The sequence below is a fragment of the Camelus bactrianus genome, chromosome 1 (assembly GCF_048773025.1).
Source record: "Camelus bactrianus isolate YW-2024 breed Bactrian camel chromosome 1, ASM4877302v1, whole genome shotgun sequence".
NCBI lineage: Eukaryota > Metazoa > Chordata > Mammalia > Artiodactyla > Camelidae > Camelus > Camelus bactrianus.
The window spans coordinates 65,733,240-65,855,058 of NC_133539.1; the positions used below are offsets into that span (position 1 = coordinate 65,733,240).

Consider the following 121,819-nt stretch of genomic DNA (forward strand, 5'->3'; position numbering starts at 1 on the left):
AAGCTGTTCTAAAGAAATCTTTCATCCCTGCTTTAAACGGATGACAAGCAGAGCATTAGAGGAAGAGGCCAGACTCTGCTAAAGGAGAGGCAGGTTTCATGATTATAACATCCTCCAGGGCATTGTGTACGACACCGGGTCACAGGACCCCATCCCCACGCAGGCCTCGCTCACACTCCAGCCTGTGCCTTCCCGACGAAATGAGTGACTTCCAGGTGGACTGTTCACCCAGCCGGACACTAGTGCATTTAAACTTTTTATTTGGGGTTTAAAAGAGCAGTAGGAAAATGGACCATACTCTCGCTTTCTCAATGTCAAGCATACATCATTTACATGGTAATTTTATGATTTCTGGAATTCATTCAGTTAAAAAGAACATCTGTTATTTAAAATGGAATACCATGCAATGATTATAGTTATGTCTGGGGAGAAATGTAGAATGCTAAATATCTTTGATATATTTTTGAATGCACAGAAAAAAATCTGCAAGGATATATACTAAGTTTGGATTTTGTGGGGTGTTTTTTACTTGGCTTTTACTCCTTCTTTATACCTTCCTGGATGTTCCAAATCATCTATAAAACATATATATTACATTAATAATTAGAAAAGTAATAGTGAAGGTTTCATTTAGGATGTCAAAGTCATGATTATTTGAGTGCAATATGAAATATATGATAATTTATTGGTGTTTTGAATATACGTTATCCCCAGAAAATTATTTTCTAAATAACAAATTTTAATAAACTCTTAGGGAAGTTGAGCTTTCTAAACTGGCCTGCTTCCTTACTGAGACGGAAATAGCAAGCTTAAGGAGCACTAGGTAACATTTTCTCGAGCATCCTGGACACTCACAAGTACTAAGAAGGGGCTGACATTTTTTTACTGCAACACTTAGTGTCTCCAGACGCCTCCATTTCTGAGCGCTTTCATTGACATACTGTCCTCTGGTCTGCACTTCTGTGAGGCTGGGTAGCTATGACCATCGCCCCCCTGAAGCCAGCACCACTTTCTCCTGCCCTCACTCTCTCCTCACTTCTCCTCATAGAAGAGCGAGTGGAAAGAGCATGCATTATGGTACCACACAGCTTGCATTTGAATTCAAATTCTAGCATTTACTCATGCTCATGATCTGACCATTTAATCATCTGTAAAGTGGACATGCGGATGAATAATAGTAACACAGCCACCCAAATAGTATCCAGTAGTAACCAACAGTAGTAATACCCAGCAAACATTTTAACTTGTTGGAAAATTGAATTGGTCGGGACACATGAAAGCAGCTTTCAAATTATAAAGCAATGTGCAAAAGATTTTATTCTTTTCAATTCTAAATTTGTTCCTTTTAATAATAAGCCATGGCTTGAAAAATCAGATAAACGTATTAAATATAATTAAGAGAAAACTAAAATCTAGCAAATAAGTTTTAAGTATTCCCAGGGGTCTGAATGGAACTAAAGATACCAAGTTTCTTCCAGTCTAAAACATACATATTGACACACAGTTTCAATATTTCTAAAATTGGGGGTGGGCCTTAAACTGATAGTGTCTTATAATTGGCATTTGGGACGTGGTCATCACCTGCCTAGGGGCAGGCATCAAAAGCACTACCCTCAACCCTTGCAAAATGGGTGTCTGCAGCCTGGAAGAAAGTCCCAAAGTGAAAAAAAAAAAAAAAAGAAACATAAATACAAAATGGAAACAGACTCATAGACATAGAATACAAACTTGTGGTTGCCAAGGGGAAGGGGAGTGGGAAGGGACAGACTGGGATTTCAAAATGTAGAATAGATAAGCAAGATTATACTGTATAGCACAGGGAAATATATACGAGATCTTGTGGTAGCTCACAGAGAAAAAAATGTGACAATGAACATATATATGTTCATGTATAACTAAAAAATTATGCTCTACACTGGAATTTGACACAACATTGTAAAATGAATATAAATCAATAAAAAATGTTAAAAAAAAAAAAAAAAAGACACGAACTTGTTTACAAAACAGACACAGATACACAGACATAGAAAACAAACTTGTGGTTACCAGGATGTGAAGTGGTTGGGAAGGGATAAATTGGGAGTTCAAGATTTGCAGATACTAACTACTATATATGAAATAGATAAACAGCAAGTCTATACTATATAGCACAGGGAACTATATTCAGTATCTTGTAGTGACCTGTAATGAAAAAGAATATGAAAACAAATATATGTATGAATATGTGACTGAACTATTATGCTGTACACCAGAAATTGACACAACGTTGTAAACTGACTATACTTCAATAAAGAAAAAAAAGAATGAAGAAAAAAAGAAAGTCCCAAAGTGAAAGGTGAAGCACTCTTTGAAGAAATGTTGCAACATCAACTTTCCTAGTGGCACAGGGGATGATATTGGAAGAAATGACATGGATGTGGCAGTGAGTCCAAACACATCCAAAAGAGTCAGACTCTGTATGTGGAGAAGCTTCAGGAAAATTTAACCCATTTTTTTATGTTTTCAATTTTTAGGTATGTATGAAGACAGATATAATTTCATAAACTGTCACAAATGACTTAAAAAGCTCTCTCAATAAAAAAATAAGTGCAAAGTGGCATAAAAACATGTAGTATTATTTTTATTGACAACGTTTTCTCTGTTACTAAACAATAATGGTGCATCTTACAATCAGTGGTGTCTTGGATACAGTGAAATAGGGTAAATGTCCAGTTGTTCTTTTTTTTTTTTTTTTTAATCCCGTTACCCCAAATACTTCATTCCGCAGGCTCTCTTAGGAATAAGAACATTGTCTTATAAAATTGTGGTACTGTTATTACATCACAGAAAATGGACAATACTTCCATAATGTCATCTAATATCCAACCTATATTCAACCTCCTGCAAATTGTCCAAAAATGTCTTTTATGGTTTTTCTTAAACCAGCAGCCAGTCAAGTTTTATGCATTACATTTGACTAAAATTTTTATTATTGTTAGCCCTGTGTACCAACTACTCAGTAGAGACAAATTTACTTTGTTTTAAACCTGCCCCCCTTTATCTTTTAGGGCATAAGTGTTCATTTTGTTTCATCCTGCTTTTATCTTATGGAGCTTTTTTAAGGTAGGAAGTATTTAGCAACCTTACCAAGAGATTTGCCCACTGGAATCCATATTAATTGTTTTACTGAGTTTCTTAATCTTTCAGAGGTAGGAATAAATAGAAGGTTATTTCTGAACTTCACTGTTGCATTGCAGCAGGACTAAGTTGCTGTAATGAATTTATCAAATTGCTCTCTGGGGCAATACATATGTACACCAGAAATTCCAAATATCTGGAGAAGCATTGCCTTTTGAAAGTTCAATGTCATGTTCCCTGAGTGTTTTGGGTTTAGCTGAATATGAATAACTTCCTTATTTTGACAAAATATTCCAATATTCTGGTTGCCAAATTAAAAATAGTTCCTTTCATATTTCCTTTAGAAGGGAGTTAGTGCTTTGAATATGATGTTCACATCTTGGAAAGAATAGCATTTCTTGATGAATGAAAATATGTCTTTTCAACAAAGGACTTGCTGTTCCATTCTTTTATAAAACGGTTTAGTGCTGGTGTGGAAAAAAATGTACAGACTTGAAGAAAGTGTATGGACTAAAGAACAAAACAAATTGGATGTTCAAGATAGCAGGATGGGAACACTGCATATTTCTTATTATGCTTTTCATTTATGTTGAAGCAAAAAAAAGGGATTTGGGGGAAAAACTGGTTACTAAAAGTCACATAATACCCAATATAGTGTACAATGGAGGTTATCAAAGTTACCAAGTTATTTCTTTTTGATTAAAGAGTTTTCTATCAAGTATGCCAGAATATTTAATTGAAACTGGCAACCCTACTGCTGAAAGTGTGTTGTATAGTCCTGTTTTAAGTTGTTCAGAATGGATATTTTGTCCACTTCTAGCTCTTAGTAGGGTTTTCCATAAGTAAAACATCTAGACAGTGGAATTCTGTACAGGTAGAGTTTTTCTGCTTATAAAAATTTCTTATTTGTTATTCAGTTGTTAGTAAATAATAAGCTAACCGAGAAGTGTGCAATGTCTAATGTGTGTCTAGTCACTGGTTTAGCATAATGCCTCTATTCAGTTATTATATAGATTTACTATGTTAACCAGTTTCACAATGGATTAGTCTTAATTTCCAGTCAACTGATAACGTTAGTGAATAAGTGGACAGACTCTATCAACAAACATTCCCTCTTCTTCTGTTTCTACTATACTCCCAAAGTAATCATTTTTAAAAATGAAGCTATATAATATTGGAATGGAAGTTTCCTTGATTATACTTCTATGCGCCATCATTACTGCCTCGGCACTAGGGCCTCAGTGGGCAAGTAAAGTCCCAAGGCCATTTCTATTTTTTGAGGTTCCCAGTTGCAGAATAAAGAAATGCCAAAATATGGCTACAAAACTGATGTATGTTAAAAGTTCACATTTAACATTTTCATTATGTTTATGCTCTAGAGAATTCAGTCACTGTGTCTGTGACATTGTAGAGGTAATCTCAAAATTGTATTTTTGAGGCTCAACATTATGAGAGACCCTGGACTCTCCAGTCACTCTGCAACTTATGGTCTCATGTTAGGTCCCGCTGATCACGCATTCACTTTGTTAATTACATAGAGTTTTGATTCTCCTATCATCCCCAACTCCTATAAACTATTTTCAACTGGTTACTGTAGCTTTTTTTTTGTCATATTTGTATGTAAACATGTGTCATAGTACAGTACCAAATATTGATACCCACAGCAATAAAAAAAGATTGAAAAAAATTGATCAATATCTTGTTCCACATAACTTTCGTGAGGACAAATCCTTTTATATTTTTAGTATACCATTTCAGTTTCATGGAGGCTGTCCAAATTCACAGGAAAATATGTTTGCAAATCCCCAGAAATATTGTCATTTCTTTTTTTTTAATTACAGAGGCGATTTCTCTTACTTCCCAAGGTATAGGTCATCATTCAGTTTCCTCCTTTCACCCCGTCGCTGTTCATCAATAAATAACTGTATCTCCACTCGCTCTTATCATTTCTCTCCAGCCTCACAAGAAAGTTGATCTTATATATCCAGTCTAAACATAATCCTTCAAACTGTGCCCTAAATCGTATTTTTCTTCCTTAAAAATCTCACAATATCTTCTTTCTTTTCTGTTTCCTCAACAGCTGTCTCCACTGCTTCCCTTCTCTTCACACACACATACATATACATCTCTCTCCCATTATTAAAATTTAAATGTTTGGTTTAATTTCCACGGTCTTCTAGGCATCCTCTCATCTTCCTGATTGCCTCTGTAACCAGCTTCTTTAAAAGTAGTCTACATTTCCTCCTTTCCATTCTGCCCCCCCCCCCCACTGCTATGTTATTTCTGTCCCTATCTCTCCAGGAAAATTCTTCTCACAAGAGTGATCAGTTACTCCTTTTTTCCTAATACAATGAACACATTTCAGCCCTGATCTTACTTTATTTCTCTGAAATATATGGAAGACTGAACCAAACTTTTCTTGAAATTGTCTCCCGGAAGACTTCCATGACACAATTCACTCCTATTTTTCCATCTACATCTGCAGCCACCTCTTAACCTCCTGCACAAATTCATTTTCTTTCAGCTACCCTTTAAAAGAGGCACCTAAAGAGACGTGACAATTAAATGTAATGCGGGACCCCTGGATGAGATCTCGGGACAGAAATAGGACATTAGGTAAATACTAAAGAAGCATGAATATATTACACATGTATCATTTGATCTCTACAGTCATGTAAGTATTTTTATTTTTTTACTTTACAGAGTTGTAGTAGGCTAAGAGATACTATATTAATTTGGAAGATCATATACATACTAACTAGTAGATCCTAAAATTGATCCCACATCTTTAGATACAGAGTCCAGTATTCTTTCCGATACTTAATTCTACAGTGTGTTCTTAAAGACATAATATTAAAAAGAGTGTAATACACTTTTTCTTCAACAAAGTTATTCAGAGTAAGTATATCAGGTTATAAATATGTAGGGTTTCAGTTGTATTTGCTTTGTTGAGATATGCTTTCATTTTAAGAAAAAAAGTACCCAAAGTTTTGATTCTCTAAGAAGTAGAAACCACTATTAAAAGATAACTATCATGAAAAGAAAGAGAGAGAGAGAGATAGAAAGAAGAGAGAGAGGGAGGAAAAGGAAAGGGAAGGAAAAGAAACATCAGATATTTCATTTTCAAGAAAAAAATGGTGCATTAGATGTGTAAAACCATCCATCTTTTAAATCTCCAACTCTTATTAGCAAACCCTTTATAAAATTTTTTTCATATAAATATGTGTGATTTTCTGGAGAAAAGCGTGTAAGGTTTTCATCATAAGTGTTGTAGTATCATCAGGGAAGTCTGTCTCCTAAAATAAGAAACTGTAAGAGACAGAAAATAATGAAGCAAAATGTTCTAAGAGTAAAGAAGAAGCAACTGAATAAAGCAGAGGGAATCTTGGAGGGGCTTAAGAAACTCAAGGAATTTGTGACGGGTTGACTTTCAACAGGAAAGGAAAAAGAGGAGAGGCTTTGTACACTAAGAGAAAAGTAGGAGCAACAACACGGAAGGAAAATGTACATTTGAGAAAACGCGGAAGTTGCAACGTAACTAGAACTTAGACTGGGTTTCGGGGTTCAGGTGGGTTGGAGCGCTTCATGAAGGGAAGTAAGTTTATTTTCTTGTTTTGAAAGCAGTTTATGTTAGCTTTGGTGAGAATAGTAACACCAGAGTCTCTGACCTACAAAAGATTGTGTGTTTTCCCTTCTTTCTTTCACAGAGGAGAAACGTGAGCCCTAAACCTAGCCTCCAGCCCTGCTCTTTCTCCCTAGATCTTATATATAAAGGACAGGTCTACGTTGGATTCCGTTACGGAAAGCCTCTGTAACTGCTTGTTACGTTGACTGTGCGTGCTTCCTGCCTCACGCTCATGAACGATGTGGTAATTTCTCCCACCAAAGAAATCAAATATTTTCCCCTAAGTATATAGACAGAGAAGACCTCAGAGCATATTTGCCTTTTGGATAGTGTGGATTCTATTATAACTCTTTGAAACAAGCTGAGTTAACATCCCAACCTAGTCCATGCTTATTTCTTTTTGAGTGCTTTTTTCTCATTCATCCACCTAAAACATTTCCAAGTCATACAATTCAAGAAAACTGGGTTACTTGAAGTCACGTGTGTCGAGAGTAAATTTATGTCATCTTTTTCATTACTATCTCAGTCCAGCACTGAAATCTTTAAGGAAAGAATTGTCTGTGGTATGGAAATTACTTTAGAAACTTAAGGTTCATTGGTTAGATGAGCTCTAAAGTGCTTTTCTAAATATGCTATTATTTTATGTTCTCAAATTCTTTTTCTCTAGAGGAAAGTAAGTTTTTATATACTTTGGTGATTTTTAAATTGCTTTAATATGTTTGAAATTGTCCTAGATTATTATGGTGTCATGGCACCTTACATAGCGATTAATTAAATGCTAAAATCAGCCCAGAAGGTGAAAATGCCGTATTCCAAATTACCTTATATGTGTGTATATGTATGTGTAAATATTCATATGTAAAATATACTATGGTAATTTAAAATAGAGCTTATCAAAGATGCAGAGACAGGCAAATCCATGAGTTACAGAATGAAAAACATATGGAGTTGAAAATTAGTAATCTAAAATGCCATTTGATGAAACCTCGTTATATATTTAATTACAGGACCCTGCAGTGATGGTAGTGTATTAGTAAGGGGAAGTGTGCTAAGAAATTACTCTCTTGGTATTAAAAATTACTGTGATTATGTTGGTTAGTTATCAGTTTGCTCACCCTTCTGTATTCATTTCATACTCTGAGATACTGGGGCTCAGACTGCACCAACTCTATTTACCAGATTCCCATGCTGGTTGGCTGACTGTGATCTCCACCAGGAGGCAGCACTCCGAGAGCAATCCTGGAAGGTATGAGAAGGGGACAAAGAATTTCCTTTCAGCCTAGGTCCCTACCCCTGTAGCTCCTATAGCAATGATACTTGGCCAAGCCTGCAGCTTTTTTTTTTTTTTTTTTTGGTTCCCCAGACCAGCCACACTGTGTCCCTTATCATCACTTTTTCCTCTTTATCCCGGCTTCTTCCTGTACCTATTATCCTAGGTCACCAGTGTTTCCTTTTTGCTCTTTTAGCTCAACTACTGTGTAATGACATCCCAAATCAAATCTAGTTCATTTTCAATGACTAATGGGGTTTCATTTTCCCATTAAGGTTCCAGTTGATGCTCTTAATTTTGAGTTGAATGCCAGTCTGTAAATGCTTGACCATCTCCTACAATGACCATAGATGGGTATGATGAGAAGCCAGGGGTGAGGGTTGGGGGTAGGAAAAGCTGGCGACAGTGTCCTGCCCTTTGGAGCCAGAAAATAGTATAGTAACAAACATGTGCCAAATCCATTGAGCAAAAGATATATTCTCTGAAGTTACTCAGAGCAAACCAAAATTCTCTACACATCAATCACTCAGGAAAGAGAAGTAAAAGGAGAGCAATTTTGTAAGAGAGCTTTCTAGTAGAAAGTGGGCCAAAAATGGGGGGAGGGGTTGAGGGACAATTTTTCTTCACTTCAAGAGTTTCAACATTATTTCATGCTTTTCAGCTTCAAAGTGGCTTTGTTCATAAAAGCTTTATGAGTAATTTAGGTATTTTCTGCAAAGAGGTACAGAATATACAATGAGTTTCTGAGTTCAGGGTTTTTCTCCATTAACAACTAATGTCTGATTCCTCTGGAAAGGCACCCGGGACATGTTGTCTTTCAATTATCACATTCTCATTCAGGGAAGAATTAAATGAAAACTGAATACCATCATTTTAACGTAACCTTGGGGATAAAGGTAATGGTATTTTATTTTATTTTTTTATGTTCTTTTTTTTTATTATTCAAGTATAGTCAGTTTGCAATGTGCCAATTTCTGGCATACAGCATACTGTTTCAGTCATACATACACATACATATATTTGTTTTCCTATTATTTTTCATCTCCAGGTCCATCCATGTTGCTGCAGATGACATTATTTTATTCTTTCTTATGGCTGAGTAGTATTACATTGTATAAATATACCACCTTTTCTTTATCCAGTCATCTGTTGATGGACATTTAGGTTGCTTTGATGTCTTGGCTATCGTAAATAGTGCTGCTATGAACATTGGGGTGTATGTATCTTTTGGAAATAGAGTTCCCTCCAGATATATGCCCAAGAGTGGGACTGCTGGGTCATATAGTAAGTCTATTTTTAGTTTTTGAGGAATCTCCATACTGTTTTCCATAATGGTTGCACCAAACTACATTCTCACCAGCAGTGTAGGAGGGTTCCCTTTTATCCACACCCTCTCCAGCATTTATCATTTGTGGACTTTTGAATGATGGCCATTCTGACTGGTGTCAGGTGATACTTCATGTGGTTTTGATTTGCATTTCTCTGATAATTAGCAATACTGAGCATTTTCCCATGTGCCTGTTGGCCATTTGTATGTCTTCATTGGAGAACTGCTTGTTTAGGTCTTCTGCCCATTTTTGGATTGGATTGTTTGTGTTTTTGTTAATAAGTTGTATGAGTTGTTTATATATTCTGGAAATTAAGCCCTTGTCAGTCACATCATTTGCAAATATTTTCTCCCGTTCCGTAGGTTGTTGTTTTGTTTTGCTTATGGTTTCCTTTGCTGTGCAAAAGCTTGTAAGTTTAATTAAGTCCCATTTGTTTCCTTTTGCTTTTACTTCTATTGCTTGGGTAGACTGCCCTAGGAGAATATTGCTAAGATTTATATCAGATAATGTTTTACCCATGTTTTCTTCTAGGAGGTTTATAGTGTCTTGTCTTATATTCATGTCTTTAAGCCATTTTGAGTTTATTTTTGTGTATGGTGTGAGGGGGTGCTCTAACTCCATTGATTTACATGCAGCTCACATCTTGAGCTAGAGATCACAGGGACCCTTGGTTCTGGTTTCTCTCAGTTCTGTCTGCCAAGTGACTGCTGCTTCCCCCTCTGAGCCTCTGAAGCTCCCATTCTGTCCCTGCTGACCTCCCCACTGGAGAAGGGGCACCCCAGAGTGAGGGCACTTTTCCTCCTTTGCTGCTCCCTCCCCGGGGGACAGATCCTGCACCGATTTCCTTTTTCTTTTTCTTTTTTCTCTCCTATCTATTTTTGTGAGGAATCTTCTTGTATTTCCATAGTAAGAGATATTCTGCCGAAGTTCAGTGGGTATTCTGTGTGAATTGTTCAGTCTGTAGGTGTGATTTTTGGTGCATTCATGGGAAAGGATGCGCTATGCGTCCTTCTGCTCTGCCACCTTGGCAATCCCCTCAAGGTAATGGTATTTTAAATGTTAAATGTTTGAGTTCCAGAAATCAGCATGACACTTAAATGTCTATTAGAATGAAGGCAATAAATGGCACTGATAGGTCACCTGCTAATGTATTTTTGAGCCATAATTTTATGGCTACAGCCAACTTAAGCCTTTGATATGTAAATCATGACAGAATTGTTCTAAGGATTTCAGTAAGCACAACTATATTGAAACCCCACTGAGCGGTGCCTGTAGAAGTAACATGGAACCTAATAAAAGTAACCAAGGACCTTCAAGAGCCCTGAAATAGAGAGGCATGTGTAGCCCACAGGTGTTAAGAGCAAGCTAGGTTCCTCCTCACCTGTGAATATTCGGACAGAACAATTAGTTCATTATATTGATGTTCCTGGAGACAGACTATTGCAGCACGGTAGTTTTGCCCCTGCTCATTTCAGTCTTTTAAAAATATAATCATGCCATTTCATATTTTAGAAGAATGTATAAACTCTTTCATATCTCTTAACTAACATGATCCACATAGAAGCGTCACTCTAACTTGACAAATGAAAGACATGAACACTCCTGAAAGTGGGGCCTTGGGCCTCATCACACAGGTACTGAGTAGGGAGCCCAGGCTGAGTCAGAATCATGAGAAAGCTGGAGAACGTGGCCCTCAGTATTCTCAAACAGAGAGGACATACTCGGGGTTTGAATTTCATTTTTTTTTCCAAAGGAAAAAAATAAAGGTTTTATTTCAGAACTGTTCCAGGGATATCAGGGGATAAATTATTTCAGCCAGACCCAAGCAAGATTTATGCTGTATTCAGAGGGAAATGAAAACAAATTATTGAGTGAAATAACATTCCTTTGGAGCCAAAGTCTTTCTTTCAAAAAGGAAAGTCCAAAGAACAAAACGTTTGGTCTAACACAACCTAGAACTGTCCTTGAATGACTCACGTGTGTATAACAACATAAAAGATGTTGAAGGTGCTCTGTAAGCTAAAAAGCACAGAAACTTCTAATGAATAATTGTAGCAAAGGAGAGTTCCCAAAACCTTAGCATAGTCAGGAGCAGTGATTCTCTGTGATCCCTGGATCAGCAGCCCCAAATCACTGGGGAATTAGTTAGAAGAGCAAAATCCTTGGGCTCCACTGAACCATAAACTCTGGGGGTGGCACCCAGAAATCTGCCTTTTACAAGTGCCTCCAGGGAATTCTGGTGCATACAAAAGTTTCAGAACCTTAGAGCTCATGAAATAATTAAATTTAAGGTCAAATTTGAATTTGTAGAAGTGTCTACTGTGTAATCTAGAGTAAATGATTCAATTTTTCATAGCCTAGATTTATTTTCTGTCAAAATGGAAAAAAAATCTCCTTGCTGTATTAGAATTTGAAATAATCAGGACAGCCAGTGTTCTCATGCTGAAAACTCAGCCCAGAAAGACCCTAGTGAAGAAGAGAAAGAGAATCAAATAACTATTCCACAAGGAAGCTACTACTGAAATAAAATCCTGTAGACACCTGCTTCACTTTGAGCAATGCTTAGGCCATAAAAGTTTAAAAACCACAGAGGTTGCCGAAAGACTCCACACAGAGAAGACCATTCTGAAAGAATGCTGAGAAGGGTTTATGCATTGATGCAGAACTCAGGCCTCATCCATATTGCATCACTCTTTTGAAGAGTGGATGTACAAGATTTCTGACCATAAATAATTTACCTAAATACCCATGGATCTTCTAAGTATTAGGGCTGTCTTTTTAAATAGGCCAAAACCTGTGAAAATTTGCCATAGAGAGACAGCTATGCCTAGAGCAAAAGATGTTCTTTAGTGGGAGCCAGGGGGAGTAATGGAACGACAGACATTCTAGGACAAATCTCACCCCTGGAGTCGGGGGATTTTCTCATTCTCTTCCCACTGGGTCTGCAGGGCCTCAGAACCTCACCGGGGTCTTCCCAATTGCTTCCAGAACAGATCTAATCTAGCCAGTGTCGAGCTTTAGAAATCTAACTTTCTGAAACCTTATGCACACAATGCCAGCTGGTCTCCCTGATCACACAAAGTTGAGCTGACTATGTCCTGGGAACCCCCAGGAATCTTTTTCCTGATGCTGTCATGAGGCAAACCCCACTCCCCCACCCAAGGAGAACGTGGCCCTAAAGGCCACTGGGAGTATTAGAATCCAAGATGAAGATCTCAAAGACTCCTTCACATCTTCTAGAGCAAGCCAGAGTTGTCACTTGACCTCTCGGCTTAGATCAAAAGCCAGCAGTCATTAGTCAGCATTCCTATCGAAGTTCTAGATGAAGCCTGTTGAAATTCCATCAGTGCTGACCATGCAGGTCTCATAGTCACACAAGGAGCCACAGATCAACCGTGGTGAGGTTGATGCCCTCAGGAACTGGGCTGAAATCTACCATTAGAGATTGCATTATGACTGCATCCAGAGAACCTCAATTCTGAGACCCCTGGAAACTCCCAGTCGGCCTGGACAGTTAATATCTCTGGACTAGAGGAGCCTCCTAGATGAACTTGACCAGATTCTTGGGGAGTGTTGACTTTATGTGAAGAGACACTATATGACTGAATATCTCAGGTGCAGGAGCCAAATTTTAGCGGTTTTTACTACCAAAAACAAAACAAAACAGCAACAACATCAACAAAAACCAGGCTAATCCAAATGTTTAGGGGCCCAGCTGCCAAGGAAGTCCAATAATTAATAAAAACCCTCCTTCTCCCTGAAGTGGGACACCCATAGAAGAAACACCTCTGCAAGGCACAGAAACTCCCTGATAGTAGCGACCTCTAAGAACCAGGGACTCTGGTGAGCCATTCTGGAGTCCATTTCACAGGTGGTTACTCTGGGGTCAAGTTTAGCATTAGCTGACACTGTTACTTCCTTAACAAAGGTCCCGGAAGCCAACTACTTTTAATAAAACTCGTAAGTAATACATGTTTGCTATAGTAATTTAAAAGAAAATACAGTTATTTATAGAATAAAATTGTTTCTTCCTTTCTTCCACTTCTTCTGCAACGACTTGGCATGTATTTGTTCATACTCTTTCCTGTGTGTGTGTGTGTATATATATATATATATATATATACACACACATAGATATGTAAAATATATACAGGCACATCTATATTTGACTGTTGGTTAAATCCTTATTGTGACACTAACAAATAGAATTATGCATGTAGCACATTCAAGATAAATGTCAAACAGCCTAAGGTCTAGGTACTGGGCCAAGCACCTGCACTTTATCATTCAGGTGCTTTTTCAAGAAAGAAGTAAATGATACCTGTGAGCTGCTGCTATACCAGACAGTGGTACAATGAACAAGGTATTCAGACCTGGGCTGATGGCTTCCAGGAGCTCAGCTTTGTCCCTGTGACCACATGTCCCGAGTGTGTAGTGATTCAAGGATATTACAAGCTGTGTCTAGTAGTCAGAAGACCCCACTCTGCTTGTGTCATGCGTGATCTGTTGTTGCCTTTCATGAATCCTGTCATTAAGTGAAGTAAACTTGGTGCTGAGTAAAGCATATTCTTTTTCTCATGAGTTTATCAACTCAGACCTAAGATGAACACCCCTGGTCAGGCAGAGCAGGCCTTTCAGTCTTAATTTGCATCTCTCTGATTACTGTTAGGTTCCCATCTGCATTTCTTCTCCAGACCATCTGCTTATATTTTTTAAAATCTTTTTTGCAGGTTGTTTGTGTTTTTCTAATTAATTTGTTGGGATTTTTTTATCCTAGGTATAGTAACCCTTTATCAATAAGTGTTAATTTGTTCTCCCAAATTATTGTTTGTTTTGTGACTTTGTTTTGTGTGCCTTTGGCTGTGCAGAAGTTTTTATTTGTATGTGGTTAATTTTGTCCTTTTGTTGTTATTTGGGGCTTCTGGATTCCTAAGATTTATACAAAGAGTACCCTTTATTTTCTTCTCACAGTTGTATTTTAAATTTGTTACATAATTTATTTGATCTTTTTTTGCATTTAGACTGCAGTGTACCACCTACCACTGTAAACTGCATACCAATCTTCATTACATTCAAAGGAAGGTCAGCTGTCCCATTGCTATTTATTAAATGATCTGTCCTTTTATTCTTTTCTCCTGAATGGAAATGCAGACTATTCAGATACTAAGAAAATATATATTTACCTTTATATTTAATTCTGTTTTCATCGTCTGTGCTGATCTACTGGTATACTTTCCTGATATCTATTCCTGTTGTTTTTGGTTGTTAAATCACAGTAGCATTAGAGTAAGCTTTAAATCTGGTATGCAGGTCTTCCTCCATTATTATTTGTCAAACTCTTCTTGAGTTTGTATTGGATGTAAGATAAGCTGCAGGGTATGTCTTGTACAGCACGGGGAACATAGCCAGTATTTTGGAATAACTGTAAATAGAGTGTAACCTTAAAAATTATATAAAACATTTTTTAAAATTAAAAAATAACACTAAAAACTCTTCTTCAGTTTCTGTTGGATAATGATGAAGTGCTTACACTGGCTTTGCACAAATGTAATTTTGGGCAGGTCACATTCCGTACCTGGAACTCATTTAGAAAATTAGCCGAGCAGTTCTCAGTGTGTCCCCCTGGCGGCTCAGGTACTTACCTTCGAGTTTCCAGTTCTCTCCTTAGTGCTCCTGGAGGTGTCTAACTTCAACCTCAGTTGTGTGCTTTCAGCAGAACGTCAGTTCCCTTTCGTCCAGTCTCCCAGGTAGCTGTGTGTGTCTCTGTGTTGTAGGGGGAAGTTTCTGCTCATCTAGTCGGCCATGCAGGTAAACATAATAGAAGCCCTGCCATCTCTAAGTCTCAAGGAATTTGTCTCTGAAATGAGGGTGTTGAACCAGGTCTTTGCTCCTTTGTGTGGTCCCTGGGGCAGCAGCATGGGCATCCCTCGGGAGATTATTAGAAAGGCAGACCCTAAGCCCCCACCTCAGACCTGCACTTTTAACCAGACCCTCAGGTCTGGTTTGCGTATTTGAGTTTGAGGAGCACGGAACTAAATGTTCCAGCGTTACAGAAGTCAGTAATTCAGTTATAATTCTGGTTTACCTGATTATTTCCTACATGTCAGACTAAATTAAATCTGGGAACATGCTCCAAATTTTAAGAACTTCTCAAAAGAGTTAGTAAGAGGGAGAGTGAAAAGCAGTTATGAGGTTTTCTTGTAATTTTCCCTGTTCATGACAAATAACAGCCCTCTTGTCTGTCTCTCTCTCTTCCATTCTTTCTGTAAATTTCCACTCCCCTGCTCAACAGTCTGTAGCTGACTCTTGTGCTCCTGACCCCACAGCTCTGCTCCAACCTGCGCAGGGTTGAGAATGGGCTCCCTGGTTAAGAAAGAAAAAAGAGAGAAAAAGAAAAAGAGAAAAAGAGCTCATTCATTTCTGGCATTCCCATATTTTTGTATTTTACTATTAGTTAGAAAAGGAAAGATAATTTACACAATACATATATATAGCCAATAAGCATAGGGAAAAAAAGGTTACACTCTCTAGTAATCGAGGAAATATAATTTAGACTGCATAGTACTTTTTACTCTCAAATTTACAAGGATTAAAAATAATGTCCAGGGTTATGCACGATAAAGGTGTTTCTCAAAGTGGGAGTACACAACATTGCCCACTCTGAAGGAAGAAATGGGTGTCAAATTCTTTTAAAAATGCATAGTAATTATATTTCCAGGAGTTAGTCCTAAGAAATTATTTAAAAAGGTACACAGAGATTTAGCTACAGAGCTAGTCACCAAAATGTTGTCCCCTTTAGGAAAGAGAGAGGAAAAAAAAAAACTTGAAATGATGTAAATATCAAATACATGTGAGCTAGTTTCAATTGCTTATGATACTATACAATGGAACATTTACATGGAAGGATAGTCACAGTATACTAACTGTAAAGGATGTGTTACAAAATAATATGATCCCATGTTAGTGAAATAGATGTGTGTTTGCATGTGTATTTGGCTTGAGGAGAAATGTGGATGGCCTCATCTTTTGCTCTGGAATTGCAAGATGTTTTCCCCTCCTGCTTTCTTTCGTGCATGTTCTAATTTATCTGCAGTATTTATGGCTTTTAACTAGAAAAAATAAGAAAAGAAATATTGTTAACTTTTAAAAAGTAGAGTCTTTCTCCCAAGGCTGACGATGGATGAGAAGGAGGTAAAACCTAAGGAAAAATTCACCTTGCCTTTTTCAAGTCCCTGTCTTTCATTGTTTTCAGATGAAAGTTCCAGATTGCCAGCAATGTCTGTCCCTCGGTGGCCAAACTCAATTATCTGGGGATTGACTATTCATGAAATAAAAATGTAACTCCTGTTATCCCTTCAGTAGAGACAGTGTCCAGGTAACTTGTTTATTCAGGTTTTCTCTGTGCATGACTTGGCACTTTTTAACACCTTCGCCAAATGGGTTGAAGACAACTGTATGTATATTTACCCAAAAGCCTCAGTTTGTCCATTTTTATTGGCTTCAGTTAAAATTCAAGTGTTAAAATAGTTGAGAACTGTTAGTTAAAGTTTGAGAAAGAACAAGAGGTTTTTTTCAATTTTTTTTCATTTCAACAAGTAGGAAAAAACAAATACAAAGGAAACCACTGAATTGCTGATTTCAACAAGGTTAAAATAGGGACCAACCTTTTGCAAATTAAGATGCAAAATAAAGCTACTTGTAATTTTAATTTCTAAACAATATGGAATAAAATCTAATGAAGAATTTGCAAGTATAATAATTCTGTTGTTTTCTCATTTGAACAAATAATACAGTCATTTGAATAAATTAAGAAAAAAATAGACAAGCAAAAGGAAAAATATATTAAAATTACCCATAAATCCCACTGCTAAGTAATGACTCTTCTTAACATTTAAAAGCTTTTTATATATTGTTTCAGTCTATTTTCTGTTCTAAAATATACATGCACACATAGCTTATGTAACTTGAATCATAGTTTGTCTGTTGTTTTATAAGCCTTAATTTCATTCAAATATAGATCACAAAGATATTTTATGGATTAAGATTTTATCATGTAAATGTAACGGCAGCAGGATGAGCTACATGACCAGCTGTCCAATTTTTTTTTTTTTCATTTTTTTATTGAAATTTTAGACTCACAGAATAGTTGCAGTAATAGTACTGTACAAAGTAATCCTGAAATTCTTTCACCCAAATTCCCTAAATATTATTTTACTGCATGTGTTTGTCTCTGTGTTTCTCACTCTATGTATGGGTGTGTGTGTGTGTGTGTGTGTGTGTGTGTGTTACACATTTTTTTTCCTGAACCATTTAAGAATAAGCTGCAGACAGGATGATGCCCTTTCACCTCCAAACACTAGAGTGTAACTTTCTATAACAAAGGACATTATCTTACATAAACACAGTACAATTGTTAAAAGCAGGAAATTGACATTGACATGATACTTCTGATATATAGACTTGATTCAAATTTCTCCAATTGTCACATTTATGTCTTTCACAGTGTAGAAATTTTCTTTTTCTTATCTGGGACCCAATCAAGGATCACACATTGCATTAGTGAATTGGGTAGGAGCCAAATCATGGTGGACAGTAAAATATAGGTCTATTAAGAAGTTGTTACTTCAAATTTCTTCTATATAGCACAGGGCACTATATTCAATATCTTATAGTAACCTTTAATGAAAAATAATATAAAAATGAATATATATATATGTATATGTATATGTGTGACTGAAACATTATGCTGTACAGCAGAAATTGACACATTGTAACTGACTATACCTCAATAAACAGAAAAAAGTTGTTACTTAATTTTATAAAAGTAGAAGACATTGGAGGTTTTAAGCAGGAGGAAAGAGTCCCAGACTGCTTTGTTGTTTTTTCAAAAAGGCATTTCTCTTGATATTACAGAAAATGGATTTGCAGAAGAATGCATTCTAATAAACTCCTGGAATGGTGAGAGGAGAGAGGACAAGGTGGAGACTGGATGGGTGGAGAGGAGGGAAAATAAGAGTTGGACCAAAATCCAGTGTGCAAAGGTAACCCCGGCTCCTATACTCCACAATAAGAATAAGACAGTTAAAGTTTGTGATGCCAGACCTTCTCTTATCACTGGGATGAAAATTCACATCCACACAAGAAAGAGGGCAAGAATAGGTCCATGCATTTAACTTATGCAGGCAAAGGAATGCTCTAAGGTTGAGTCCATATGGGTTGCTTATTTCTTAGTGGAAAGGCTAGCTCAGTATCACACCTTCCCATTTGATTTCTAAAACCCTTTTTATACCATCACAGTCCCCTGTATAGCAAATTAAGGCAGGGCCCAAAAGGCTTTACTTTATCCAATAATCAGCATAGTTTAGAGATCAGCTCTAGATTTGTACTTGATTTCAAGTAATCATCTCTTGAGTTATCTATAATGCTAAAAACTTTTGCCATGTAACAAGCTAAATTAAGGAATAATCAACAGACTTATGAGTTGAAATGAAAACATATGCACAATGTATTGTTTTCCAATCCTGTAAAGCCTGAAAGTCTATCCTGAAAATATACCCATCAATTAAATGTCAAAGTCCAGCCTGAGACTTAGTGCATCACAGATTTCAATTTGCATTTGACTCTTCTGGGAATTGAGTTAAAATGCAGATAGATTCTATGGGTTTGGGATGAGGTCTAAGAACCTGCATTTGAACATTCTGCTGGGGGTATCTATGAGGCTGGTTCCCAGATCACATTTTGAATAAGAAAAATATAGAAATCATCAATTGCTTATTGCTGGGTAATAGATTTTTACTTAAAAATGGAGGTGGGACAACAGGTTGAAAAGAGCACAAGCGTGGGGTCAGGATAAGAAATCCAAGACGTGGGTGCCATCAGCAAGCCGGGTAACATGGGGCAGATCCTGGAATTGTTTGGGGCCTCAGTTTCCACAGTGTAGAAATCTGCAGCAGAAGAGTGAATTGTTTTCTAGGACATAACGCATGTTTTCAATAAAAATTGAACACAATCTAAGGCTTCAGAATGAATTAGCTACAGTGGGTTTAATGGCAGTAAACATATTTATCTCAAAATGGTGAATGTTTTCCTGCTGAGAATGCAATTCCAAATAGTTACCATGTGATTATAAAGAAAATGAAAAACTGTGTTACCTCGATGAGAAAGTCACCCTTTCTCTTTATGAGGCCACAGTCTGAAACAGTAAACAAAGATGTGGCCAAAAAACTGTGAACTGGGAGATTAAAATATCCCTTCTCATATGGAAATGGACACACTGCTTTTCTGCCTTGAGCATGGCTTTTAGTGAAATCTACCCTTTGAATCTGGAAAAAAGCAGATTTTCATTTCATTTCAACATCTGGCTCTGAACTGATGGGAGGCAAAGAAAAAGCAAGTGTTCAGATGAGTCTTCACAGAGCACTCCGAGAAATAAAACTGGAACGCTGAAAAGCCAGAATTGTAGACACTGTACAAAATATGTCTTAATAAACTGCACCTGGCAAAACAGAAAGGATGGAGTCTTTAAATGCAGGGAGGGACAGACAGAGAGATCACTTAACTTGACCGAGCCTTATTCGTTCACTTTCTCACCATCTTCGGGATCAGCTGTATTTTTGAGGCAGGCGGGTATCCTGGGGTCACCTTTTGCCAGCTGCCTGAATCCTGCGGTTTTTGCTCACTTTCTCTGGCAGATGTGATGTGATTCTTTTTGCCAGCTCACTCCTCTGCATCTGCTAACTTGGTGCCCATCTCACTAGCCGGGCTGCCTCTGGCTGAAAGCACTGCCTCCTGCCACAGGCCCCTGTCATCTCCTGACAGCCCAGACTCCCAGCAGCTCTCCCTCTGGTCCTGGTGTCAGATTCAAAGGCCTGACCTGCTTCCACCAGCAGAAGCTGCCTCTTCGTTGCTAGAGATCAGAAGGTACTGAATGTTTCTATTAAAACAGAGTGGAAGAGGGGAGAGAGCAAAGTAGGAAAGATCTGGCAGTTACCAAGATAACCCATTTCTTGCTGGGCTGTGGCTTTCTTTATGCCTCGTGGTCCTACAAGATTAATGGGCAGGTCATTTCCCATCAACACCATGAACACAACGCCCGGTTTCAGCACCTATCTCCTTTGCCCTACTCTCACAGACTTTTATCTTTCCTATAATTTGTTCTCTTGTTTAGCAAAAGGGTTTGTCCCTGGAACTGCCTACACATTTCTATGAGAGAACCTTCCAAAGCACACATACAGATATCACGAAAGGAGAAGCCCCATTTCTTTTCATTCACCCATTTGTCCTTTGTTCTTTCCTATTACATTCCACTGACATGACTAAAAATTTGAATTTTAGAGCCACAAGGGGACTTCACTACATAGAGTCTGACAGATGAGTGAATGGAGGCCCGGAATGTTGAACTGACTTGCACGGGGCTCCACAGACACCGTATTTCCCACCTCACTTTCTAGATGATGCACTTTCATTGCACAGTGATGTTCCCAGGCTCGCTGAATTTCAAGAACCTGATCTAAGACCTCGAGAGGCCACCACATGTGGGGTTGAAAACCAAGCATGCTGTGCCACATTGGTCCTGCCCCTTACTGGCTCCCTCCTCCGCACAGTGGGAAGATGGTCAGTGCTGGCAGAGCTCTCTGGCCCTAATGTACGGTGAGTCCTACTTTACAGACTCTTTCTTACATGGAAATTAGAAGTCAGAGGAGGTTGATGGGTTCAGGACAAACCCCGAAATATGGCACCTGGGCATATTGAATATCTCAAGCTAAAGGAGGTGGGGAAAATGCCAGAATTAGAATGTTCACCCTGACCTCCCGCCTTGCCCTTCTTCCCTGAAACAGGTCATCAGACTCTCATGTGAAGGTGCCCTCCTTGTTTCAGGAGGAAAGGAGATGTTCTTATCCCTAGAGATGGGGAGTTTGGAGCTGGGAAATCTGTACAAACAAACCTTGTTAAACTCACCCTTATCGTCCTGGTTACTTTCTCCACCATTTAGCGCCTCGAGCCCAAACACCTTCATCCTGTCAATTGTTCACAGATTTATCGTTTCTTTGTCCAAAAGGTGTAAAAGCCTCCTGCTCTGGTCATTTCTTCAGCTCTTCTTTCTCTTGTGTCAGCTCCCATGGACATGTGGAAATTCAGTCAAATGTGTATGCTTTTCTCCTCTTAAATCTACCTTTGTCAGTTTAATTTTCAGACCCTGCCAGGGACCCTAAGAGGGTCGAGGAAAAATTTTCCTTCCCTACAAAGTAAAGCCTTTATTTCTCACTCAATTTATTTACTGTATCTCAATAAGTTAGAGATCAGTGCTCTCTCATTTGGTAGATCGACAGATTGCCAAATTCTATTTTTCCAATTAAGCAAAAAAATTCACTTACTAGCACATCTATCTTATAAACTAAAGGACACCTAAATTTAAAATAGCAGAAAGGGTACAGTATGAAGAGTAAAAACAATCCTTCTCAAAAAGAAACAAGACTTTTGCTTCTGAAGAGAAAAATGCTGTCCTGGGCCAGTGTCAGCACAAACCCTGGGGCTCACATACCCCATCTCCAGCTCATCTTCTCCTAGGAAGGAAGCAGCATGCTGCCAGAGGCTGTCTGTAGCCCCTTTCCCTCCTGCCTTCCCACCGCAAGGCTCAGGGGCTCTGACTGTGAAGACAATTTCCAGGCTTCTAAATAAAGCAGCTGCCAATCACCCAAGCCTCCACCAGTGTTCTTCAAATCTGCACATAAATCCAACTTGCCAGAATCAGGAGCCCCCAAAATCTTCAAAGGTAGATGATAGGCAAATCTACAAAATGAATCGTAACCTGGAAAAAGAGCAAGCCCTGCCCTTTGTTGCAGAATCCACCTGCACCTCTGGGGAAGCCCATAAGAATGGTGCAAGAAAGACAGACAGGCAGCCTAATAAAAGATCAGCGTGGGCTTTAGCTGCATGAACTGTATCCATCCTTGGGATGGTGACAGCCCTACTCGGTTTTGTGGACTTCAGACTGTGCCTGGAAGTGAGGTGCCAACGGTGACAGAGACAAAGACAAGCAAAGAGGTGATCGTAAGTGCCAAGGCCCTGGGCTGTGTCATTAAAAGGACCCTAACGACCCAGGGTCGACTTGTGTCAGAGAAGCAGAACGTCAGGGAGACACAGTAACTATCTTCAGATATCTGAAGAGCTGTCATGAGACGAGAAAATAAAACTGCCAGAGGGCATAGGAAAGTCAAATGATTGGAAATAAAGAAAACCAGATTTATGCTGCATAAAGAAAAAACTCAACTCTTATAGCTGTCAAGAGGAAAGGAAGGTAGGGCGGGGTGACGAGAGGACACTAGGTTCCAGCAAGCAGCGGGGCACCTGAGAATCCTGCAGTTTGATCTTGGCTTCTTTCTCTGTCTTCCTTTCCCCACAGTTGAACCTGTTACTGAGGATGAACTCAGAGCATCCTTCTGGTTTGGATATGTTCTGGCTTCTGTCAATAAACATGTCTGGGGTGGGTTTTCCCCCTTAGTTTTGATTAAGACAACTATCATTTATTGAATATTTTCTATGAAAAGACTACTGTAAATTTTGGAAGTAGATTATACTATTATCCCCATTATATAGATAGGGAAACTAAGCTTCAGAGTTGATAAAATATAATTTGTCCAAACCACACAGCTAGCAAGAGGGTCAAAAACTTATTTCTAACCCAGATCTGTCTGATGTTCTTAGATCCCAGGGTGCATGGCCTGAAAACAGTTCAAATGTATTATCTTGAAAGTATTCTCATTTAACTCTAGCAGCCTTTGCCTCATTACCATATTCTATGCCTTGAAATGAGACAAATTCTGGTTACTCAAAGATTACCTTGGAGATTAACATCATGAAACTTTTGCCCTTCCCAGATCTGTTTTCTTTGTTACTAACGCAAACCTCCGTGACAACACCTTCTCCCATGTTCTGGGACTCCGTGCCCACGTACATGACACTTTGGACCACCAAGGGTTCAGTGCCCTTAACCCCAAATTACAGTCATCTTTCTTGGCACTGCACTGCAACTCCTTGGGCTTAAGTCCTTTTCCGTATCTAAAATATCCTCCTCCTGACCAGAACATTTCATTCTTTTCTCTTACTCCCTTATTGCCTGACCCTTGCACCCTGATCACCGTGCTCTCTTGGAGAACTGTTCCTTCTTACTCAGACACATTACTCCCCTGCCCCTGAGCCTCGTCCCAAGATCTCATGGGGCCTCACCTCAGCCTCTTTCTTCCTGGCCCTTGGACTCTGCTACGCATGCCCATCTAAACCCCAGGGATGGATCACTTCCAACCATTCAGATCTTCTGCTTCTAAGTATGGGTTGCTGATGCAGCTGCTATGAACCAAGCTTTCATGAAGATGGATGCCCCTGTGAATGCAGACAATCCAGTCGCAGCTGCCCTCAGTCTCCAGTGCTCAGCAGTCCCGGTCAGTCCCCTTCCTTTCCCTTGACCATTTTCCCAGACTGTCACCATTCTCCACTGGCTTCTAAATCACACTTCTTTTGGCTGTAGAATAGAACCTTGCTTCTTATTTCCCACTCCCCTGACTCCCAACCTTACCCCCTCATTCTCACCACAGGAAATTCTCTTCTGCTACACAGAAAGGGAAAAAAAGGAAGGATGGAAAGAAATGAAAAACAGAACTTCATCCACTTCTACTGCCAAATCTATGCCACCTACACAGTTTTCTCCTGTCCTCATATTATACATGATCTATCTATAATGTGATCTATAAGGCAAATTCATATCATGTCTTTGTCTGTTATACACATATAATGTGTATGACTATGTGTCTCTGCTCCTCTGTCAGAAATTTTATTCTATCAATAGTGAAAATTTTCTATTAATAGTGCAAGTTCTTCAAACTCTTTTCACCCTGGTTGATCAATCTTACCAGTTTTTAAACACACTCATATCTCTCTGAAGCCGTCATTTCCCCTAATGTGACTACAATTACATGGAGTTAAATCCTATGTATAGAAGAGAGCCTGGAACAGAATGTAGCAAATCATGTTTGTGGTTATGTTTTGGAGGGACTATGGGTGACACATTAACTGATTTAAATTCTACTTAACACAATTCAAAAAAATTTCTATAATCAATATATAATTTTATAAAGTATTGCTTTTGTAAAAGTTTGATTTTTTGTAACGGAGCTAGTGTATTGGTTTTTATAGCCAGCCAATCCAGTAGAGTGCCAAGTCTGAGTTCAAGGTTTAAGCTTTTTTGCCAGTTCCGAGCGCCCTCTGCTGGTAAATTGTGGGTACAACAATCAAAAACGGAATTGACAGTTTGGTGAAGGTTAAAGAACACCACTTCGTACTATCAGTCACTTTGCAATTTATAAAATGCTTTCACATCCATTATTGTTTAAGAGCTAGTTAGCATGTTAAAATAGGATTCTCCCTGTCTCCGTTTGAGCTGATGTATGTAACATACCTGTGCTGTCCTAGACAGGAGCCACTACGTGTGACTCCTAAGCCCTTGAAATATACCTAGTTTGAATCAACAGGCCTGTGTGTGTAAAATACACACCATACTTAAAAAGTTATTATGGGGAAAAAATAAACATACACTTAATAATGATTGGGCTGATTGTTTGTTGAAATGATATCTTGGATGCATTGGGTTAAATAAAATATCTTATGAAAATTAATTTCAACATTATACTTCTACCTCTGTATACATTACAGCATGCTCAACACAAAAATAGTTTCCACCCATCACTGTAGAGTTGGTCCCCTTTACCCAATTTTGCCCTCTGCCCCTCTTTGCCTAAGTAACCATTACTCTATTCTCTGTGTCTACATGTTTGTTTTTGATTTGGTTTATTTATTTATTTTGGGTTTTGTTTTATTTTTATACTTCACATATGAGTGAAATTATTCAGTATTTGTCTTTCTCTGACTGACTTACTTCACTTAGCATGATACACTCCTGGTCCTTCCATGTTGTTGCAAATGGCAGGATTTAATTATTTTTTATGGCTGAGTAGTATTTCATTGTGTGTGTGTATATATATACCACATCTTCCTTATCCATTCCACTATTGATGGGCATTTAGGTTGTTTCCATATCTTGGTTATTGTAATACACATTGCAGCAAATATGTTTTCAAATTAATGTTTTCATATTCTTTAGATGAATACCCAGAAATGGAATAGCTGGATCATATGGTAGTTCAAATTTAACTTTTGAACAACTTCGATACTGTTTTCCATAGTGGATGTACCAATTTACATCAGCAGTGTATGAAGGTTCCCTTTACCAAAAATCCTCATCAACATTTGCTATTTCTTGCCTTTTTGATAATAGCCATCCTGACAGATGTGAGGTGATATCTCATTATGGTTTTGATTTGCATTTCCCTAATAATTAGTTGATATTGAGCACCTTTTCATGTGCCTGTTGGCCATCTTGTATGTCTTCTTCAGAAAAATGTCTATTTAGCTCCTCTGCCCAATTTTTAATCAGGTGGTTTTTGTTGTTGTTTTGGAGTTGTATGGATTCTTTATAAATTTTGGATATTAACTCCTCTCAGATATATCATTTGCAAATATCTTCTCCCATTCAGTAGGCTGTCTTTTTGTTTTGCTAATGGTTTCTTTTGCTGTGCAAAAGCTTTTTAGTTTGGTTAGGTCCCATTTGTTTATTTTTGTTTTTGTCTTCCTTGTCTGAGGAGACATGTCCAAAAAGATACTGCTAAGACTGATGTCAAAGAGTGTACTGCCTGTATTCCTTCTAGGAGTTTTCTGGTATCAGGTCTTAATATCAAGTCTTTAATTCGCTTTGAGTTGATTTTTGTGTATGGTGTGAGATGTTGTTCTAGTTTCCTTCCTTCCCTCCTCCCTCCCTCCCTCCTTTCCTTTTGTCCTTCCTTCCTCTATCCAGTCTTCCCAACACCACTGACTGGAAGAGACCATTCTTCATTGTATGTTCTTTGCTCCTTTACAATAAATTGTCCACATATGGGTGGATTTATTTCTGGGGTCTCAGTTCTGTTCCATTGATCAATGTATGTTTTGTGTCAGTACCACACTGTTTTCATTACTGTAACCTTATGGTGTAGTTTGAAGTGAGGGAGTGTGATGCTTCCAGCTTTGTTCTTTTCCCTCAGGATTTCTTTGGCTATCACAGGTCTTTCGTTGTTCAACATCAATTTTAGAGTCTTTTGTTCTATTTCTGTGCAAAATGCGCTTGGGATTTTGATAGAGATTGCATTGAATCTGTAGACTGCTTAGGGTAATATGGACAATTTAACAATGTTTATTCTTCTAATCCATGAGCACAGAATATCATCCCATTTATTTGTCTTCTTCAATTTCCTTCAACAATGTCTTATATATTTTAATGAAAGGTCTTTTACCTCATTAGTTAAATTTATTTGTATGTATTTTATTCCCTGCTTTCATTGTATTCCACAGACTTTTTGGTATGTTATGTTTTCGTTTGTCTTCAGGTATTTTTTGATTTCTCCTTTAATTTCTTCACTGACCAAATAATTGTTCAGTAGTATGTTCAGTCTCCACATACTGATTTTTCCACGTTCCTTATAGTTGATTTCTAGTTTCATACCATTGTAATAAAAAAAAAAAAAGATGCTTGATATGATTTCAATCACCTTAAATTTATTGAGACTTATTTTGTATCTTACCTTCCTTTTTTCCCCTGGCTGCCTTTAAAATGCTTTCTTTGTGATTGACTGTGGACAATTTTAATATAATGTGTCTTGGAGAAGATATTTTTGCATTGAGATAATTAGGTGTTATGTTCACTTTATGGACTAGATCGTTCCCCAGATTTGGGAAGTTCTCAGATACTATTTCTTTAAATAAACTTTCCACTCCCTTCTCCTTCTCTTCTCATTCTGGGATACCCATTACCCTAGTGTTGCCCTTCCAAAAAGAATCAGATAGTTATTAAATAACTTACTCACATTTTTAGATCGTAATTCTCTTTTCCGGAACTTCCACCTGTATCATTTCTAGATTTGTTTCAAGCTCACTGTTCCTCTCTTCCATATGGTCTGCTCTGCTTCCAGTGTTTTCTAATGCATTCTTATCTCACTTTTGAATTCTTTAGCTCCAGATTTGGTCTTTTTCAGTTTCAGTTTCCTTGATAAAGTATTACTCTCTTCATTTATTCCTGAGCTCATTAAACTGCCTTTCTGAGTTTTCTTGTGGCTTATTGAGTTTCTTCTTGACAGCTATTTTGAATTCTCTAACAGATTTCAGTATTTTGTGACTTTAAATTTGGTTTCTGAAGAACTGTCATTTTCTTTTTGTGGTACAGTTACTGTGGTTCTTCATGGTACTTAACGAGTTGTTCCTTTGTTAATGCATTTATAGTAGTGAACACCTTCCTTCTTTAAAGTTTCTTTTCCCTTTAATTTGATTCTAAAGATTCAACAGGTTACAAATTAGAATTCTTTTATTTCCCAGTAAGTGGCATTATAGCACAATGTTTTGGTTTCTCTAATCTGAGCTGCCTCTGGTTATATTTGAGATCCTGCATTTTCCACCCTCCACCACCTGTCGGACGTTTCACATCAGCTCTTACTGCTGCTTGTGTCACTGGGGTTGTCGGTGCCTCGCCACTGCTGCTGTCCTGGCATTGCTGTCTGGGGCACTGGGGTGGTGGCACTTCTGCAGCATGCAAGACCTCCTGAGCTGCAGGCTCTGCTGCTACAAGGGGAGGGAGCAAAGGAGAGGGGAGCCAAGGTCACGGGTGCCCCCCACTGCAGGCAACCCTCTCGGGGGCTGGAGTCGTGAGCACCACCTTCCCTGCTGATGCCAGGTTCTATGGTGCCGCAGGCTCAGCTGCCATGGCCAGGGGACCAGGGTTGCAGGCACCGCCTCCACTGTTGCCCTGGTTTGAGATCTTCTATCTGTTCCACTCACCGTTAGATGTACAGATGTGTGGAATTCTCTGGCATCCTGGTGTGCTGGGCCGAGGCATCTTTGCTGAGTTGTGGATGTTTTACTGGCTGTAGATTGAAACGGAGGGACAAAGGAAATATCTCACTCTACCATGAGGTCGGTATCACTTGCCCCATGTTATTTTACTCTGTATCCTATAAAAGCCTTCCACCCCATTTTGCAGCTTGCCAGAAGACTCCACTTCATACTTTGTCCACTTAAATAATTTGTTTGCATCACCTAAATTGTCTTGTTTTTTAACACTCTGCACAGTAAATGGGGATCCCAAGAATGTCAAGGTCGGAGAGCCCTTCTTTCCATTCATCAGTTTATTCAACACTGAAACTCCTGCACTGAGCTCCTACTATGTGTGAGATACTGTGCTCAGCAAGAATAAAATGTAATCCTAACCAAGGTTGTGTTTAGTGAGAAGTTAGTTTCCCAGCGTAGCCCACTTCGCCTTGAGAAATTTTTCATATTAGGTTCTGTTTGCATCTAAAATGAAATTACTAGTCTGCATGTTTGGAGAAGGCGCGTTTAGTGGCTGGAGCACAGTTTGATGGATAGTTTGCTACCTCCTGAGGCAGCCCCCACTAGGCAGCTTTGACTGTTAGAATTCTGAGTTCATTTGTGCACTTTGTCAAAACCATCCTGGTTAGGTGGAGTCTGCATATTTACAAAATGTTCCTTTTTACTTTAGGGGTATTTTTACTAATGTTTGCCTTTTCTGGTATTTATCACAGCTTTCTTTTGGTGTTTTCGTGGAACTTTTTTTACTTTTAATCTTTCTGTATCATATATTTTAAATATTTCTTATAAGCAGCATATAATTTGGTTTTCTCCATCGGATAATCTATGCCTTTCAATTGGATCACTTAGTTCATAGTTAATATGACTAAGGTATTCAGGTTTGAATTTGCCATCTAACTGCTTTGTACTTGCTTCATTTTTTTCTGTTTCTTTCAGATTGATTATATGTTGTTATTCCATTTCCCTCACTATTATCTTAGTCATTTTACGTTCTTTTACCACTCTTTTTGATGTTATAATGAAGATTACAGCAAGCACACTTGACATATCAAAGCCTAACAGAAGTATTTTTACCTCTTCCACAACATTGCAGCAACTTTAGCTTGCTGCTCAGTGTGTTCTTAGACCGGAAGCATAAAAATCACCTGGGAGCTTGTTAAAATGCAAAATCTCCTGTCCCAGTCCAGACGTTTTGATCAAAATCTACAATTTAACAAGATCCCTAGATAATTCGTATATTAAAAGTTTGAGAAATACTGCTTTTCGGTATTTTAACTCCATTTACTCTCATGATTCATATACCATTTTGTGTATTTTATTTATACTTTAAACCCACAAGGTTACCTTATCATTGTTTTAGACAGTCAATACTCATTTATATTTACCAACAAATATGTACTTTTCACTTATATCTCTTTCCTTCTGTATTTTCTTTCATCTCAGATCTTTTTTCTTTTGCCTGAAGAACACATACATACTTCACTGTGGCTTTTTGTAGTTCTTGCTTGAAAATTTAGTTCCGTGTTACTTTTAAAACTTCACTGTGGACATTTTCAAACATATATAAAAGTAGAGAGAATAATATAGTAAATCTGACTTACCCATCCCCAGCTATTGATACATAGCCAATCTTTTCTTTTTTATACCTCATGCATGCCCTATCCCCTGACACTGTATCATTTCATTGATAAATATTTCAGTGTGGATTTCTGAAATATGAGAATCCTTTTTGTTTACAACACAACCCCAGTTATCATTATCATACAAAAGAAATTAACACTAAGTTCTTAATATCATCAAATATTGTCAGTATTCACATTTCCCCAATCACCTTATAGATTTCAGTCTATTTTCAACTAAAGTTTCGCTTGTATCTTTTATCTTTCCTTTTCTTCACTTTCTTTACAAATAAATTTATTTTGGAGAATTTTTGTTATTTGTTTTATAAAGTTTCTCACGTTTATTATTAACATCTATTTTCAAAATCCACAGAGTGTCGTGTGGTATAGACTCAGTTGCTGCCCTCATGGAGTCTTTAATCATTCAGATGATTGTGGGAATATCCAGTTGCCCGATTTTCCCTCAAATACATCAACCAAGCCACCAACCACCACGCACAAAACAATGCCATTTTTCTAACCAATTTAGACTTGGGAGTATTTGTTGAGAATTTTAATGTACTAGGCATTAAGTTACAGTAAGTAGACGGAACTGGAGTAACAGAAAATGCTACTGTTGTTAAGTAAAGATATATTAGGGCTAACTCTGTAAAGAAGAAAAAACAAATTAATATTCCCAGAACGTCCCATCCTTGAATGCAGTAAAGAAAACAAGAGGCAGAGTCCCCTGACTTAACAAATGGATGACTTTATTAAGAGAAGGACAAGACTGGTGTTTGCCTCAAAGCACTCAGGAAAACAAGCACACAGACTTATACAGTACTTTGGTTTAAAAATTATTTGTAGTATCAATGTTGAACCTGATGTTAAAAGAATCAAATGGGACACAAGGTGTAAAAAACGAACAGCTGAAACACAAGTCTGCATAGATGAATTAATGGAGAGGTGTAACTGGCACTGGAGGGAGGCTTGAGCACTGGAGTCCAAACGACGTTACCATCTCAGCCTCCCGAGACACGTGACAAAGCCTCCAGCACCATTTTCTCATTTTCCCCAGTGAGGGCCCGAGCAGGACCTGCGCCGTGTGAAGGTGACCAGCCTAGCCCAAAAGGGTGCATACACACCCACCGGTACTCAACACCAGTCACCTTTAAGGCATCCACAGTGTCCCTCACAGTTTCACTTAATCTCTTCACAGGCATGTGGCTTGAGGTGGCCTCTGTTTTCTGTCCTCAGCCGGGCAACTCTGTTCCATTAAGGTTCTGCTCAGGTCCATGAAGTAACTGGATCAAAGCTGCCTTTCCCTTGGGGCTCGGCTACAAGCTGATGAGCAGCTGGGATAACATCTCACTTGTATTTATTTAAACATCTACATTCCAAATGTCAAAGGAGTTCTGACCAAAGGGTCCAAAACCACCTGGGCACCATGTAGGATCTCTCCAAAGGCGGTACTTTTCCTAATTGTAAGACGAATGTCAGCACCACCTCAAATTTCCTGAGCAACTCGATTTCCATGAGCAAACTCTTGTACTTTGTAATTCAGCACGTTTTCAAAATACAATAGTGTGCTGGGATGGGTTCTTCTTAAGGAAAACCGCATTACAGAGAATTCTCGCTCTGGAATGTCATTTTTCTATCCTACCTTCCCATAGTACTTTATGGACTAAATACCAGGCAGTTGCCTTTAAGAGGCAGGCGAACAATACAGCCGTATCTGAGAAAGGGCATTCAGCTTTCAGTTCATTGGAAAAGCTGAAGTTACAGCCTACGAGAATCTCAGAGGCTGATTCAGTAAGAAATTTAAAAAATTCTGACATGAAGAACGCTGTCACTAAATTTAACAGCTAGAAACCATTTTAGCAATTAGAGTCTGAAACTCAGTGCGACAGAGACATATCCTCAGTATATGCTGGGCAACAGTATATTCTCTCAACCATCTGCTCTTTGCTGTTCTTTAATCCTTGCTCTTTTGTGAAGGAAATGTCGCTCAAACCCTGCCTTTCAGTTCCTCCATTCTTTCTATCGGAACCTCAGCAATGAATCATGGGGCACTAAGCTACACAATTAATTCTGTCCTTATCTGAAATGCTGAAACCAGCACAGTGCTGGCTCCCTATACTATGAAAATTTACTCAAAAAGAGAAGAACATTTTCTAGTTTGCTAAGAATACACACAAACATTTAAGTCTATTAGGAACATATTTCTAGGCAGTGTTCACAAAGATTTAAGGGCAAAGAGAATGGTTTTTGGGACCAGGTATTTCCAGAAATCAACATGATTTCTTAGCTGATTGTGTTAGTTTGTGGCATCAAATACAACCTTAAAAAACACTCTGGTGTCTTCCCCCGTAGCAAAAGTTTTCCTGGTGGATGTTCTCTTAAAAGTAATAAAATAGAAACACTCTTCACATCAACAAATCTCCCATTGGAGCAAACGTCTCTGTTTTGTTTGGTTTTCTCCTTTTTCTTTTTTGTTAATGTATGCATTTCAATACACAAGAGTGTTGGTGAAATTCTTACAAAACAGTAATGAGTGACTTCACTGCGTGACAGAACCTTTGGAAATATCTTCTACACAGTCCTGCAGAAAAGGACAGCCAGCTCTCCACCAGTCAGGAAGTGATCACCTGGAGGGCCTGGGCGGGAAGGTCTCTCTCCTACCACCAGCCTTTATGATCACTGCTCATTCATTAGAGAGGCCACTTGAAATGAAATGATGTACCTAGCAGTGTGCATGTCGCCCCCAGCTCAGGGGGAGGACGTCCACAGCTACTGAGGACAGGATGTTTGGGGCTCACCTGTGAATCTGGCACCTCAATGGAGAGCTGGCAGTCATTCATTCACACACAGAAATACAGTACCCTGACCTTGGTCAGAATCAAACTAATTTAAGGCAACACTGCTCCTCACAGACATTGCTGGCAAGAAGTGCAGGTCTCATGAGAAAAGTGACTCTGTAGAAGTGGCTGTTTCCTACTTTACCCCTTCCTTGACTTCTCCAGAAGTTCAGCATTTCTAGCCAGAGTCCAACAGCAGGAGCAACAACAGCCTCAACTCCTCGCGTTGACAATCACGTCTATCATCAGGTGGAAAAGAGATTCTTCCAGGAGAATGTGGGCGACACTGTGCCCCATGCAGAATGACTAGGACCATCTCCAGTCTGCGCCCCCTGCCCGGATGACCTATGATGGACTAGGGAGGAAAAAGGATTCTATCAACAGGAAGAGAAGCAGTTATGGCTTTAAGACTCCCAGGCACCACCAGATAGAAGGAAAAAATGGGACCATTTTATCTGATCGCTTCTCTGACTCTGAGCAGCAAGCAACGGGCAAGCACTTTAAGCCTGGTTTTCTCTTTTTGCTGAAAGAGCAGGTTTTGATTTTTTTTCAACGCTTGTTTCTAAAAAGCCGATGTTACCAGAACGTGGCGCACTGTGGAACAGTGACGTTCACCCGAAGTCCTGCCTTTCTGTATTAACGCTGCCCAAACAGCGCTTTCCCCACGGGGAAAAAAAGCCGTTGAGTGCAAGTTTCTTTGTTCTCAGTCCTTCAGAAAACTGCTTACACAGGCATCTCCCCTTTATTAGGCTGAGACGTTACAGCCAGTCACTCCGGTTATCCTTCAAGAAAACTGTCATTGAAGAAATGAATAGTCTTGGTACTCCCCAAAGTGAACTTCACACAAAGACAAACACTCATTAAAAATCAAGGCCCTAAAATGTAAACCACTTACGTGGTAAACTGAATGCACCCTATGGTTCCAGGTGTTTCCAAAGAGCAACCTGGCACAAGACAGAATTCAGAGAATATTTGACAGGATTAAAGAAAAATAACTATCAGTTAAAAGTCAGCTATGTTTATACTGAAAAGTCCTGCCACGGTGGCAAAGGTATGGACAAACTCAGCAGCGGATCTGGCATCACGCAGTCCAGCTGCAGGCCACAGCAGAGAAGGAAAAGGGGCAGACAGGTCCGGTTCACAATTTTCTCAAGTGAATTCAGTGGAACACAGGGCCCAAGGTCACACATTTTAGAATATGCTGATCTAGATCCCAATGGCCACTGCCCTTCTAAAAAGGTTTTCCTCTCGGGAGCATCTACCTGTATCTTTTCTAGTCGAGACGTTCCTCTGTGAACGTCAAAAACCATGTGGTCTTTTCTGCAGTTCACTGGCCTGTTGCTGGTTGCTGTAAAGTCATTTGAGAAACAGTAATTCAGTGGTACGCAAAGTCACCTTCTAAAAATCTCAAATGTTATTTTAACAAAACTGTCGAGTGTCCCAATAAAATTATACATAACAGTGGTTTGACACTAGAGACAAATTTGTTTTAACTCAGAACATTTAACTTAACCTGACCCTTATCTAACCTTGCTTCCAGGCGATGACTTACAGAAAGTTCAGTTGTGGGGCGGGGGTACCATGTCCAGTAGCCTGAGGATGAGGCGCCGTAACACACTGTGCTCATTCAGCAACACTGATGTTAACAGGGCCTGGCCTCCAGACAACAGAGGTACAGGAACAGAAAGATCTTCCAAGGCCACAAGTGTTAGTTTACATCACGACATTGAAGCGTAATACATCGTGGACCTAAACGTTAGATCGTGTGTGTTCCAGCAGTAGGAATGGGAACCAAATGAATGCTTCTGTATTTATATAAAACCGACAAAGTGAAAAGCAGAGAACACAGTGAAGAATGTTTGGCAGTTCCTTAAATACAGTTGGTAGTTGCTTCCACAGTCTCAAAGGTAACAGGTTATCTGTACGAGGATAAGAGGATTCAACTGGTTGAGTTCACTTAGTCTCCTTATTCACAGGGAAAGAATTACTCTGATGCTCCTTAAAAAGTGTTTGCTTCACAAAAACATTAAATTAAATTAAAATATTTTAAAACTCTAATCTTTTAAAAACCTTAAAAAAAATAACAAATTTTCAATACAGATGCTGAATTGCGTATCACGAGGGAAACACCACCTCTGGTCACTCACTAAGACAGCTGAAACACGAACATCTAGTTAAGTGCTAAGTGACCTCACATTTTTTGAGTGAAATATATCCAGTTAGCATTTTCAATAATAAATACGACTGGATGAAGTAGTACATGAGAGGCAAGAGAAATATAGAATTTTAAAAGCAGAACTGATCATTGTATGAGATAGAAAAATAAACATTTATAAAATAAAAATACGGCAAATGATGTTGCCCATTTGCCTGATTTTCAAATAAAAATACAGTTTTTTTTTTCTTTAAAGCTACCATAAAAAAACTTTTTAAAAATATGAAGCAAAATCACAGGGCAGACAAAGAAAAATATAGCATTTCTATAAATCAACAATGTCTAACCTTTGGATATTGAAGCCACCCTCTGGAATTTGATTTAAGGCTACGACCTCCATTTGGTCTGCCCTTGAGGATTTGTCCTCATTCACTTCATCACGGCCATTCAAAATCCTGTTATTTCCCTTTTCCTTATTTCTCCAAAATGACTACATCCCTAAAGTTTGTTTCTTTGCAGATGATCATTTTCCCGAAACTTAATTCTTAGGGTTTTTTTATACAAGTTCATACAGTCCAAAACCTTTATGAAACTAAAGATCTTTCTTGAAATGAAAAACCCAAATCCACTCTGAGAAACTATTCTAAAAAGCTTCCTGAATACTCTCCTACGTTGAAGACTATCTGGAAAGATAAGGCAAACAGAAGGCAGCTCCCAGTGGGGGAAAAATGGATTCTCAATCTTTTCCTCAAGTCACCTATAGATTTCTTTCCTAAACAAACACCACGCTGAAGTGCCAAAAATGTCAGAATCACACAATGAAAAATAATAGGCTGTTCAGCTGAAAGGATATTTATATCTGCAGCACGGCTGACACTTATGCTAACTAACTAGTTTGGGGAAATACGTGTCTCCATGAGGTTAGAAGCTGGACAAAAATTCCAGACTTCTTGAAGAGGGGCTTAAAGGCCCGGCACAAAGGAATCCAGTGCCCACGTCCCACCACTAACAAATGAGTAGAAACAAATACTTGGATGAAGAAGCACTTTATCAGCTTCAACTTCATGTCCAATGAAATCTACTTATTGACAGATACACAAAATATGTTGAGAGGTTGCCGAGCAATACTGTTCCTCAAGCGAGAGAAAAATTCTGATCTAGAGCCAGAGGAAACGATGGCACCATCGCTTACATAAACGTCTCCCCGGTTCACTCCGTTTCCCCTGGCTTTGTAAGTGAGTGTAAAATGAGAGAAGGGATACCAGGTTTTTCAATTTCAGCTGCTTTTACATAGACTTGGGATTTCATAGAAGTAAATTTTTGCCAGTAAATACTAATAAATGGTCCAATGCCCAGAGGCTTCAGAAAGCCTTGCTCCGAGGAAGCAAGAGCAGAGACGGTGCTGGAGAATGACCAATTTTCCCAGGAGAGTGTGTAAGGATATGTAAAACCTCTGCAGTCCTGGTGGTCAGAATTACATAATCCAACTCTCCTAGGTTTTTTGTGTTTTAAATACTTTATGGCTGTGATTTTTTTTTTCTTTTCCTGAAGGGTTAAAAAAGGAAAAGTCTCTGTCTTTCAATATATCATACACTAATGCAACAAAAAAAGGCTATTTCTTACATTCTTTTATTCTGTGTTGCGCCCAAACAGTATGTTTTACTTTACTCTCTCCACAAAATTCTAGTTGCTAAAGTCTATTCCCTAGATATCAACACTCCATACCTAATGAAAACGACATTTTATACAGCTCTCAGATACTATCCCAGGAAGCATATGCAGCATAGAGGTGGCCAATATTCAGAAGCTAGATTTCCTTGTACTGCCCAAGTGATCAGGAATAACCAAAACATTTTAAATGAATGAAAATTATTTATGGTCAAAAAAACACTTGAGGATAAATCCCAGGAATACAAAATACAGGAGGAAAAAAATAAGCGTGGAATGCGTTCTGTATCATCCAGTAATTTTGCTACAGTGAGTCCGTTTTCAAGGCAGATTCCTAGGTTTTTACGGCTTATAATGGAAACCTGGGGAGAGGAGGAAAAAGAAGAAAAATGATTAAGGAAAAAATATCTTTCAAACTGTTTTTCTCCCTGCTCAGACAAAATACTGTATCTTTATTTCTATGCCATTTCATGTGGTTCATCTTTTGTTTGTTCTTAGTTCTAAGAATATAGTCAGCTCTCTATATCCGCAGGTTCCACACCCACAGATTCAACCAAACATGGATCAAAAATATTCAGAAAAAAAAAAGAAAAAACTTCCAGGAAGTTCTAAGAAGCAAAACTTGAATTGTCCATGTGTTGGCAACTATTTACACAGCAATTTTACATTGTATTAGGCACTATAATAAGTCTAGAGATGATTTAAAGTATAGGGGAGGATGTGAGCAGGTCATATGCAAATACCATGCTATTTTATGTAAGGGGCTTGAGTATCCAGGATTTGAGACCCTCAGGGGTCCTGGATCCAATCCCCTGCAGATACCTATGGACAACTGTATTTATACTCAGAATCAATGTATTATTTTAACATTATGTATCCAACGTGTCAAGGACAGGAAGGCACCACTTAAAAAGTAATGCGTGTTTGTAATTTGAGACAAAAAATCAGGAGCTACCTCCAGTTAAACAAGGGATGGTGAAAAGGCCACCAGATGATAAAAATCGTAGCATATAGGTTGTTTTGATAATGTCCAACTAATCTCATCTTTTAAATGATGTCTTTTTGTCTTATTTTCAACATTGGGTGAATATCAGAACGACAGGGGAGCAGGAGGAGAGCTTTTAAAAAAATACAAATGCCTGGCAAACCTTGCTCCCAGAAATTCTAATTTAATTATGACCTCATTTTATGAATGTCATAAAAATACACATAAGTGAATACATATGCTTGGTAGAGGGACTAGACCCGATTACTCCTTTCACTTTAAAGACGTGGTCCAGATTAGATCTCATTTTTTTTTCTCATTTTCTTCATCTTATTTTTCTTGTGCAGAAGAGTTCTGTGTGATGTGTGTATGTATGTGTGTATTTTAATCTAATTAATAACAGTCATGGGCAGATGGGAAACGAGCCAGAATAGAAAGAGCCAAGTAGATCTAAATGGGGAACACAGTCACCCTTTACGAATGTGATAAAAACGTATGAACTCTCCCAGGAGAAAACGCAAGTACAGCTGACCTTTGAACAATGCGGGGGTTAGGGAGCTGCACAGTTGAAAGTCCACGTACAATTTCCAGTTGGCCATCTGTATACACATCTGCAGCTTCGACCAACGTGGGATGGTGCGGTACTGTGGTACTTACTACTGAAAAAAATCTGAGTATACATGGACCCCGGTGCAGTTCAAACCTGTGTTGCTCAAGGGTCAACTAACCACACACAGAAAATCCTGCATTCAATTTAAGATGTCTGCTTTCTGTTTTTTATTCTTTTTTGTTTGTTTTTAATAAATGAAGAATACTATAATGATCTGCTGAGAAGGATAACTTATTTTTCCATTCTAGTGATTTGTAAGACAGCATCTGATTTCTCCACCGTAGTGTGAGGATTATGAAAAAAGATCTTAAGCCTGACCATAGATTTTTCTTACCTTTATGAGAAGACTCTGACTTTGAGAAATGACGTGTAGAATTATGCTGGTTTGTAAAATGAGTGTAAGCCAAATCCTCAGCATCTGTCACAGGAGGTGGTGGTGGCCTGAGGGAGGTCAGAATTTAAAGAGATATTCTAAGCAGTGATGACTACAGTTCCACCTCTCACTGGGTCACTTGGTAAAAATATTTTTGGTAGAAACACAAAGCCAGAATATTGTATAATACTCCTGTTGATTCCTGACCAGTTGCATGACTGTGGATAAATTATTTAATCTTACTTTTTCTTTGTTTTGATACACAGAATTCAATAAAAAGAAATACTTGCTGAACACCTAACGTGTGTGGCATTTGTGCTAAGGGCTACAGAGCAAAGATGGATGAGATGTGATCACTGCCGTTAATGAGAAATTTATTTTGTTTTGGTGGTTTTTATGAAGAAAAAGAGAAAGAAAGGAAAGGATAGAAAGGAAGAAAGTAATTAGGGGAGAGAGGGCGGCAGGTAAGAGAGGATGGAGGGGAAATAGGTCAACATAGAAAATTTAGAGCAAAGTTCCTTACACCACTAGGTGGCAGAGTAGAGCTTAGAGAAGGAAAGGTCAGAAAGACATCTGCAACTTTTCATGTCAAAACAAGAACTGTAAAAAAAAATTAGGAAATTTTTAATACTCCAAACTTTTTATTATTTTAATTATTAACACAGATTTTTGCAAATATTTGGCATTTATAAAGATGTAGAACAAAATCTCTCCTGTTTGCGCTTGTTGTTTCCCAAAAATGTGCTCAGACAGCATTAAAGCGTGGGACAAGATGAAGTTAAGTTCGTCAGATATACAACCATGCTGTGGAATGTGTTGTATAGTTCTATATACCATCTGGAAGGCATAAGTATTCTGAAATTTGGAAAGTTATGGTCAGTTTGGTACAGTGGGTTCTGTCATATAAGAATAAAGACAAATGTTTTCAAATTTCTCACCCTACCCAAGCAGGAGGTCTCTCCCTGGGTTCTCAGTGTCTGGAAGAGGTAAGCATGGGATGCAAACTTGTGCACATACTGTGGACCATGCTGTGGGCGCTACACAGAGGACCTCAATCAACTTTCAGGACAAGTCTGCATGGGAGCCATTGCACACACATCTTAGAGTCAATCAGTGAAGTGAGTGACCTGTCCAAGTTTACACAGTCAAGTGGTAGAGAGGGCGCAAACTCAACTGGGCTTCAAAGCCAGTGCTCTTACCTACTATCTGTGCTCTGCTCGTCAGGTGTGCATTTTTGTCAGCAGCATTATTTGCATTCAAGATTACACACACACACACACACACACACACACACACACACACACACACACACACACACCCCTTACACTTTCAAATGGTACATGGCATATATTTTTATACTTTCATACATTTTTATACACATATAATTAATATGACCCTAACAAATAATGTGGCATTTTTCTTGTTTTTCTTTTCAAACCATTTGTTTACAAATATTAGAAATTAAGTAAGTGTTTTCCTTTCATTATCCACTGGCATTTAGAACATTTACCTTTAAAAAGCAACATAAGACTTGGCAGGAGGAGTGAAGACAAAGCAATCTGACTCCAGGATTAAGAAAGTTTAACTTAAAGAAGTCACTTAGGCCCAAGAAAACAGAATTGGGTAATCAAGATGGCAGGGTTTATTTTTCACTCTTTTATTATCCTCATTAGGTGACCGGACACCAAAGACACAAGGCAAGTGGTACTGTCAAAAACAACTCACCATCAGCTCACCTTCAGGGGAAGATGCTGAAGTGAAACAGAGCACAGGACACCAACAAACTGTGTCGGACCCCCACAGATAAGCAAATCAATCTAGAAGGCCCTGTGCTCTCTTGGTGCGCTCTGTTCCCTTTTTGGTTACGTGGGGAACAAACGCTGGCTTACTGGGTGGGTGCAGGGCTCCTACCACATTACTTGTTGCGCTAGAGAGAGTTGTTTCAAAATTAAGAGTATTCACATCCAAAGTCAGAAAAATCTTGTTAACCAGTATTTGTTTTATAGTTTTTGATGTATTAGGATTACCTGTTTTCAACCGTTCTTATGAAATAACTTATATTTGTGATAAAGCCAAAGATGCTTCAGAATTCACTCAAAATCACTTCTTCAGGAAACCCTCCCAGATACCCAGAAGAGATTAAGTGTCTCCTTATACTCTTACAACAGCCTCTACTTTTCACCCACAGCATTTAACACAATCATAATGGTTATTTGCATAATTATCTGTTTAGATTATACATTTCGTAAGAGCAGTAAACAGTTCTTGTTGACTGCTGCTTACTTCAGTTCTGAGCAGTTATTAGGGTGCTCACTAAATATTTCACAAATGGATAAGTGGAGACTAATGTATTTCATATTCATAAGAATACTGTAGGAGCAAAGTGAGATTTATAAAATCTTTAAGTTTTTCTAAGGGAAAAAAACAAATAAAATACCAAGTAGTATTATTAATATACTATCCTATAGTTAAAACAATTTGGAACTTGGGTTGAAACTTCTTCCAGTTACAAAGAATTGGAATTAATTTAGTTTGCCAACTAGCACTGTTTCCTTAGAGAGAGTAGAAATCTTATACTTTTAACCATGATGACTACAAGCTCCACACGAGCGTCTGTTCCCCTCTACTTCAGTTATCACTGCACTGAAGTCATCATCTTAATCCTCCTAGGAGGCTCCATGTTTGTCAGTCCTTGAAACCACCTCTTTCTGAACAAATGGCTAAGGAAATGTCCCCCATGATTAAGTGTGAAAGAGGATACCATGGACCCTAATCCAGAAGCACACATTCTAGTATTAGCTGTATAGGATATTTATAATAAGGTGATGGGCTTTAAGTTTTAACTATGAAAATATACATTTCATAAAATTCTTATTCGTTTATACTTTGCCATACAGATAATCTTACTGTAAATGACACGTAAATACAAATATTCCTCTCAAGTCAAAAAAGACTTCAAGTCATAGGCCATTTTTCACTCATTTACAAGAGCCATTTTTAACACAGGATCATTTGATTATTCATTCTTTCAATATATCAAATAATTTTTAGAGTACTTATTACATTACAAAAACTTGTTTTCAACTTTAATAAATCTTTTAAATAGACATTTCAGACTGTTCTACTGTATCTGCTGTCAAAGTTATTAGTGTTCTAAAAAGCCCAAGGACTTCGAAAACTGCAAAATAACTCTAAAGATGATTTTAAATCCCTTGATTAAAAAAAGCATAATAAGCCACACCTACTTACCTACTGAAAACAGACGAGTTACTTATTTACTTGGATACTGTAGGGATATAAACAAAGCTAAACTACGTACTTCTAAAATCTGCTTTAGAAGACATTTGGTACATGCTTAACTAAAAGCCATAACAACCAATTTTACGCAATTAGACAGATTACACTCCTGTTGCCCTAAAAGCTTTTCAACCTGATATAATTTTCTGAAAGGTATTTATCTTCTGAAAGCACGTGGGTTTAAAAATCGAGTATGGTTTTTAAGGACACTAAATATATTCACTTTTAAGGAAACAAGTCCAGCAGTTTAAGTGTGAGCAGTGAGTGGCAAGGACAGTGTACAGTTTTCAGTGTGATAAAAGTTATGTTTTAACAATTAATTAATATATTATTAATAATCATGTCCAAAATACAAGGTTTTAATAATTTAGAGTTTTCAAAATGTTAGATTTAGTGTCATTTTTGTCTTTTTCTATTTAATGTTTTATCTTCCTATTCCAATCATATTTTCCTTCGAAAAGCAACAGAAAGCAAAAAAGAAAAAATAAAGGTTGTTTCCCCAGGGACTTAAACGTTGACTATTTGAGGTGGAAAAATAGCAGTTGCTCCATAACCGTGACCCAAGATTGCCTGAGGGACGTCAGAAAGCACACGCAGCACAGCCACAGCTGTTAGATCTAGTGGGGCGCTGAATGGTCTGCAAGACTCAAATGGCAATTTGCCTAGGACACTGAGACTCACACAGAAGTGAATTTAGGCATGTGTAATGTCATGCACACACCAATATGACCATGGAACTCAGTAACTATTTAAAACCTGAGATTCTACATAGGAAAATGGTTAATCCCGTCCCTTCTTAGCTGAGGGCAGTCAACTGAGTGAATCCAGAGACAAGAACTGGTCCTAACAAAAAGGACATCTTTCCTTTTACAGCCCAGCTTCTGTAAAATTCCCCATCTTCCTGATTTGACCTGTTCAACCCAATCTAAAGCTGGAAACCAAGTTTAAAAATAAGCCTGCAAGACTTGATACCACCTCACGATGCAGATTTCTTGATCTCCTCTCCAAAGCACACACACGCTTCTCGGAACCAACAGCTCCTTACCCCAAAAGCAAGTTCCTCACTCTCCTTTTCGGGTGTCATCTTACCGTGCTGGCCTGTCATTCTTAGAACGGTGAGGTTCATCGCTCTCTTTTGACTTCGAGTGTGCTGATTTAGCTGTTTTGGGCTATGGAAAGAAGGAAGAAAAAAAGAAAAGAAAAACACACACACATACAGAAAATAGCAAAGAAAAAGATTAGATTTAGAAATTATCTTAATGATGCCAAATTCTCCTTTAGTAATTTCAAGTTACTGACATCCAGTTGAGCACCATATAATATTTTTAAATACAGTCACTCAGAGACAAAAAAAAAAAAAAAAAAAAAATGACAGCCACGAAGGTGTGTTGCAGGCTGTCGGTGCAGCCAGACGAGTGGGCTAAACACACAGGAACATGCTCCCCACAGAGATGCGCGTGGCCGTTATTAACGCAGCAGCTCCGCAGCCGCTGCCAGGGACTGGTGGCCTCCCAGAGTCTACGGAGTCTAGCGTCATGCTCTTAAACTTGTTTCTGAGCACTTGACTTAGGGATGATGATTTTCAAGCCCAGAAACTAAGACATATTCAGGCCAACTTTTCCAGGAGAGAAACTATTCCAGAACCAGCTAGAGAATCTAAAAATTACAGAAATCCTGATACTTGCTAGAAATGTGGCCTTCCCCCTTTCCTTTCCAGGTTCGTAATCCTTAAAAACACCTACTCCATCACAGCTGAGTTAACAAAGAACTAGGTAGCCCCTGGGCAGTAACTTGTGGCTTAATTTACGTAACAGAAGCATTTGGGACCCTTCTACTAAAATGAAGTATGTTTGTTAGGAAAAATCCTGAATAACTAGAGGGTGAAAGAGAGAAAAATAACTGATAAATAATAATTAACATGGAAATAATACTTTAATTTGCTTTTAGACTGACAACTGGGTAAGTGAGAAACCGTAAACAGTGGAGCAGTACTATTCCCAGGCTTTCAGTGTCTTCATTTGCCTCACAACATATGCTGAGCTTGTGACAGGACCAGAGACCCAAAGGACAGAGGGAGGGGGAGAGGGAGGGCAGGCGGGGAGGAGAACAGAGCTAAACATCCATAATACCGTGGACCCACACCCTGGTTGCATCCTCCCAGGCCTAACATAAGCTCCCTCCCTAAGAGCCTTTACTGTGTGAATTCCCACTCCTCCTCTGTTGTTCTTCCATTGGGCATTTTTCAGCCGGCCTGACCTTAGCTGCCAACAGCCTGTCTTCCTCTCTACATTATACATTATTATGGGGAAAATCTATCTTTGTCTTTCCCTAAGTCCAGAGTGCTGCTCTGCAAACAGTAACTGATACGTAGGATCTGTTACACTCAACTTGCATATGACCACATACAACAGCTAGTTACAGCAGAACGAACTGCAGTCACTATTTTGTCCACTATTTCTAATCGACAAGGGGAAGGTGACGTTTCAAGCTCATGCCAGACGGCTTCGTAAGCAACGGTTGCTGGTGGCAAGAACAGCTGTCAGTCTGCCATGGATCAAGAGATGTCAGAGGAGAGACAGCTCGTCCTGACCCAGGAGGAAGGGCCACCAGCAAACAGGGAGAATGGAGAGAAGGCCACCGCGGAGACCTACGAGCACGCGCAAGCACGCTGTTCTCCTGCAGGGAGAGCACGGTACAGCCAAGAAGGCTCGTGGCCAGAGGCGCTTGCCTCTCGGTTGGCCTTAAAATGGAGGGAAGGAAGTTTTCACCTTAGCAGTAACTTTTCACATAGTTACTTTCAAGAATTCGGTATCATTTTTCACAATGAAACAACTTTTACAAGTTAGATTCACCTTGGCAACACAGATCATTTGTGAGCTTGCCCTAAAAGAGGACTCCCCATTTCAGGTCTAATTTTATTTCTAGTTAAACAAACAAACAAACAGACCCTACCTTCCACTCGGGGTCATGCTTCCTTTTGTCCAGCGATGATTTCTCCCGCTCTCTGGCTTTCTTGTAAGCTTTCTTTTCTTCAGCCATTAGAAGTCTAGCGATTTCCTAAACAAAACCCAGTCAGTGTCACCGACTGCAGGCTTACAGGTGGAAAATTACTGGGATGCTTTGAAAGAATACCAGCTGAACAAATGAACAAACATGAACTCACCTCATCCTGAGCCACCTGAGCTGCTCTCATGTCCACCTGGGTAGCCTATGGTACAGAAAACACAAAAAAAAAAAAGTATAATTTAGTTGGACTCTACATTGTCCATTAAAAAAAAATCTTACATAAAAATAAACTGGTATTTGAAACTAGTTGTGATTAACATCCCTGAAGTTGATAATCGGTGGGTATACTTTCATTAGCCAGAGCGGGGTCTCTTTTTATCAAATCCAGCAGCAGACTCTCAGAGAATTATCAGAACTCAATAATGGAGAACCAGGGATATGGAGTTCTGTGGTTAACGTTGACTCAGTAACTAAAACTGGACCCTCGATTCCTGGTATCTTGATTTTTTCACCATTAAAAAAAGGTATCAGTTTCTCAACAAGACAGAGGACTGTAAAGCTCAGTAAATAATGCAAGATTGATTCAATTCACAAAAAACCTATGGATTCACCTAAAATTTTGCATTAAAGTTTGCTCACCAAAATTTCTTCTTCTTGCAGTTTTCTGGCAATTTCAGCATCATACCATTCCTGATCCCTGTGGGTCGCCCGTGACGGAGTAGAGACAGCGTCTTTCATCACTCTGGGCTTCATCCCTAGGAAAAACTCAGTGTAATAAGGCAACGGAGTGTGTTTTCTGAAAAGCTGCAAAATTTAAGATAAGGAAGTATTTAACAGTGAAAAACTGCAGTCCAAAATTCAGTGTTGGGTGGGCTGGAAATAATTCTCCCCTAGCCATGTAAGTAGTGATGCAGATAATCCAGACATTTAGACAAAGTCTGCCTGGTAATAACTTCCCCTCACACAGCTTCTCCAACAGGAGAAAATCATATAAGGAACTGTAAGAAAGGCTTTTGCAAAAGAAGTGAAAAAGATTAAGTCCCTGAAATAAAAAGAATTTAGAGAAAAGAAAGTTAGATGGAGTCTTAAAGAGACTGTCAAGGCTGGAGGAGATGAGAGGCTTTCCTCTCGCTGACTCAGCCCCGCACACCTTGCTTCAGAGGGACACACAGCACCACTGGGGAGCTCTTGACGGTACTTATTAACCACCCAGGGGCCCCGGTTTCGTAGTTTGTTTTAAATCTTATTAGTTGACTCTCAATTGCGGTAACGATTGGTACTACTAGTTTCATGTATTATGTCCATCAAAATAACTGTATGTGAAAACATTTTTCATCAGAATGTTTCACGACACGATTCACTTGCTTTAAACAGAAGAGGAAAAAGGAGAGAAAAGAAAATACATCTAAATTCTGGGCAAATGAAGAGTTTAGGTTATCTGGTGAAGCCTCCCTTTGTAGAGCTTTAAACCCAGTTGTGTGGTTAAATCCAAAAGCCACAGACTCATCTGCTTTACCCACAAATGCAGACTATTAAACCTGACTTTCTTAGCTGCAGGCCTATTGGCACCTGATCACCCAGAATACGGAATCCACTTCATACCATCTCTAGAGCCACTGAATCTTAACACTGAGCAGGGCTGGTTTTAACCCAGCTCTCTGAGTGGTCTGGGACAGTCAGGAAACAGTGGCATACTCCCAAGAGTGGATAAACTGCCTTGGGTTATGATCAGCTTGGTCACAATTAGAAAGGAAGATTTCAGGGAAAAACACATGAAATCAGGTAGGAAAGCTGGCACTGGGCAAAGTCAGTGGACAAGACAGGTTGCTATACCACATGCCTATCTACAGAAAAATGACAATTCCATGAGCAGCCAAAGTGTAACTGAGGACTATAGGAGAGATCACAATTTTGCCTTGCTCCTCCAATTATGCCATCTGGTAAAAGAAAGAGTGGAATGTGCCCAGATTTCAAGAACTAAACTTTTCCCACTATTATGCCTCCTCTCTACACCACAGAATTAACTGAGAAAATGCTTTGTTTTAGTATCTATCAAAGATGCTTGGAAGGCATTCAAATGAAACGGTCAAATGAAGAGACTTAATTGGTTTGACAGGGTGATAAGATTATGAACTCTTGGCAGCTAAAAAGAGAATGATATGTGGATCAATGGAACAAAACAGCGAGCCCAGAAATAAGCCCGTGTATATATGGTCAATTAATTTCTGGCAAAGAAGACAAGAATATACAATGGAGAAATCCATCTCTTCAATAAATGCTACTGGGACAACTGGACAGCCACATACAAAAGAATGAAATTTGACCACTAATTTATGTCATATGCAACAATGAACTCAAAGTGGATTAAAGACTTGAAACAATAAAACAGCTAAAAGAAAATATAGGCACTAAGCTCCTTGATACTGGTCCTGGAGATAATTTTTTTTGGACTTGACATCTAAAGCAAAGGCAACAAAAACAAAAAGAAGCAAGTGGGACAACATCAAACTAAAAAGCTTATGCACAGCAAAGGAAACCATCAACAAAATAAAAAGGCAACTTACAGAATGGGAGAAAATATTTGCTCATTATTTATCTGATAAGGGGTTAACATCGGAAATATGTAAAGAACTCATACAATTCACCAGCAAAAAAAGCAAACAAAAAAAACAACCCAAATAATCTGATTGAAAAATGGGCAGAGAATTTCAACAGACATTTTTCCAAAGAGGACATACAGCTCGCCAACAGGGATATGAAATGGTGCTCAACATCACTAATCATCAGGGAAATGCAAATTAAAACCACAATGTGGTATCATGGTTCACACCTATTACAATAACTATTTTTAAAAAGACAAAAAATAATAAGTGTAGGCAAGGATGTGAAGAAAAGGAAACTCCTCTACACTGTTGGTGGGAATGTAAATTGATGCAGCCACTATGAAAAACACTATGAAAGTTCCTCAAAAAATTTAAAAAATATAATTACCATAAGATCCAGTCATTTCACTTCTGGGTATTTATCTGAAGAAAATGAAAACACTAACTCAAAATGATACATGCACCCTGTGTTCACTGCATCATTATTTATAATAGCCAAAACATGGAAACAACCTAAGTGTCCACTGATGGATGAATAAAGAAAATGTAGCATAAAATATATATATAATATATGTATACACACACACACACACATATACATACAATGGAATGTTATTCAGCCATAAAAAAATTAAAACTTGCCGTGTGTGACAACAGGGTTGGACTTGGAAGGAATCATGCTAAGTGAAATAAGTCAGACAAAGGCAAATACCATTTGATTTCACTTATATGTAGAATCTAAAACAAAACAAAATGAAAAAACCAAAAACACCCTGAGCTCAGAGATATAGAGAACAGATTTATGGTGGTTAGAGGAGGGGGTGGGGGCAGGCAAAATGGGTAAAGGGAGTCATAACGTACAAACTTCCAGTTAAAAAATAAGTAAGTCATGAGGATGCATTGTATTATAAGACCAAGTATCACACTGTGTATCTGAAAGTTGCTAAGAGAATAGATCGTAAAAGTTCTCATCACAAGGAAAAAAATGTGTAATTATGTGTGGTGATGGATGTTAACTAGACTTACTGTAGTGATCATTTTGCAATATACACCAATATCAAATTAATATGTTACATATTTGAAACTAATATGTTATAGTCAACTGTAACCCAATATAAATTAACAGTTAAAATTAGAGTAATATCTGCCTACGTCCCAAATATTTAGAAGGAAAAAGAAGAGTTTATCTGAAATCTGGACATAGCTTTGAAACTTGCATGTCTCGTAAGCAGAGAATCTCTATAGCCTGGAATATCAGATTTCTGGACTGACAGGGCTGCCCACTAAACGCACTATCCTTCGTACCATAGGTGAAAAGAGCTTTCAGAAGTGTCTAAGAAGGAACTTCAGTTAGTGCAGTGTAGGGCTGTCATTACAGAAAAGAGATGCTTTAAAATGGTACTAAATATAGTTAACTGAAAGAAATTAATGAAAGTGGCTGTCTTCATTTTGGTGGCCTAAACATAATCTGGAAACTAGCTTTCAGAGAACCAGGTGAGCCATATTTTCAACAGTTCCACGTTCATTTCTTAATAGAATTCTTACTTGTATTTTTCTGTTCATCATTCTTCAGTTTGAGGACACAAGAATCCAACCCCCACCAATAAACACAAAGGAAAGCTTACCTTTAAAGAAATTCTGATAAAGTAAGATAAAAGTGTTGAAAGTACTGATATTCAAGATAAGCTTATTCCAAGCTTGGAACAGGGTAAAATGACACATGGATCCTTTAATAATCATAAAAGAGTATTTCGTAAAAAGCCAGCCTGACACGAGCGGAATGTCATAGCAGAATAGTGTTTTATGGTTCTGAGAGGCTGGAAGTTAACCTACAGAAAGTTAATAAGCTTGTTACAATTTAATAGCTCAATAGAGATGTTACCCTCAAAGGTGGCATGGTATTACTGCCCTTTAGAAAATTAATCAATCTTACATTTAATTTAGCAATTTCATTTTGTATCCCTTTTTCAACTGATTATAAAACCCTGTCCTGAAAAATCAATTCTCTTAGAACTAGCTCTTTCCTTATTAATAAGTTAAATAAAACTTTGGCTTATGCTAACAACTTTAAGAATTGTGCATTTACAACAGCAAGGACAGGCACTGAGTAACTATATTTTAATGTAATCCCCTTACCTATGGGGGTGGAGGTAACAAAATCAAATGCCTACAGGCCTACGTGGGTAAAATTTGCAAAGTAAGTTGGATATAAAATTACAGACACCAGCAGCTCTGTTGTAACCATTTTAGTACCTACCTAGTCACATTGGTTTTTAAACATTTGCCTACAACTCCAGTAGTAGGGTCTGTGAGTCAGTGTTTGTTTCATAAGCTTTTCTAAGCCTGTTTAAGATACTCTCAAGCATAACTAAAAGCCATAAAGGTTACCCAGCCCTCAGAGCACACGTATGAGGTCAGATTCACAGAATCCGAAATGCAGTGGTAGATGTAATCACCACTCCTCCCCCATGCCTTTTAGACTTCAACAAGTCTTTCTAAATCTGGATAGAGTGTAATTTACACATAAGGTCAATTCCAGGTAGATTGTATCACTTCCTCCTCTGTTGCTCCACAGTTCTTTGTTCAAAGTGTATCTAATTTGCAATTGCTTGTTTACATATTCATCTTTTTGGCTTGACTTACAAAGCTTCTGAGGCTCAGATCCAAGCAAAAATCCCCAAACATAAAGCCTGTGAGGCAAGTGTATTTGTGGCAGAAACCTGATACGGCCTGCTGAACTGAACTTTCATGTTCTTTGTCACCAAGTCATTTATAAGCCTTTAAGGACTAACAGGATAGGGAGAGACAGCTTGACAGGAAGAACCGACTGAATCAACCTGAACCTGCAACCCAGCACCCACTTTCCAGACCAGAAGTCGAGGCTGGCCGGGCAAAAGCATGGGGGAAGTAAAAACAGGCGCCTCCTTGGTACTCCCTTCCCAATGACCCCTGCACCTCTGTAAACCTCCAGTAAGAGCGAGACAGAACCAGGGAGACGAGCATGGTCTAACTAGAGTACCGGACGTGCAGCGCTCTGACCTGAGTGGTGCAGCCACATGGAGACCGTCACAGCGGCGGTTCCCAGACAAGGACAGCGAGAACCATCACTGGGTTGGTTCTGGACTTCAGAGTCCAGAAACTTGACGCTTACATCTAACATTTACCTCATTCCTGAACAAGTATCAAGAACTCACCTGATACCGGCACTTCAGAACACCAACTGTCGATGAAGAGTTGAAGAAGATTAAAGCCCAGGAAGTCACTCAGGGCAACCATTCTCAAACTTTAAGTCCCTAAGAACCACCTCCAGGTCTAAAACGAGCCCGAACGCCAGGCACTCCAGAGGCGGCAATGTATGTAGGCTCAGAAATCTGCATTTTTAGGAAGCAGCCCGGCTAATTCTGATGAAGACAAGCTGAGGCTCACAAATGGAAGACACACTGTCTGAAGAGGTGCCTAGCCAACCTCTCACGTTACAGATGGGAAAGATGAGGTCAAGAACACGCAGTCCTTCCGGACCTACTGGTCTTTTAGTTAGGTAAATACTACAAAGGCCATGTCACCAGGCTTCTGGGTTCACAGAATTAAAACCAGAAATTCAAGAGCATTGATTGGGTATCAGAATCGCCGAGGTATGGTCTTGGCACATTAAGAACTGTATCTGGGACGGGCACCTCCACTGCAATCCAGGGCTGGAGGAACCTTGTCAGGAGTCAAGAGTACTCTCTCAGAAGGCAGAAGGGAAAAGGTACGAATATTTTCCTCCTTGAGATCTGAAATTAAGTAAATACCTTTTGTAGTATTTGGCTCTAGGATTTATTTCAAAGCCATGAGCATAAACCAGAGAGAAAGAACAGGCTGCTTAAGATGCTTAGTAAATACACTTGTTTGTATGTATATACAGGATACCGGGACTTGCAACGAGACTGTCCTTCATTACCTGTGTCGTGGAGCGGGAGCCGCTCCTCACTCTGTGAGAAGGGAGGAGTCCTGGGCCTGCGCTTCCTTCCTCTGTGCTCACCTCGCCCACGGCCCCTCCCACATACGGCTTCCTTGCAGTGAAGCCCTGCTTTCTGTGAGGACTCGGGAGAAAGGTGGTCCTGGTGGCGGGACTTCTTTTCCCAATTCCGAGTCTGACGGCTGTGGTTAGCCTCCCAGTCGTCCTGCTCGGTGCTCAGAAACACCTCACCACTGACTCTGGGAAGAGGGGGTCTCCGCTGCCTCTCGTGGCCGGGCTGGCTCTTGTCGCGCTGCTCAGGGTTCATTTGGGGATTGTCCCTCGCTCTACCCGAGCTAGAGGACGACAGAGATCTCTCTGATGAACAAGGCTCTTCTGGTTCTTCCAAGTTCTCCTGGGGGTGTCTGGACTCCTCCTTCCGCTGCTTCGCAGTCTTTCCATCACTTTGGAGTCTACAAGGCCTTGAGGCTCCAGAACCCAACTCCCTTGCCCTCCTTGACCGTGGCTGGTCTGAGTGGAGGTGGAGGAATGTGAAAAATAGAAATGCAGGTTAACTTATTGAGAGTGCGAACTGTCTACGTGAGAGAGACAGGGCCCAAGACTACCATGTAACAATGGAGAAGACTACTTTTCCCAGTTAACAAACTGAAAAGAAGGGGCGAGCATTTACTGGAGTGGTCCAGGCACACACGAAGGATTCTGAGCACATAGCCAGACAGGGAAAAAACTAAAACGAAATTGAGTGAAGTAAATCTGAAAGAAAAGCTTGATCATGATTAGGGAAAAGCCAACATGGTACTTTGATATTTGCCAATAACAAAAGTTCCAGTCATTAAAATGTTAAATTCTATTTATAAAACTATTTTGTAACTAGTGTATTAGTATTTGGAGGGGAAGTGAGAGCTAAGGGAGTCTTAGAAAACAGAAAAAGAAGTAAGCTTTGTGACTTCAAAGGCTTTAGAATATCCTTATCGGAAATAATTGATCTGTATCAGAACGTTGCTAGTGTCTACTTAGTTCCAGAGATGATCTGCCGATTTTAGTTTTCCTCCATCCTCTCCCTTTAAGTGGCCAAAGCAAACACTCCCAGGCATACGTCAGTTCAACGTGGAAGAGGATGGAATAAAGGAGAATTTTAGTGAGTAAATGACCCTATTGTCTTTGGATAACTCTGCTCCTAATCTTAATTGAAGTTTGGCGGAGGGAAAAATTAAGAAGAGATGCCCAAATGGAATACATAAAAAGGAGTCACTTCCTAATTAAACATATTTCAAAAAAACCTTTATGATATTGTATTCTATGTATAAAAATACAATATATTCTAAATATAGAAGTCCTTATGTTTAACATAAACTTCAGGAACAGCACGTAGATGGGTGCTTTTCTGTCAGGTCCCATTTAGGAACATGCAAACTGTGAAAACAAAGTAAGTAAATCAACAATGCACACTGCAAGGGCATATTCCTTTTAACATTTGCTAAGACTTTGACTACCATTGGGAAATAACAAAAAGAAATCCAAATTCCATGGAAAATTGCTAACACAGCCAAGATTCCCTGCTAGAATTAGCCTTTTGCTGAACTGCATTTGAAACAGCTACCCTAATTTGATAGGATGTAGAAAAAATAAATGACTGTAGATTTTCTTAGTTATTAGGGTTTGTTTGGTGTTTTTTGGAGGGGGCTGTTTTGGTTTGGGTTTTCTGTTTTTGTTAAAGACTGTTATTGTGAATCTGACAGAGGAACAGAGGAAGGGGAGATATGTGCTAAACGCATCACTGATGCCATAAGCTTCCACTCAAAACTGCAAGTTGCTTCTTCTTGAGCTTTCCGAAGAAAATTTGCCTCAAAGGTGACATCAAAATTAAAAGCTGTCCTCTAAAAAGTCTGTAAAGGCATTTATTTTCATAATTTATAGTAAAAATTATTTTTACTTCAAGCAAAAATGAAACAGAATAATTACTCTCTGGAATAAAAAAGTATCTACTCTTTTAACCAAACTATTATTTTAAGTGTATACTGACAACTGAGAAAGAATCAATTCACTACTGCCGTGAATTAACAGAATACCGACCAGCTACTTAAATGACGACCACAACCAGGAAACAGTGGTTCAGTGTTAACACCAATGTTCCCACAGTGAGCTGTATCCGTGATGAAGTCTGCCTTTAGGCCCAAAGAGAAACAAGAAAGAAACAACATTATCAGTTGATAATATGTTTTCGACATGGATTTATGAAGTTATGATTGTTTTGTTGTTGTTATTTTTAATTCTTTCTAAAAAGTTAACAGATATTAGTAGTTTTATTTTAGCAAAGTGTGTTGCAAGAATTAGAACAGAACTGTCACTACATTTTCACATAGTTTACAGGAAAAAAATATTTATTGTCTACATCACTTGTTATATCTTTAAACCTGGGAAAGGAAAAAAAAAAAAAAAAAGACAGGGGTGGAGGAATCTGTTTGAATCCTTTAAAACCCTGTCCAGTTAAGGGCTGAGACTTTCATGTTTTTTGAGACCAAGTTATTTGGCAAATATACTTAATTTCCTTATAACCAATACATATATATACATGCACACATACACATATATATATGTAAACGTTTTATTTGTGTTCGTCCATGTTTATCTTCCAAAATAAACTGATTTTTGTTTAGATAGACAAAATACTATGTTATACACATATTACATTGATATACGTATAAATAATAGCACTTTAGAGTTTATCGAATCTTCAGAAAAATCATACTGTTCAATCTTCTCATCATTCACCTGAAGGATGTATTTGTAGGATCTCCATTTTACAGATGAGAAAGAGACTTTGACTGTTTGTAGTAGATAACTTCCTTACCATTACAAGTTTTCTAAGGAAGGGACAGAACTTGAATCAAGATCTTATGACTCCAAGGACCATGACTTAAAAAAAAACCCACTAATATGCTTGTGATACAGGTAAGAGGCTTTGAAAGAAAAACATGGATTCATAAATGAATAAGATTCACCATTTCAGTTGATATAAATCTGATAGATCCTTTGGATAATTTCAAATTTGTAGAAAATCTATAAATGATCATTTTAGAGATTAATTTATTAAAGTTTAAGTAAAATAAAAGCTAAAACAATCACATCTGTAATTATTTGCTGGGATTATTATGTAAGACAGACAAAAATCATATTACACATTAAGATAGAGAAGTACAATGAAAGAATGTCTGCTAATAGCGTGTTGGGAAAGGACCACTGCAAAGAAGACAGGACGCTTTGTGAGTACGAGCTGGACTGCAGTGTGACTTCGCGGGAACTCAACTTGGTCGAACTCAGAGGCATATAAATGAAGATCACATGCTCAGCAATATACAATCTCCCAACAAACCGCAACTGAAGAGAAATTCCAATAGTACTTTACACGCACAAGCTCAGGAAGGCACCGTTTTCTATTCCCAGTCCCTTCCAACTCCACAAAAGTAGCACGTATGCCATTCTCTACAAAAGTTTACAAAAGCAATTAAACATAGATTTAAAAAATTTTTACGTTTCCCTGAAAATCCACTGAATTCTTAATGTGGTTTAGAGAGATGAATCAGGATGACAGCACTCTGGTCAAAACAACCAGGTTTGAGTCCCAATTCAAGTTAGTATAAAGTCTTAACAGAGGAATGCTAAAATCAGTGCTTTACTGTACTGAATTTACTTACTACCCTAATGGTTTTAGACTCAAAAGTTTAAAATGGTTATTTTTATTTGTAACGAACATGTCTTTAAGGCAGAATTACAAATAAAAACAAACAAAAAACCCCACCAGACCACATTTCCAATTTTAATTAAAAGCTAAAGAGAAACTCTTTACCTTCTGACCTCTATGGCAATATTTTTCTTTTTAAACGATGTAACACATGATTTGATTAGAAAAACCAGCATAAGGAAAATGACTACCAAAAAAGAGCTGAGCATTTTAAATACGGGACAACACACCAAGCAATAAATAGACAATCAACCTGCTTACTAATTGTGTCACAGGGCTGAGCTCTGCTGATAACAATAGCTTTAGAACAATGTGACTGCATGATTGTACTCGAACTCTAATTATTCTATCGTCTACATATAGAGATCTTTCATTCTACTCATCTAAGACAAACACCTACTTACCTTTTATAATGAAATTATAGAAAAGCCATTGATAATGAATTTTCAGGGAGCTTTGGGATTACTGACCTTAAAATCTTTACTCTCCAGAAGCTGCTTTTAGATTTTATTTAGCTGGTATCCTAAGCATGTATGGTCTATAAGTTGAATTACAATAAATACTGACACTAAAAACTATAGGAAATGTGTTTCCTTTGACAGATCTTTAAAAAGGACTGAACAATATTTGCAAATACTCATTTCCCAACACACTGTTAAGATAAAGAATCGCCACCATGAGTGCCACCACCACACCATCACCACCACCATCACACGGCAAAAGCAGGCACTAGAGAAGGGACTTTTCTCTCTCAGAAATTTTTCAATATGATAATCACACAGCAAAAGAAAGCACCAAGAGCAAAAAATGAACAGAGAATCTTAAAATTTAACTTTGTCATCAGCAGGCTAACCCATCGGCTGAGGTTTAAAAGGCAAGAAGTGTGAAAAAAAAAGCTGTGTTATCCAGTAACTGATAAATGGTGTACCTCCTTTATTATCTGTGCCACTTTGCTGCTTTAAACAGTACTGCCCAGATTTCCTTGAGAAAGATCAAGCCCAGACTCATGTGACATTTTTCACACCCCTTTTTATGTGCTTAGAATGTAATCCAGCATTCCAAGTAGCAATAGTGCAAAAGAATGCGCACCAAACCTTGCTAAACCATACTTAAGTTTTAACAGCCATAAAAATGGCCCTGGTCAACCAACTACAGAACAGATGAATTCATTGGATAAGATAAAATTCCACCACAAATCTAAACATCTCTAGTTTAGAGACAAACTTAAAGGGGTGTCTTGCAACTGACTCTAAGGACAGAGTAAGTCATGAGTCATGATGCAGGAATCATTACCTCCGTCTTCATAATAGTAACTGTCACCATAAGCTTTGCCTCCAGAGGACTCTGGAAAGTGCTTCTTTCGCTTTTTCTCCTCCTGTAACTCCTTTTCTTGCAAGAGGCGTGCTATGTCCTGCAAATACAGAGAGAACGGAAATAAATATTACCGGAGAAGGAACACAGTCCATACAGTGGCCCTACAGGTCAATGGTTTGACGTTCCACTGCCAGACTTTTGTGGGCTCTGCCTATGGCTCTCCAGACTTTCTGGCATTAAGCTCATACTATCCAAATGCCAACGATGACTGCTCAACAGGAGTGGCATACGATCCAGATGACGGGTAAAGTTGTTGGGTTTTTTTTAATTGAAATTTCAATCTAACTCAACCTGAAGATGTTCAAATGTAGTATTCCTAAAGCTGGTTATAGAACAGAATTTTAAAAATATGTATTTGTGGGTCCTTTTTCCAAGATGATGATTCACTAAGTCTGAATGAAGAAGAGTGCTGTAATCTATGGAACTTTATAAACTGTATTTACAACTTACTTTAAAAACTTTTCTAAAGCGTTTTTCAATTGATCCTGTTTTAGCTGCACATTAGAGTTCCACTGTCTTAACTGAAAACGAGAATACCGTCTTCCTCCTGCCTCCCCTCTGCTTCATCTCCAGGCAAGTTTTTAGGAGTCACTAAGTGATGACTAGCATTCTGACCCTGTCCCCAGAGAGATTACCATCCCCTCTATGAAAACAAAGGTATACACAAATAACTACAACACAATTCAACTAGAAATGCCTCAAAAAAGAGGCTAAAAATGTCTATGAGAGCACAAAAGAGAGAATATTATTTCTGCTTAAATGAATTAGTTCAAGGCTTTGCATTTATGTTAGGTTCTGAGCAGTCCAATAGGCAAAAGGAGAGAGAGAACATGAGCAAAGTTATAAACACTTCAATGGGCATCAATCTAGAGAACAACCCATAGCCCCATGAGAACAGAGGACGTGGGGGGTTACAGAGAAAGCTGAAGCTAGAAAAAGTCAGAGGCTGCATCGCAGGCACCCCTTACGGACAATTTTAAGAAGTCTGAAGTCTATAAATAAGGAATAAAGGACTACTAACGGTTTTGAGCTGGAATGTGACAGCATTTTGAATCTTAAGAGTATTTCTATGAAAGGCCCAATGAAACAGTACATAAACTTTGTGCAGGTATACTTTTTTAGAACGAAGATCCCTAGCTGTCACCAGACTCTTAAAGATCATACAAACACGGCAGCAACACTCTCTGGTGCAAGTAAATGGTAATAATAGTCACAGGTGTCTGAGATGCTTACTTCTTCATATTGACAATGAGGAATACAGAAGTGCTGAGATGTTAATGATGCCTATTTTGAAGCAAGAGTTAATCACCACTCTTCTTTTTGCAATTTTCTGAGTAAGTCAAAATGAAGACTATACTAAGGCTGCAAGACAGATTAAAAAAATTCATTTAAATAAGTCAATTCTTCTCATGTCAGGATAGAAATAAACAGGGTGCTGAGGCTAGGTAAATTAGCAACAACTACCCACATACTCGGCTTTTAATGTTCACAAAACAGTCTTACAAATCTGCCTTTGTGTTAAGTAAATGCCTAAATTCAAACTTATAAATATACTATTACCATATAATCCTTTAACTGATTTCTATGCTGCAAATTTCTCATAAAACTATGTAAAAAACTATATATATATATATATATATATATATATATATATATATATATATATAAATAAAATAAGTAATCTTTGTAAAAGCACTTACACTATGTTGCAGTTCAGAATGAAAGGCAAAGAACACAATCATACTTAAAACACAAGTATCATTTTCATGCAAAGAAATCTGAATTTCTAATACTTTGATGGGGGAAAAAAAAAAACCCAAATCTGAATGGTTAAGATGATCTTCTTTTCCCTTCCAGTTCAAGTCAGATGCTTCAGAGACACTGGAGGAGAAATACTAACTAATATAATGGATTTCTTTGGGCTTGAATTCTTTATCTGTAAAATGAAGGGTTTGAACCACTCAATCTTAAAGTCGAAAGTCTTGACTCCTAATGCACCATTTTAATAAATCTGAGTGTGACCAGCTGCCAGCCCCTTTGCCAGGTACTGCACTTGACGTCTTACAAAGCAACACGGCCGTGAGGAAGAGAGGGGTGTGACAAGGTAAGCTGTCCTCCCCAAACTAGTACCTGTTAACAGAATTTCCCAAACCCTTATACTTTTTACTGTGGAAGTAGGAAGAAAATGTAAATACTTCCCTGAATGGTCACATTTACTAAGCACCCAACACTACATTTTCCTAAGTGGTTTCTTTTACTGAAAACAAAAAATTTCCCTTGATGTAACAGTAAAAATATAACAGAAAATTATCGGGTCCAACTGCCAGTGGAAATTATTAAACTGTACTGCAGGGACTTTATAATTGCTTTCCTGCTATTGAATTTAGTCCTAATGAATGCAGAGTGAATATATATATAAATGAATAAGCCACTTGCTCACTGTGAAGAACCAAAGATGAACCAAAGAGAAACAAAGATGATGCCCCTTTTTTGTACAAGGAGGCAGCTAGTCAAAAGGAGTGCTTTTATCCAAGTAGAAAAATAACAATCATAATGCGTCATGTACCTTAGCATCCAAACCTCTTGCTTTTTTAACTCAGCTCTTTTCTGAGTAAGCTTCTACAGTGTGAGAACGGCTAGCTGGACTTGAGGAGGGAAAGGATAAAGGATTCAATGGAAAACTGCTGCTGTATTGCAACTGTGGTTTAGCCCAAGTCAGTTCTCCTCCCTGCTTTCTGACATTACTGCCCAATGGGCTTAGTTAGGCGATTTCAATACAAAGAATTTCCCCTGCAACAAGCTAAAGATGGGAATTGTTAGTCACAACGCTTGGATGCAGCTTAGTCAACCATGACACAAACAACCTCCTTGGTCCTCAGCTTCCTTCCTGTTAAAGGTTAGTCTAGAACAGCATTTCCCAAAGCTCTGTTTTTGAGAACACTGGTATTAAAAGGTTCTCCAAGAAAAAACAAAAAAACAAACAAAAAAAGCCCCAGAAAGCATTCAATAGAAAACATGTATTACGTCTAACTCTTCCAACACATTTCAAAATGTGCTAATATATTTTTAAACTTTGATAAAAGAAATCTGTTATCTTCCTGTAACCCAGGAATTTCCAAATTCATTTTGTGACAGAAGGCTTTTTGTTACATAAAAAATACAAACCTTATGAAATTAGTGTTTGATAAAATGTAACCTGGGGAAAAAAATGTAAAAGAACTCATAAGCTTTTTTGAAGTTATGTTCATTATTTTTTCATTAATCATATTAATCAGGTAGACTTACTTTCAGCTAATATGTAAAAATAACTCTGTGGCATAGAAGACTTTCTAGTAAGCACATTTATTGAAATAAGAGTTTATCATTACATCCCATCTCTCCCTTTTCTGTTATCCAAGCTCACTCAACTCTGGAAAATTTGAAGCTGTGAGCTTAAGGGCACTGGTAAAGATGGATAGACTCCTAGGGGAAAGTCATTTTAAGAAAAACACAGATTCACTGATTCCCTTCAATGGCTCAAACATTCTGCTAGACACCTCCTGTAGCAAAGAAGATGTGTGGTCAATCTCATTAAAGCTCTTATCTATGAAGTGTTAGAAGCAAAATGACCAAGACATAAAGATGAGTCCTGTAAGAGAGGCATTAATACAAACCAGGTGGGAAGGAGGCAGAGGAGCCCCACTGAAGCAGGTGACAAATTGCTGAACCACTGTGTTGGGTTCCTTCGGGTATTTTTATGATTTACATGATTTTATACCAGGGTTACTTCTCCCTTAAAGTTTCCATCTCTATAGTACAACAGTAGTGGGATTCAAAATGAGGAACCCTTGGCTATAAAGACAATCTAAAGGAGATCTGAAAATGTGATTGTCAAATCACTATCAGAAGAATTTAAAAAAGGAAAGCCATTCCATTAGATTACTAAACTTATTTTATTAACTAGCAATTAGTATATTAGCATCTAACTCAGTAGGGGACTCAAAGCAGGTATAATCCCCAAAGGGTTACTCTACAAGACCAGAAAAACAGGGTAATACCAATTACATGGATATAAAAACCTCACTATAACTAGGGTAAGACGAGAGAAGAATTTTCTCAGCCAGAGGCCTCCCACTCACTTCCCTTGTCTGGCTATATTTGTATAAACTTATTTTCTAAGTGCCAAAACATAGGAAAAAATTTTAGCAGCAAAAATTACTATCTGAACTATCCTCCAGATTTTACCAACTTATATAAATATTCTTTTAGAACATGAAATTCTGATCACCATAAGAGCGCTATGAAAAAGCACCATGGCTCACACCAGATTAATTTTTAATGTAAATTGGTTACTAAGTTTATCCCAGAACAGCTCACATTACAAAATGGCTTCAAACTGTTGGACTAATGCCACAGACGTCTCATGACATGGTTGGCCACGCTACTGCTGTTTACTTTAGGGGAAAAAAAAAGGTTTTCCCTAAAATAGTTTCATGTTCACATATATTTGGACCTAGGTTCCAAGACACACACGTGTATGTCTACATTCACTCACACAGTTACGAGTTTTAGTTAAGAATAACTAAGTTAAATGAACTAAACGCACATTTCTTGGCTTTGTTAAATAACACTGGCAAAGGCTTACACTGTGACCAAAGAGAAAGATCCCAATAAAATTAGTCCACCTGTATTAGCCACATACTCATACAGTCCAATGTTCCAAAAGACTGCAAGCCCCTGCCTTGAACAGGGCACCCAGAGAGAAATGCAACTATTACTGCATTCAAGACGCTGGTGTAAAAGAGTTAAAAAAAAAAAAAAAGCCAGGAAGAAAGGAAGGGAGGATGAGGGAGGGAAAAGAGGAAGGGAAGGGGAAGGCCACAATGCTAGTAAGAGTACAAGAGATCTTTTTCTTTTTTTTTAACTTTTCTACATCTGTCTCCCCAATGGAAATGCTACTTTCCTTACATCTGGGCTCTGTTAAAAAACACAAAAAAGACAAAAGCTAGACAAGCTAATTCACCCAAAGTTGTATAATTCTACTTCTCATGAACAATGTTGTTCAGAAAAAAAAAACCTGTCCCAAGAGAAAAGGGGCCTCGAATTCCACATCTGGTTGTTGTGGGTGATTATAAACTACCCAAGAGAGTTGATTCCAAAAATCTCTAAAAAGATATTTGGATGAAAATCCAGAGAGGAATTTGCCACAGCCCTGCTGCTGAGTAAGAACTTAGTAGCTAAGCGGCCTCTACAAGGAAGCGGAAGAGCAGAGGGAGGAACAAAGCAGAACCAGGACAGCTGACAAGGAACAGGCCACGCTCTCCCAGGAGCTGGCCAGGAAGATGAGCGCTGCCTTCGCAGTCTCAGTCTTCCCAGTGAAGCATCCGGGACTGAAACAAACTAATATGCATTGTCATGCATCCTTCAACGTCAAACTTATGCAAATCTTGTTTATTCAATATTACAACATACTAGTCAGCGGGGAGTCACATTTTTCTACGATAAAAGAACATTTTGGCAGGACAGCCATCTTCTAATCTCAGGCATCAGTGAAAAATCCAAAATGTCTGCAAGGAGTTTTTTAAAGGCTAGTCTCACTAAACCTCCACGACTGGACTTCTCATTTAATCTCCCCACGGCACCGGGGGCGGGGGGCCGTTTCAGTAAGTCAGAAGTGGAAGTGGGCGAGGAGGTGGGGGGCCTGTGAAGGGAAGGAGGCTCCTGAAGATGCCTCAAATTACACCATACTGGAATACACTTAGGCCCGTTTAACTTTCCCCCTCTCTAACTTAGCACTTCTCTCTGTGAGAGAAATCTGAGCTGTTACAAAAGGCAGAATGGTGGGGAAAACACCTGGCAAGAAAGCCAAAAGGGAAAAGCAACCATTAACTTAGTGTGCAGCAGAGACCTTATCCACATGATCTTACTTAAACCTCACAATAGCCCTTTAGGGTGGTGTACAGTTATCCTGACTTCCTGGGTTTGGAACCTGAGGTTCCACGTGGTTAAGCGAGATGCTGAAAGTCGCAGCTAAGAATTAAACAGTTTAGATTCAAACCCAGGACAGCCTAACTCCAAAGTCTATGTGTTCCATTTTGTATCACAGTTTAAGTCAGAAGCAGTCAGTCAGGAGACTGAATTGTACAGACATTCCTCTGGCATCTTACTATAGCTTGGGACCAGTCATTCACTTCTTCAACACTTAATTTCTTCATCTGAAAAATGCAGTCATTCGCTACACTGCCTACTTTATATAGTACTACAGTGAGATGTATTGTGATTGCTGTTTAGTTTTTACATGCATAAAATAAAGTGTTTTGGTTTCTCTAATACTGTTTTTCCCTGAATGGGGGGAAGAGGGGATCACAGGACACCAGAAGCATTTAGAAGAAGCCAACTTCATTACTCTGTTATTTTTAAAATAGAAGCTTTCCTATCTACAAAACATAATCACTTCTTTCAGTTCCTAGTTTCATCCCCAAAGCAGTCTCGACTACAGAGAGGCAACACATCCAGCAGTAAGAAAGGGCTCCTGTGTTGGTAACAGGAAGGATGAAAAGGAATCCCTAATTCCTACTTGCAATTCTGATTATCACATAGTCATGGCTTGTTTCTTAAAGAAATAGCTAAATACACTCACACCAGGTGTCTCACACTCACCTGGCACTGAACAAGGAGTTCTAGAAGAACCAGGATGGCTCAGCGGGAGGAGCAGAAGATGCGGGCTGGTTCACTGATGACCCTGACCGTACCTACTTAATAGGGTGACTGAAAGTGCCAGTTTGCCCAGGAGAGTCCCAGTTTATGTAAGTATTAACAGTGTCCCTTTAACCTTGAAAAGTTATCATATAGTCATCCTACTATTAAAAGTGATAAATCATTTTTCCTTATTATAAATCAAGACAAAGGCCAAGAATAGCATAATACATGTGAAAGAAACAGACACAGAATCAATGCATATTTAAAAAGAACTGTTAGTGAGAAATGCTGAAGACACAAAAGTAAGTGATCATTGAGTACAAATCAAGTCTTCTTACAAACCATATCCTACTGCTAATTTTAGTCATTTTCGGCTTTAAACACAATACAATTTAAAAATACACACAGACTCAAACAGACCACTGCTTTGACGCAGCTTATCATAAGAGAGTGAAACCATTCACAAAAGAGAGTGAGAGCCATGGCCAGTCCCTGACTCCTGTTCAGGCTAAACTCAAGGTCTGCTCTTCCTAAAGTTGTGGGAATAGCCCACAGACAGACAGCCTGTATTGGGTTGAAGTGCCCCTTAAAATTCATTTATACCAAGAACCTCAGAACATGATCTTATTTGGAAATAGGGTCTTTGCAGATGTAATTAGCTAAGAGGAGATCTTAACAGTGGGTTACAGTGGGTCCTCGATCCAATGACTGGTGTCCTTGTAAGAAAACAAGAGAATAGGGAAGAAAGCCACGTGACAATAAAGGTTGAGACCTTGTGATGATTACAAGCCAAGGCATGCAAAGACTGCCGGGAGCCACCAGAAGCTAGGAAGAAGCGAAGAAGGGTCTCTCCTAATAGGTGGCACGATGCTGCCAACACCTTCATTTCAATTTGCAGCCTGCAGAACTGTGAGAGGATACATTTCTGCTGTTTTAAGCCACCAAGTTTGCGGTAATTTGTTACAGCAGCCCTAAGGAACCTAATCCACACTTTATGTCAAATTATCCTTTATCATCATCTTTTAAGATTTTACCACTTACACAACTGATCAAAGTAATCGACAGTGGTCCATGGAGAGTGGTACTTGAACTATGCACCCCAAAAGGGAAGCGTTCTGCTGCACATCCAGCAACCCTAATCTGAGCCTATGAACACAGAGAGTCTCTGCTCCGGAGCTGAGCAGCCCTTCCTCCTGGGGGGGGCGGGGCATTAACTAGGTGGTACCTCATCCTTCTTCTCCTGAATGCGTCGCTTCTCTGCTTCGATAGCCAGCTTCTCCTGAATCTCCTGAGCAATTTCACAGTCTTGTTGTTCACTAAAAAACAAAGGTGAAAACAACATGGATAAAGAAAACAAAGAATGATTTTTCCTAAACAGAACACAATTTCCTGAACACTATGAGCCAGTGTATATTTTTATCTCACTTAATCCTCACAATAATGATGTAAAGAGGCTGATGCTGTCACATCTTACAGATGAAAAACTTGAGGCCCAGAATAGTGAAATCATTTCCCTAAGAACACACAGCAAGTAAGTGGTAGAACCAGAATATGATACCCAGAGACTTCAATGGAAAGCTCCGCGCTTTCTCTGTACCACCATATCACCTTGTCCTGCTGGAGCCGTTCTACAGAGACACAGGCACATTTCCTCAAGACTCTGCAAAGGAGCTCAACACTATGGGAATGACGTCCACAAATATCCAAACAAGCATAGAGTACACAGACAAAAACTGGGAGCAAGCTCACTAAAATGTCAGTAATACTGTGGCCACCTAGAGGTGGTTTTATAAATTTTTTAATCAGATGAATTTTTTTTTTTTCAGTTTCAATAAAACTTTAAACAAAAGAAAAAAAAATGTATATTCTCCAGCTTCAGTTCCAAGTAGAAACCTCTCTCGTTGATGCCAGTGTTCTTAATACTCTGGCCACTAAGAAAACCAAATGTAGTAAAATACTGCTGCTGCCACAGTTTTGTTTCGTTTTCGCATTCACGCACTCAAAAAAAGATTTAAACAGCATCTGCTATCGTCCAGGCACCATGCTCAACACTGAGGATACAAAAATAAATAAAGGATGAAGATCCTGAACTCAGGAGTTCACAGTACATCCTGGTGGGAGAAAGGAGACAAATCATTGTGTTGGGAGAAAAAGATCCTTTAAAACATAGGTTCCAACAGAAAATGGGGTTTGGACCTCTCAGAGATGGCTGTAAGGACACAAGTCTTCTGTCTCAGGTTTCAAGAAGTCAGTGGGCAGCTTAAAACTCCAGAGTGTGGTAGTGCCAGGGAGCCCACCTTTACACAGAACTGTTAGCTAGGAAACAGATATAAACATGCTTAGAGTTTACTATCTAAAAAGATGCTGGGATAAAATTACCATTGTGGTTTATATATGTAGTTCATTTGCTAAACAAATATTGCCTCTTATTCACCTGCTGCCAGTTGAACTTAAACTACTCAGTGACTCCAGGCTTGCATATGCCAAGTTTAATGGCAGTCTTTTGTAACCGAAAAGTGTTGGAGGGTGAGGGGGGGATATCCCAACTTCTCTGGAGAAACCAGAATCCCCATAGTCTATTCTGACAAAAGTGAGCGGATGAACACTGTTCTCATTTGTATAAGGAAATGGTCACTTTCAACATGTCTGGAAATAGATACAGATGTTGGTAAACTTGTACACACGGGTGTGTATGTATGTGTGTGCGCACACAGGACAGAAAGGGAGGAAGAGAACACAAGACGGAGAGCACAGGCCGGAACTGGAAATGACAAGCTATTTTAGAATCGGTAAGAAAATCACCGGAAAAGTTGCCTGCAGACCTAACTTCTGGTCCTGCTGCCGTTAACCGGTGAATCATGTCCTTTCATGTCATCTTATCAGTGATAAAAGTTTCTAGACTTAATGACTTCATACTAAGGTCTAACACTCTAGGATTCTTAACCATTCAAACCACAGAACTAAAAATAAATATCTACTCAGAATAATTTTCATTTCTATATCCTCTTTCCATTCACTCACTTTAAATAGTTAAGAATCATACACAGAATCACGGTCTTAGTTTTTGAAGATTTGTCTACCTGGATCTCCCAAACTAACGTAAACCCGCACAGGAGTAAGCAGCTACTAACTACACGCAAGGTGCTAACAGCTGGGAAGAAAGCAGAGGAGCACAAATCCAAACGAAATGCTGAGGGTCACAAGTGACAGAAGATGCATCTCCTAGTATGGAAAATAAAGAAGTAAAGTTTAGGCTGAGCCTAATTATTTCAAACCATATTTCCAAGAAGGACCAGTTCTAGTTCCCTCAGCTATTGGTACAGAATCCTTAGGAAGCAAAATCAAGTGAGAAACGAGTCGTCAGCCGTCGGTCTGCTTGACTTTGGACCAGGGCCCCAGGATCCAGACAGACCAGCTGAAAGGTTCCAGTTTGTTAGTATCTATAGCATTTCATCCTTCCCTTGATGTTCAGATGGCAAGACTGCCAGGCTGTAAAAACTGAAAAACTTCCTTATTTCAGCCAGGAATACCTCCAAAACCTTGAAGTCCCAGGCAGAAATATAATGCCTAGTTCTCTCATTTAGGACCTATAATCCGTCACTCTCTAAATTCTGACATATAATCACAGTGCTTCGTCTCGATAATCTCTGAACTTAAACTCATTATCACTGCCCTACTTCTTAAACTTCTGCATCACCCAGAGAACTGGCCTTGATAAAAGAGCACTGAGAAAAACGTAAAAGGCAGCAGTTTAGAACTCTGGACTATTCTGGCTCTAGCTCTCATCTTCACTACGTTTGACACTGAGCCTCCCATACAAATCAAATCTGCCTCTTCTAAGTCCACTAACACTCCCCTGAACTCGGGCCCCATCCCCTCCCTCCTCTCTCTCTGTCTACCAACCCCTGTCCCCAGTTCAAGCCTCCTCATCTCTTAATTTGACCACTGTTCCCTTCAATCTTGCCCCCTCTGATCCTTTACCCCAGAGGTCCCAAAATGAAAATCTAAAACTCCTTTGATGGCCCTCTATCACTTACAAAATCTACAAAACCTAAATTCTTTAACATAACCATGTGACCTTCTGGTCCAACTTTTGACTGCTTTTCTGGCCTCATCTCCTGTCTATGCCTCTAATTATATTCTCCACTCTAGCAATACTGTACACCTTTCAGCTACTGTGAGATTCCAGGTCCTTTTACCTCTTACCTTGATGACTGCTATGCTCTTTGGCTAGAACAGTTTTTCCCAGTTACCACTATAAACTCCCAGTTGACCATCAGGGTTTGGATTAAATACATAACCTGCATTGGGATAGCTTTCCCAGTCTCTACTAATCTTCATAGGCATGGAACCTACCATTTAATCTCCTGTGCCTTGTGCACCTATCTCTAGATATAGAATGCTCAGAGTTTTTTCCAGAGGCCTTTAAGGGCAATGGCTAAGTTTTATTCATGTCTATGCTCTCTGGTGCCTTTCGTGGTGTCATGGTTAACACGTGTCAATAAGGATGTTTATGTACAAAATAAGGAAGCTCAATAAAATCATGAATAGAGTCCTCTCTGCAAATAATAAAACAGAAAGATAAATCTTTCCTCCAAGTCAGCAAAAGTGATGGGCTTTCCTGTTTATCTAAACACGACAACGAAAGTTAAATCGAGGGGTCCCTTCACGTCTTCCTTTACCCCTCCCTCTTCAAAACAGTATCTTGTGGTTATGTTCACCATTAGAGACTTTAGGTACAAAAGCCTCTCTCAAAGAAGAAATATACCCTGTAAGCTTTTAAAACACTGAAAAAGAATAAAAAGTCATTGTGCTGGAAGAGACCTTAGATAGGATCTTTCCATTTAGGAGGAGACTGAGAAATAACTTTAGTCAGAGACTGAAGTTATGAAGAGAACTGAGGGGACAATTCAGAGCTTTCTAAAAGACTCTGCCTCTGTTTAAAAAGAAAGGGGTTCAAAGGAAAAAAAAAAAAAAAAAGCAAACTGCTAGGAAATAGCAAAGGAACTCAATACAACTCATAGACTTCTTTGATATCCAGTATTCCGCTGGATTCCCCGAAACCACCCGTGAGGCAGAGGGCCTAGCGAACATTTCCTCATGTGCAGGGAAGGAAAACTGACTCAGAGAGGCCGACCAAATGGCTCTGAGTCATCCAGCAAGAAGTGTGAATGGTTCACATCAGAATCCGCATTTCCCAAAACCTAGATTCCAACAACAAAGAAAAATTTTCAAATGGAAGAAAACTATGGGACAGCCACTCTAGGACTTGTAATCTAATAGTGAAAGGAGTCAGAGGGACAGATGGAGAGCCCTCTTCCCTGCCCTGGCTGCTGCCTCCAGAGAAAGCCCATCCTGGTGTGACTCCCCCACCACCCCCTCCCCGTCCCCGGTCCTCACAGGTCCTTGTAGCGCTTCTGCAGCTGGGCCTGCGCCTTCAGATCTTCCTCTTGAAGCTGCTTGGCCACCTGGAGGTCATGCTGGACCAGACGGTTCCGCTGAACATTTGATGCCAAATGGTGCTCAACTGGAAATAAAGATGGGAGAGAGGAATTACAATGCTTTTGCTTGTTGAAAATAAACCTAAGAATAAACCCGAGATGACCCTTTCCATTAAAAAGAGCTTCACATCCATCATTTCATCTTATGCTCTCAACAACACTGTATAATAGGCAGCATGGGAGTTTTTATTCTCATCTTTCCATTAAGTAAAAAGAGGAGCAGAGAGGTTAAGTAATCTGTTTTTGGTCACGTGGCAAAACAGTGGCAGTGCCAGGACTTATACTCATGTAATCTGAAGCCAGGGCTGGCACTCTTTCTGTTCCACAAGTTGACACTTTACTTATAAACGGCATTGTTCAATGCGGAATTTTTATATTGACACACGAATTTAATGATTCACAGACTAGGTATTCACAAAGACATACCTTTGTATAACCACGTATAACTTCGATTCACTTTCCATAATCACATATATAAATATTCAGAAAAAATCTATCTAAATACTTCATTGTCTGGGAAAAGATGTCCAGGCCCCTAGCAGGGGAAGGAATATGTCTCTCTGCCAGCCTTCTCCACACCCCAGATACATGTATAACCAGTGTCTCCCTCCTACTACACTAAAGCAAAAGAAATGGTTCAAGTCCCTCTTTTCCTCTGATAAGCCCAACAGTCCTCTCATTGGTGGCAGCTGTACAACTTCAAAACACCCAGAACTTCATTCTTCACTGAGGTGTCATTTACCTAGACAGATCCCTCAGGGAGGATGGGTGGTGCAGCCCGATGACTGTTTTCTCCAGGCCTCACCCTAAGAAATCTGCCTCGAGCTACCACTAAAAAAGGCGCATATTCATGAGGCTATGATTACTCACTCTCTTGTTCCTGCAGGCTGTGGGCCAGGGTGTGGTCCTCCAGGACAGCAAAATCTCGGCACACTGCAGAGGATGAGGGAAAAGGGCAGACACGAAGGCTCGTTAATAGTGCTTTAACATAAAAAGAAAAGGATTCTGTTCAGGACTTCAAAAAACCAATTCTGATATTTCAGGATGATCACCTTTATAACAGGCAAGACACCAAATACTGACTAGTCAGTATAAAGTCTTCATTCACAAAAACCCACATAGTACCTGCTCAGTGCCAAGCATAAGGTATTACAAACTAATGGCTGGCTCTGGTCCCTGGCCTAAGGCTATGAGCCACAGAATCAGAACCCAGAAGTCCAGAAGTTTTAACCCACTTCTACAAAGGGAGGGCAAGCACTATTGTAATAATAAAAGACACAAGAATGTTTTGCAGATTGCAGCTGAGAAAAACCTGAGCTTTTGCATGGTCAGAGGAGTTAAAAGAAATCTAGCCTCTGCCTCAGCCATCTGGGGTTCCTCCCAGAGACTTAATGTCTGTTTATCCTGGTGCTCTTAAGGAAAAACACATCTTTCTTATTAGTCCCTTAGGCGGGAACAGGATAATCACATTCTTCCATGGGTCCACACCCTCAGACAGGAGTTAGAACTGGTTCTCTAGGTCTCTCTAAATGCAGAGCTGCCTAAAAAGAATCCACAAACCAAAAAGACGGTGGGAACCTTGGAGGATACCAGGCATCTGCCTCAACTCTGCCCCAACTCTGCCTCTACCTGGAGATGCAGGCAAGCGCATTTTCTGGTCTATTCTCTGACACAAATAGGAAGATGGCCTCAAAGGTCCATTCTACTACCCGAAACTGCAATTTAAACTCCTCCTTAAAACAAACAAAGGCATGAAGGACTCCTATCACGAAAGATGCTGTTTTGTTTGTTTTAAGGACATGTAGTTTAGGTGATGTGTTCTTATTCTATTCCAAACATGCAACTCACATTAAAGAGGAAAGTTCCCAAAGCCTCAGACTACTGCCATGTGCAGGACTCGTGAAACTATTTTCTGGTCCTTACTGGAGTTTCTGGATTTCTTTCTGCAGCTCTGGCTTTGTCTGTGAGGACATTTAAGTAAAGCGGACTAAAGAAACATCCCTTTGCCATTCTTAGCTCTTAGATCTGTTCACATACACACAGTCACACAGCCCCATCCCTGAGAGAGAGTACAACAAAAAGGCAGACAGAGCTTGGTGTCGTCAAGATTACTCTGGAAAGGTCTTATGATGGAAAAATCATTTATGCCTAAGAACTATATTCAACCAAATATGACCTGCTTACCCCTTGCTCAAATGCAACTACAAAACCAGTGATTCCATTACAAAGTCCCGTTCTTTTACATCAGATATATATATTCTCAGCAGATTCTAACAACTTGAGGCTGGGGTCAAAGTTCCCCGACATCTCACAAAATGAACGTGCTTTCAAGAGGAGCTAGTTAAACCGCTTATTTAATAGGGGAGGAAAATGAGGGCCAAAAGGCAGAAAGGACTTATCAAGCCTACAAACATAGTTTGTTGGTGGCAGGACTGGGAATCAGCTTCTGAGCAAGCAAGTTTTTTCTTTTTTTTTTTTTTGACACCATGACAGCCCTCCTCGACTCCTGGTAAACCACAGACAGAACAGACTGAAGGGAGACATTTTACACTGACCAGCATGCATTCTCTAAAACACTCTGCTAATTAATTAAATGGCTAAGACATAGAAGGATTTAATTCATAGAAAACAAATATTCAGAATGAATTAGCCAAAATGAATGTAATGAAACTTTATACAAAAGAATGCTAATACCCTACCTTATTATTTGAAGCATTTTTATTTTACTACAAAAGCCTATATTTGTATACTAAAGTCAGTATTAATTTTAGACCAAGATTCAGTTTTTTAGATTAACCTATTATTAGATCATAAAATCAATTTACTGAGTCTGGGACAAGCATTTCAGAATGAATAGGCTAGAAAATATAGAGTATATCACACACAGGGTATATGTACTATATCACACAGTGTAAACTATGGTTTGGAGAAATTTTTTTCAGTTTTACATATACATACATGTGCATATGATACATACAAATATATGTGTATATGATACATATAATATATGTGTATATGACACATACACATACGTGTGTATATGATACATATTAGGTCACAATGTAAAACATTATCACTTGGCAGATTACATTCAAAAAAGTTTAAAAGTCACTTCAATTTATGTTATTAGGGCAGAAAATTATGCCAAAATAATGGATTTTATACGCCTTTAATATCATGCTGAATAAAACAAAAATAATAAAATGTCTTTATGTGGGTAACCATGTGAAAAACTGCAGTAATGTTATTTTATTTTAGCATGACATTAAAAATATCATGTTTATGGATACATACACCTGTAGTAAAAACATGTTTTTAATATTTGGCACTGACACAAACCTAACTGAGAACAGTGGTTACCTGAGAGAGAGGAGCAAAGGGCAGAAGATCCTTCACCACATATGCTGCTCCCACTGCTTTACAAACAAAGCAGAGAAGACTGATGCAAATGAGGCAAAATATTAACATTGATTAAACTGGGTGGTAGGTTCCTCGGTTTCTGTATTTTCTGTGTTTTCTGTAATGCTCTCTATATATTACATTTAAATTCTATAATTAAATACAAAAATTTTTAATTCACATCTTTTATTTCATCAACAGCATATATTTCTAAACCCTAAACATGAAGACACATTTGACATACCACTACAAGCCAAGGAATTTATGAATTACTGATAGACATAATAATGACTCATCTCAATGCTTTCTTAATGTTTAAAAAGCAAGACTAAAGTGTATTCAGTTATTGTGATTTGACTCTGGATTACAACAGCTTACAAGAGCAAAAGTTTCTTTACAATCCTTGAGCCACAAGTGAAATGATCAGGCAGGAGGAAAACTTTGGATGGAAGTCTTGTCATCAAAAATAAATAGTTTCATGAAGCTGCTTGAGATCTGAACCAAACTAAAAACAAGAAGGTGGGGGGCTTGAAACATTTGAAGAACTCCCTGCCCACAATTCTGCAGCACTGTGGGCCGAGGGAGGGAGGGCAGGAGACCTTGGCCACACCATCTCGGAGCAGGAAGTCATGGCTGGATAGGAAAAGATCTAGTTCTGATGATGCAGAACCGCACTTGTGACACCAGAGCTGGGTCCGAGGAGCAGGGCAGGAGGATGGTGGTGGCAGAGCACAACCTTACTTAAGGCAGAGGCTGAACTGGTACCCACAAAATATGGGCAGGGCCTGAGCTACAAAAGATCCTAGAAGATCTTCCAGGACTACAAGGAGGCACACGCACTCATACACACACGGAGCTATACTGTTAATAGACTGAGCACTTCAAAGTTTACTAAGAACTTCCATATATATTACCTCATTTACACCAAAATATATTTGCCTATTAATCCATAATTCCTTATGTATCCACTCTAGTTCCTTCCAAAATCTGCCTCTGTAGTCCCTGCCTTGCTACTCTAACTCACGCTGGAAAAGTCACACAAGCAGCCACCTCTGTAAATCAGTAACCAGGCTGGGAATGACAGAAAACATTTCTCAGCCAGGACAAGTTCAGAGCGTGGATTTTGCTCCTCCTCTAATCTACTCCACTCTGAAGTAAGCAGCTGTAAACAGCACTGAGGATAAATGGGCATACTCATCTCACTACGTTTGCCTGCAGGCACATTTAAGAGGAACCATCGGACACTGGGCTTTTATGATCACACTTCTCACACTTTTTGCCTCCTATGTTGACTTTCATTGACCCCAATCTCAGGCTGATCTTTTTCCCATTAAGCCAACCCCATCAGTCTCCTTCATTCCCATCCAGACCTCAAGGGCCCTATAATCTCTGTACCTTCCACACAATTAGCACTGAATATAGTATATAATAAGACGTCAAGAGATGCTCCTTAATAGAAAAAAATGAAGAAAAACTGGTTAATAAAGACAAAAAACAGTAAGAGTTCCACAAAGGAGGAAAACAATGTTAAGAACAGAATTAAGCTCTGCTGTTCATGACAGCATCACAGAGACTTGTAAAAACTTTTAGACAATTTAATAAAAACTAGAAGCCTCTCCCATTCCCATTAAAAGAAAGCTATATTCGACATCTTACAGTAACCTATAGTGAAAAAGAATATGGAAAGGAATGTATGTATGCCTGAAACATTATGCTGTACACCAGAAATGGATACAGCATATTAACTGACTATACTTCAATAAAAAATAAAGAAATAGACCTTTAGTGATTTTTTAAAATCCAGATATGTACATGTATATGGTGAATTAGTTTACATTAAGCCAAGCAGTTCTCAGAAATGGGAAGTAAGATTCACTTAGACAAACACACACACACCCCCATCAATTTTCCTTGAAAAGAAAGATCATTTTCATTCCTCTGTGGATCCCCCTAAATAAACAAACGGCATAGTCTGCACGTAGTAAACACATTTATCCAACAAACATTTGCTGAATTCTATTATTAGGATGAATAAGTCATTTACAAGCCATCAAGGAGGTAGAAATGACAGAAAGGTAAATAAGCATAATATAAAACTTGATAAAGGTTATAAAGATGTGTAGAAAATTCTTTGAAGGCATAAACATGGAGCAGTTATACCTGTTATAAGCTGGGGTAGCTGTAAGCAGTGGAGGTGACTTGGCAGGGTGGTATCAGGAAACCTTAAAGTAGTTAACATACAAAACCAATCTCAAAGAAACATGGTGCCCATGGGCACCAGTGGTAAGCATTCTTAGAAGGACCAGCTAACTTTCTACAAGCTAGAAGAGGAGAGAAATCATTCTCTTTTTGTCATTTTTTTACCTACATCTCAAAACTTGCTGAAAATACAGTTTTTGTGACTCAATCTTAACAAGCTTCCACTCGCGTAAGAATGCCTGGATTAGTAATACATTCACTAGAAACTACTTTTTTCAACTGTGTATTTGCCTTTTATGTTCTGGTATAATTTGGTGAGTTATTCTGTTTTTGTGTAAATGCTATGAGTAGCAGATAGAACACATACTCATTGCTTTGAGGGCTGCGTTTACATTTGCTTTCATTTCTTCTGTTCACATGGAAACACCCTCTATGAATGAGGAAGATGTTCCAGACACACACTTTGTCTTGAAAAGTTTGGGAATGATGGGCAACCACACCTGACACTGATACACTACTCTGTAGATTACAATGCACTTTCACACTTACCCTTCCTAACCATGTGAAGATACAGGTTTTATCAATATCCTTGTTTTATTTCTGAGGAAATTTAAGGCTCAGAGAAATAAAGTGACTTGACCAAGATAACCCAACAAATGAATTGGAACTAACTGAGCTCTTCTAGCCCCAAATACTTCAACTCAAAAAACTAGACAAAATGGGACTATGTTAAAGCTTGTCAGAAAAGAGTGGTAATATTAAATACTAATTAGGCCAAATATGCATTAGATTCTTTGAAACTGAGAATGAAACAAAATTTAAGTAAGGGTGGTACATGTGTTCAGAAGGTGGGTTCCAGGTCCTAAAATAGAGCGATAAATATGGGACACAGTTTACTTGGTCTATCTTCCAAGAATAAACCTCTAGCAATAACTGTTGGCCTGTGTTCCCTTCTGAAAGACAAGGGCAATAAAAAGTTCCTGTCATTTGCACTGTGTTTCATAGGTGACCCACAAAAAAAACCCTAGGCAGTGACTGCAGTGGGAAATTCCAAGGAAAATCTCCCTGTGGGATCTAACCACTTCCCCCATCTGCCCCACTGTCCATCCAAAGTCAACGACTTTCCTTCCCTTTGGTAAGAGAGTATTGATGAATTTCAGACTAGTATGTCTAAGAGTTGTTAAAGACAATTTTAGCTAAGAAATGATAACATCTGTAAACCCTGAAGCCTTTTGCTCCCTGCCCTACAAAAGAAATGTCTCTAATATATTAAAGAAAAGTCTCTTCCCTTTATTTAGAGTTTTAATAAAACTGTCTTAGTAGAAGAGAAATGGGATGCAGGGAAATTGTGAACAGATCTCATCCTAACGTGAAATCTTCCACATTCTCAGCCCCACTAAAGCTATTGTACACAGGGGCTGAGATGACATCAACTTCGCCATCCATAATACCAGCACCCAAACCAACCCCTGACCCCATCACCTGATCAGTGTCTACACCAGCAGCTCAGGAGCTTCTTGGAGATGCTCAGCTATAGAGCAGAGACACTCTCCTAACCATTGGCCCCAATTATGAGCCCTGAAATAACAAACACAGCTTTGAGTCACTGGTTACTCTGACAACTGAAATTTCCCACTTTCAGGCAGAAAACTGAAGACAATGAGAATAACATGTAAGTAATGTTTGAGCAATTAGTTTATTAGGGCTAAAAGGTAAAGGAAACCCTCAATTCTTCTCTGACTTTTTGGTATCTATAATTTCCATCTTGTTGAAATTAACAAAATCCAAGTACAGTATGACAGAGGGAGCAGGGTGGCACCTAATTTGGACTGATGCCAAGGTTGTAAACAACACAGGAGTTCCATCCTCATTTACTCTGTCCTAGTCAAATTAGCCAATAGCAGGGCTACTTATCTGATTAAGTGTCCAGATCTTTTCCAGTAAACTATGGTTACTCCCTCTGTCTGGGAGACAGAAGATCCTTCTGAGCAGAGACCTATAACATAATTAAATCAGACCCACTCTTTGTACTTTTTATCCTTAGAATAATTATCCCCCCTTACTACACTACCCACAGAGTACATAATTGATTTTTGCAGTTCCTTTATGAAAAACGATGACTTTCATTCCACAGATTGTACAAATGATTGGGGCATCGAGTATCATTAACGAATGTTTCAATTGTTTGGGGATTTTTATGTCTATTGGTTTTGGTTTATGTTTTTGTTTTTTTTTTTGGTTGGCTGGTGTGGGTGTGAAACAGAATGGGAGAGCCTTGCAAGGCTGAAGGAAGCAGTCACCATGACAAAGATCGTGGCGGGAAGAACTCTATCAGTTCTGTCTGTGGCACCACTCCACTGTCTAAAAAATTCTTAACCTTCAAAAACCTCATTCAAATGTCACCTATTAATCCAATCCTATAGCACATAACAACCAAAATCATCACAACTAGTGAATTTACTTATTTTTTTCCTCCAGTGATTTCATAACATGTAGTAACATAGCACTGGAGGATTAATCATACTATAAATACTTTTACTCATTTGCTTTCCCAGCTTATATTCAAGATCCTGAAAGGCAGGAAAAAAATCTTATGGATCATTTTCTCTCTAATACTTATCCTAGGCCCTGGGATAATGATTTTCAAGTAAATCCTTGTGGAAAGGAGGGCTCCTGAGAAGAATGATGACCAGTATAAATGATGTTCAGTGGAATCTTGCATTTTTTGCAGGTGTGATTCATCCACATTCTCCAGCTCACATAAACAAAGCTAAGGAGCTGCACATCTATCCACACTGCCTTGGGCTTCTGCTCCCATCGCTGCAAATATCAGGTGTATTATAATGGGAAAGCTAACTACCTGATAGACTCCTAGAATACCTAGAAAGGTTGTACTTCCAGGTAGGTGGTCAACTGTTGGTCCCTTCAGATGACAATTAAACACACCATTCAAAATGGCTCTGAGAGTTGGAATAACATGCCAAAGGTCACAGGTAAACAAGTGGCACTTCCAAAATGAGACACAGGTCTATGAAACACGTGTGTGTGCATGAGGACATGGTTGTTAAGCTAAACAACCTGACAGGGTACATAAGATGTATGTGGCATTTTGAAGCAGAATGCATTGTGTGCTGAGGTGCTGGCATGAATCTTCAGAATCTGGAGTTAGTCCTCTGAGTTACTTGTTTAAAAAAAACTGTCCCATGTCCTCAGAAGTCCTCTATAGCTGCAGGCTGCCACACAGTCCTGAAAAGTATGTAATGTTAATAAATTAATTGTAAGGTGTAAAAAAAGTCAAGGTTGACAGAATCAAAAAAAAAAGTGGGTGGAAAGAAAAAATTTGAGAAATATAGTAAACAGAAAGATGCTTTCAGGGTTAATTATCCCTCCAAAAACATTACAGAAAGATAGAAAGCTATCTTCTTCATCAAAAGCTCCACAAAGAACAGAATAGTATAACTGAAGATTTTCTGCAAAGTTCTACCGAATCTGGTTCTGCTAAAGTCACTACTTTGGTTAGAACTCCGAAGTGTCTTAAGAGTATCAAGAGGTTTTAATCCCCTCAAAATCTCTCTGAAAATAATAAAGGCCTTGGATGGCAGGTTGAGTTCCCAAGTTTCCTCAAGTATTTCTAAATTTCAATCACTGTTCATGAAAAGGTGCTAAATGATTCATCACTTTCTTAAAATTAAAGAAACTGATTATCAGAAGGAGCTCGAATAGATGTCAAGCCCAGCCTTATCCTGTCCAAATAACCATCCAGATTCCTCTCAAATACTTCAGCCACAGGCAGCCCACTTCCTTTCAGCACAGCCCCCCAGATAACTATAAAATGGTCTGCAGGTGGACAAGACCTGTCACTCTGCAGGCAGGACCCACTGGTCCTAGTTTCAGCCTCGGAGCACTCACGTTCCCTAGATTGTATGTGGGTCTTTTCTATAAACCACTGGCACTCCAAGTCTGGTGTTTTACACACACTACAGATGGCCAGCCACGTGGTACTTCATATGAGCCATACACAGATGAAATCCTAAAGGTACTCTCCATGATGTGGGCAGGGCCCAGGGCTGGTTTGTGAGCCTCTCTATAGTATCCTCTGAAAAACCTGACTTTTCAAGTTAGATTTTATTTAGAAAATACTAGAAAGGATAAACATCAAAATCCTAACATTGACTATGTACTATGAATTACCATGTAGCTTATTTTTCTTTAAAAACACTTCTATATTTTCCAATTTATCTACCGTGAAAAGAAATCTTATTATTTTAGTGGACCCATCAATAATAGTTTAAGTATGAGTTTTAAACATGTGCCTACACACACACACACACACACACACACACACACACACATACACACACCTTGAACAAAAGCACAAGACTGTGCTCAGTGAAGAGACATTTCTAAGAACCGAAACAAGTGATTTAATCCCACCATTTAATTTCGATGCAATTTATCAAAATAAGTCCCTGAGCACTTTTTTCTCCTAATTCACCCAATTTAAAGTTAAATGAAAACCCCAGTAACCCAAACCACTTGTTTGGCAAGGAGATGTATTACAGCTAACCACAGACAGACTAGTATTGCAGGCAAGTGGGTTTTGAAAACGCTGAATTAATGTAAGTCCTCAAATCAGAAGTACTACTTTAATATCATAGACCACTACATCATTATCGGAGACCACAGAGTAACTGGGTCACTTATTGGAAAAGTGAAAATGGCTGAGTCAGAAATTTCCATCTGACAGGGTAGAAGATTGGGGGGTAAAGAAACAGTGAAAAAAGGAAGGAGGGTAGCAGGGTGGAAACAGCTATTTTCTCACTCAGTCTGGTAGAACTGTTGAATAGAGGTAAGATTCTGCATCAGGACATATCTGACTCAAGTTATCATAAGTGATAAAAAAACACCCACCAACATAAACGCCCTACAAACTTCCCTGTGCTTCAGGCATAAACTTTATGGTATGGTGCTTTGATGCCAAACCTTTTTTGCTGGCAGTAATAAAACAAAAAAGCTACCCAAGAAAAGTTATAACTCTCCAAAACCCCAAGTGAGGTGCATTCACATGGTCCAATGTTAGATGGAACAGGTATCAGAAAAGACTTCCTTAAGCTGAGCCAAATCTGCATGTTCTATACATCCATCATTATTCTATCCACTAGGGTCACAAAAATTTTCTTCTCACAGTATATGGTAGTCACTAGTCACACATAACTATTTCTTTATAATTAACCAAAATTAAATTATAAAAATCCAGTTCCCTAGTCTCACCAGCCACACTTCCAGCGCTAAATAGCTGTATGGGGCTGGTGGGGAACACAGAACATCTTCCACCGTCACAGAAGTTCTGTTGGACAACAGTGCTCTAAATAATAATCACAGTATGACAGAAAGGACAGTGCCAACTGGATCACTTAGTAGCATTTAAAACCATTTTAACCATTCATGTGTGTGTGTGTGAAAGAGAGACAGAGAGAGCGTGGGGGAGGGGGGAAGGCATGCTTATGTTTTAACCAACAGATAAAACTCACTTTGCCAGGATGCACAACCAAGGGTCTTGAATCTACTTTTACTTTTGGTCTTGTGGTAGCTACCGATTTATCTTTAAAGTGCTTGTATATCATTCCCCCATTTTTTTTTCCCTCAGACATTCAGGTGATGGTAGTTTTGCTAACCTCAGCAGGGTGAAAAGAACAAGAGTTGGTCTACATTTATCAAGCAACCACTGTACAGATAGAGTCACAGAAACAAAGTGAACAAATACCCTCTTGGAAAGGAAAGTGAACTGTTAATTCAGCATAGTTAAGGGAATTCAATTCTGTGAACTACAACTGCTACCAGGTAAACCCAACAGATCTTTAATACCTTGCCAATCACTTCCTGAAGAACTCTGGATCCTGATTAGCTGATGTATGCATTTGTGAATTTCAAGTGGCCTGGAAAATTAAAATTAAACTGATCATAATCAGAGAAACATTCTAAAACTTACTGGTTTGGTGCCTTCCTTAAAGAGCAATTGCAGGAATATACAAATTTATACAGCAGCTAAGTAAGTAATTACTATCATAAAAATGACTTTAAAAGAAGCACTCTTGCTTTATAATGATTCAGTTGATTTTTAAATAGATTTATAAGATTCCACAACTAAACATAAAAAGATGACTATCAAAATTACACTTAGAAAAAAAGAAGACTCTTAAACAGTGTTTCCTATGGTACACTGTACAGAGCACTGGTAACACGAGATATTCTGGGAGTACTTACTGCACACAGATGCAGTATGGTGTAATCAACAGTATTCTTACTTGATTCCAATCCTGGCTCTAACACTCACTAAATGAATAATCTTTAACAAGTTAATAACTTATGTTTGCTCACCTGTAATATCAGAGTATTATTAACTCTGTTTGTATTTTTTAAAGTATTTGTATTTTTGTATTTGTAACTTGTATTTTTTAAAGTACCCACAAATTATCCTGATGGGGATAAACCTTTTGGGTAGAAAACAACAGGCCATTGATTAAAAACACGGGTCCTCAAAAAGGTAAATACCCTCAGATAAGCAGTAGTAGATAGAATTTTTTTCAAAGCAATTTTCCACTAAGAATATCCAGACAGTAAGAGTTTATTTCTTTCATTGTGATTCCATGTATCCCTAAAGAAACTCCGACCTTCTGTTCCTTTATTTGAATGGCACTTTTCCTGGCACTTAAGCCCTCAAATGGTTTGGCAGCCCTCGAATGGTTTGGTTTCTCTGTTTGCCTTAGCCTAGAAAGAAAAGCCACCCATTCCCTTAAACCTCTGTAGGATAAACCCAGCCATGCCCATTAAAACCCAAATGATCACATCCAACCCAACTTAAGTACAAGTTTACACCAAGGGAAGAAAAACCATTTTGGTTTATTGGCTTCATATGACAAGAGAGTTTCCCTAAGTACCAGCTACTGCAAGTTCTATTTATCGTTGAGTCAGATTATTTCCACTTTCAACCTTTCTTCTGCAAGTAGATACTTTAGCTAGCACTTTCTCTCCTATTAAGATTAGTAAGTTCATTTCAACTTCAAAAAACTGAGAGTAATACTCAAAACTAAAAACCAAACAAACTTTTAAAGTGGTCATGGGATAAGCAGACATGGGAAAATTATTCTCTTAGAATATTATTCCTATAAAGCAAATTCCAACACTCACAGTTCTGCTCTGGTAACCGTTTGTCAGAACTCTACACACATTTCTAGTAATCTTGGATTAAGTAAATCTGAAAGTCCAGACATTAAACGAATGGGTAAATCTTGAGATTTCTGGACTTCTACTCTGATATGCTGCCACATGCTCAATAATTGGTCATGTTTACTGACTAGAAATGTGTTTTTCTAAAAGGTTTCTTGAGATCATGGGTACATTCCGAAGCTCAACTCTGTTTTCACACTTACAAGGGGAACGAATGCCTCCCCAGAAGATCAGGAGATTTATCTTCCTAAATATAGTACAAATAGGCTTACATTAAAATCAGCTTTCCTGTCCTAGAAAAACAGACTCTATAGAAGAAAGTGAAGGTAATGTCCCAACAGTAAACTGGAAGCAGCTAGCCTGTGTTTCAAAGTATACCCAGAAAATTCCCACACAGATAGCAGGCAGTTGTGCGTAGACTCTGTCCATCACCTTCGCTCTCTGTGTAAGTTCATCAGAGGGGATATTTTACTTTCTTTTTGAGAAAGAAATTTGTATTCACCTTAGTGGTATTTGAGTTAGATACGAACTTTTGATGGTTCCCCACTCCCAAAGAAAGCTGGAAACTCAGCTAGTGCAATGGAAAGAGAGAAGCAAAAACTGAAACTAGTAATAAACTCTAATAAGGAGGAAGCTGAGATTCCTTCAGTGCAAAAGTAAACGGAGTACATAAAATGGCATCACGGTTCTGATTTTAATTTTACCTAATGTCTGAAGACTATTTCAGAGAAGGAAAGACAAAACAAAACAAAAAACCTTTGGAGCTATGCAGAGCAGGATTCAAATACCTCTTTCTTACTGGCTAAAAGACCTTAGGCAAGCTATTTGATCTCTTCGAGCCTCAGGTTCCTGATCTGTAAAACGAGGATAAACGTTGTGAGGACTAAATTAGGTAAGTGAAGGGCCACAGAAAACATCTGTCACTTAATAAGAGGAAGTTCAATAAATGGACCAACTATTATTGGCATCATCAGAGATGAATGAATTCTTGATGAAAGAATTAATGAATTCTTATGATTATTTTCTATTAAGTATTTCTGCTAGCCAGGTCCCACTAAGTCACTGATTCACACAGACCTATCACTTCTCTGGTATGGCCTCTATAATGGAATAGGCAATCACTGCTTCCTCTTATGAATATATGAAGATGTTTCCCGGCAAAGAATTACAATGTAATCAACAGTCTACCACATCTCAATAGCTCCTTCTAACCTCATACGGCCAATTGAGGGAGAACATGTTTCCTATACAAACATACTGTGGGCTTGAATTAAAAGGAAATCAATACACCTAGAATGTTTAATAAGTTCCACCACTCCACACTTTTTTCAGATGAACATCCAGGATTAGAAAGCAAAGTGGAATTCCATCTGAAAGTCATGTAATTACAGTTTACTAAAATAGAAGAACTATCAAAGTATCACCATTGAGAATAACAGGAGGGTAGACTGTTGAGTAGAAGCATAGCCAGTCAAAATATAAACAATACACTTACATGCAGATTTAAAATACTGCATGCTTAAAACTAGCTGGATTTTCCTAATTCCAGTTCCTTGAATTGCTCTAGTAAAAGCTTCCTGTCAAATCCACAAGGCATTTTGGTATCTTTACTGTAAGAAATGTAAGTATCCCCAATCTATAGAAATATAATGGCTTTACTGTAGCATGTAAGGAACAAAGTGCAAAGTACAAACAGCCTAGTTCTTCATTCCAGATACCTGTCAGAATTTTAGTCCTGGCTCTGTCACCAGCTCATCAAGTGACCTCTGACAAGTTACTTTCCTAATCAGAACCTCAGTGTCTGACCTATTAGGAAACAGTCCAAACTATCTTTAAGAACTCATCCAACTTAGATACAGGGTAGTGTGAAATGTAGATGGTTCAGTGTAAGTGATGTACACTTGTATCCTGGATGCAAGGACATCATCTAAAACATCACAATCTTAGCCTATGTGAAGGACTATCCACACAGGATGACTGCTATGCTTTCTTCTGCAACAAAGACTGCTTTCTTCATTGCTGCTGTTGGTTTTACTATTTCTACCATAGAAAACTGCAAACATCTGCTTTTATCCTTCAGTATAGTAGTTCTCACCACCAATAAGTTTTAAAATAACCTTTCACTCAATCTAGTGTCCTGTAAAAAGGTAGACTTATCCTGTCTCACTAGCAGTTCTCACACAGCCTTCGGTATCAGGGTAAAGTGAGACCATACGATCATTCATTTACTGTCCAGTAAATACAATTGTGGACTATGCCGTTCCCTAAAAGGTTAACTTGGGGCCAGCTGATCAAATTACAGCCTAGCAAAGCTGTTCACCTTCCATATTCAGAAGTCTTCTCGAAGATCACCAAATTTAAGTTCAACTAGACTGTGTTCTAAATGCCCTGGATTTCTCTACATATTGTTACTGAAACTGGCTTCAGTACATCCTATGGTATATTTGGTTATCGTGTAATTCCCCTGCAGAGGAAGTGAAAGAAAATCAGAGGCAGCCTGCATCTGTGAACAGGAAGACAAGCTGTCCAAATACCTTTCTGCTCTAAGGGAGTCATCTGTCTCACTTTTTTTTTTTTTTTAAAGAATTCAGTCATTTTGATGATTTTTTAAAAACTGCTAAAAAGTCTACCTAGAAACATAAATTTGTTTTTTGTGGCACTGCATGTTTTTAAAAGTGTTAACTTCTAATACACCCTATGAAGCTGAGACTAAACAGTATGCTGTAATTTAGAAAACCATCCTAAAATAAGTATGCATTAAACATATCCATCCCCAAAGCAAAAACTCTCGAGTGCTTTCGCTCATGCTTTCGCACCCTCTCTTGAACATAAACCATCCCAAGTTTGCAATCTGTACACTCACCTTTTTAGTTTCCAACCCCAAACTTTCAGATTCTTCACAATTATCTTTCTTCTCAATCAAGAACTTAGAAAACACATGTTATGTGTGATCTATTTCATTAAGACTTTATAAGAACTTTGACCCCTTTATCTAAAAATATATCTAAAGGAGAAAATAGTAAATACAAAAATTCTGAATAGAACCCAGTATCATCTAAGAAACTAACTGGACCCTCTAGTAACAGCAACAAAATGACACCATTATCACATTCCTGGAAGACGTACACACATTACCAGGGTCTTGCATAACTAAAGTCAATCCATAAACGGGTAAGATTATTGCCTCCAAAGGAGCCTACTATGTGTTTAGACCTTGAGTTAACCTTAATACCAATCAGTCTCCTACAGAAAGGCGATAGATGGGGAAAATTCATGCAACAAATGTTAAAGTGGTATGCTCCAAGGCCTCTATTCCTACCCCAGTGAATTCACGCAAATGACCAGGGCTCTTATTCTAGTGCCATTCATCCAGTTATCTCAGGTCAGTTTGCCCACAGAACACAGGTCATCAGATAGTCCAAAAAGTTTTCTGGAGTATCTCCTATGTGTAAGGATACCCAAGAAATGCTGAGATCAGTCAGCGACCATTCTTGTCTCGACAGAGAGCTAGCAGACCAATACAGGAATGAGACATGTTCCTTAAGGAAGAAAGTACCTCAAAAGTAGGTTAAAGAGACATACAGGAAAGAAGCAGAGTAGACTTAACAGAGAATCAGCATTTGAGCTAGGTCTGGGGAGGTCAGGGAAGGATAGGGGGGTAGAAAAAGGGTATATTTGGATAGCATAGAAAGAGATACCATGTAGAGGGTTGGGGTTCAAAGAAACAATGGTCTGGGGAAAGGAAAGTAGGAAAGCAACTTGAACAATAGTATCACTGACACTGTATGTGGAACACTACATTTTACAAAATATTTTCAAATCCATTTCTTCAATTAACTCTCATCACAAGTCCATATATTACGCATAGTAAATATTATCTCCAAAAGATAAGAAAACTGAATCTGAGAGATTCTGAGTGTTTTCTCTGAGTCCTTACACCAAATGAGTGGTAAAGATGAGATGTGGAAGCCAAGTTTTGTAAATCTAGGTTCAAAGTACTTCCCTTTACAAAGACTATGTCTGCTTAAGTTTTATACAAGCTTGATTTCAATCTGGACAAAGTAATTTGTAAGCTAGAGCAAATACCACAATATAATTCTAAGAGGAGCTCAATTACTAAAAAGATACACAGGAGAAATATAAAGAGTAAAAAGGTAGCCTCCTACTCTATTTAAAATGAAGAACAATGGTAGTTATATTGCATATCGCGAGGTAAGTAGGAATCAGAAATGTGTGCATTTCTTACCTCCCTTCAACAGCACAAATCTTTTCAACATCCATTCGCCACATCTGGGGGGAATATATGCAGAGAATTCATAAATAGGAAATGGAAAGAAAATTGGCTAGATGAAAGAATTTTGAGAAACCTAAATATGAATAGCTACATGAAACCCTAATATTTTTACTACATCCTGCAGAACTTGTTTCATTTAGTAATCCATTATGAAATAGAAAACACATTAAGAACCTCAAGACAATCTCTGGGAGACAGGCAGGTGGCCTTCAGGTTTTAAATGGCAATGAAAACTTTATATATTCAGAAAGGGTTTTTTAACAAGGACCTCACTGTCACCATATCCAACTGCCTGTGATATTTCAGCAATGTCTCTTTCAGTTGTGTGGTCACGAGTACACACCTCTTTCGGTAAAATTATCAGAATCCCCCTTTATACTCACAATGTGTCCAGGTTTGGCCTAAAAACTATTTGGCGGCCCTGGCCCTGCCTTTAAGCCTCAGTAGTTATCCTAGTTTGGAGAGCCTGAGAGACACTGCATTCTGGAATTCAGGGATGTTAAAGCAGGGTAAAGGAGTCCATCAATAGCTCCCTAACCATTTTCTAAACCTCCAGCTTTTCTCCTCCAACATACACACATGGCCAAAATGATCTTTCAAAGATTCGCTCTGTGGAGATTTAATGGGGTAACTATAAAGAGAAAAGAAAAGAAATGCTTCATGGGTACGCCAAAGCCCCATTTAAAATAATGAGGTCTGACTGGAAAACAACAGAAGCAGACACGGCAAGTTAGAGTCCAGCCATCACTGACACAATGAGGAACTGTTGGAAAGCAAAACCAGAAAGTGATCTGGAAATGCAGACACTGAGAAGGCACAGTCCTTTCTAAAACAGCTGTTGGCAGATGTTAGGCCAAACTCAAGATGTGCAGGTGGGGGGATATGAATCTTAATCGAACCCCTTGTTTCTCTTTCTCTACTTCTGGTTTCCCATCTAGACACTAAAACCATTTTGACAGTATTTGCCAACCCTAACATTTTATATTTTACAGAATTTTATGATATGAAAGAAAAAGCTAATACTTAGACGCATTTGATGGGAAGGTACTACTCAAAAATTAGTGAATGTAATAAAGTAAATCATGGACTCCTCTATACAGCCAATAAAGGAAAAAAAAATTGTTATTGAAGGGGAGACAGTGAAGAGGGAAAGATATCCTTATAAGTCATTCGTGCCTTACTATACGCAGTTAAAAGTCCTGGAGTCAAGTCAATGGAAAGTGACTCAGCCTTCATGACTCATTACAAAAATAAAAGCCAAAAAAGTCCAGGGGAGACTCCCCTGATATTTGGTCATTGAGAAGCTATATCAGGACTGGAAATGCTTATCACACACTAAGCCTTCCAAGTTTAGTGGCAAATCAACCTAGGTACCTCTGATACAAGTTTCCAAGAAGACAAAGTGACACTTCATTCATGCAAATGTTGGTAACACATTTTGAAGAGAGCCAGTGAAAAGTAACAAGCGAAGGTCTAAGAATCATAAGCAAACTTTTTAAAAAGCTGAATTCGTTTACTCCTGCCCTTCACTCATCAAAGTCCCACAGACCCTTACTCGGAGCTGGTATACAGAATATTCCTACTTCACAAAAGATTTCTACCTTGATAATCAGTTGTGAAACCCCTAGAAATTTATGTGGAGAGCAAATTTTCCTCTTAAAAAAAAAAGAAAGAAAGAAAAAATCAGGATGTAAGTCTATATTTTTAAAAGTCGCTACAGAAATAAAACATGCTATCATGAGTTCAACCGACAACAGTCTCCAACAGCACACCACTGTATTAAAGAAAAGTTTTGGTAACTGATGTTCATAGTAATAACAGAAATATCCAAAGATATTAAATAGGGAAGTTTTTTTTAAAAGGTTTCATTGAAATGGCCTCAATTATTTTTTTTCCATAAAGTACCATAGAGTCAAGAATTTAATCTCTGCTGATCAGTCTCTTCTTCCACAATTACTCAGCTTTAGCAGCATGAAGACGGCCACAGACAATCCGTAAACAAATGAGCAAAGTTATGTTCGAATAAAACTTTAGACACTGAAATGTGAATTTCACATCATTTTTATCTGTCACAAAACATTCTTCTTCCTCTTTTTTTTTTCAATCATTAAAAAATGTAAGAACTACCTTCAGCTCACTTGTATAAAAACAAGCAGTGGGTGTGCTGGACTGGCCCAAGGGCTGTTAGTTTGCAAACCCCTACCTTAGAGGAACTAATTTCAATTACTGAAAGGAAAGAAAACACTGCTGCTCATTTTTAACACTGATAGAAAAATGAGCTGGCGCTGGAAAACATGTAAGAAATTAGAGTAGGGCAGAATTGACCCCTGCATTAGAGTGGCCACAATGTTCTTAGTATATTCCAAATGCCCATGGTGTTAAGTCCAAGTGCATAATCTAGTATAAAAAGTACAAATTCCTGGGACCACCTCCAAGAGATTCAGTGGATATCAAGCGGGGCTATGAATGTGTTCATAGTAAAGCTTGCCACATCATTCTAATGTTGTACCAAGGTTTAAAAACCACTCACATTCGCAAAATACATACCTGATTAAAGACTTGAATTCAGAACATGTAAAGAACTCTCAAAATACAATGAAGTTTTGTTTTTTTTTTTACAAAAGGCAAGTTTGGAACATACACTTCAACAAATGATATAAGAATAAGAAATAGGCACAAAGAAAAGAGGCTCAAATCATTAGTCATTGGAGAAATGCAAATTAAAGCAACACGAGATGATATTACATACCTACTAAAATATTTAAAATTAAAATATGTATTTTGACAACATAAAGTGGAGAAAAGGATGCAGAGCAACTGGAGCTCACATACATCACTTGTGGGAATGTAAAATGGTATAGCCACTTGGAAAAACACCTTGGCAGTTTCTTATAAAGCTAAATATACATTCACTATGTGACCCAGTAACCCCACCCCAGATGCTTACCTAAGAAAAATGAAAACATGTTCACTACCCCTTACCCCCCCCAAAAAAACTGTATGCAAATATTTACAGACCATTTATAGCCACCAAAAGTGAAAACAACCCAATGTTCGTCAGCCAGTAAGCGGATAAGCAAATGGTGGTACAGTCATACACTGGGACTTAGCAAGAAAATGGAACAAAACTACGGATACACAGAAGATGATATCAGATGGATTATGCTAAGTGAAAGAAGCCAGACTCAAAAAGCAACCTATTGTATGATCCCATTTATAGGACATTTTTATAGAGGCAAAACCATAGAAAACAAATCAGTGGTTGATGGAGGTGGGGGAAAAACGGTGCAGCAGTGTGGGGGGTTATGTAACTGGTCTTTGTCTTGTTGTGGTGGTTACAAGACTACACATTTGCCAAAACCCAGAACTGCATACTAAGAAGGATGAATTTTTACTGCATGTGAATTATATACCTCAATGAATTTGACTAAAAAAGAAAAATATAAAAAAACACTGATATAAAGCAAGACTGGTTACAGACTGCTTCTGGTTTATTAGAAAGTTTTCACTGTTTTTATGTCAGTCTATGGTTACCAACTATCATATGAATACCTATGTATCTTAGCACATGTGTGTGTTTTAATGAAATAATGGCAAAAAAAAACCCCAAGTTCTTTTGTGTGTGCATGTTTGTCACGTCCCTTTAAAAGTAGTATCTGGGAACTTTTTTGTACCAGTTTCTAAATTCAAACATCTGGACATAAATGGTCTAAATAATTCCCAAGGTATATAAAACCAATTCTCCTTTGTAGGTCTTACCCAAGATCTGGGGTATCCTAATTTTACAGTTTTGAAGCACAGAATGTCTTTAAATAGGTCATCAATTAAAAGCAATCCAACAGCCATTCCAGTGGCTACCTCTGAAATTGCAAAAATAGCAGTGATAAGGTTTATTTTCTCCCCGATAGGTCAGGGTAGTTAATTTTAAAATACGCTCCTGTCCTTAGAAAACTGGGATTTTAAACAGAGTTTACTTACGTTTTGTGATATCATACTGCTTTTTGGTACTGAAGCAAAATTTTTATCAGTCAAAACTCCTATGTCCCCGGAAAGAACTAAGGAAAAACCACGGCCTGTGGCTTTCTTTATGCCCCTAATACTTTTAATCTTAAACTGTCCAAGCCTCTAAACACTAGCCCCTTAAGGCTGAGTGTACCAGAGAGGAAATGTATTTTTTAGACAGAAAAAACATGGAGGCAGGAGTGTGACCTCCTGTAGTTCACCCAGTAATTCATTTGCTGAATAAAAATAAAACCTAAAAAAAGAAGCTTTTAATTAAAAAATAAAATGAAATCTATGTTAACTCTTTAACATTCACATCAAACATTATCCCTAAAATAACTTCAGAAAAATCTCTGAAATTGCTTTTCATTATTTTTATTCCACTGCTTTAAACATGACAGTATTAATGAAACACATCAGGAGTTACTCATGTATCTACAGAATAATTTAAAAGAAAGAGAAGAAGAGGGAGAGGGGCAGAGGATGGGAGGAAGTGGGAAGGGAGAAAGAAGAGAAGACTGAGCTGTGTGGATATGCAGTTTTAAACTTTTCTAATTCTAAGCCCCAATGTGCTGCTAATTTTTAGCCTCAGCGGTTTGGTACAACTCACTTCCTCAACCTGGCTCTCAGATTTTCATCTGGAAAATCTGCTTGGCCTAGATCTGTGGTTTTTAATGCTTTCTACTCTGAGATCCTTTTTAAAAATAGCAATTAACTTCACAGTTTCCCACAAGGGAGAAGTTGTCCTTTAACTACTTGTTTAAAAAAAAAAAAAAAAGAAAAGCACTTTTCAAATAAATTATTAAAAGAATCTTTATTTGAAAAATAATAGCTATTTCATTTATTAAAAAGCATTGATTCATTTAAGAAGGCACTGCATACCTGCATATAGCAATAAACTGAAAGATGTTTCTTCCCTTTTGTGAGAGGCATCTTGGGTACACAGATGGAATTTCAAGGGTTCTCCACAACTCCTTGAACTCTTCAGGACCGCCTCTCCACCACAGTGAAGATCAGGTCCCTGCACACAGGGCACTCTTAATTGGGAAACTACCTTCATGCCCTAGGTAGCACACAGCACATGAAATTTTTAAAGATATGTTTCTAAATTTCTTTCCAGCTTCCACATTATGCTATGTTGCTTTGCACTTCAAGAAAAAATTAAATCTATTACTGAAAAAAAATCAAAACCACAACACAGAATTTTTAAAAATGTTTTTACTAAAATTTTATTCTTAACAATGACTACCTCCAAACCAGAAGAAAGGCGTGCATTACCTTTTTTTACTTTCTATATATCTATGTTGGATGGATTCTATTTATAAGATGCATCTATGAGAAAACAATAGAAAAAAATAGATTAGAAGTTTTTATAAATTTACTACTGGCATGATGAAATGTAATACCCATGGTTAAAAGGCATTATCTCTGCCCTTTGAGAGCTTATACTCTGAGAAGGAATATGAAGTAATTATGCCAGAGACAGGACTCCTAAACCAACAGGGAATGTCTAGTATTCAGGATTTACTCATTCATTCATTCACTTTCAAATATGTGCTGAATTATTTGCTGGCTATGTAAAAGACCTGAAGCCAGAGGACGATAAAGAAAAAAGTCACAAACCTCCTAACTCAAGATCTAGCCATGGTCTCATTAAAAAACAGGCTCCCCCCCCTCCCCCGCTCAAAAGACTGCTGTGGAATTTTGAAGAAAAGAGAAAGTGAGTTTGCCCTGGAGCCAGATAATGTATCTCTCACAAACCACCATCACATTAAATGTCCTGGGGTTGTGATATGCTTTAGATCTCTGGGACTACTTGATCAACTTATTGCCCAGACAATTTTGTATCTTTCCCCTTAAACTTCTGGATTTATGCCATAATTTAATTTACCCCATTATGCCACTGGAGTATCCTGGACCTAAAATGAATCGATGCTTTCTAGGCATATTTCTGAAAATGTGTTAACTTTTATCTTTCTAGAAAGAAGGCCTGCTCTCAGAATAGCTAGCTATCTTTATTTCAAGAAATATCTCTACCAAGTGCACCAATTTCAAATGCTAATTGTGATTGCGTGTGGGCGCGCATGAAGTGTAAACCAAATGTGGAGACGATGGAACCTTCCATCTGAAGGACAGTAAGAATACGTAATACATAATAAAATTCCTTACTGCTATAAGGAAAGAAAAAAGAAGGCTGGCCTTGGGAGAAGATGGGACGGTTGGTACATAAATGCTAAATGGTTAAAAGTGGGAAAACTCTAATGACTAAAAAACTGCAAAGGAGCTAATAAAGTTTCAAAGGGTCTAGGAATGACTTTGATGGACAGGTCAAGTCTCTCAGAGCAAAACTTTAAAGATAATGTGAAACCTTTGTTAGATGGGGTAAAGGGCGAGATTACAGCAACTGGTGAGCAACTCAAACCAAATAGAGAATGGAATCAGCCTCGAGAGAGCACAAAGAAAAGTAGGGGGTCTGGATTGTCGTTTCAGAAAAAAAAATCAGCAAAGAAGCTAAAATTGACCAAAAATCTAAATTTGTTAACTAATGAAAAGTGCTCCCTTTTTAGGGAAAAAAGAGCTCTGATCTAAGCTAAAAAACTTTCAGAACATTGGAATGTTTGTCTATTTGCAAATACCTTGTCTAACATTCACAAACTGCATGATGCATTTGAGTTATACACCTACTGATTTAAAAAATGGCTAAGAATTATTTCAAATCTTGTTGCAGAGAACCTCAGAAGAAACAATGAAACAGAAATAAAAAGAAATAAACAATTCTTAAACAATGACAATGGTTACTTCCACTACAAAAAGTATGCAGATGTTCCAAATATGCTTTTAAGCCAAAAATAATGGTGTGTGTTGACATTTAGTTAGACCTCATTCTTTTCACTACATATGAACTCAAACATGTGCCTCCGTCTCCTATGTTAAGAGAGATTTCCTAAGGTAATAATATTGCTGGAGTTATTTTTTTCAAAGGTGTGTGCAAATGATGAACATCTCTGACCAGTTTAAAACTAAATAAGCAAGCAACCTAGGAAAAAAAAAAAGCTTTCAAATATTCCCTTTCCCTGCTGTCAGCTGCTACCATGACCTCCATTGATGTTCACAACAAAGGTCCCAGGGCTCTCCACCCCCTCCTAAAGAAAAGGTCAGTGGTAACGGGCAGACATCCATTGCACTATTCTTCTCAATCTCTACTGGAATCTACCCCATGATCTCAAATTTTAATTGTCTATAAAGGTTTAGATTGTTAAGAGAAGTAGGAGAGAAAGATTTGTGCCAGAATACTAAGCAAATTATTACTAAATTTCCTTTTCAAACTGAGTTGGAGGTTCAATATTAAGAACAGTCTCAATGTTTGTGTGTGTTTTACTCAATCATGGGCACCAACTTTATTTTCTTTAATTAGGGTCCATAAATATTGTTAGGGAGTAACTGGGCCATAATTAAGAGTTATATTACCTAAAGATACACTTTATTAGATGTGACTACTTCCCAGATCAAAAAACAATCTACCATTAGGACGTTTCTAGTACAGTACATTACTTCCTTTGATGATCTTTGAATCAGAAAAATCAGATGCTTACAGAGACAGTGATGTTCTCAACAATTTCGGACCACCTTCAAAGCAAATCAATATTTAATTCTAACTTAATGAAACAGCCACATAAATTTCTTTACCACTTTACCAATACTATGGAAACTGGATTGCCTGACACCATATTGCACAAAATGAAAGCCAATTCAAATGTGTTAAACTTGAGTTTAGCAATGGAAAAATCCTGCAGTTATAGATGAAATCCTTCAAAAAGAATATACTAGAATAAACCATTCATGTCTTGGTTAGAAACCAGAAGACCTAAGAGTCATACAAATGCATACACAGAAAGTGAGTTTCAAGTTTGTTTCGGGTAACTGACATGTATAGGGAGCTAGATAAAATCATAACATTACATGACTAATACTTTACATATTAAGGTTGTGTTTGAACTCCAGTTCTCATCCTACTCATCACTCACCCCCAAGGAAGTGCTACACACTTTTTTCTCTAGAGACATCCCCTCCACCACACACATACAAACGCACACCTCTCCTACCAGTAAGGTTAAGGAGAGTCTCAAAGACTGCGACTTTGCCTTTCCTATAGTCCTGACAGTGCTAAGAAGAGTACATTTACATGCGAATGCCAGAATCTTCACCAAAGCCAGGCTGGCTGGGAACTAAAAGGTTGAAAAACACCACTTGCTAAAATCTCAGGCCTAAACTCTATTATCCTTCAGGAACAATAGGACAAGCCCATAGCCCCATTAAAAATTCTACATAAAACCAGAGATTCTGTCTCCTAGTGCTTGGAACTCTGGGAAATAAAACAGAGAAACTTTCTTCATATTCTAGGGTCAGCCTGAGCACCCACAAGCCTATTTGAGTCAAATCAGGTTGGCAGTAAGACACACAGTTCCAAGAAAGCAAAAGATTCTTACTTTCAATTCCACATTCCCAAGACAACTAAGACCACAGGAGTCAGCTGAAACAAATGACATCCACAACAGAGACAACCTTTGCAAGCCCGGATAGCACCCTGAGACTTCCATGCTCCCTAGGGCTAAATAATAGCCAAAGAAAACTAAATATTAAGGCGGTCCAGTACCCAAGACCTCATGAAAACAAAAACAAAACAAAACAAAACAAAAAACTAGGTCTTGAGGATGGAAGGGAAGTCAACGGGCTCTTGCTAGTAGCCAAGCAAGACCTGTAGTAATTAATCTTGATTTTCCTGCTCATCAGTGTAGCGAGGCAGTGAAAATGAAGGTCACAGTCAGTCCCCTGTCCCCCCTCGCTCACTGCTTTTTGTGAAGAGAATGTTTAGAACAGCTTTCCGTCCGCCTGCCCGTGCTGGGCAGTGCCCAGACTAAACTTTTAAACCTGGAGGAAGGTGGGAAAGTCAGCCAGCCAGACGCAGGGCTAGGAAAAGTAGACAGAAGGAGGGAAAGAGTCAAGTTTCAAAACAAAGGCTCCACACGGAACTGAACGTCAACCCCTCCCCACTTTCCAGCCTTCAAGCCAGCTAGGCTGGGCCTTAATTTTTCAGAACACAAGTAAGTCAAATGTACCCAGTTGTGGTGCGTTCACTACGGGCACTGCTAGTCCCTAGGACATTTGCACAACCACTTGATGCGAGTGGTGCTTGCCTCTCTCCCCCCCATCTCCTTACATAGGAAAAACCCGAGGCTCAGAAAGTAAGTGACTGGCCCAAGGTCCCACAGCAGACCCTGAATTCGATTCCCTTCCCGGCCAGGGCAGCCCGGACCAGGTGGGCGCCAGCGAGGGCGGCGGGGCACGCCGAGACGAGGCCCCCGCCCGGAGCAACGCCGGGCTGGGAACCGGAGGGGCCCCGCGCCCGCGCTCCACCGCCCGACTCCTACCTTCTTTGACTCCTGGCAGCTTGGACTGGTCGATGCCGACTTCAGCCATGTTGGCCCGGGGTCCAGGTTGCCGTTGGCCTCCCGCTTCCCGGCCGCCGCCGGCACCAAGCGCGGCCCCGCGCCCAAGAGCAGCAGCAGCGCCCGACGCGGCGCAAAGTCGGGCCGGCAGCTCGCGCGGGTCCGGGGAACTGAGCGGCCCGCCGGGCAAGGACTGGCGACAAAGGCGGCGCGAGACGGGCCCGGCGCACCAGGCTGGCAGCCCAGCTGCCCGGCCGCAGCCACCTGCTCCCGCGCCCCCGGCCTTGATCGATACCAAATACCCGGAGCCCGGAAATGGACCCGGGCCGGCCAGTACGGAGGCGGAGAGGAGACAGAAAGGCTGGCGGGCGGGCCTGGGTGGGGAGGGGGAGGGAAGCTGCAGGTCTGTAACCGCAATCGCGAGTGGCTGGCGAGAGAGGATCGGCTCCCGCGGCCGCCTCCCTGCTGTCTCCTTTGTGCCGAGTGACGCGCCCGAGGCTGGGGCCCCGCTGTGCCCCCGCCCCCGCGCCCGGCCTCCCTCCCAACCGGGGGTCGCGTCTTTCCGTGGGGGCTTTGTGTCCTGAAGGCCTCCGCAGAAAGGCCGCAGGGGTCACCCTGAACCCAGTCGTTACTGTCGCCTCTGTAGTCACCATTCTGTCGGCTTCCACAGGATGCTTCCTGTGTGCCTGGCTCTCTCAGGCACACTTTGCTTCCCGGGATTAGAAGAAAGATAGTATACGGGCATAAAACAAAAACAAAAACAAAAACAAAAACCCTCTACTACAACGTCCAGAGCTAAAGAGTAGCTGGTAAAAACCTGGGCCAGTTTAGAGAAGAGTGTTCACGACCAGCTGGGGGAACTGAGTCATTCATTCATCAGAAATGCGTGAATGTCTAGCAAGTGTGATGTTCGGTACTGAGGGTGGTAACAATATTTCTCAGACATCTCTGTCTTCTGGCATGTCACACATTGGACTAGAATTGTGACATGTTTATCTCCCCGAAATAGACAGCATCTCCTGGCAACAGAATTCTCCCACCCTTTGGGAAGCCCTCCTCGGGCTCTTCTCCCAAGCTCCTGCAATCAAAATCTCACCACTACCAGCACCCTTCCTCCCTCACCCACATACATTCATCTAAGGATGAGTGTGTGACCAAAAAGGTCAGGCAGACTACTCTGGGATTACTACATGAAGAAGGACAGAAAAGCATTCTATTTCTTGTGGAGAAGGTTTGCTCTTTCTAGTAGGCAATGAAGCCATGCTGAAGACAGAAGCCAAGATAAGAAGAGAAAGAGAGGAAGAAGGTGTGTTCTGATGTTACCACAATAGTGAACCCGCAGGTCCCTGCAGCAGCTGGGATTCCTGCTCTGTGTTCTGGGGTCTACCCCTCACCGTCCTCTCAATTCAAGCTAGTAAAATTACTATATTAAACTTGTAAAAGTTGATTTTGTCACTCAGAGCTCACAGTCACAGTATGAGAGGCCACATGGAGGAGGCTTTATTTGGACTTGACACTGAAAAAATGGGCAGACTTTAAGCTAGCAAAAAATTAAGAGCAGGCCAGAGGGTGGCAAACCCTGGCCCACAGGCCCAATCCAGCCCACTGGATTTGAATGACTGCTTTTTAATGTGTTTAAATGATTACATTTTAAGTGGTTCTGTAAATACAACATAATATTTTCAATTTTGCCTCTTAGGTCTCAAAATACAAAATGTTTACTATTAGACCCTTTTCAGAAAAAAGTTTGCCAACCCCTGTGGTAGGCAGACAGAACACCCAGTAAATTAAATGTGTAAATAGGAAGGCAATAATATTAGAAAAACAGTTTTTCATGGGGATTTTGAAGTTCCCTGCCTTCTGTGATTTTTTTTTCAAACTTCCTGTGGTCACAGAGAATATTTAGAATAGCATTTTTGTCTGTTTCCCTCCCCAAATCTATTGTCTTCACTTCTCTGTCATGCTCTGCCCTGGGAGGTTGACATTTATGAACAGATCACCAGGGCCTTCTTGCCCTGTGGCTTCCTTTTGAGTTCAACCAATGCGTAGCACTGGCAGAAGATCAAAAGAAAGGAGGCGAAAAATATCAGGGTGTGTATTTTTTTTCATATTTCAAATAGTTTAATTTTTAATATATTCTATTCAGTGCTAAAAAATGTCTTCCCTCCCTGTTGCCCATTTCCATTTTCTGAAACATTTTTGAAACAAAAAATAAAATCACGAAGTTCAATGGAACATGCAGATTTAAAAAAAAGAGAGAACTTTCTAGAAAATCTGAGCTGAAGGATTACTTTGGGGATGGATACTGTTGTCAGAACCTCTGATTCTTGCTGGGGCAAAATTTGTGGCAGGAGTGCTGGGGACTGTGGTGAGGGGCAGGGAATACTGGAATGAAATGTTCAGGTGGAAATAGGAAAGCTGTGTGTGTGCATGCGTGTGTGTGTGTTGGGGGAAGGACATGGTTATAGTGGGAGACAACCGTAACCTTTATGCTAGGCTAAAATTTTGGTCCCGTACTGCATCCCTTTGACTACAATGCCGGTCTAGAGCCTCATTCCCACAGTGCCAGCTCTAGTGGGTCGCTAATTATACCATTTCCTTCAGGCCTATGATGGTTATGGCTTCATGTTGCTAGTTCCCTTCACTGTACCCACACCTTTGGAAGTAGTCCCTTCATTTTAGCTTTTCCAGTTAAACCATTTTGAGTGTGCCTTCTGTTTCCTGCCTAGACTCTGACCGATATAGTAAGATATGCCAAAGATTCATTGCTTTGTGTTTCTTAAAAATACCTACATTTCTTATGATCAATCTCTTAAAATCATAAGACATATTAATCTATTCATATGATCGCCATGTTCTATTCTCCCATCCCTTCTTGAACCTGTTCCAACCATACTTTTTAGTTCCACCACTCCAAAAAAAAAAAAAAAAAAAGCTGTTTTCATTAGAATTAACAATGACCTCCACATTGCCAAATCCAGAGGTCAGCTCTCAGCCATCCTCTTGTTGGGTAACTATTACCATGTAATAGATTTGATCCTACCCGTCTTCTTGAAATATCTTTTTGTTTCAGTTTTGTTTTGTTTTGTTTTTTCTTTTTGCTGATCTCATTTATCTCCCAAGATATTTCTACACCAGTAGCCACATTGTTGAAAATGACCTAAACTGATGAAAACTCCATTTGGGGGTTCTTCTGGATAGTGGTATCTGCCAATTATTGGAGATAATTATAGGCTAACAGTTCTGCCCAAATTGTTTCTACCAGGTTACAAAAAGTATGTCTAAAACCAAATTCTTAGATGTATATACACACACGTTTATTAACAAGTAGGTACAAAAAGTCTGAAAATATGCTCTGAAAACTTGATAAAGTCCCAATTTCTTATCCTTTTATGAGCTCTAACTACACAGTTCATAAAAGATTTGTACAAACACAGACATTATTTTGGAATCATGCTTGGGCACTGCTGCAAAGAGTACAGGCTGAAAGGCTTCCTTGGTTCTTATACCCTATTCAAACAAGAAAGGAGAATTTCTTTTGAATATTCTTTTGAATATGCATGTCTCTACATATTTCAAATACCCACAATTTTAAACTCATTTCTAATATTCATTGAATTATGCTATAAAAGCTCTGCTGTTAATCTAATATTTTAAAAAAATTACCTTAAGCTCTTATAATTTCCTTTAGAGTGTAGCCTTCTGATAATATCCCAGGTTACAACATCTGCAGTTTACACTCCTAGATAGAAAAATCACCCACCCCTAGAATGTACACTGAAACTAAACACACACACACACACACACACTCACACTCCTGTATCACATTCTTTAGGGGATCGTCCCAATTTCCTGGACCTTTAATGTTCGAGTGTTTCAGACAGCCTTTTAGTTCTCAAACTATCCTTTCCCAACTGTTCTTTTACTTTGGGTGAGTCGTTGTCTCTTTGCTTTAATTGCTTACTCTCACGGTAAATGAAATTTCCAATATGGCACCATTTTGACTGAAAAAATTAACAACGTGGTTCAACCTAATATTCTGACAACTCCTAAATTTATATTTTCAACCCAAACTCTCCCATGAGTTCCATATTCATGTATCCAACTGCCTAGTTTTCATATTCATTTGAATGTTTAATTAATTGTTAGGGGCTGAATATCTATGTCCTCCTAAAAGGGTCTTTGGCCCAATTCCAATGCGTGTGTGGAGGCTATCCCACACCAACAAACAGTTCCTGAACACCAGCAGGGTGTCTGAGAATTTTACTCAGTTCTGACACTATCTACCTGGAGATAAAATCAGATTCTACAGGTAAAGGACTCAGTCACACAAAACCACCCTCCACTTTAGACTTTAATCACAAGCCCAGGTTGTTATCTGTGCTTCTGACCAAATTAGAGATTCCAATGACCCCCACCTTGCATTCGATTAATTTCCTATAAGTTCTCACAGAATTCAAGAAAACCATTTATGTCCTAGAATGCCAATTTAAAGATACAAAGCAACAGCCAAATAAAAATATACTTAGGGTTAGGTCCTTCAAACAAAGGAGCTTCTGTTCTCATAGAGCTCGTGGCCCCACAGCATGACACGCAGAAGTGCTTGGTTTCCCAGTGTGGACGCTCTCAAAACCTCGTCCTTTTCGGCTTTTATGGAAACTTCACTACAGTGTCATGATTGATTAAATCATTGGTCATTGGCAATTTATTTAACCTTCGGTCCTTCTCCCCTCTCTGGAGGTCAGAGTGGAATTTAAAGTTCCAGCCCATGAATCACAGGACTGGCAATGAGCCTCCATCATTAGATGAGGTCCAAAAGTCACCTCAGTAACATAATGCAACACCTTTGTTGATCTCATCAATCAGGAAATTTCAAAGGTTTTGGGAGTTGTGAGCCAGGAACTGTCATCCGAATGACCAAATATATATATTCTTATAAATCATCATATCACAACCCCCAAGATTCATATGTTGAGATCCTAATCTCCTGTGTGATGGTATTTGGAGGTGGGGTCTTTGGGAGGTGATTAGGTTTAAGTGATGTCAGGAGAGTGCCCTGATAGAATTAGTGTTTTTATAAAAGAAGAAAGACCAGAGCTCACTCTCTCTGTCATGTTAAGTCACAGACTGAAGGCGGTCATCTGCAATCCAGGAAGAGAGCTTGCACCAGGAACTGAATCTCCTGGCACCTTGATCTTGATCTCAGATTCCAAAACTATAAGAAATATCTGTTGCTTAAGCCACCCAATTCATGTTATTTCATTATAGCACCCAAGCCGACTGATATATTGGCATTTAAACATGAATGACTAACAGTGATCCCTTCATTTCTTTAATACCTCCTGCTCCTGCTATGTACTTCATCCCTTTAGAGAACAACAGAGAATGCAGTTGCTGGGGTCTGAGATGTTGGTCATCTATTGGCTCCTTTCATTCTTTTGTACCGCACATCTATCCATTAGCAGATGCAACCAGCTCAATCTTGAAAATGTAACTACAGTTTGACTACATCTCATTACCTGACTGCTACCACCATAGTCTGAATTCTCATTATGTCTCACTTGGATATTTGTTAGTCTCCTTTCCAGACTTCTTGTTTCTGCCCTTTCTCCTCTAGAGTTTATAATCTATGTAGCAGCCAGAATCACTCACGTATTTTTTATTGAAATACAGTTGCTGTACAATATTATGTAAGTTATGGGTGTACAATAGAGTGATTCACAACTTTTAAAGTTATACCCCATTTTTAGTTATTGTATAATATCGTTTATTTTCCCCATGTTGTAGCTCATTTTATATATGTGTATATCCTTATAGCTTATCTTATACCTAATAGTTTGTAACTCTTGCTCCTCTACCCCTATATTGCTCTTCCCCCTTCTCTCCCCCCACTGGTAACCACTAGTTTGTTCTCTATATCTGTAGAATCACTTACACTTTAAAATATAAGTTAGAGAATGTCACTCCTTTGCACTTAAACCTCCAGTGTCATCTCTTCTTTAGAAAACAATACAAAGTGCTTACCATAATTTACTAGAATCACCCCTACTGCTCTGATTTCATTTCCTTCTTCTTGTCCCTTCACTCACTGCCCTTCTCTTACCCTGACATCCTGATGTTCCTCCTAGGCCGTACATAGTCTTACATCAGGGCCTTTTCACTTAATTTGTTCCTCTTCCTAGAAAGCCTTCAGCCAACCCCATCCCTTGCCCAATAACCACGTGATATGCTCCCTCAATTTCATTAAATCTACCCAAGTGCCACCTTCTCAAAGAGACTTTCCTTGACCTTCTCTAAAATAGTAATACAATCTCTGTCATTCCATATATTGTCCACTCTTTTTTTCTCTTCAAGTCACTTACCCCTGCAGATATTATATGGTCATATGTTTATTTGTTATGTCCTTCCAATCTAGTAAGAGGATTGGAACTTGTCTGTGTGGATTATTACTGTATCCTCAGTACATAGAATAGTGTTGGCACATAATAGCTGCTCATTAAACATGTATTGAATAAATTCTTGGCTAAAGTACTTGGTAAAGAAGTATTAAAGCATATCATGACCAAGCTGATCAAACAGTATTTTTTAAAAGTAAAGTTTTCAGGAAAACGTGTTTTGCAAAAAGGAATTTTAGGGAAAAAAAATCTAGACCTTACTAGATAGTAGTCATAATTAAAAAGATTTAGAAAAACACCTAGATTAAAATACAGAGAAATTTTGATTTTCCAAGAGGAAATTTTAGCTTACACCGCTATGTCCCGAAGCCTGACTCTTGTTTAAGGAGCATTTATTTATTACATATAAATCATTTCCAGTGTGAAAAATAAGAAACAAAATTATGGACACCACTGTCATTTGGGAGATTTCTTCATGTCTGCCATGAGAATACAGGCAAGAGACAATGATGAAGAAAGTGAGTCCATATGGAGCGAGGGTAACGGACTCTTATCCAAGAGACTTGGCAGGGACTACGGTAGGATGTCAATAGGTTTCATATCCAGAGATATTAAACATACTGGCACAGGTTCTGATTAGCGCAAGGAGGACCATGATCTAACACAGAGCTAAAGCAAAATTCAGCAGTGTGAGCTATGGTAAAATGTTCTTAATCTCTGGGGTGCAAATATCTTGTATGCTGGAATTATCACAACGAATTTCACCAATTTATATACATATCAAGAATTATCTGTAGACTGCATGAGTTGTAACTCTCATAAAGCATATTTCTATTTTTGAATGAACTCAAGTACTTTTGTGATTAATATATAAACATTTATTTACAAGTATTACTAAGAGCAGTGTAGCTTTTTGTGATATGTATTTTTTTTCAACCAACGGTTACTTAAAAAAAAGGTATGGAGGAAGGTCTTAATTAAAAGGAAATCTTTAACCTACAAGACATTGTAATCCACTCTGAAAGGTGAACTGCGTGGTCAGGTTTTCTGCAAGAGACCCATTATTTAGGAATCTTCTTTCTACATGTTATTTTCTTCATCATAGCAGTAACTAGAAGGGCAGGACTATAAATTCATATTGAGAGAGGGAAAGAGGGTGAATCTGTGTAACTCAAGCTGTCAGCAGTGTAATGGTAGATTAGTTGATTCTTAGGTGAACACATCTAGGGAATCCCTGTCTTATAACACATTTGTGAAACTCCTTCAATATTTTGCTTGGCTCTATATGGAGAATGCTGGAAGTATGAAAGGCATTCAGTGCTAGAGAGAGCTGTACTAATGGTATAAAACTATGAATGAGAAGTTTACACATTGATGACAGTGGCTACCTCTGAGCAGGGGGAGGGGGAGGAATAGAGGATGTGGAAAACTGTGAGTCTTAGATTACATTTGAAAAACTGACCACAATATTGGTTCTATCACACATGCCCTCTTGCAGTATGACAATGTAGACCTCCATCAAAACGTGGAGTCTAATTCCCCTCCCACTGAATCTAGGCTGAATCTTTGACTACACTGGCCAAGAAAATGCAGCAGAAGTAGCATTCTGCGACCCCAAAGCCCTGGCGTTAAGAGGGCTTGGTGACTTCTGTTTCGATGCTTTGAAAGAAGTCAGTTGCCTTGTAAGAAATCTGACTATCCTCTTATCTCTATGCAGTGAGAGACTCAACTAGCCATGTGGAGAGGCTGTCGGGAGAGGAACAAAGCTCCCCAGCCAGAAGCCCTCATGGAGCTTCCAACTGACAGCTAATACCAAGAGGTCTGCCAAGCATTCTGGTGATGGATCTTCAAAACCCAGCTGAGACATTCCAAATAAAGCCATGTGGGACAAAGATGAGCTGTCCTCACTGACCTGGTCCAATTTCTTGAATATTAAACAAATACATGAATGTTATTGTTTGAAGCTAAGGAGGTGCAGAGTTGTCTATTACATAGCAATTGATAGCTAGAAGAGTATGTTTCTATTATATCTGTAGTTTCCATTCTTTGAGAAAAGGCCACGTGTTTGAGACAAACACGGAAAAATGTTGACCTTGGTCTGGGTGTGATGAGTTGGAGACTATTATATTTTCCATTTTTTTCTTTACGTACAAAATACTACATACCTTATCATTCAAAATTTATAAACATATTTAGACTTGCACTTCTTGCTAGGATAGAGTGAATAGTTCCAAACATGTCCTTCCCCCATAAGCAACTATAAAACTGGAGAAAATGGATGTGGCCACAGTTTAAAAATCCTGGGCTTTAGGTAGTATGACCCCTGAGAGAAGAGAAATACATGAAGTGAGCCTCCCGTGCTCTTGCCAACTCTGCAGCTTAGCACAATTTTCCAGCTTTCATAAAGGGTGAGGGAGTCCAAGCAGTGTCTCTCTGGAAAGGCATAAAACAGAGCGTAGGGCTGCTGACACAATCAGACCTTGTGGGTTAGGGGACTGGAGAAGCAGGAGCTGCACACAGAAGTTCCCAGGTGCTTGGTCAAAGCCCGCGTTGCATATCTGCAAGGTGAAACTCTATGAAGCCTAACAGAAAGCAGCATCCACAGAACAGAGGATAGAACGGCAATCCTAGAGGGTTCTAGGTGCTGGGAAGGTTTGATTAAAGATCCACTACACATTAATATATATAAAATAGAAAAACAACTATTTTTAAAATGACCTACTATATAGCACAGGGAACCATATTCAATACCTTGTAATAACCTATAATGGAAAATAATCTGAAAAAAAGTAAGTTTTCATACATGTATAACTGAATCACTTTGCTGCACACCTGAAACTAACAATGTTGTAGATTAACCATATTTCAATTTTTAAAAATGGTTTAAAATTTTTAAAAAAAGACCCACTCAGAGTGGAGAGACCTCATTAACACATCTGGTATTCAGGTAAGCTACCAAAAAGGCCATAAGTTAGAGGGATAGTCTACTTGCAAAGGATGCTCTGTAGGTAAACTAACAGAGCCTAAACTAAGCTTTCACAGAAGGAAGGAGAGTTTCTAGCAAACAACTGCCTGCAGAGACAAAATTCAACAATCATTTAAAAAGGGGGGGTGGGGCGGATTTAATCTAGACTCCTTACAATGTATCATGCAAAATCTCCAGCAAAAAAACACAAAAAACAAAACAAACACACACACACAAACACCCACCCCCAAATCCCAGTTTGCCCAACAAAAATTACTAGACATGTAAAGGAGTACGAAAATGTGGCAAATAATCAAGAAAAAGCCATCAGAGGGGACAAACACCAAGGACCGAGATATTGGAATTAGCAGCCAAGGACATAAAGAGGATATTATTAGCAATTATTATAAATATTTTTAAGGATTTAAAGCAAAATATATGGTCATAATGAATAAAAAGCTAGAACTCTCAGTAGAGAAATAGAAGCTACACAAAAATCAGTGAACAGACATAGAATTTTAGCAGATAAAAACCAACAATGTAAGTGGAAATTGTAGAAAAACAAAAAAGTACAATATTTGAAGTGAAAAAAAAATCACTGGATGGGCTTAATGATAGCTTGGAGGTGGCAGAATCAGACTCAGTGAACTTGAGAACAGATGAATAGAAACTATTCAATCTGAAAAAAAAAAAAAAAAAAAAAACCCAAAACAGATGAGTTTTTTTTAAAAAAAGACCTTCAAGTTCCAGTGGAATAATATCATACTGTTTATAACACATGTGCTTAAGAACACAGGAGACGAGAGAAGGAGAATGAGGTGCAAAAAAATCCAAAAACAACAACAACAAAAAAATGAAAACCAAACTTGAGAAAATAACGGTTGAAAGTTTCCCAGGTTTTATTTCAAAGCACCAATCTACAGATCGAATAAGCTCAGAAAACCCCAAGAAGGAGAAATATAAAGGAAAAGCATTGAGGCCACTCTAGTCAGACTCTATGACAACCACAGATGAACAGAAAACCTTCAAAGCATCCAGAGAAAAATGGCATACAGGGGAACATTATATAAATTATGACTGGCTTCTAATCAGAAACAATACAGGCCAGAAAATAGTAAAATTACAATTTTAAAGTGATTACAACAGCAAATACCTGTCAAATTAGTGTTCAATATATAACAAAATTGTCCTTAAAAAATCAAAATAAATATATTTTCTGATAAACGAAAGCCCAGAAAATTTGTAATCACCTTATCTACACTACAAGAAATACTAAAAGAAGTTCAAGAGGCTGAAGGAAAGGATAACAAATGAATTTCAGATTAAAAGGAAAGAAAGAAGATCTGAATGTGTAAATTTTTGAAAGGCTAGCTTCTTTTCTTTTTTCTCTTTATTTCCCTAAAAGATAGTTTATTGTTTAAAGCAAAAAAAAAAAAAAAAATCATTATAAGCTAGAGTTTATAAAGTGTGTAAAAGTAAAATTCATGACAACAAAAGCACAAAGTAACGTGTGGATAAATGAAATTAAATTGCTATGAGGTTGAAGTGAAAAAGACTTGCATAAGTCAGGAGGAGGAAACATGAACCAATTTATTTTATGTGTCTAGTATAACTCTGAATACAAAACCTGACAGAGATATTATATGAAAAGAGCAATACAGACCAACATCCCTTATGAAGATAGATACAAAATTTCTTAACAAAATATTAATAAATCAATAGGAATACACAAAAGGAATAGCATATCAACACCAGTTGAAATTGCTCCCAGGGATGCAAAATTGATTTAATATTAAAAAATCAGTCACTGTAATTCAACATCTTGATCATTTTAATAGAAATTATCAAAAAACAATTCTGACAAAATGGAACACCAATTCATAATTTTAAGAAAAGCAACTCTCAGCAGAGTAGGAATAGAAGGAAGCCTCCTCAGTATTGTAAAAGGTATCTAAGAAAATTAAAAAGCTTGGTGAATTATTGTAGTATTTCCTCCTAGGTTGGAAACAATGGAAGGATATCAATTCTAATTTTATTCAACGTTTTTCTGTGCTTTTCACAGTACAATAAGAAGGATAAAAAATAAAGTCCACTCAGATTGGAAAAGAAGTAAACTTTACTTATATATGATATGATTATTTACATAGAAACTATTTAAAAGTAAATCAACTATTAGAAGAAATAAGTTTAACAAAGGCACAGAGCACAAGGTCAATATACAAAAATCAGTTGTATTTCTGTAATCTAGCAACAATTAGATAATAAACATTTAAAAAGTCAGTTTCCTATAGCATCAAAACACATAAAATTCTTAGGAATAAATTTCACAAACACATGCAAGATTTCTAGTCTGAACACTATAAAATATTGCTCATAGAATTTGAGGATCTAAGCAAAGACTCATTCAGTGTTCATATATTGGAAGGATTAATATTTTTCAGGGGCCAATTCTCTTAAGATTGATCTATAGATGTAGTGCAATTCTTTTTAAAATGACAGCATGCTTTTTTGGATAGAAATTGACAAGCTGATTCTAAATATAAAGAGATTAGGAGTTCCGGATTAGCAGACACAAACTACTATATATAAAACATGTAGACAACAAGGTCTTACTGTATAGCACAAGGAACTATATTCAACATCTTGTAATAACCTATAATGAAAAATAATATGAAAAAGAATATATATATGTATAACTGAATCACTATGCTGTAGATCAGAAACTAATGTAACATTGTAAATCAAGTATACTTCAATAAAAATAAATAAATAAATACAACAGAGGGATGCAAATGATTAAGATGGTGAAAATAATTTTGCAAAAGTATAAAGTTGGTGGATTCACAACACTTGTTCTCAAGGCTTATTATAGAACTGTAATAATCAAGACAGTGTACTATTGGCATAGGGAAATAATTTAGTGGAATAGAATAGAGAATCTAGAAAGAAACTTACATATATACTTTAACTGACTTTTTCTTAAGAATGTAAGATAATTCAATGGGGAAAAGAGTCTTTTCAATAACTGAAGGAACTGGAACTCATACATGACCTCTGTGAGTGTGAACTTTGGAGAACTGTTTGACATCATTAATGTTAAATACACACTTACCCTTTGACCCTTCACTTCCTGTAAAAAATATGTTCACCTTGTATTTATTTTCCCTTCTTTTGCCTCATTCTCCTTTCCTCTGTGTTCCTGTTGCCTCATACCTCCCAGCAAAGTGTTAGCATATAGTAGGTTTTGCCACGAGTTCTGCTTTCAAATGGCCCCAGGGAAAGATAATTAATAGAAAAAGTAGCCCTCTTTGTATCAATTATCTTTGATCTTCTAAGTTCTAGAACATAGGCTTCACTCATGTTCTGGAAGCCGAAGCAATTCACTCCATTGCTATTGCAAAGTGGAGTCACAAAAATTCCTAGCCTGTAATGGAATCACAATTAATAAAGCCTTTGGTTAAGTGGAATGAAGTGTAGGTGGAAGAAAGCATTAGGGCTTCAAGTGGCTGTTAACCCTGGTGGGTGTAGAGGCACTTATAATTACAAAGTTGCAAGAGCTGCAAAAAAGAAATAAGTGCAGATTTGATGGGTTTCCTAAGACAAAGGAAAGAAAGAAGTCCCTGAGGCCTGGGATGAAGATATTTGGGACTTTGAACCTCCTAAATTTCCCGATCTCACATGGCCAGGAGAATCAGCTCTTTCTACTTGCCAGAGGGAAACAGCCTAACCTGAAGACCATGTGGTAACCTCACTAAAAGCACATGACTTGTAATATGACCACTGATGTCCTCAAGATCTGTGACTATCGTTCCTCATGCCTTCCAGAGCTGGTACCCAGAATCAGGGAGACAACTGTAACCTTAACCAGATTATAACTCCAATGACTGCTGCTCTACCAGGCATCGAGGACTAGGAGGGGTCTGAGATTTTACTCCATTTGCAAGCTGATAAGTTAGCCCGTCACAGTTTCCTGGACACTGGCACCAAAGACAAGATTCCTGGGTTAGAGACAAAAGTCATTAATTACTCACAGAAAAAGCAGTAGACAAAACATCGACATTTGCCTCTGTTCCTCAAGCCCCAGTGCACACACGATGATGCAAAGAGAAGCAGGTGACTCTTTCCAGCTCAATGGGGTGTATTATGGGAGAGGAACCTCAAGCTTAAGGATCCTGACCCTTTTACAACAGGAAGTAAGCCTGCTAGACCTTTGTCTTGATGGGAGATACTATCTTTCTTATCCTGGGCTGTGAATGAACCTACCATTTGCTCTAAAAGCAGATCCTTTCACTATCTTCCTTGGCTGTTCACTACATAAACATCCTCTGAAAGAGCCTAGAGCAGAGAAAGTCAGTGCCTTTGCTCACAAGATATACAGATGTTTCTGATACCCTTTGGGAAATGACTCCTGATAGCAGGTATATTATTTTTATTGAGGCGTATTAACAGTCTCTGGCATTTGGTATGCTATTACCAAATTAGTATGGAAAATTGAATACAGTTTGCTTCACACGGCTATGTTAATTGTACCACTCTATTTGGAATATAGTCCTCAGGTGTCTTGACCATGATGATCACTCTCAGATTCTGCAGAATATCCCAGTGGTCTACTCTATAGATGATCATCATTCTGATTGGCCCGGTAAGTAAGAGGTAACAAGTATCCTCAATACTTTAGTAAGATACGTATATGCCAGACAGTGGGAATAAAGCCTACAAAGACCCAGAAGTAATGTTTTTAGTGTCTGGTGACTTGGGACACACTGAGTCATTTACTCTAAAGCAATGATCATCAGCCAGGGATAATTTTTGTCCCCATGAGACATTTGGTGATGTCTGGGGACATTTTTTGGTTTTCAGAAATCAGGGTGAGTAGGTGGCATCCAGTGGGCATCGGAGGTAGAGGTCAGGGAAATAACTAAAGTGGGTGGAAGCCACGGAAGCAACTAACCATGATGCAGTGCACAAGAAAGCCCCCTCACAACGAAGAATTATTCAACCCTAATTCTCAGTGATGCCGAGACTGAGACTGCTTTAAAGTGACGAATATGATGTTGCCCCTTGCAACTTCTACAGGACAAAAACAGATAGAGTGCATGTAAGCACCTTTAAATTTTGCGGGTAAATTTACAGCAGTTGGTAATATACTACTGTGACCTTGAATTGAGTGACTTAGAGGCTGTACTTACGCATGTGACCCTGTACAAGAGAGTGTTCTGTTGCAATGCAAGCTGCCCTGTCACTTGGAACCTAGTTATGTGACTCCTGTCTACATTTACCCCTGGCCCCAGCATTTGCCTTTCTTCCAGGCTACAGAGGTTTTAGCAATAGCTCTTGCCATTCCTGTGATGATAAATTTACAACTCTTTCTATTTCTCCCACCAACACTAAAAAAGACCCCCTGCATAAGGCGCTGACTGACAAGGAGAAATCACTGCCGTGGCTTACTGGCGAAATGAAGTTGAAGAGGTTCTGACTTCCTTAACAGAAACCTTGGGGGCAAAGAGGGAAAATAATACAGCCTGAAAGTTCAGGGGAGATAGCACTGCATGGAGTAGACCAGTAAGGCACAAGAGATGAGATGGAGGTAACAGAGAATCCCTTGCATTTCCAGTTCACCATGGACTCTTGAAGTCAGTCCAGATTTATCCCGCAGGACTCAGGTGACTCAGGGAGACTGTGGCCAGCACAGCAACACATCACTCTGTATTCAGTTTCCCTCCTTCCATGCCTGACTTTTCCATTTTGTCTCATGCCCCATGGTACCATATGAGAGTCAGAATTGTACCTCTAATCCTCTTCCAGGTTTTGGTTGGGACAGAGAATTAAATTGGCATAGACAGATTAAAAGGAGAAAAGCATAAACATGAATTTAATCTAAGTTTTATATGACAGAGAGCCCTCCTAAGTAAATGAAGACCCAATGAAGCAGTTAGATTTGAATGCATATATATTCTGAATTGGACCAAGAGTAGTAAATTGTGAAAATGTAACAAGGTAGAGGGGCCAGGGCCAGGGTGGGTAATTGGTAGAGCGGTGACTAGAAAGATAAGTGTTAGTTTAACAAGATTTATTTTTGTAGATTTCTCAGTGATAAGAATGTGACTTTCCTCTTGGTGTAAGAAGGGCATGTTCCAAATGGGGATTTTATCTCCTGCTTTCAGGAGGAAACAGGGGAGGTCACAGTGCCCTTCTTTCACCTGCTTTATTTCAAGAGTCTTCATCTCAAAATAATCCTTATGTCAAAGTGGCCTATTTCAAGGTGGCATATTCTGTCACCCTTTAGTACCCTCCAATAAAACATCAGCATGTAACTTTGCCTCAGGTTTTCTTTTCCAAAGGATTGAGGCTGAAGCACAGTGTACTAGAATACGGAGGGCGTGTGGAAATGTGGTCAGCATGGAGACTGCAGGGACAGGTCGAGGCCAGATCACGGAGAGCCTTCAATGTCAAGCTTAGGATTCAAAGTCAGCTCGGGTTCCAAGAATCTGTGATACTGTATTCACACAGAGCAGTTGGAACAGAATTCTGCATCAATAAAGTGAGTCAGTGCCTGTCCAGGCATTCATTAGCTAATTAAACTGGGGAGCAAAGATTGCTGATTCTTTCCCTTCGCATAATTCCTATGAATCTCTCTTTCACTTAATTATGTGGGTTGCACTCCCGTTCCTGTCGGCAGCCCATCTCTCATGTGCTGGGGAGGAAAGGTCTGCCAGAGGTGAATCAAAGCTTCTTCAGGGAATTAGTCAATGAGAAATCTGCTGCCACCTCAAGCATGAAATTTCCCCTCCTTACTGGAGGGGACTATTTAGTGCCCAAGCAGCTAAAGGACCCCAAAGCAGGTCATTTGTACAAATATCAATATCTCTATGGTACTTTAGGTGATTTCTGAAACTGATGTGGAGTCTGGTGACTTAAATTTTGGGGGGAGGGGGTAAAACAAGAATGTAAACTAACAAAAATATATGATAAATGGATCCTTGCAGGACATTTGGTCCTGTCCAAAGCATCCATAATACATTTGGTCCATGCAAAAGAGTCCTTGGCATTTGGTCCTGTCCAAAATGTCCATAAGACATTTGGTCCGTAAGACATTTGGTTCATGACAAAATGTTCTTATATTCACAGAACCATTTGGTCTTGCCCAAAACTATTTGGCATGGACCAAATATGCTCATGGGCATTTTGAATAGGACCAAATGTCTACTAACCCCAGTAGATTATTTGAAAATTGTAAAATGTGCTAGAGTTAAATCATCATTATACTTGATTCATAGAAGACAAAAATCAGTGAGCAGGTTGAATGTATCTCTGAAGTGAATTTGTGCTCTTTATGTTTTTACAGCAATGTAGCCTTTATCTTACAGGGTAAATGAGGGAAGAGATAAGCAACACACACATATCTTGTGTTTGTTGAGTTTCTGTACAATGGAGTTTTGATGTTAAAAGCAAGATGTGAATATCATATTCACATTGTATTAAATGTGTTTTCATACGCATTCTCTGTGGAAGAACACCTTGAGACAAGGATTACAGTACAAATAGTTTATTTGGCAGGAAATAGCAGAAGAGTTTGATGGGGAGGTGGAGGTGAGCCTCGGAAAGGAAGAAAGCCAACTGAGTGTTTATCAAGCAAGCTACCACAGTGGGTACCTGGAGCATAATCCATAAGGGAACTTGGGGTGACAGTGAAGAACATACTTCATGAGTTGTCCCAGTCAAGGTCAAGGAAATCAACATAATTATTTTTCAAATCTCTTTCACTGGTCAAAGGCTACTTCAGGAGTTCTCCTAGATATGTTTTAAAGCCATCTGCCAAATCTGTCATCGGCAATGTATCCTTCACCAAGTTGGACCTAAACAAGCATGCTCCATCTTATTCTGTGTCTGGCTACACAGAACACTGTACCCCAGATGGCTTGGGTATGGATCAATATCATGTATATAATACTCCACAGACAATAAGCAGTTGTTCATTGTCATCAGCCTGAAATACTGGGAAAAACAATGGATGAGGGAGAAAATAAAGGAATCAGGACTCACCCATTGTCATGACATTCACGAGGAGTGCATCACAGATTGAATTTAGGCATTCTGAATCTTAGTGATGGGTTCTTATCATTATAGAACCCAGCCTCTTTAATGATTTTATCCCTCACTACTTGACTCACTGGTGGTTACATGGTTGGTGATAAATAGGTACTTGTGAATTAACTGTGAGTTTTTTTTTTTTTTTCCAAAAGAGGATGTGTTCCTAGATACCACTGTCAAATTCTTGTCTTAAATTCTCCCTTCCCGGAGGAAATATCTGTTCAAGGGATGTAAGGGGTGCCTGATGGAGATGTCTCACACCAAAGCTATGTAAGGAGCTGAATCTCAGCAGTCAACAAAATTGATTGTTTCTACATCCTTCATTTTCCAGGGAGTCTTCTCCTCTCAACTGACACTTCTTAGCAAAGCTCCCAGGAGTGGCAATAAATCTGAGCTCATCCTGTAATAGTACTTAATGGACTTATGAGCAGCTGAGCCGAAAAGTCATACCCAGGCAGGAGTTACAAATTATACAAGTCAGGATAAAAGCATCATAAATATTGACTGCACCTAATGGTTTGTGTCAGAGGAAGAAATCTCATTATGATAATGGCATCTCCTCCCTAAAGCACTGCTCTTTGCTGAGCTTCTCTAGGTGTGTTAATATCGTCAAGAATTTAGTTAATAAAACAGATTTGTTCAATATCTAACTTCATCCATTACTTAATGCATTGATAACCTAGACGATTTCTCACAGTAAAATCATGAAAAAGATTGTGGTGAGAAATGAAAGGAAATTTGTGGATGGCAAAGTAGCATCGCGAGTCAACCAGGACCAAGCACCATGGGGTATGTGAAGCCAAGGATATTTGAATGACTTTGCTTTCCAGTCAAATCTTCAGTCCACCAGCTAGAATGAGACACATTCTTTTGCTGGTTTGACTAAAGCTTATATACATTCTTAAATCTGTTTAGCCACTCAAAAAAAAACTTCCTGGAATCCACTAAAATGAGAGGCGATGGCTCAGTCAAGGAGAGGAAGGTGACATATTGTGGGTGAGCAGTAAACAGAGTATACTATAAATGAAAGAAAAGGAAGTGATAACTAGAATGCACACACAAAAATAGATTTTTCCTCAAAAAAGGGTAGCCATTTTTAAGTGAAACAAAGCAGTGATGTGCTCATAATTTAAATCAATGAACTTTTGGGAAGCTACTGTGGATCTATTATTGTGTTAGGTACTACTTTGGGTGTGAAAACGTATGACAAGAACCTTGAATTACCTTTTTTAGATGATTTTACATGCTGCAAAAAGCCTATGAGAAAGCATTCAGCAGAATATTGCCACAGAATGTTTAAGGGGAAAGGATTTCAGATATAATTCAGCATCTTACGTGAGGAGAGTGGAGCCCAGAGCTTAGAAGTCCCAATGCAACATGGTAGAGCAAAAGTTATTAATTTTTTTTCCTAAGATAAGTGACCAAAGAACATTTAACCTGGCTGGACAACAATGTGAATATTTCTTTACTACATTTTATGATGCATATTGTTTTCTTAAAATTAGTTTTCTTTGTAAATAGAGATCATTTGAATGAAGATAATGAATGGTAGAATAATTACTCATTTTAACCAACATTTATATTACAAACTATGTGGCATGCACTATGCTTAATTTCTTGTCCCTCATATTTTCTCATTTAATTCCCACCACACACTGAAAGATATATATTACAACGAGAAATAAGGAATTACTATCCTTGTCTTGAAGCAACTCAGATTTAGAGGGAGACTCAGACACTGACTTAACCAGTAACAAACACAATGCAACAAGTGCAGTAACATATAGAGTTATTTTATACTATAAGTATATAAAGGAAGAAGCAATTTATTTTGCCCTAAGGAGACCTTGGAAATCTTGATTGGAAAATATTACCTTGGACCTCTGAATTTTAAAAAAATGGGTTCCCCAGTAGGTTAAATGGAGGATAAAGATCTTCTAGACAATGGGAACTTTATGAACAAAAGCATGAGCTCTTGAAAGTATTCTCCAGTCTCCACTGTACAGTGAGGCAACCTGTAAACCAACTGTCAGAGTAAGAGAAAGGAAAAAGCTGAAATCAGAGTCAGAGAAGTGCAAATAGGACTCCCAAGATTAGTTCCTAACCAGAGTCATGTCAGGAAAATGGCCAGACACAGATGTATGACTCCATGAGTCAAACACACAAAGGACAAAACTTTTAGATTAATCCATGGTCCAAATCCAAAAGTAGAGATTGAAGAGATTCTCAGACAAAAGTGCTTTTTGCTCTTGACCTCCTGGAGAAAGAGGCTTGATTCCAGCCCTGTGTGACCTGCAGGATGCCTGCCAGTTTCCTTTTCTGACATCACTTGGCTCCCAATACTGTTCTTCTTACAGATAATGACATTCTTTCTCAAGCATAGCAAGCATCATTATAGTTTATTACCTGGTCTATATCCACATTAAGGTGTTAATATATTATTAGCTAATTTGCCTATTAATTCAAAGACATGTTTGGTTCCCCTTCAGCAGCTAATTCTTCACTTAGAAAGAAGAAATGAACATATGCCAGCCTCTGCCTTTTCTTCTCCTCCTTTTCTCTGGGCACCGAGATTCTGAATCCGGGAACCTCAGCCCTGCCGAGTTTTGGAGACCCCTGTCCTCCCACTCTCCTTGAGACAGCCCTATTCCACGTCCGGAACAGCCAGGAAACTTCTTCTCTCTAGCAGATGGGGTTTCAATTAGTCACACTAGTGGAAAGCACCCAAGCACACAGAGAATTACAAATGGACTCTTATTCTACTTACTTATTAAATTTTTAATTATTAGATATTCTGTGGGAGACCATCATGGGCAGGACTTCTTCTAGTGGCTGGGGATATAGTTAGAAACAAGGCAAACATAAACCTTATAGGCATATTGGATCTTACAGTGCAATGGAGACAGACAATGCACAAAAATGTATGTAAGTAATTGATTTAGAGTTAAGATATAAGCTATTCAGAAAGATACAGCACAGTGAGAGGTTATGACAGAAGGGCCCACCCAGTCTGGAAAAATCAAAGATTTTGTTGAGGAAGGGACAATTTTAACTGAGGCTTAAAAGGGAACATGCATGTGTGTGTGCATGCCTGCACACAAGTGGGGAGAGGAGAGTGTGCTTCTCTGCAGGTACAAAGTCCTTGTGGCAGAAAGTAATGACATATTTGAAGAACTGAAAGAAGGTCATTGTGGCTGAACTGTGGTGAGGGAGGGATGGGTCTGGACAAGACTGAAGATGGAGGTAGAGGCAGATAATGCAGGGCCTTATAGACCATATTATGACTTTTGATCTTTACCCTAAGTGTAATGGAAAAGAATCGAAAGATTTTAAGTAAGAGTATTACAGACTGGTATTTGCAGTTTCAAAATATTACTCTCAAAGCTTTTTGGAAAATTGCCTGAAGGGGACGAAGGTGGGTGTGAGGAGAGTTGGCGATAAAGGTACTTCAGTGACATAGGTTTGAGATGATAGCTTCTTAGTCTAGGTTGGTGGCAAGAAAGAAGTGGAAAGATTTGAAAGATACTTAGGAAATTTAGACAGAAATTTGCAGTTGGCTGGAAAAGATGGACAGTAAGGGAGAAGAAGGGATTTCTTGAATGAATAACTTGGTAAATGACCCTACTTCCTTAGGTAGGAAACATTGGGAGAGAAGTTAAACATTAGAGTAAAAATGAATGTTCACTGTTGGATGCAGTTGAGAAGCTTGTAAGAAGTCCAGGTATGGTAGTCAAGAGAGGTGAAGTGAGAGGTAGAAACTTTGGAGTCACTGGTATGTAGATAGTGATTAAAGTCATGCATTTCCCAGAAGAGACTGAAGCATGATAAGAAAAGAGAATCTAAAATCAAACCCAGAGAAAGTTCATCTTTTAAAGGTCAGAGGAGGAGGAAATGGTAAAAGAAACTGATGAAGAATGACTAGCAAAGTAGTAGAACACCAGGGAGTTTTTTAAGAAAAAGGGTGTGGTCAACCAAGGAGGTTCTGAAAAGATATCCAGGAAAAGGAGGAACTAAGTGTTCATTACATTTTGCAGCAATGAGATTATTGGAAAGGACCATTTCAGTGTCGTTGGAAAGGAGACGGTGAAAGCCAGGTTTAAGTAGACTGAAGCAACTATATGGGAAAGAACTGGAGGCAGGAACTTATTTCAGGAAGTTTGGCCTTGGCGGGATGGAGAAACTAGGGACAGTAGGCAAAAGACTATGTGAGTAATCTCATGAAGTTTATTTATTGTCTTAAGATGGGAAAGAAGAAAGGTTTGATTAAATGATAGTGACATATGGAGGCCCTGATACTTGGTAGAAGGATAGACCGTCTTTACAACTTCATTTCCATGCTAGCTGAAGGAAGAAGGTGAGTTTAGAGACATTTTTCATAACTCAGGACCCCTGTTGGCTGAGGAGTCTATACTTTAAAATAAAGCCCACACCATTTTCTTGACGGTTTCTTCCTCTGATCTCAATTCTAAGAGTCTGGTTTCCTGCTGCTTAGAACATTTTTAGGATTAGAGAATCTTTTTTTCTTATACAGACACTGTTCATTTAATTTTGTATCCTCTAATAGATCCTGGATTTTGAACCCAGTTTTTCTTCTCTTTCTGTTCCCATAGACTTGTGTTTCATATGACTTCTTGCTCAGAGATTTCATCTCTGTTACAATTCTGAACGATGTTCCATTTTGCATCACGTACAACAAGTGGAGAACCATATATTTGATCCTTGATGTTAAGCCTCTAGTCTGACCAGAATCTAAGCCCCTACTTAATTTCTACTCAGGTACTTACTATGCTCTCAATCATTATCAAAAATGTTACTTGAAAGCAGACTAAATTCTCACATTACATTGTGTCCATGCCTAAAAATTCCTGCTGCCATGCCCATCCATTGGAGTAAAGCCCCTTCTGGATGTTAATTCTTGTTGGTGTTCAACAGTAAGTGTATATGTTATCATTACCATTACTCTGCCCTGGGTTCTGCCAGAGAGGTCTCTGTATCTCTTGGCTCTTCTTTATAAATAAGTGACAAATATCTTAGTGTTTCATTTCTAGATTTAAAACATACATAATCAAATTCCAAATTACTGCTAATCTTACAGAAATCAAAAGGCACATAAAGGAACACTATGAAAAATAAAAAGGCACATAAAGGAACACTATGAAACACTAAAATGGTTGGTTTTCTAGGTTACCAACCATTAGATAACCTAGATGAAATAGACAGGTTCCAAGAAAAACACAAACTGCTAAAACCAAATCAAGACATATCATAGACCTATAATAAACAATGAGATTGAATTAATATTTCAAAAAAATTCCCATGAAGGAAAGTCCAGGATGAGATGACTTCACTGTTGAATTCTACCAATTATTTAAAGAAGAAAGAACACCAATCCTTAGAAACTCTTTAAAAATGAAAAGAGGAGAGAACGCTTCTCGGTTAATTCCATGATGCTAGTGTTGTCTGATACCCAGACTACACAATGACATAACAAGAAAAGAAAACTACATAACAATATCTCTTATAAATATAGGTGTAAAGAATCTCAGTAAAATACTAGCAAACTGAATCTAGCAGCATATTCATAAGAAAAATACACTATGACCAAATGGAATTTATTCCAAGAATACAAAGTTTATTTAACATACAAAAAACTGATCAGTGGAATACACCACATTAGCAGAATAAAGAATAAAACCACATGACTGTCTTAATAAATGAGAAACAACATCTGACAAAATCCAACACTTGTATAATAAAAACACTCAACAAACTAGGAGTTGAAGGGAATTTCCTCAGTCTGGTAAAGGGCATCTACAAAAAATCCAAAACTAATACTGTCCTTAAAGGTGAAATTTTGAAAACTTTTCCACACGAGATCGAGGAACAAGGTAACTAGATCTACTCTTAACCATTTCTGTTCAATATTGTAATGAAGGTTATAGCCAGACAACCAGTAGGAAAAAGAAACAAAAGTCACCTAGATTTTAAGGAAGGAGTAAAAGTATATTTGTGGATGGCATGATATTTGAAATGGAAACTCTGAAGAAATCAGCAAAACAAAGAAAAATGTTAGAGCTCATAAATGAGGTCAGCAAGTTTGGAAGAAACAAGATCATTATACAGAATTAACTGTATTTTGTACTGCAGCAATGAACAATGCAAATATTAAGAAAATAATTCCATTTTTAAAACGTCAGAAAGATAAACTATTCAGAAGAAAATTGGGCAAAATTAGTGTAAGACTTGTTCGTTGAAAACTACAAAACAGCTTTGAAAGTAACTGAAGACCTAAATAGTTAAAAAGATACCCTGTGTGAATGGATTGAAAGATGTAATATTTTTTAAGATGGTGATATTTCCTAAACTGACCTATAAATTCAAGGCAATTCCTATTAAAATCCCAGTTGTCCTTTTTTCATAGAATTTGACAAGTTAATCCTAAAATTTATATGGAAATACAAGAGATCCGGAAAAAGAAGGACAAAACTGGAAGTCTCAGACTTCCTAATTTAAACACTTACTACAAATCTACATTCATTGAGACAATGTGGTACTGGCATAAGGATAAACAAATTGATCAATGAAATAGGACTGAGAATCCAGAAATAAAACGATACATCTATTGTCAATTGATTTAGACAAGATGCTGAGACCATTCAACGGAGAAAAGAATGATCTTTTCAATGGATGCTGCTGGGCCAACTAGATGTCTGCCTGCAAAAGAAGAAAGCTGGACCCTTTCCTCACATTATATGCAAATATTAATGCAAAATGGGACAGACGCGTACATTTAAGAGCTAAAACTATAAAACTCCAAAAAACCCCCCAAAAACCAAAAACCCATAGGCATAAAATCTGCATGATTTTGGATTAGGCAATAGTTTCTTAGATATAATACTAAAAACACAAAAGGACAAAAGAAAAAATAGATAAGTTGGGGACTTTATCCAAACAAAATGCTTCAAAGGACACTACTGAGAAAGTGAAAAGACAATCAACAGAATATAAAATACGTTTGCAAATTATACATCTGGTAAGGGACTAGTATCCAGAATACGAAGAACTCTTATAACTTAATAATAAAATAACAACCCAATCTAAAAAATTGCCCAAGTATTTGAATAGACATTTCTACTTTTTTGGACAAATAAAGGCCATTCAGAGCTCTTAAGAGAAATCCAGGTTCTGGTTTGCCAGAACGCCCGAGCCTCTGCCTTTCCTTCTTCCCTCTGCCGGCTGTTTTCACTCTCTTATTTAACTTTTTGTTAGGAATTTTACCAAGAACTAACAGGGTCAGGGAGAGGTCCAAACGAAATGGTTCCATTTTCCTACTTACTGGAAAAAAAAAGCCCAAGAGCTTTATAGAGTCAGAAAGTAACTATTCAAATGTGTTTGAGTCACCACACGGGCTCTATCTGCTCTTTTGGTGTCACTCATTATGAGAAATAGTTCGGATGTATATGAATCTTAGAGCTTTCTGTAAATTATAACTCGACAACGTCTTTATTGACAACATAGAAATGCTATTGACATGCTATAATTGAAATACAGACTAAGTGATCAAAAAAATTGCTCTTGAAAACGCAAAGTGTAAGTTTCTTAAAATCAGGATCTCTGTTACTGGAACAATTGATCATTTTTCATTCCTGTTTTTCCCGTTAAGGGTGTGGCTCTGCAGTTGGATAGAGCTAGTTTTCACTTTTGTCCCCACAACTTTCTTCCTTTGCTGGGAAAGGTGAACTATTACAACAATTTTATAATTATTGAGGGACTGTGGTAGGAATTAAGGAGATACTAAATGTGGAGTGTTTAGAACATGGTCTGGTATGGGATGATTGCTCCCTGAATGACAACAATAACCTTGCTCCGTATTACTACTGTGTATACTAATGGCTACAGAAGCAAATATTCTAATTTCATTTATCTGTTCAATACAATCAGTAGTGAAAATTTGTTTTTATTTCAACAATTAATTTGGTTATACACTCATGAGAGAAATTTTGTAAAAGTTATCAAGGAGAGAGGGATGAAAGATTTAATGAAAGGTCTTTGTAAGCTTTTTTCCAAAGTGGATGGGTGGATATGAATAAGGAATCTATTTTTCATCACTTTGCTGACATCAAATAAAATACCACAGAAGAGAAGATTCAGAAGATTGGATCAGGTTTCCTGAAACAAGCATTTGTGAAACCATACACATATATATATAATTTTGTTTAAAAATGAGTCACCTTATCAGAGACGGCAAATCAATTATTTCGCCTCTTTTAAGAAAGCAACCCCTCACACTCAGTTCACATTTAGAATAAGGCAAGGTATTATTTTAGTGAAAAATAATAATGCCACCTGATTCTGTTAATGCATTAATAGTTACTAGAAATCAACAGAAATTGAAAAAAAAAGAAACCTAAAAAAAAGACTAAAGCAAACAAACTAAAATATTTAATAAATGTGTTGAGATTGGTATTAACAACATTTACCAAACAGTGAATGCTGAATATTTTGCATAAACTCAACGTTTAGTCCTAACTATAGGAAACATAATTTTCAGTACATGAGCCTAATATGTTTGATAAATTTAATGTTAATTTCTATCATGTTTTTATAGTACTGTAAATGTTAATTTTAATTCCAATTTCCAATTGTTCATCGCTATATTACAGAAATATGTTTTTCAAAGTACTGATTTGTGTTGTGTAATACTCTAAACATTTACTTGTTCTATCTGCTTTTTATGAATTCTTTATGTTTTTCATATTCATGATCAAGTCATAATAAAAGCAAAAAAAAAAAAAAAAAGAAAGCAACCCCCATGAGAATTGGGGTTCCTTGCTCTTATAACAAAATTTTTAAAAATCTGAACAACCTTATTTACATCTATAATCTTTTTTTTTTTTTTAAATTAAGGAACCATGAGCTGAACATAATACTGGCTCATATTTAACTTTCTCATTTCATCTGGTAATTTATTCTTGGGTCTTCATTTTGGATTAGTAGATTTATTGTCAGTATATTTTATATATGATTGATCAGATTTTTTATCTGTATATTACATATATGATCTTTACTTTTTTCTTTAATGTTTAACTTGTAA

At 38.5% G+C, this 121,819-nt stretch overlaps 1 protein-coding gene across 2 annotated transcripts; it reads right to left on the reverse strand.

The window, feature by feature from the left end:
- Nucleotides 1-30,647: 30,647 nt before the first annotated feature.
- Nucleotides 30,648-95,450, reverse strand: CCDC50 (coiled-coil domain containing 50). Of its 2 annotated transcripts, XM_074365914.1 has the most exons (12): nucleotides 95,257-95,450; nucleotides 69,577-69,639; nucleotides 68,606-68,732; nucleotides 64,431-64,521; nucleotides 56,447-56,564; nucleotides 51,394-51,921; nucleotides 45,490-45,605; nucleotides 45,008-45,052; nucleotides 44,797-44,901; nucleotides 42,934-43,013; nucleotides 38,509-38,615; nucleotides 30,648-36,941 (listed from the first exon to the last, which is right to left on the reverse strand). In XM_074365914.1, the coding sequence occupies exons 1-12, from the start codon at nucleotides 95,303-95,305 to the stop codon at nucleotides 36,922-36,924; spliced, it is 1,449 nt and encodes a 482-aa protein (XP_074222015.1). In that variant the 5' UTR covers nucleotides 95,306-95,450; the 3' UTR covers nucleotides 30,648-36,921. The 2 variants fall into 2 exon arrangements, with proteins under 2 accessions (XP_074222015.1, XP_074222017.1); XM_074365916.1 differs by lacking the exon at nucleotides 51,394-51,921.
- Between the last annotated feature and the right edge of the window lie 26,369 nt (nucleotides 95,451-121,819).

What these genes read in the sequence shown, in the direction of transcription:
- CCDC50 (XM_074365914.1), bottom strand. Translation starts at nt 95,305, where the DNA reads ATGGCTGAAGTCGGCATCGACCAGTCCAAGCTGCCAGGAGTCAAAGAA. An exon ending in CAGCCTGCAGGAACAAGAGA is followed by an intron (nt 68,733 to 69,576) that starts GTGAGTAATCAT and finishes CTTTATTTCCAG; the next exon opens with TTGAGCACCATTTGGCATCA. An exon ending in AAGAATGACAGGCCAGCACG is followed by an intron (nt 38,616 to 42,933) that starts GTAAGATGACAC and finishes GACCTCCCTCAG; the next exon opens with GCCACCACCACCTCCTGTGA.